This window comes from Tamandua tetradactyla, chromosome 6 (assembly GCF_023851605.1).
Source record: "Tamandua tetradactyla isolate mTamTet1 chromosome 6, mTamTet1.pri, whole genome shotgun sequence".
Lineage (NCBI taxonomy): Eukaryota > Metazoa > Chordata > Mammalia > Pilosa > Myrmecophagidae > Tamandua > Tamandua tetradactyla.
This window is the reverse complement of record NC_135332.1, coordinates 67,379,719-67,523,897: the sequence shown is the minus strand read 5'-3', so window position 1 is coordinate 67,523,897 and position 144,179 is coordinate 67,379,719. Positions and strand designations below refer to the sequence as shown.

At 39.6% G+C, this 144,179-nt stretch overlaps 1 protein-coding gene and 1 non-coding gene across 2 annotated transcripts; one reads left to right on the top strand and one right to left on the bottom strand.

Moving 5' to 3' along the window:
- Positions 1-22,707: 22,707 nt before the first annotated feature.
- Positions 22,708-128,413, top strand: LOC143688279 (heparan sulfate glucosamine 3-O-sulfotransferase 3A1). Its single transcript, XM_077166052.1, has 2 exons — positions 22,708-23,297; positions 127,792-128,413. Exons 1-2 carry the CDS (start codon positions 22,708-22,710, stop codon positions 128,411-128,413), a joined length of 1,212 nt encoding a protein of 403 aa, XP_077022167.1.
- Positions 110,633-110,735, bottom strand: LOC143689187 (U6 spliceosomal RNA). The gene has a single exon (XR_013178649.1). It is a non-coding gene; the product is annotated as a U6 spliceosomal RNA (small nuclear RNA).
- Positions 128,414-144,179: the final 15,766 nt, after the last annotated feature.

The following is a 144,179-nucleotide window of genomic DNA, read 5'->3' as shown; positions in this document are numbered from 1 at the left end:
ATTTTTCAGGGTTTTTTTGGAGGTTAACATGGTTGATTTTTATAAAGGTGTATCTGCTCATGGAGTACAAGCATATGTATACACACAAATATATTTAATAATTATATTGTGTCATGGTCAGTTTCATGTGTCAACTTGGCTAGGTGAAGGTGCCTAGTTCTATTGCTGTGAACTTGAGCCAATGGCATGTGAACCTCATCTGTTGCTGATTACATCCACAGTCAGCTAGGAGGAGTGCCTGCTGCAATGAATGATGTTTGATTTAATTGGCTGGTGCTTAAATGAGAGAGCGCAACGTAGCACAGCCCAAGTAGCTCAGCATACCTCATCTCAGCACTTGCAGCTCAGCCCAGGCCTTTGGAGATGCAGAAAGGAATCACCCTGGGGAAAGTTGTTAGAACCCAGAGGCCTGGAGAGAAAGCCAGCAGAGATTGCCCTGTGCCTTCCCACATAAGAAGGAACCTCATTTGAAAGTTAACTGCCTTTCCTCTGAAGAACTAACAAAATAAATCTCCTTTTATTAAAAGCCAATCTGTCTCTGGTGTGTTGCATTCTGGCAGCTAGCAAACTAGAACATATTGTTTAACTTATCTTTTGACAGTTCAAAAATACTTCGACTTCAATAAATGAATATGTCTCCTTTATATGAAAGGTATTACAGGTATATTTGGTTTAATTTCAAGCATTTTAATTTATGCTTTTTGTTTCTTATGCTTTCCTGTTATCTTCTTTCCCTTCTACATTACATTATATGATCTCAGATTTTCACACATGTGTTATTAATTTGTAACTCACTGTCTGCTTCTAGTTCTACTAGGGATTTCTTTGATAACTGATAAGCATTCTTAAACATTTATTTTTTTTCATGGGCATGCACCCGGAATCAAACCTGGGTCTCTGGCATGACAGGTGAGAATTCTGCCACTGAGCCGCCTTTGCCTGTCCTAAACATTAATTTTAAAATTATAACAATGAAACTACATTTGTGATTCCCTTCAATGAAAAATGAGTTCAGTTATATTTCCTTTCAACTCTATCACATCTTGGGAGGGTTCTCTCAGTTTATTAAAATCAAATTGATATTTTTTAATACCACATTTCTCTCAAGAGAATTTAATATATTTTTTATGCCTTTGAATGCAGTTTTAACCCCCATTTATGACTTGTTTTTTAGTTATTTTTTTAGTTGGTTAAGTTGTTTCTTCAATTACATTTTCAGAAAGAAAAATGGGCTACAGCGTTTGTGAGTTCTTTTAATATTTGTGAGAGTCATTCTGTGGTTTTTATTTGCAGTTGGCAAACAAGCTAGGTATAAAATTCTACTGTTATTTTTGTTTGTTTGTGGGTTTTATTTTGTTGTTGTCATTCTTAGAATCACAGGGTCTTGAAGAGATGTTTGAGCCTGATACTTTCAATCTGGATATTTCTCAAAGTTTACTAAAAGAGGTTGATCCTTCCCCTGATTTCAGCATTTTATTTTTCAGCCTGGTCTTTGTTACAGTTCTTTCTTTTTATTTATTTCAGATGTTGCTGTAGATAGGAAATCCATCTTTCCCCAAACTGTTAAAATTTCAGATTAAACATATATTATGAACCTTTTTCCCAATGACTTGCTGTAAAAGTTACTCTCAGAATTTATTACACTATATACATCAAATCCTATTTTTATTTTTAAATTAATATATCATAAAAATCTTCTCTTCCCAGCATATTTGCATGTAATTCTCTAGCCAGAAATAAATAAGTCTTTTTAGTAATTTCAGTACTCATTGAGTCATTTCAAAAAAACTCTCTGTTTATTTTTCACTTGTACTTTGAACAGATTTTTTTCCATAAATATAAGTATATAATATGCTCTGGAATATGACATCTTTATATTGCTTCTCTATGAGGAAAAGAGTTTTGGCAATTATGGAATACGTGGCTTAAATAGTTTTCCTTTAAAATTTTATAGACATTGCTCTGTCTATGGGCATTTACAGTGGCAGGAAGATCTGAGGTCAGCCTGGTTTTTCATCACTTTTCAAGAGTTTTTCTATTCCGTCTGATTTATCTAGGTTCTGTCTTTTTATTAATTTTGTCTGGCACCTGTTCCGTTCTTTTAATCCAAAGATTTGCTTTTGTTTTTCTTTGTTCAGCTCAAGAAAGTTCTTCAAATATTTTAAATTGATCCTGGTTTCAGTCTCATTTGCTCTAGAGAAGACCTGAAAAACATTAAGGATTTACATATTGCATCTTAGCTCTTTGTTCTCCACTTCTATAATATTTTGTCAAATTTTTAATGAACTTTCTTTTTACTGGCATCCTGGAAGAGCTTCTCTAATTTCTTCTCCACTTTCTAATTCTTGTTCTTGAGGATAAATTTTATTTTTGCTATTTCTGATGAATTTTGAATATTTTACCTTCTTTTTGTTGTTGTAATATCAAGCTCTCCTTTTGCTTCTGTTTTGTCCTCCAGAACCTCCTTTGTCATCTTGGGCTTCTCTTTCTCATCTCTTCTTTCAGAGAGTCAGTGATTCTTTTTTTTCTATTTCATTGAGAGAACCAACAAATGTAATAAAAAATATATTATAGAATATTATTTTGAAAATTATATCTTTCGTCATGTATAATGCTCTGAAATTGGTATTTCTGTTTATTCATCCATACATGATGACACTTTTATCTAGGAAATATATTTAATTTTAAATAGATTAAGTCAGATCTTATTGTATTACTTTGAGGTTTACCTGTATGCTTGGTTATGGGTACAATGCCACATCACCTTCATAAATAATAAATGTGGATGACATGAAAGGAGTCTATAGCATAAAGAGATAACAAGGATAACAAAACAGACACACTCAGTTTTCTCATTGATATAAATGAGGTAATAACACTTATCACATGAGATGGTAGAAGATTTAATGAGCTAGTATATCTAAGATGTTTGATATGTGATATCGGAGAACAGGAGAGTAAACTTTCCTTCATTTAAGTATGCAAATAGACAGTGATACAATCAAACAGATTCCAGGTTGGTTTACATATTCAAGGCAGAAGAACAGTTCATTTCTGTACAACACAAAGACTTTTGTAACAACACTCATAGCAACTTATTTGTAATAGCCCAAATATGGAAACAACCCAAATGTCCACACTAATACAAAGATTGAATGAAAAACATCTGTGGTGAATCCATTCAATGGAAAACGACTTAGCAGTAAAAGGGAATGAAAAAAAAAGGGAATGAAGTATTGCTATACAAAGAACATGGATGAACCTCAAAATAATTATGTTAAGTGAAAGAAGCCAGATTATAAAGGGCATACAATGTATCACTTGACTCATATAAAATTCTAGTTTATGCAAACTAATATATAGTGGCAGAAAATAGATCAGGATGCCAGGGGCTGGGTGGGGTTTGGGATGGGGAAAAGGGAAGAGAAAAGGGATTACAAAAGGGCTCAAGAAACTTTTGGGGGTGATGAATCTGTTCGTTATTGCGTTAGTCAGGGTTCTTTAGGAAAACGGAATCTCCAGGGGATATCTGCAAATATTATGAGATCCTTATAAGAATTTTCTCAAATAACTGTATGGCTAGGCAAGTCCAGATTCCATAGGGTGGGCTGATGAAGGTTTCTGGTGCATTCCCCAGGAGAAGCTGGCTGGATGAAGTAGAGATGAAAATTCTCTCTTCTGATTGCCCAAATCTTCAATTCTCCTTTTAAAGCCTTCAAATTGATTGGAGGAAACTTCTCTCATTGTTGAAGGCAATCTCCTCAGTTGATGGTAGATGTCATCAACCATAGATACAGTCAACTTACTGATGATTTAAATCCATGGAAATGTCCTCACAGTGACAATCATGTTAATGCTTGCTTGACCAGACAATTGGACACCATAACCTGGCTAAGGTGACACATAAACTTAACCAACACAAATTTTTTTATTGTGCCAATGGATTTGTATATATATATAAATGTACACTTTAATATGTGTGGTTTAATTTATGTCAATTATCCCTCAAGAAAATGATTAAAAACTAAATTCAATTACTAAAGTGGATAGCGGCCATGGACATAGATACAAAAATGATGACTCACTCATGCAGTCGTAGGAACCTCAACATTCCCATATGGAAGATCTATCCCAAATTCTAGCTTCTCATTTCCAACAGTCTTTTCCTTCACCGTGTCTCTGCCACTCATTCAACAGTCATACCTTACACAAGTGTTTCACAAATGGCAAGTCGTAACCTATTAATATGTCTTGAGTTTAATTTAGTAAGTTACATCCCTCAATTTTTTAACAAAATGGAAAGGAGTGGAGTGGAGGTCAATACAATACAACACAATACAAAACCATGGAAAATGCCATTTTCCATACCAGAAATGCTAGGGTGCGTCTTAGTGAATCTCAGCAGTACAGATCAGTACTGTTTTGAGAAAACTTCATCGAATACATGGAGATAGTTATGTGTGTGTGTGTGAATACACAATGTATCTATGTGCATGTGTGTGTGTGCATATATATATATAATTAGATTTTAATATAAAATGCATTTTTTTACTGTAGGTCAAAGTTTTAAAAAAAATTTAAAAAATACTACATTAGCTCTTATTACCAATATTGCACTAGCTCCAAAAATTCAATTTTAAACATCCTTTCCTCTATCATGTGTGATTTTTCTAGTCCCTTGCCTTAAATTCATTGGGTTTACCTTTTTCATTGTTTGCTCATGCCTCTCTTCTCTACCACACAGCTTCAATTCTATGGTCTTTCATACAATCCCACTCTTGCATCTTCCTTTAACTTTCTTTTCCTCTTTTATTCTGTACTATTTCTAACATATTCCGTGTTGGTTAAGCCCAAGTTTTAAAAATCTAATTTCGCTTGTACCCAGGCAACTGAATATGTCTCAAAAAATTAAAAATAAGAAACTGTACTACATTGTTGCACTTTAAGTTCATGACCACAAGTGCCAAGTGGTCCACCTGCGCTGCGATTCCTAGTAAATTCACTTTCTGGCTACTACAGCACACAATTTCATGTATTCTTTCCCCACCTCAGACCTCCTCTATCAAGCCCATCACTGTGCTAAGAGATAATACAAATGAGCAGTGAAAAATTGCAAGAGAACCACGAGTTGCAGGTCCCAGTGAAAGAAATGAAATATTGAAATGAGCGTACTCAAGTAAGTGAACTTGAAAAATAGAAACTGGTGGGTGTTCAGAGTGTGAGATACTTGAAAAAACACAACACCTCATCCTCCCATCCCCAAATGACCAAACTGTCTGAACCTTGCACTCACATATCCTTCACTAATTTCTGCTTCTGCTCCATAGCCATTTGCTTTGCTTGGGTTCCAGATTCCCTCACTTCTAATCTACCCAAGGACTTAGTTCCAGCAATTCTCTCTCTTTCCTCAAGGAATGACTCAATCTAATTAATATAAAATATGAAATATCAGAACTTTGAAAACATCTACCTCACTGCCCTTCAAGTGCCCACCCCATTTCTCTGCTCCCCCTTGTTTGCTAAACCTCTCTAAATGGTTCCCTGCGATTATCTTCTCTGTGCTACATAAATACAATATTTCCCATCAGAAAAAACTGAAATCCTTCCTAGACCCCACCAATTTAATGAAACCAATCTTGTCAAGTTTAACAGCAAATTATATCTTGCCAAAGTCAGTGGCCAATTCTCATTCCTAATTCTCCTCGATTGACAGCACCCATTGACCCAGATGACACAATTGATCCTTCTTGAAACAAGTTCTTTTCCTGGCTTTATCACCCAGAACCCATCTTCTTATAATCCCACTGGCTGTTTCTACTCACCTTTCTTTTCTGGCTACCCTTCCTTCCTTTTATTAGTCTTCATATATAAGAATGCTCCAGGTCTCAGACCTTGGTCCTCTTTACTTTTCTATTAACACTTTCTCCTCAGGACATGATTAAATCTGTTTTCAATGCATTCAATAAAACTGGTGGCACCCATATTTGCATCTCAACTTCCAACTTTCCCTCTGTGCTCCATATGTAGATCTCTTTAATATCTCCACATGGATGTCCAATATGCGTATCAAACTTAGCTTCCAAAACTGTAGCCTTGATTTCCACTTCCAAGCCACTATCTAATCTGCATTTCCCTAACGATTCCTCATTTATGTAAATAGCAAATCATTCCCTCCAATAGGCAGGCTAAAGACCTAGGAGAAAGGATTCCTTTCTTTCTTTCACATCCCATATCTGACCCATCTACAGTTTCCATTGCCTCTACCTCCAAAATGCATTTCACATATTTCTTTTACCAGTACTTCCATTAATAACACTTTTATTCCAGTAAGCATGGTTAATCTGCAGTAGCCTCCTCTTGGATATTCTTGCTCCTTCCTTTGTCACTCTAGAATTTATTCTCCATGCATTTCTAGAACAGCCTTTGAAAATATAAATCATATCACATCATCCCTTACTCAAAATCCCCCAATAGTTTTTCCATTACAGTTAGAAAGATCTCCATCCTTTTTTACCTATCTTAAAATGTTCTAAATTATCTGGTCTCTATCTCTCTAATGTCATGTGTGTTCAATGAATAAATAAATGACATATGAATGAATAAAAGCAAAAAAGTTTAATGGTTATGAGCATGGGCTCTGGTATTAGATTACCTATGGTCATATTTTTCATCCACCAAATAATAGATATGGGATCTGTGGAATTTAACCTCTTTAAGGAACTTGCAATTTTGAGTAAGAGAAAACCTTCTCAACGAGCTCAAATTTTAAAAAAAGGAAATTTATTGACTCATATAACCAGGGATTTCAAGGGATGATTCTGGCTTCAGGTATATTTGGCTGTAAGTGCTCAGATGATGTCATTAGAAATTTATCTCATTTTCTACATCAATCAATGCAGCTGTCTTTGTTTTTGCTCTCAATCTCAGACAAACTCTGTTAAACTGGGAACAGATATCTGTTTCCATTTTTTTTCATATATACATAACTTTAAAAATCAGGGGAAAGAGTACCTGTATTTTTTCAAGAGTTCTAGCAGAAAGTATCATGGAGAACATGGAGCGTTCTAGCAAAAGGTATCATGGATTGGTACTTGCCTAATTGGAGCCATGCTTCCTTTCCCATATGGACTTGGCATGGAGAAACACTGGCTTCCCAAAGAAATGCTGTGAGTTTCTCACAAAAAAAGGTCCTAATGTTTATGATGCAATTATGACCTAACTAATATATGAATATGTCACCATGGGAAAAATATCAAACTTTTATTTAGCAAATCAAGAATTTCCTTTTCTCATACCCCTTTCCTCTCACCCTCTTTATTCATAACCATCATCAATAACTGGGTGCTCATTATTCTAGGTCTCCGTTGATGCATTCACATATATATGTGTTTATGTTTTCCAGGTCATACGGGAAATTCACCATGTGAGATCATATTACCCACACTGCTCTGGAATTCACTGTTTCTCTTAAGCAAATGAGTTGGCATTTTCACAAGTAATAACAGGTGGATCTAGCTTATCCATTTACAGCCTCAGACTGTTCCTCAGAAAGGTTCCATCTTTAAGTATTGAACCATTTCTCTATTGATGAACATCTAGGATGTTAGCAATTTTGCAAAATGGAAATTGAGCAATCCCTGTTTGCATCTCTTTCCACAAATGTTAAGTATTCTTTAGCATGGATTCCTAAAGTGATTTAACATTTCTACGTTGATAGAAGGTGGCAACTTGCCTTCCTAAAAGTCTACATCAGTGCACTTTTCCCATAACTCTTTCAGATTTTCTTCTCATTCTTGAAAACATTTTTCTATTGTCAGTGGTTTTACACTGCCAGTTTGATAAGCCACCCAGTAAGTCACTTTTTCCATTTCACTGCTCCCCAACAGCAGTTTTTACTACTTATAGGTCAGAAGAGGAACAAGACAAATATGACCCTCAGTTTTCATCTCTCCAAACTTGAGGATATTAGTAAGGATGCCCAGATTTACATCATTCCACTAGAACTCTTTCAAGGGATTGAAGGAATGCTCAGGAACAGAATCAAAACTTATCCCCCCGTCTGCTTTAATTGAATTGTTTTTCCTTCTCTTTTTAAAAAATAGATTAATTTTGGGAGTGAGGTATATTGTTCCTTTATTTTTCCTCATTTCTTAAGGAACTAATAGAAATGTCTTTAGATATTAATTAGAAGTTTCAACCATTTATCTTGAACCAGACATCTAGTTGATTCCTTTCAATGGATGCAATATTCTCTTGATTCTCATTGATGATGTTAATTTTACACACTGAAAAGTCTTTTTCGTGTTGTTTCCTCTATTAGCTATTTTATCGCTAGATGTTGTTCTTTCTTTTAGTCCAATTCAGTATCGATCTTTCCTGGTGGATCGAATTAGGTTGAACAAAATGCAATTGCTAATATATGACTTTCTTTTATTCTACAAAAGCAATGAGGTCATATGGTTTAGTCTAATATTTCACAAGTTCTGTAAGAATCCTTGTTTTTCTTCCTATCTTTTTAAGTGTAGTTTGGTCATAGTGATAGGGTGACTGACCAAACAAACCTACAATTTCTGAGAAAATGAATATATGAGAATAGCCAAAGCATTTTTGGATTGGTAGCTTAGGGTTTGGAGTTTTAAGGTGATAGTAATACTTACAGAATGGTGAGTGGTTCTGATCAAACTGACATGGAGGAGAATCAAATGCCCTAGGACAGTCTCAAGTATGTACGAATTTCAATATAAGATAAATATATCATTCCAAGGAAATGACAGGTATTAGAAACATTAATGCATATTGGAAGATAACAGTAATTGGGTGGTTACCTTGCTATTTCTTTTACAAATAGAGAAATCGATTAGGTAAGAAACTTACTCAGCATTTCTGTACCTGGCTGTACCTTGTTGTCTACTTCTTCTAATGCTACATTCTTTGCATATTTAGTACCTTCCCTTGAATTTCCCTGGTTGTAAACATAAAAAGGTACTCATATACAAAGTAGGAACTGTTTTTTTCACTACATGCCTTGTCTAAAAATATTATTTGTGTGTGTCTTAAAAAGATCAATTATTATATAGTCTTGAATTTGAGTTGATCTAAATCCTTTAAAAGACAGACCTGTGTCAGAGGTCAAGCTGCGAAAAGTTTAGAGGTGAGCCTAAGCTTTTAGTGCTTAATTAGTAAAGTTAAGCATTATCTTTGCAGTCCCAGCTACTAGTCTTCCAACAGTTAAAGGGCAGGATGCTGAAGAGAAGAGACAACAGATGGATAAAATACTCCTTTCTTTGATTGGAAATAAAAGATAGCCTCAGAAAAGTAGCATTGACTAAATCAGTGTCATCCCCTCTGTCTCTGTCTCCCTTCTCATGGAAAAACTGCAAGAATTATGGGAACTGATAAAGGCAGCAAGAAACTTCACTTCAGATCTTTGGAAAGAAGTAACGAAAGTGAGAATGAGCAGAAGCTCCAGGAGAAGTAAGCTTGTAGGTATTCTAATATCTGATGACTGTTCTAGTAGAACCACAGGTGTGAACAAGATACAGTAACAAACTACAGATGTCATTGAAAACTTGTGTTGTTACTGAAGTCTGAGATTAAAATAAGAGTTCAGTGTAATAGTGATGAAAAATGAGCAAGTTCAAATAAGTTATTTAAAGAAGGATATGTCCAGCTTGCTGGTTAAGTAATCTAATGAGGGATTAGTTCAGCTTACTGGTTAAGTACTCTAATGAGGGATATGTCCAGCTATGCTGGTTTGAAAATGTTAGGTACTCCAGAAAACCCATGCTTTAATCCATTTCTTTTCATTCCAATTCATTACTGTTGGTTGGAAACCTTTGATTCGATTGTCTCCATGAAGATTTGACACACCCAATTGTGGGTTGAACTTTGATTAGATGGAGCTGTGTCTCCACCCATTCCAGGTAGGTCTTGATTAGGTTACTGGAATTCTCCAAAAACGGAAACATTTTGTAGAGAGTCAGAAACAACAGAGAGAGAACTGAAAGAAGCTTCAGAGCAGAGCTGATACAGATGCCTACACTTTGGAGAGAAGAGACACGGATGTCTGGAGATGCTTGGAGCTCAGCAGACATCGCCATGAGATATTAAGCAAGCCCGAACCTGGAGAGAGACAAGGGAAGCCAAGAGAGGAAAGCCAGCCCTGGAGAAGCAAAGTGAGGAACCCCCATAGGAAAAGAGGCTGAGAGCAATTGGGCCCAAGAGCAAGGGACCAGAAGATGCCAGCCACATGACTACCCATCTGACAGAGGTGTTCCTGACCCATCAGCCTTCCTTGAATTAAGGTATCTTTCCTTGGATTCTTTTGGACATTGTTATAGGCCTAGAACTGTAAATTTGCAACATATCAAATTCCCCTTTTTAAAAGCCGTTCCAGTTCTAGTATATCACATTCTGGCAGCTTGCAAACTAACAGACCAATGTACTGGTTAAATTACCTAATGAGGGGTATGTCCAGACTACTGGTTAGAATCATTGTCTTTGGAGCTAGACAGAGGTGCATTGAGCTTGGTCCTGCCACTTAGTAGCTAGATAACTTCAGACAAGTTTACTTATTTTCTTTGAGTCTCAGTTTCTCCTTTTGTCAAATAGGTTAACAAAATTTTCTCTCAAGGGTGATGTAAGGACTAAGTGAGAAAATAGTTGCAAAAACAGTGCCTGATACACAGTAAGAGCTCAAAAAACGTTTACTAGTATCATTTTAATCTAATTGCATTCAAAACATATGCATTTATTTTACTGTTGAACTCCCTGGGTTTTTGTTTTTTAAAAGCAAATAAGCAAATGGATGCAGTCATCCTGTTCCAGGAGCTCCAGTATAGCTTGAAGTATCAAATGAGGGAAGAGAGAGAATGGGCATTAGTTCTTTGAGGTTATCATTGGTTGGATCTTTCTCACCAATGGCAAAGACACAACGGAGGAGAAAACAGTAAAACGAAGTAATGAACTGATGTAGCCCATACCTCACCTGGAACAGAAACCCCCAAGCTGGCAGTAAACAAAAGGCCCCTCTTCCTGGCTGTTGCCTACTTCCTTCTCAGTCACCTATCTATATACACCATGCTATTTTGTGACTTTATAGGTGATGTAGAATTTTCCATCAGCTCTGAAATTTTATTTATTTCCCAATACCTCCAGATTATTTTTTTTATTAGAGAACTTGTGAGTTTAGAAAAAGTCTTGCATAAAACACAAGGTTCCCCTATACTGCCCTATTAGTAATTTCTCCAGATTTGATTGTGTGCACTATGCAAAAATCTGCAGAAAGCAAAATTGGTTTGTGTTGAATATTGCATAACCTGAGAAGCATCTGCAATGGTTATTCTGATTCCAATTAATATTCATGATCATCTGTATTAGTCACTTTTTTGTTCTATTCAAAAAGATCAATCACCAGGCAAGAAAATGAGATGATTCCTATGAGAGCAATCAATTCAAATCTCTTTCTATACATATGAAAGTATCTGTGTTCATGTGTGTCTGTGTGTGCATACATTCAATGTGTACATGCTTTATCTAGGCATTGCACAAACCAATGACATGGAGACTATTTTGGTAAAGAGAATAGAAAATAGCTCTCATTTTGAATGAAAGTATCTCAATTCTGAAAAGTCTTGTAAACATAGACTAACTAAATCAAATAAGAACTCTTCAGAGTGTAGGGACTCAAACTAACCACACTTAAAAACTGAAAAGAACGATAAAAAAACATTTGCTGAAAGACGGAATCCACAGATGTTTCAGGATCTGGCTTTTATGTTCTTATTAGTAAACTAGGGCTCTGATCCTACTCAGGGAGGGTTACAAGCACCAAACCTCAGGCTAGAAAATCAAGTGTGTTAAAAAATTACTTTCTTCTGCGTTTAGAGACGGAACTTGATTCCCATTTTGGGCCCCCCATGTTTCTGAGTGGCAGAAATACCATCTCAGCACATTCTAATAACTGCAGATAATGTGGGGTCTCTCCCAACCTCCACCCTTATCGACTCCTCTGCTATTACCCCCAATTCTGGGTGGTCCTATTAGTGCTAAGACATCATGGGACATGTGGGCTTTGGCCATCGTTAGCCATCTCTGGGCACAGACTGAGCTGCAATGTGTCCTGTCTGGTTCCCGGTCATCAGTTCATGCTTCCTGCAGCTGTCTCATGCCCACGGTTTCTCAGTCAATTCTGTGCCCTCCTTGATGCCTCTGGGGAGCACTGCTGGGCCTCTGCAGAATTATTGCATGTGCTTTCTGCTGAAGTATACCACAGCCCTTCTCCATTTCTCTCATGTCACTGGTGTGGGAAACCACTTTGAAGTTCGTACCTCCCGTGGATATTCCCTGGAAGACGGAGCACAAGGGGCAAGTCTCTTCTGCTCACATAGTCCTAGAAGACCCACAGGCCTACTTGGGGTCTGTGTCTCTCTTCCAGCCTCTGATGGCCATGAAGTTTGGGTGGGAGTGACAGGACACAGAACTCTTTCTCAGGAACCACCGACATTTACTTTTCCAGTCTCCCTCTGATTCACCCTTCTCTCCCACAACACAAGGAGTGCTATTTAAATAAATCTCCTCTGGAGGTGGGAGAACCAAGGAAACACTCAGACTCCCTGTGTTTTTCAGGACTTTTATTTATGCTCCACATCCTTTTCAAGTTCACTTAAAAGGTGAACTTAATTTTTATCTACTATAAAAAGTATCGGGGGTGCATGGGTAGTTCAGTGGTTAGAATGCCCACCTTTCATGCAGGACACCTGGGCTTGATTCCCGGACCATGCACTGCCCACCCCCCCTACCCCCCCCCCAAAAAAGCTATCAAACATCTTTAAAACAAAAGAAAGCACCATTATTATGATACAACAAGGCAAATTATGAACTTAGTGTCCTCTACTTTCAGAAAACAAACTGATAAGGGAACAAATTAGACAATAACCATATCACCTTCACTGAATCAACTTTTGGCTCTGTTACTTGTTTGAATACGCCTCATTTTCCAATGAAGAATTCTCGTTTCTTCCAATGCCTTATTGTAGCCAGGAGGTGTTTGAAAACCTGGGTATTCTATTGAGAAATGTCTCTCAACCTTTTCCAATGCTTAATTAATTACTTGATAAGGTCTATCTCAAAACTTATTCTGATTTCTTCCATATGCCACAGAATTTGTAAGACTCTGACTTGCGACAGAAGAAAGAAGCATGAGAAGGTATCTATGTAATTATCCACCTTTCCAATTATTTTTGGCCAAATCAATAATTCATGAAAATTGCCATTTGTCAAGACCCTAGTTAAAACCCTATTCCTTGGAGAAGGTGGGCCCCTGGAGAAATGATAGAACAAAGAAAATACCAGACATTTGGTGAACTGCCCTCCACCTGGTCTCAAAATAAACCAGGCCCTCACTATATAGCAGCTGAGACCCCAATATGTTCAGAAAACATTCATCCTCTGAGGTCCCTGATAATAACCTTTAGAGTGAAGGGTTTTGTTCCTTAATGTGTATTCTCCAGAACAATGTATTTGAGGGATGTTATTGGATGGGGCATGGATAAAAAGAGACCATAGTTCAGAAATCCTGGAAAATATCAGATTGAGTGAAGTTTAACTGAATTATTCATTGCAAAGACATCTCAGAGATAATAATACACTACTGTTTATCAGGAATATTCAGGAGGAGATGCGGTTTCCTAAATTTATATGATCACAGAATGATGGAACCTTTTTTCATGGAATGTTTCCCAGGATTAGGATAATACTTGGGGAGACTCTGCTGTCTTCCAACACTGGAAAGAACAAGAATAGACATGTACATCCACTCAGAGTAAGACCTGCCAGGAACAGCACTTGGTGCTGGCACAAATGCCTGCTTTCAGTGAATATGATTAACCCCCTTTTTATGCACCCTCCCTCACCATCCTTTCTGGTCCAAACTACAGAGAACTTTTCTCACTTAAACTCTTGTATTTGTCTGGTAATACGTTTTAATCCCTATGGCCTCTTTCCACTGTTGAGATTGAGAAGATGAGTTATGTCCTCATTGTGAGCTAGTAAGAATTTTCCATGACTTACACAGTGGTCAGAATGGTCAACGTGACCTCCTTTCACCTGCTGGGTCCTTTGATGAGTCCTGGCTTGGAACCAAGGCTGTAGCTTCCATTCTGATAGCAACTGACCCAGCCTCCACCCCTGCTTGGCCACCTGACTGCCATTCCTTCAACTCCAGCTCTCCAGGCCTACTGGGACATTCCCAGGCCAGTTTACAATAGGGCACAAGCAATCCGACTGCAATTAGAGAAGCAAAAACCAACTAGCAAGCCAACAAGCCAACACCAGGCCAACAAAGAATGTCAATAATTTGGAAAGTTTCCTTTTCCTTTACCTGCTACATCCACCCCATCACAGAGTTTTCTGATTCTTTCTGTGCAAAATATTTTAGACTTAACTCTTCCTATCTGTGTCCTCCATCAACAATGCAGTTCAGTGCTATATGATTTCATGGCTGGCATGTAGCTATATCCCTTCCACTGGATTGTTCACTTCAAATTTTTTCAATCCATCTACCACACAGCTCTTAAAGTAATTTTCTAAAGTGCTACCTTCATTATTCCTAGGAGTGAGATATATTCTTTGAAATCTGAAGATTCTGGGGCCTAGTTTTCTTTGTCTCTTTATTTTTGTTTGTTTTGACTATAAATAAATCTGAGTTTGTGGGACCAGGTAGCTAGCCATATATCCCAAGCAGGGGTGAATCAGCCTTTTATTCTTTGAAAATTTGTGTGATTGCAACAAGTTCAGAGAATCAAATGGTTTCCATTGATGAAAATTAAAACTTTAAAAATATATACTGGAATAATGTGTATATATAACCTAAAGCAAAAGGCATATCTGTTCCATGAGAAAGACCAATTGGATTTCAAAAGCAAATACTCCAGTTTTATAGTAAAAAATTTAGAAATGTGTAAATAAAAAGGGTAAATAGAAAGACACGGTTTAAAATGTAAGAATCAGCCTACTCTGACACTAGGTTCTCTGAGACAGGCCAGTTGGCCACAGTTCAGCTGGGCTGGTGTGCTGGGAATGGGAGGGTAGGTGCAGGCAGACAGGTGAGAGCAGGTAATTTTTGGTAAGTCTCAGCTCATGAGCCTGAGCAGTAGAGGCTGGAGTCATTCATAAGCCACGAGTAGGAATGTCTGGCCAGGCAGGCACAGGAAGCTGTATGATAGAGCAAAACACCGGATCATGATGCCACCTCCGAGGAAATTGAGAGAGACGTGTTGCTCTAACAGCCCCCACGGACATCAAAAGCATCATTATCATCAACAAAACAGAATGCACTGGTGGGTATAATGAAATGTACCAGGGTAGAGACGAATCCAGGGCCTCCAACCAATTTTCAGGGATCTCTCCTTCTCCATCGCTCATCTCTGCATTCCTCTGTGCTGATTTCATCCATGAGCAGGTTTCTGCTCACAGAGGAAAGCATGGCTTCCATCAGCTGTAGGCTTATATCCTAACAGCTTGAAAAGCAGAAGGAAAAAGGGTATAACTTTTCCAGTAATTCCAGCAAAAGCCCTGGGATGGAACCTCTGGATGTGGCTTATATTTATTCGCAGTTTCTAAACCAAACCCTCAGGGCCGAGAGATGGAATGCTTTGACACCTAAGCTAAGGGGTGGGGCTGACTGTCCTCATTTTGTGCCTGAGTTTGGGGAGACCAAAATCAGGGTGCTGTTCTAGAAGGAGAGCAGACACAAATAATAGATGGCGACTGCAATCACTTTCCTATGTCCAGTCTGGCCTCTCCAAGCATGCGGCAGAGAAGTCCACCTCCCAGAGCCTCACCCATTTTGGAGGCAACCTTCATCCCCAAGAATTCCAACACCCAGATGAGGCCACTTGGTACCACTTTGCAATTTAGATAAAGGTGCTTCTTCATCCAAACACTTCACCCTCATCTGACCCATCACTTCCTATGTTGTGAATCTGCAGACCATCATGTGAATGTGTGAATGGTGTCCCCTGGAATTAATTAAGGTGGGTACGGCCTCCCAGCCTAAGGATGGCCCTCCATCTGGGCTTCATGGATGACCCCTGCAGGACACCTCCACTAAGCTCCTCAGTCTTTTGTTGACCACCGTTTTCTTTCTTGCCTGAAATCTTCTGGTACAAGTATTGACAGGGAGAACTGAAGGGAGCAAAAAGTGGCAGTGAGAATGCTAAGAAAAAGGGAACATGGCTTCTCATCTGGTAAATCCAACTCTGAAAATGGTGAGTAAACTGGAGAAACTACAGAGTAAAGCGAGACCTCATTTTAATGCAGAAGTCCAAGGCAAGCTCCAAAGTCTGCTAAAAATTAAACATCTGCTTCTAGGGAACAAGACATAAAGAAACATTCTTTTAAGACTAAAGTACGTATAAATGAAGATTTGGTCATTTTTATTTGACAAATATTTTTGGCTACCGTACTGTGTTTATCCCTCGTGTCCCCAAATTATCATATTCCTACTCCCCGCACCAGTTCCTTAGTCAGGGTCTATTATGAAATCCTCCCACCTTCACCAAACCTCCCTCCTAATTTTTTGTTACTAATTGTTCATCACCTTAGCTCTCTTCTAATAGCAATTAGTCACTTAGCTAGAAGACCAACCTTGGGTCATGACCCCTTCAAATCTAGTCTTGACACCGCTATGGGAACAAGCTTCCTAAAAAGCAAATGGAATCATGTCAATCTTCTCTGCAGATGTCAGACCAAAGTACAGATGCCAAGAAAGTCCTACAACACGCCTTCAAGATCTGGCTCCTGTTTTCTTCTCTAGTCTCCTTTTCATGCTGCTTCTACCGCCCTTTGGTACCTAGCCCAACCAATCCAACATTCCTTTCACATGGAAACACCAACAGTTTCCAGCATGCCAGACCCTTCTGATCTGCACTTTTCTACAGGGTGCTCTCTCGGGCTGCAATGCCCAGTCCCCAACTCTGTGTTTGATCCATTCCTCCATTCACCAGGAATTGTGTGCAATTCTAGAGATGTATTAAAGAACAAGAGTCTTGGGCTCTTCCAAGTGCTTATAGCCTAAGAGAGAGGCAAAGATATAACTGCACACCCATATACCTACAAACCTTCATGAAGTCTAGAGGGAAAGTGCTGGATGCTTTGAGGATCTGCACCAGAAGACCTGATCTAACCAGGGGCAGGGGATGGACAAGGAAGGCACAGTCCATAGTCAATTTTGAACTGAGCTCAGGGCATATCTGGGAAGTGAAAATGAATCTGGTGGATATGTAGCATGAAGTCTGGTGGCTTAGCTGAACCCAATGCAATTTTGCATTCTAAGGAGTTTGCACATGTTTTGTCTCCTCATTAAGATTATAAGCTCCTAAGGCCCATGATTCCGCATGTGCTGGGCATAAACTGTTTGCTCCGTTAGATCCACTTTACCTCCTACTGCTGCCCTGAGAGGCTGACCTGGATGTATTACATCAATGGGCTCCTGGACCCTGTGGCTTCCATGTTAGTTTGAGGAGCGGGGTGCCCCTAGCTGGAGACGGAAGCAGGGAGAATGAGGGTCAGCTAGGAAAGGAATGGGGCAGTGGGGGACCAGAGGGGTTGTTTCTCAGATATGCTGGTCTTCAGGTGAAAGGGTAAGTGAAAGCGTCCAGGGAAACATGCAAAATCCTTTGAGTCAAACTTTTCGAGTCTTTACATACTAACTGTGTTCACTAAGGCTGTTCTCATATTCTCCACCTTTCTAGAAGTAGCATTGCTAGATGCCTTAATGTTCAATATTCTTATACCTAGCTATCTATTTCTATATCTATCTAGATCTACTTTTTTATCTATATGCATATACCCATCCCTTACCTATATGTCTATCTTCATCACTGCAAATTCCTTTATCTCTATACTTGTATCTATCTAATCTATCTATATCTATTTACTCATCTCTATATTGTATACCTATACCTATAAGTCTATTTATCTCTCTATCACTATAAATATCTATCTATAATTTTATGTCTATACATATCTATCTCTAGCTATAAGTATCTTTATCTTTATACTTATATCTGTCTATATATGTATCAAGATCTATCTACATAAGTCCTGCAACCTAGAGGGCCCAGTCCCTCTAGTACATCAGCTAGTTCCATCTCCCTATCCCGTATTATTGACAGCCCCTTCCAACATGAAAAAGTTAGAATGGGCATAGCCCAGATACCCCTAAAGAATGGATAGAAAGATCAAAGATGACGGTGGAGCTACACAGAGAAGGTAAAGGTAGGGTTTAACAAACGAGTATGATTGCTGAATCATTAAATTGATATTTCTTTTAGTCTCCAGCATCTTAGAGCAGCGAGAAGTAAAAAACTAAAATTGTGGAACTGCAACCCATAACTCTGAAATTTGTTCTACAATTAATTGTTGTGTTGTGCTTTGAAATTTATTGCTTTTTTTGTATCTATGTTATTTTTCATAAAAAAAGAAAAGAAAAGTCAATTGTGATGATAAAAAAATATTTATTCCTTCTGGCCTCCTATATTCTGGAGTAAAATCTGAGATGATGGTATAGTAGCCCATGACAAACTCTGGGATCTGTTCTGTAACTACTTGTTGAAGAGTGCTTTGAATACTATTGTTTTTTTCTTTCTTTGCTTTGTATATGTGTTATATTATACAATTTAAAAAGTTTAAAAAAAAGATCTATCTACATCTACATCTATATAATATGCCTTTAAAGGAACCTAACCAGCATATTAACCGTGGTCATTTCTGGGCAATTAAATTCTGCGTGATATTTGTTTTATTCTTTATAATTTATTGTACAATAAGTTTTTAATTCTATATGAGCATGAATTATTGACAGCTGGGCAGATGAGAAATCATGTTTTAATTCCACTTTAGCCTTTTAAATGCATGTTCTCTGCGGAAAGAGTATTGGGGAAGATAAACAGTGCCTTGTACAATAGTGTGCAAGAGATTATAGGATTCAGGTGGGGAAGCAACTGAGGATGGGATACCTCAGGGGGCAGTGAGTGAGGGAAGTAGAGCAGGAGTAGGCACCCCACTAAGTGAAGAGAAGAGCACCCCACTAAGGGGAAAGCAGGGTGCTGGAAATCACTGAACATAAACCTCACCTATTTCACCACTGAGTCCAAGGTTAGTGTCTATGATAGCAAGAGAACTCTGGAATTTCTCCAAGTCAAAGCCTTAGTGCTTTAAGGAATGAATATGTTATAATGTGGAATTGCAACTAGAAAGAATGAAACAGCATGAAACTGTGCCTCCAAGTTCATCGTGCTTTTTGGTACTTTGGTAAGCATTTTTTTTTCATTGAAGTGCCGTAGTAATTATTAGTTCCAACTTGTTTCCATCCTACTTAACACATCTGAATGGATGAAAGCAAGAGTTTTCTAAAGGGTTTTATGGTATGACTTGCAAGTAGTGTTATCATCAGACTACAGTCCCTCTTCTCGATTTTTTTTTTTCATTATTAGAAATAACTCCATATACCTATCCCCTCTTTATTTTCCTGACTTCCCCTCTAGGTGGTTGCCTTGGGCTGGCTGTGTCCCTCCACTTTCTTTCCAGGTTTTCACTGCCTCTCTCTCTCCTCATTTCTTCAGGACTAAGGATGGTATCAACTTCGGCTCTGGTGGCCTCAATTATTGCAATATACCTCAGCCTTTGCCGCTCCTTTGTAAACTGACGATTTGTAACTAGCCCCTCCTTGAGTTATCCTAATTGGGATGTGCAGTTTCCCAGAGAGACCCTGAGAGATACATCTCTTGAATCAAAATAAGTACTAGCCATGCGCAGCTATTGTCATCAGTCCCAATCGAGATGTGCTTTGAGTGTAAAATACGCTTTGGCATTTGTAGTCCATATATATATATATATATGAAGAAAATTAACTACCACAACCATTTTGACATTGATTGCATGATGAAATTATATCTGGGGGTACACAGAATATATTATTAAAATTAAGTTCACCTTGTTTCTTTCTACCATTATTTTTTAGGGTGGTTCCTAGAAATTTAAAAATGACCATGTGGCTTGCATTGAAGGCTCACGTTTTATTCCTAATGTGTAGTGCTGCCTAGATACGGTGTGAGTCTGAACACCACAGTTCCCGGACAAGGTGAGTATTTAATGCCCACATGAGGAAATGTCTACGCATGATATTCTACTGTGGTGGAAGCTAGAAGGGAACTTGGAAACCATTATTTTCCAGATGAGAAAACTGAGGCCCGTTTGTAGGCACTTCTGGAATTGCATGCTTTCAGAATGGCTTTTAAATGGTCTTTGTTTTGTTGTCTTCCTTTGGCAAATCAGAATGGAAGACGTGAAAGTTTTTTAAAAGGTCTTAAAGCTCAAGTTAGTAATAAACTGCAAAATTGGTTTGTCGAAATCCAATTTTAGGACACAGGGAAGCATTAAAGCTTGGCGAGAAGAGCTTTTCGTCCTTGTGAGGCCCTCGTGCTTTATGACACCAGACTGTAATAAACACCTCACCGGTTGGTGGAATCGGTTGGGATTGGTACTTAATAAACATAAAACCATGCCTGCAGGATTTATCCAGCAGGGAACAGGTACACCAGTTCCACCCCCGCACAGTCAGAACCAAGAGGTCCCCTTTGGAAACTCAAAAAACGGCTTCTCTTCCATGGGCAAACAGAGCATAGGCAGGCAGGAGAAAGGAAGGCTGAAAAGCCTCAACTCCAGTGGCATAAACCCTCGCGGGTTTCCCGCAAAATGAACTTTGTGCCACAGTGGGTGCAGACAGTTGTCCCAACATCTTCTAGGGAGGAGTCAGTGTAAATGCGTCCAGGCCACCACCCAAAGCACGCGGCATTCTGCGGCCACAGTGAAACCAAGAAATAAGGAACAAATCGGACGCAACAGAAAACCCACCTCATGCTGGATCTACAGGCCGCTTCCCTCCAATTAACAGCCGGGCAGTTTGTACCCCTGCCTGACCTGCTCCCGGGAGAGCGCAGGGAGAGGATATAGGGTCACCGGAGGAGAGAGAAAGAGGAAAACACTGTTTACCGAAGGACATTTAACCCTCTTACAGAGATGCACACACATGCTAGTGCAAACATTTGAAAACAACAAAAACAAAAACATTTCATCAAAAGCTGTACATATGGGCTTGGAATCAGAGCTGAATTTTTTAAATCTTAATGTCCCCCAGTGATTATTTCCTAAGAGGTTCCTTTCTAGGTCCTAGGGGACTCTTAATCATCCTAAACCAATCCAAGGGAAACGAACCAACAGGGGAAAATGCTGCTGGGGGTAGAAAGGGTTTAGCTCCTGGGCGGGCGGTGGACAGCGGAGCAGTTCGCCGAGGAATTCAAATTGCCGCAGACAAATGGGGGCGTGGCGGGCAGCGCGGGCCTGGGAACTGCAGCAAACAAAACTTGCAAAAGTTCGGGGCCGGAGAGCAGGAGGTCCGAGGCGGATGGGAGGGGGGCCTGGAAGTAGAAACAGAGACGGGTGGGGGGTGGGGGTGAGGGTGGGGGGAGGGCGGGAAGCCTAGCGCAGGGTACCAGAGCGGGGTCGGGACTGGAGAGGGTGGGGGGCGGCGTTGAACCGAAGAGATTTGGGAGCCCCTCCTGCAGCGAGCGGCTGGCTGGGTGTAGGTCAGTCCACCCTGGATCGGCCGGCCCCAGCTGTCAGTCAGGCACCCAGAGCCGCCGCGACCGGGCGCTCAGCTCCAGGGAGGGCAAGGCCGCGGGCGAGGCTGGGGAGGCGGGGAGGGGGCGTCGCTCCGGATGCCCCCGCCCCCTCCAGTGCCATTGGGCCGCCGCAACGGGATCCTCGGCACCTCTCCTCCATCGCAGCCCGCCAGGCGGGCTGACCCGGCCCGCGCGCTGCCCGCCACGCTCTTCGGGGGGCTGGTGGAGCTCGGGCCACTGACGTCACCGCCAAGTTTGCTGCCCTCCGCTCCCCACGTGTGGCGGCGGCCGGGCAGCGGCGGGGAGCGCCCGGGAGCGCAGTGGCCGCGGCGGCTGACAGGTCCCGAGCAGCCCGGCTCCGCCACGCCGCTCGCAGGTGGAGCCCAGGAGCAGTTGGGGGCGGCCGGCGGCGCGCGGGTCTTCGAGCTCCGGCTACCGCACAGGGACTCGGGGAACCTCGCACCGAGAGGGCGCGCCCGGGCGAGCCCGAGGACTAGAGGAAGCCCCGGCTAGTGGGGGGGAGCCCGCTGGCTCGCCGCTGTCGGGAGTGCACCGAGCCGGGCGGCCCGGGATTGGCGCGTTCTGTCCCCGGGACCCGGCGAGGGATGCATGATCGCTGAGCGGAGATCCGCTCGGAGAAGCCGCTCCCGCCGGGGCCGAGACGCACGCCTGCGCCACCGCCGCCAACACCCTCACTCCGGCGGCTCTCGGGGGACTGGAGCGCCGAGAGCTGCCCCAAGGCTCTGGACTCGGCGAGTCTAAGGCGATGGTTTCCTAAGCACCGCACCGTGTTCCCCTTCCCGCCCCCCTCGACCGGAGGCGGGGATCCCGCGCGGGGCTCCCGGGGCTCGGTGTTCTCGAGGAGCTCCGGCTGCCGCCTCGCGGGGCAGCTCGCACGGCCGCGAGGGCGCACGGCGATGTGGCCTCCGTCCAGCGCGCAGGCCCACCGGGGGGATGCCATGGCACCTGGCGGAGTCCCGGCCTAGCATGGCCCGCGCGCTGCCCGCCGTCGCCTCGGGCTAGGATGGCCCCCCGGGGCCCCGCCGGCGCCCACCCCACCTCAGCCGAGCCGCTGTCCCGCAGCATCTTCCGGAAGTTCTTGCTGATGCTCTGCTCCCTGCTCACATCCCTGTACGTCTTCTACTGCCTGGCCGAGCGCTGCCAGCCCCTGTCGGGCCCGGTCGTGGGGCTGCCGGGCGGCAGCGGGGAGGCGACCCGCGGCGTCCTGGCCGGAGGCCCGAGCGAGCTGGCGGCGTGGCCCGCGGCGGCGCACAGAAAGCGCCTCCTGCAGCTGCAGCGGTGGCGGGGGCGCCGGCCGGCCGCGCGGCGCGACGACGGCGACCAGGCAGCCTGGGAAGACGAGCCCCCCGGCCTGTCCGGGGGCCCCGGGGGCTCCGGGGCCGGCAGCAGCGTGGCCGAGGCCCCGCCGGGGACCCTGGCCCAGATGCTGGACGAAGGCAGCAAGCAGCTGCCGCAGGCCATCATCATCGGCGTGAAGAAGGGCGGCACGCGGGCACTGCTGGAGTTCCTGCGCGTCCACCCCGACGTGCGCGCCGTGGGCGCCGAGCCCCACTTCTTTGACCGCAGCTATGACAAGGGCCTCGCCTGGTACCGGTGAGTTTCCCCAGGAGAGGCAGGGACCGGGGGCGGGGGACGGCCAGAACGCTAGCGGTGGACGCGGGAGAGCCTCTGTGACCCCCAGATCACCTCCCTCCCCACTTCATGCAGAAGGCAAAGGGTCATCTGTACTTGTTCCAAAGTTGGGTCGTCCTGTCCCCACCCCGCTTTCTCCTTCCGGGGAACTGGATGTCGGTGTTGAAGGGAGGGGGGGAGGGAGAATTTTGTTCTTAATGCTTTTTTTCTTTCTTTTTTTAAGCCCTTGGGGTTCCCTTTCCTCAAATCGCCAGAATCGTCTCTTTTTTCCTCTAATGTGAAAGTTCAAGTGGTTCGCTAAAGAACAAAAAAGAAGTTCCTCCTAAATTAAAATCCTCTCTATGGTAGATCACTTCCCCGAAGTCCATTTTTCTTTTTTCTTTTTTCTTTTTTTTTCTCTTTTGGGCGGTTGACTGTGGTTAACGCACAGTCTTTGCCATCAGGTATTTATTTACCTTGACCCTTTGCCAGATAGTTGTCCTAGGTGGCAAGTAATATAGAGACCTTAGTAAAAGTGTCAAGAACCAGAGTCTGGGTAGTTGGGAAATATATGAAACGTCCAAGCAAGTGCCAGCAACCAGTCACCGTGTTTTAAAGAACGCTTCCTTGGTATTAACTTTTGTTTGGGGAGGAATAAGTTTTGTAAAATGCTTTCAAGTTATAGAGAAAACTAAGCTTTGTCTCTGGACTGGCAGAAACTTTTCTCAAGATCTTCAAACTACTCTCTTTAGAAATAAGTTGCCAATCTAAAAAAAAAATAAAAATAAAAAGGAAAGAAGAAAAAAAATAGGGACACTAGCCATGCCTTGAAAAACCCTGTTATAACAGTTTAGGGAACAGGTCAGATTTAGACCTTTTTCTTAAATATCTTGATATCTTCAAATTTAGATCGCCTTTAATAAAAGACTCAGCCAAACTCTAATAAATTCTAGTGTCACCTGCGCTTTGTTTTCCATAAAATATTGACTGTTTTTTTTCTTTCCTCTGAGTACAAGGAAAAATCATGCTGCCAAGATTCTATGTTGCCTAAAGTTTATTTTGCAAATTAAATATGCATTCACCTTGTTATTTCAACTGAAGCAATATTCCAAAAGTTACAACACAAGTTAGATATATTCTTAAAAGCCCGCTAAATTAACCATGTATCCCCAAAACAGAAATGGACATGATTTGACAAGTTTATTTACTTGAGGGGTCGAGCACACCCTCAGATAGATTTCAGGAGCACAATTTACAGTAACCCAACTCATGAGAAAACATTTGGTCCTAAAACTCAAATTCAAACATTAAACACTTTTGAAACAGTAACTTTCCATTTGTTGGAAAGAAAAACAAACAACATTACCTTAATATAGAATATATATCATTTTAAACCATCAGCCACTTAAAAAATCCCCTTGTGTTTCTGTCATTTATGTTGTATCCTCTGGGAAGTTCTTATAAAAATGACCTGTTGAATCTGAAAACAACAGGTCCTTCTTTTTAGCACAAAGGCAGCTCTGTTTTTTCCATCAAGGACACAAGAAAGAAGTGATTAAAGACCCCTAAAACTCTTATCTATAGCAGTTTGCATTGAATTTGGTCTCGTCCACTGCTATAAGTGAACACATTTCAAGCTAACTGCTGAAATATCTAAGACAACATTTGAGTCTGAAGTGCTATTAAATCTGGTGAAATATTTAGTTTTGAAACCCTTTATTTTCATTTTGCCATATAAACTTTATTTCCACAAAGTAGAATTGTTTCTTCTTATTCCAGAAATGAGTATTTGATTTTTGAGGGCACAATATATCAACAGACCTGGATTTTATTTTCCACGGACATTTCTGAGCTTGTGCAAAAGAAAGAAGTTTCAAGGTGACTGGAAACACAAGTATATATATATAAAAAAAAAGAGTCATAAACTTTTAGGCCACTCTCTCCTTTGGAAACTAGATGCATGCTGTAAAGTAAATCTCTCCTTGAATTGTTTATTCCAGCAGAAGGGTTCTATAAAGCAATTTACAGTGGTTACAAAAATAACTGTGAGTAGACTTTATGGTTTGGTGAATTTAATTTTCTAAGTGTTGGAACAATGTCTTTGTTTTACCATTTGCAATGTTTTTTTTTTTATTGGATGCATAAATTTACTCAATTACATAGAAAACTCGTTAAAAAAATCCAACCAGTGGAAACTGGATTATGCAATTATTTAATGAAACTTCCCCACATTTCTCTTTCATCTTGGCTCTGAACTTGGAGTTTGATGTTTGTGAGACAGATTGAAGGCCACTTAAATGTAAGTGCATTTTTGATACTTAGATAGTTAGTCAGTGTTTTTGAACAGGGAATTCAGTTAGACCTCCTAAGTTGGTCCAAAATTTGCAATGTAGCATTTCTGCTACACGCTTGTAACCACATATGCACACACGCAAGGACACAAGAATATCCTGATGTTTGCACACTGAAGTGAATTATGGAAAAGAAAGATCTCTATACTGTTTTTAGATGTCCGTTGACTTAGGGGCAATCCTAAAAGATTTAGGCTTGGTTTTGCCCAGTGAAATCTCTCATTTTGTCATAAGAGTTTTTTTGTGCCAGTGCCCCCTACTGTCCTGACAAAGAGAGAAATATGTTGCTGTTGGGAAGTTGGGAGAAAAATCTCTTGGAGAATGAGTTTGAGAGTTAGAAATGCCTGTTGCTAGGACGTTTCAATAAATTTCTCTCACTTGTAAGAAAAATAAAATACTTTCTAAACTGCATCCCAAGAATAGGGTAAGAAACAGTTCCCCTATAAGAACAAATCTGGGCTAAAAGCAAAGAAGATGCATTTATTATTCAAGATCTCTGAAAAATGAACCATCCTTACTGATTTCAAATGCCCTAACCTCTTTTCTAAAACAAATGAAACAGGGGCAAATTTTTATATTCCGAGAAGTATGCTATCTGTATTTTAGGATACTTCAGTGAGGGTTCTGGCTAAGAAACCTCCACCCTGACAGGGTTTAAAAAACATTCCACATGACTTAATTTAGCAGACATGATATCAGTACAGCAAATGTCTGTGGCTTGCATGTCATGGGAAAGCAGTCCTTTGCAATGAATAGTCTCCATTCTCACTTTATGTGTGGTTTGCTCATAAAGGAAAGTGGGAAAACTCTTGGAGAGATCTTTACTCGACATCAAGACCGAATGCCTGTTCAAGGGCAGGTGAACTTAGAATTTAGTGAGAAGGCCTCACTCTGTGTATTATGCACCCGCTAAATGGTGTATCTTTTTATCTCCTAAGACAAAAGACATGCATTTATAAAGTTTTTAAAAATAGATGTGTGCATATATATGTATATGTGTGTGTGCGCGCATGTTTGTATAAAATTGTTCCTTTTTTTTTTTTAACATGTTAGTCTTTTTCTTTGGTGCAAGATAGTAAATATGCTTTATCCAGTCTCTTCTACTAGTATGCTTATTTCCTCTGCTTTAATTACTTTTCTTTAGTAAGCCTGGACAATTCCAGCAGGAAAGAAGCTATGCTAAAATCAATTTACTATCTAGAATGCGATAAGATCAGAGATCATTTAGCTTGGTGTTTAGTTCTCCTTGATCTCATCAAAATCGGGAACGTTTTCTGACCTGTGATTGTCGTGCCTTGTTTTTTGAGTCCACCGGAAAAAGGAACTTTGGGTTCCTATAAGGAAAGAAATAGACATTTGTAGCAGCTGGGAGCAGCTGCAAAGTACCTCCATGTGCAGATTCCCATCCTCCTGGGCCACAAGCCCCTTCTGCAGGAAGTGTTGGAAATGAAATTTGAGCCAAGGGAGCTGTGGAGTGTGGCTATTCAAGCATGGTCATGGGGACTGAAGGCCAAAGAGTCTCTCAGTCTTAGAGTGGAGTTGAGAACGTTGGGGATGAAGGATGAAGGAGGGTGGGAAGTTGCTTTGGACTCTGAGTCCAGGGATGCATGTCCACAAGAGGAAAGTGTATGAGATCTTTCATGAACATGCTTCCCAGGACTCTCAATGCCTTAACACTCTCCACTCAGTGAGAGGTTGTGGACTCCCCAAGCAGAGATGCCATGGTGCTAACACTTGGTTTGCCGAATGTCTGAACTCTGGACTCAATCTCCAGTAGACTCCATCAGCAATCCAGCTCCATCAGCCTAGTTCCTGTGTGTGTGTGTGTGCTTGTGTGTGTAAGACTAAACACCCAATAGGTGGGGAAAGTGATGCAATCTTTAAGAACAAAGTGAGCACGTGTTTGGGGAACTTCTGAGCGGTATCAGATACCCAGGCTATGGAACAAGCTTTGAGAATATTGAAATCATAATTCAGGCATGGAAAAAACAATCATGTTTGATAGAGCCAGGAATCGAACCAGATTATGTGAGTGAATATTATTCCTTCATGATAATGAGATTTATAATGTGCTGATATCTTTTATGTGAAATGTGTAGACATTTATGGGTGAAAATCCTCCACGATATTGTAATTCCCCTCCTTCCTGCAAAGAGTGATTGTCCAGGAAAGAGGAAGTGCCAAATGTGCATTTTGGAGGACCAGGGGAATGAAATAAGGCTGTACAATTAAGGACAACAGGGGATAACCTTACACAGGCCAGATGCTCACGTCACGAGAAGAGTGTCACAGAGCGAGAAAACCTACTTGATAGAAACAACGAAGAGCTCACATCTCTAAGGGACATATTTGAACAATTACAAATTGCAATTACCATCAGTCAAACTGCTGGGCTCCGTGGAGGACTTAGCCCTGTTCCTTAGGGAGCTACCTTCCCCCACCAAGTCATAGTAAGTTGGCGGGATAAAGAACATCGTTTCTTGGTATATGTTTCCCAGTGATATCTGACGCCAAGCTTTTAGAAAATGTGTTTCTGTTTGAATGATGAGTTACAATTATGGAAATAGAGTTTCTTATTAAATGTAGGCTTTTAATATGTAAGCAGAAGAAATTGCACTCGAGTCTTATTTTAGCTCCCTGGTCTTTGCGTTTATGAAAATGTCTCACAAATGCTTGCCAGCCCATTAAAGCCTTCGCTAATTTAATACAGTTTAAAAATCTCTGTAGGGGTTGGCAGTATAGTAAGTAAATACACTTCTGTAAGCTAGAATTTAGAAACTGAGGAAATGCTTAGTTCAGTGAATTGAAGCCTCTCCCCAATTGCTTGCTTCCAGTGACGTGATCCCTGATTTTTTTTGGCATTACTCATGGTATCAGGGCTATTCATGTATCTAAAAATGTACATTTATCCCATGATCGCTTGAGTATAGTATTCCAGTTCAGAGCTGACCTGTTTCAGAAGTTATCTAATCACAGTGCATATGAGAACAGAAAGGGAAAATGTTTATTTAAAATGGAGTTTAGAAGATACATAGTTTCTGGATGGGCTGATGGAAAAGTTTTGGTAATGAGTAGTCGTGATGGTAGCACAATATTCTGAAGGTAAATAACAGCACTGAATTATGTATTTGAATGTAGCTAAAAGGGGAAATTTTATGTTGCATGTGTGCTACTAGAATACATCTTATTAAAAAACCCATGAAACTGCACAACACAAACAGTGAACCCTAAGTTAAACCATGGGTTTAATAGTTAATAGTGCAATTATAACAATGCACTTTCATCAAGTGTGACAAATGTACCACATCAATGCCAGGTGTTAACAATAGGGTGGTATATGAGAACCCTATATTTCATGCATGCTTGTCCTGTAAACGCACACCTTTTCTAGTAGTAATCATGAAAAGAATGAAGTTTGGCGCTTGCGTTTGTAATGTCCTTGCAAAGGTTTAATCCCAAATCCAGTTCACTGACTGCTGAGCGTGAGCCGTCCACTTCGAACATGATGTGTGGCGCCACCTAGCGTGCGCAAGTGGAAGCCGAGTCGGCAAGCAACGCGAATCGCTGAACCTTTTAGAAACCTCCTTCTAAGCAGAGTATATATGCAACCTCAGTTAAAAAAAAGAAAGAAAAAATCGTGTTTAGGTAGCACTTATGATCTGCTTAGCGTGGTTGAGCTGTCCTTTGCCTCTCTTCCTCAGTCCCTCTCATAGCTCGTTTCTTTTGGTCCGGGAGATTTTTCTTTGGAGAGAAATAAGAGACTTGCCTTCATGATAAACCCAAGAAACAAGTTATGAACGACCAGGGAGACTTCTATTAGAAATGTGTATAACTGAAAGGAATGCCATATGCCCCAGATTAGATTTGTTAGTGTATTTTGCCTCTGTTTCTGAAAACCAGCTTCAAATGAAAATACTTCCAGATGATTTTTATTTCAGCATCAGCCACGCAACTTTATTCCTCGCCCTGAGTTGCATGATTCTGGTGGAGGAGATTGTGAGTTTTAACAGGTAGCCGGGGGAAGCCTGTTTAACCCTTAGCACAGCTGACAAATCCCATTGAAATCCTGCCTGCCTCGTGTGTATCAGTTTCAACTAAAAAGTGCTTCAGTTCCAACCTTGGAAAGGGACAGAGGGGAGAGGGGTGGGACTCATGTTAAAACTCAGGTAGCCGGAAAGAGGAAAATAGTAACATTACAGTGGAGACACCTGGCATGGTGTCTCCAGACACCATGTAAATGTAAATAACCAGAGTTGCCATCACCTTGTTGTCATGTTGAAATCACGTGCCCCTGATAAAATGCCATGAGAAGGACATTACATCCCACCCCTGTGGCATCCTCCCCAAATTACAAACCGCAGCCTGGTCGTGAGAAAACACCAGGTAGAGTCAAACTGAAGGGCATTTTACAAACTGGTAGACCAGTCCTCTTCAGAAGTATCAAGATCATGAAAAGCAAGGGGAGACCAATAAGCTACCTCGTTGCAGCACACAGAAGGGACTAATTCTGAGCGAGTCACTCAGCGAAGAATCTTTGGTGTGACCTTAGACCCCAAGAAAAACGTTGGTGGAAAAGCTGGGGAAATCCAAATCAAGTGTGGGGTTTAGTTAACAGTGTCATGCCATGCTTATAATTTCTTGATTTTGATCATTGTACTAAGGTTGTGTAAGATACTCACCGGAAAGGGCTCTGGGGGAAGGGAGACTCGTGGAATTCTCTGCGGGATCTTTGCAATTTTAACACCTAAAATTATTTAAAAATAAAAAACAACAACAAAGAGAAGGCAGGAGAAGCCTAGCAGGCAGAGTGTTGAAGCAGTAGGTACTTCATCTGCAATATTCCCTTTGAGCCAGCTCCCCTTTGCTGGGTGTTTCTTCTCTCTTCTCCTACTGAAGGCCTCCTGGGTGGATCTGCCAGCTTCCCCCCCACTGCCACCACCTGTTGCCTCCAGACATGCTGATCTTTCCCTCAGCTGACTGCGGTATAAAAGCGGCTCAGCACTCCCTTTCTCCATGCCTGCCCCAACACAAGCACAGAGATGATTGCGTTTTTCTTTTTTCTTTCCTTCTTTTCTCTGCTTTTCTCTTTCTCCCTTCCTTCCCTTGTTTCTTTCTTGCTTTCTTTCTCTCTCCCCTCCCTCCTTTCCCCCTCCCTCTCTTTCCATCTTTCTTTCTGTCAAAATGTAAAGTTAAAGAGAAAACATTTAAGGTGCCCCACCCCCGACTGAATTCTTCTTGGGATCAAGGACAAAATCTTAGATGCAAATGGCAACTTTTTGAGTTCACACAGAACTGAAATAGGGGGTCACAGGAAAATCAGTCTTGGGCCATGTGGCTTTTTTTTTGCCACCAACATAGGAGGGGCCCAGTGTTCAGACTGGGATGTTGGTTGTGGGGTAAAGCGATGGGGGCTCTGGCTGTGGACACCCCGAACGCTAAAATAGCAACATGGTACAGATTTTCTGGACCAGCTTAAATGCTCTATCTGCTTGCTTGACCTGGTGCTTTGGATTAGAGATTGATTTATGAGACCAGCATAGGAGTGAAAGAGCCCTGGAGTAGTCACTGTGTTAAAGGAAGAGGAGGAGAGAAAACCTGGGCCTCTGTGCGCCGGAAAACAGTGACATGCTAGAACTTCCAATGGTTATTCATGTGGGGACTGCTAAGCCCAGGTGCCCAGTGTTATCAGAATCAGAGTTCCTGTTGGGATCACGTGCTGGCATTTCCCGCCTCTGTTTTTAAACAGCACATTCATCCATTAATGAAATCCTCCTCTCAAACATTTCCTTTGATATTTTTAGCTGCAAAAATGGTTTTATCAACATTGCATTGTTTACTGGAGCAAAACAAAAAAGACAGCATCCACAACATCTAGAGAGTTTAAAAAGTTGGTAGCATTTCTTCTTGTTTTTTAATTAGAGAAGTTCTGGGTTTGCACAATAATCGTGCATAAACTATAGGATTCCCATATACCCCCAGTATTGTGAACACCTTGCATTGTTTTTACATTTGTGACAATTGATGAAAAGCACGTTTTTCTAATTGTAATGTTAGTCATAGTCCGTAGGTTAGCTTAGGGTTCACTGTTTGTGTAGCACAGTTTTGTGGATCTTTGAAAACAAATTTATTCTATTACCATATATAAAACCTAGCATTTCCCCCCATTTAACCTCATTTAGTTATATATTTCAGTGCAGTTAATTACATTTACAATGTTGCACTACCATACCACTATCCATTATCAAAACATTTCCATTATTCCAAATAGGAACTCTGTGCATTTTAAGCCTTATTCCCTACCACCCCCCATTTCCTGGTGACCTGTGTTCTAGATTCTGACTCTATGAGTTTGCTTATTCTAATTATTTCATATCCGTGAGATATATATATATTTGTCTTTTTGTTTCTGGCTTATTTCATTCAAAATGATGTCTTTGAGGGTCATTTATGCTGTCACATATTTCAGAACTTCGTTCCTTTTTATAGCTGGATAATGTTCCATTGTATGTATGTCACACATTTTGTTTATGCACTCATTGGTTGATGGACGCTTGGGTCACTTCCATCTTCTGGTAACTGTAAATAGTGTTGCTGTGGACATCAGTATGCAAATATCTGTCTGAGTCCCTGCTTTCATTTCTTTTGGATATATACCTACAAGTGAGATTGCTGGGTCATATCGTAATTCTATACTTGGCTATCTGAGGAACTGCCAAACTCTCTTCCACAGCAGCTGTACCATTTTAAATTGCTACCAGCAGTGAATGAGTTTCTATTTCTTTGCATCCTCCCCAGCACTTACCATTTTCTGCCTTTTTAACAGTTGCCATTCTAGTGGGTGTGAAATGGTGTCTCATTGTGGGTTTGATTTGCATTACCCTGACGGCTACTGATGTAGAGCATCTTTTTTGTTTGCTTTTTGGCCATTGGTGTATCTTGTTTTTTGAGATGTCTATTCAAGTCTTTTGTCCATTTTTAACTGTGTCATTTATTTGTTGTTAAGTTGAAGGATTCATTTATATATTCTGGATATTAATCCTTTATCGGATATGTGGTTCCCAAATATTTGCTCCCACTCCCACTTTTAGTTTCATGATAAATTCCTCTGAGGCACAAAAGTTTTAAATGTTGATGAGTTCCCATTTGTCTGTTTTTTTTAAATTTTGTTGCTTATGCTTTGGGTGTAAAGTCTAAGAAACCACTGTCTAACACAAGGTCTAGAAGATATATCCCTACATTTTTCTTCCAGAAGCTTAATAGTTCTGGCTCTTATATTTAACTCTTTGATTCATTCTGATTTAAATGTTGTCTATGGTATGAGGTAGGGTCCCCCTTCATTCTTTTGCAGATGGAAATGCAGTTTTCCAAGTACCCTTTGTGGAAGAGACTATTTTTTCCCAAGTAAGAGTCCCTTATCTATCCTCTTGTCAGTTGGCCACAAATGTGAGGGTTAATTTCTGAGATTTCAGTTCTAGTCCATTGATCTGTGTGACTGTCCTTGTGCCAGTAGCAGGTTGTTGTTTTTGTTTTTGTTTTTTTACAGTTGCTTTGTAATAAACTTTTAAGATTTGGACGTGTGAGTCCTCTAACCTCATTCTTCTTTTTCAGGATGGCTTTAGTAGCTATTCAGGGATCCTTATCCTTCCATATACATTTGATGTTTGACTTTTTCATTTCTGCAGAGACGATTGTTGGGGTTCTAATTGGGACTGTATTGAATCTGTACATCACTTTAGTTAGAATTGACATTGCGAGATTTTGTCTTCCAATCCATAAACGCAGAATGTCCTTCCATTTACTCTTCTTTGACTACTTTTAGCAATATTTTGTAGCTTTCTGTGTACAAATCCTTTACCTCCTTTGTTAGATCAATTCCTAGACATTTGAGTCTTTTGGTTGCTATTGTAAAAGGGATTTTTCTCTTCATGTCTTCTTTCAGTAGTTCATTGTTTGCATATAGAAACACTAATTTGGGGGTGTTGATCTTATCTTCTGTCACTTTGGTGAATTCATTTACTACATCTAGGAGCTCTGCTATGGATTTTTCAGGAATTTCTGTATAGAGGATCATGTCATCTGCAAATAGGGAAAGTTCACTTCCTTTCCAATCTCGATATCTTTTATTTCCTCTTCTTGCCTAATTTATCTGACAAGTACTTTTAGTATAATGTTGAATAACAGTGGTGACAGTAGGCATCCTTGTCCTTTTCCTGGTCTTAGAGGGAATGTTTTCACTTTTTCATCATTTTGCAGGATGTTAGCTTTGGATTTTTCATATATACCCTTTATCAGATTGAGAAAGTTTCCTTCTATCCCTAGTTTTCTAAGGTTTTGTTTTTTTTTTAATAAAGAAGACGTGCTAAATTTTGTCAAATGCCCTTTCTGCATTAATTGAGATGGATCATGTGTTTTTTCCTCCTTCAACCTGTTAATCTGGCATATTATGTTCATTGATGTTATTTTGAACCACCCTTGCATACTAGGGAAGTATCCCACTTGATCATGGTGTAAGCTATTCTTAATGTGCCTTTTGGATTAAGTTTGCTAGCATTTTGTTGAGGATTTTTGCATCTATAATCCTTAAGAGATATTGGTCTGTAATTTTCTCTTCTTGTGGTGTCTTTATCTGGTTTTGTTATGAGGGTGATGTCCTCATAGAATGAGTTAGAGAATATTCTTCCTTTTCAGTTTTTTGGAAGAGTTTAAACAGGATTGGTGTTAGTTATTCTTGAAATATTTGGTAGAATTCCCCTGTGAAACCATCTGGCCTTGAGCTTTTCTTTGTTAGGAGGCTTTTGATTACTGATTCAAACTCTCTACTGGTTATTGGTTTTTGAAATCTTCTATTTCTTCTTGAGTCAGTGTAAGTAGTATGTGTTTTCTAAGAATGGGCCAGTTTCATCTAGGCTATCTAATTTATTTGGCATACAGTTGTTCATAGTATCTTCTTACACTCTTTCATATTTCATAGGGGTGGATAGTAATGTTCCTCTTTACATTTCTGATTTTACTTATTTATACCCTCGCTCTCTTTTTCTTACTCAACCTAGCTAACAGTTTGACAATTTTATTGATCTTTTTAAAGAACCAACTTTTGGTTTTGTTGGTTCTCTCTATTGTTTTTCTGTTCTTTTTTTCAATTATCTCCACTCTAATCTTTGTCATTTCCTTTCTTCTGTTTGGTTTGGGTTTACTTTGTCCTTTTTCTCTAGTTCTTCCAGCTTTGAGGTTAGGTCTCTGATTTGAAATCTTTCTTCTTTTTTAATATAAACATTTAGAGCTATAAATTTGCCTCTGAGTATTGCTTTTACTACATTCCGTAAATCTGGTATATTGTATTTTCATTTTCATTCGCCTCAAGATATTTCCTAATTTCCTTGTGATTTCCTCTTTAACCCATTGGTTGTTTAAGAGCATGTTGCTTAATTTCCACATATTTGTGAATTTTTCATTTCTCCCTCTGTTATTGATGTTGAACTTCATTCGGTTGTGGAGGGAGAAGATGCACTGCATGATTTCAATATTGTTGTTGTGTCTTGTTGGTTTAGAGTATCACTCAGATCCTGGATTTCCTTATTGCTGTTCTTTCCAGCATTTCTATCCATGACTGAAAGTGGTGTATTTAAATCTCCTACTATTAATGTAGAACTGTCCATTTCTCCCTTCAAGGCTGTCAATATTTGCTCTAAATATTTTGGGGCTCTGTTCTTAAGTGCATATATATATTTATAATTGTTACCATTTCTTGTTGAATTGACCTTTTTGTCAGTATGTAATGGCCATCTTTGTCTCTCCCAACTGTTTTTTACTTAAAGTCTATTTTATCTGATGTTAGTTTAGCTACCCCAGCTCTTTCTTTGTATATATATATTTTTTTCCACCCTTTTTCTTTCAACCTTCTTGTGTCTTTGAATTTAGGATAAGACTTTGCAGACAACATTTATTGGGTTGTGCTTTTTTCTCCATTCTGTCAGTCTCTGCCTCTTGACTGGAGAGTTTAATCCATTTATGTTTAAAATCACTCCTGATGGTGCAAGACTTTCTTTTGCCATTTTGCTATTAATTCTTTTTAAGTTATACCTTTTTGTCTCTCATGTCCCCTGTTCATGCTTTCTTTTCTATTTATTATTGTTTTTTATGTTGTAATATATTGAGTGCCTTCTCATTTCTATCTGGATATATTTTTCATGTAATTTCCTTGTGGTTACATTGTATTTAAAGTTTAACATCCTAAATATATAACAATCATATTCAGTTTGATACCAAGTTGACTTCAATCGCATGCACATACACTTACCCTGTACTCCTGCATTCCTCCACCTTTTTTTGTACTGGTTACCAATCATGTGCTTGCACACTGCATGTCCTGACTGTTCATGCTTGTGGTGGTGGAGAGACTTGATTCTGAATCTTCTTACTCCACCATTTTCCCACAATTCTCCAGTATTTCTTTTTAATCTTTGATTCACTTATCTTTATTTGTTCAGTTTTATAAGCCTATTCCTTGCAAGGGATAGGCTACTAAGGCTTTTGTAGATGAAAATAATTTCTGTGACTTAATACCACTCCCTACTTGTTGAATATTTTTTCTCTTTCTTTCAGAAGAAATCTGATCTCAGAATTCATCATATTAACCATATGAGAAATTCTGCCACTCAATTTCTTCCCCAACCATTAAAAATATAACAATATCCACTAAAAAAGCTCTTAACTCTTAAGTGGACCAAATGAGTAAGTTTCTTCCTTTTAAACTGCTCACAGTGGAAGCCAAAATGTTGTCAGAAATAACATCAAGAAAGGTGAGCTTTAACTGTGTCCAGTGGCCAGCATCATTGAGCAACTCCCAAGGGTTGTTTGTGGATTTGGGGGATTTTGCACTGTAGGACTCACTCAACTGGGCATTCTCTCTAAATATTGCTGAGTCATTCTCTCTGAATGTTGCTGAGTCACTGTTGAAGTTCATATCACTCTTCTCTATATTTGCACCTTTTGACTGACCTATCTTTTTATTCCTTAGTTATATGAATAACCCCAGTGAGGACACAGCATGATGGTTAGCCCAAGCACTCTTCTGTCTCTCTTCATTATAGTTGTTGATAATAACATCCATCTAATTATTTCCGGTCAGCTGGTCATTATTATCACCAAGCCTTTACTCAGTAGCCAGGTCATTGCCACGGTCAAGACAAAGTCATTGACTTGAACTTTCTTTGGTATCAATCAGATAGAATCATAAACTAATAGGCATCTTAGAGAAGAAGAGCCTAGCAAACAGGCAAAGTCATTAAGTGCTTTGCCCAAGAGCAAGCAAAAAGACAAGAAATTGGGGCCCCTAATTCTCAGGGAACAATTCTGAAAATTACAATCGGGAAACAGTTACATACCCCAAATTATATAAACTTAGATTGGGAAGATTTGCAACAATGCACAATATTCCAGTGAATGGAACCAGTTATAGCATTATTCTTTTTTGCACTCCATAACTGATATATTAAGTTGAATTAAAAAGTCAGTCATTCTTATAATTCATCTTTAAATTTCTGGTTTTCATCTCAGATGTTTTGCCCCAATAGTTTGATGCTTCTAGATTTGGGAACCGAGCTAGTATGATTGGCCTTTGGAGCCTCCTCGTAAATAATTTGTGTTTTACAGCCATTGCCTGCTTGTAAAAGATTAGTTGGAGAAATCTGAGCAGAGACAGGAAAAAATTTGCTTTTTCTCTCAAGAGTGTTCAGAGTAGGAAGTAATCAATCAAATTAGAGAATAAAATTCTTTTTCCCCTTTTCAGAGTTCTTACTTGGATTAGATCTTTCCTTTCACTAGGAAATATCAGAGTTGCCAAGCGGGTTTGAATGACAAAGTCAAAAATGATGTGTTTGTTACGGTCATAAATCTTTGCAGATTCTCATTAAGTTCAGGTATTTAAAAGGGGAACTGGATTAAGCTGCAACTAAAGTTACGTTCCCAAAGCTAACTGCTCCCTTCATTACCTCTCTTAACTGTAGGTGCATTTAATTTGATGTTTTGAAAAGTTCTGAGTGTAGGGAAATGCTGCAGCGATTCATTTCACAAACAAGGCTTTTAATCAAACAAAAACTTGCATCTGTTTTTTTTTTTTAATTTCCTGGTGGGCTCTAATTATTTTTGTTTTGTTCATCAAATGTTGTTGGGGGGGGGAGTTACCTTTTATTTTTTAAGGAAGTAAAGGCCACTTGTTTTTCTTTCTAATGAGGACTTATTCTTTCCTCTTGGTGTAGGAGAGCCTTGGGATTATAACAGTATCTGTTTAAAACAAAAAGAATGAAAGGAAACTTTCCCCAAAGCCAGGGGTTTCTTCTAGAATGCCCCACTAGGGTTTAATGATGGAAAGAAAACAAATCGGATCTGTTTTGTATTTGTATGGCAGAGAAGCTGTGGGGAGCTAGTGCTTGGGATGAAAATTCTTGGAATTTTCAGGTGCACTTGCCCTGGGGCAAATGGTGGCAAGTTGGAGAGCAACCAACCGAGGAGTTACTTCTCATCTCCTGCTGACTATTAAGTAGAAAAGTGGACTCAATATTGCCGTGCCCTCTGAATTTTCCAAAGAAACCTTGGAATACTGATTTTTTAAAAATATATTGGGAAATCATTCAGATATTTTAAAAGCAAAAACCAAAACCAGATCAAACAAAATTCGGTATGGAGCCACGTAAACTCATCATAAGGGGAAGGGCTGCCTTTTTACAACCTGTGGCTTATGGTAAAGAACGGAGTTCGACAGTGAGCATCTGGGCTGTGCCCCCAAATCTTCAGATGTAGGCTCAGAAGTCATTATGTATAATAAAATCGATCTTTTTTTTTTTAATAGAAGAGACTCCAGTAGAACAAAATAGGAGACAGAATAAATTGCATGAAGTTGGGACAAGTTCTATTTTACCAAACTGGGTTCAAGTTGTTTATGTATGTAGATAAGTGTGTGCAGAATGAGTTGCATGCAGGAAAAAAGTTTGAAGAACACTGATGAGTAAAATCAGAAGCCCTGTTTGAAAATAGCTTTGAAATAACCAGTGCTTCTGGGTCCCTTGAGAAACTAAGTGAGAGCATGCTGTGCTGTGGATTCTAAGTTTCAGGTTTTGTCATCTTTGTATCCTCAGGGACCTGGAACTGGGCCAAGATCATTTGCTTAATAAAAAACTGAGCGGCTTAGGGCAAGGGTTGGCAAATTTTCTCTATAAAGGGCCAGAGGACAAATATTTTGGGCTTTGTAAGCTATAACCTCTCTGCGACAACTATGAAACTGCCTTTGGAGCACAATGCAGCACAGAAGATCCAGGGATAAATGGGCATGATGTTGTTTCCCAAACAGGTCTTTGGCCCACTGGCCATCGTTTGCAGACTTCTAGGATAGACTAAAGGCTTCAAATAGGAAATGTGCTCTTTCTTTATTTTAATCCTATTCCAATTAAGTGCACTCTTTTGACTAGAATTCACAAGGAGGGGTTGCTAAATAATGATATTGTACATGTTTAACCTCCTGTTGAGATGCAATTCAAAAATAGTAGCGGTCCCTGGTTGTGTAAGAAAGGAAGGGTCCATCCTGGAACTCCTGAGACCCGTGGCCCAGGAAAGTTTTTGAAATAGGCAACTTTGACCAGGATGATGGCATTTTATATGAATATATTTGTATGCTCAACTACCACCATTCTGCTTTGAAAAAGCCATCATGGAAACAAATCAAAGTAGTCTCTGCGAATTATTTTTTAAAAACACAATAATCCATTTTGAGACTTCTACGGCTTCATACTTGGGTGCAGGTAATTTCTAGATCTTCCCTTGCTCCCCTCTTTTCCTGTCGTCTTTTGGATGCCTGAGCATCCTGTGAAGCGTTTGGAAGGAGCAGTCTAAGGAGTAGTAAGGCAACATTTCATCACCTGTTTACTGAGAAACAGTCCCACAATGCAGCTTAATTCAAAGTGCTGTCTGTGTAGAAGGATGAGATGTCAAGTTGGGAATAAGGGTTGGGGAAGGATTTTTGAGGATTATTAAATGACACGTTTAAGAAGTTTGGGCTTTATTCCAGATCATCACTGTCCAATAGACATATCCCCAAAACCACGTATGTCATTTTAAATCCTCTGGGTGCCACAGTATTAAAAAAAGTAAACTAAAGAGGTGGAATCGTTACTGGGCAGTGCATAGTCTGGGGATCGAAACCAGGTCTCCCACATGGAAGGCGAGCATAACTAAACCATCTGAAACAGTTGCTTTTAATACCTTAATTTAACCCAGTAGGTCTGAAATACTTTAATTTCAACAGTGCATCAAAATAAAGCATCATTAGTGAGATACCCTGCATTTGTTTTACTGAATCTTCAAAATTTTATGGTTGAGGTCAGTGCGGCTGGAGACAGGGTCAGGGGAGTGGGTGTTGGGAAGTTTCCCGTAGAGGATGAAATCCACAGACCCCCTTGGAGGCTGCTTTTGAAGCCTGATCATAGGTGGCCTGTGGAAGGCAGGCCTGTTGGTGACAGGTAGACACCGACTCAAGGAGGCAGTGATTGAGGAATCTGCAGGACTGATGATGGAGGATTGAACTAGCACCATGCCATGGGGACAGCAAGTAGGAAAATACTTGCTAGACAGTTTGTTAGTAGGCATTGTCCGACTTTATGGAGAGATGCTAACCATGAGGGAAAAGCAAGAAAGTGGAGACTGTTTGGAGATACTAGTGTTTGTGTTAGTAGCTTTAACAGAGATGATAGAGGCGAATAACAAGTAACAAGGTGGAAACGCAACGTTAATTGGAAGCTGGGGGTGAACTGGAGCTCCCCAGGAAGGTCCCACTTGGAAGCCATCCTGAGATGGGATCTTTTGGGTTGCATCACCAGAGAAGAGAGGTGAAAGTGTGTAACAGAACACAAAGAGGGTGGACTGAGAGCAGGACCAGGAAGACATGTTATTAGGTCCCAAAGGGAGATAAGTTTCTTTAGTTCATGCTACACCTGTGTACGTAACTGTTTGAAGGGAATTGCACAATATCTACAATTTACTTTTATTACATATATGATATATTGATGGATAGTTAGAGGTACATTTATTGTGATCATGAATGTATGGGCACATGCATACTTAGAATTTAGTTATAGGGTATTTGGTTATGAGAGTATATGGGGAGTGGCACAGTGTCTACAATTAAATTAAAATGCATAAAAATAAGATGGACAGAAGAATGGGTAAGGGGACGGATATATGATCACAAAATATAGAACCATGTGTGCCAGTTTGAAAGGATGTATGTCCCCTAGAAAAACGATGTTTTAATCCTAATCCCATTTTGTAAAGGCAGCTGTTTCTTCTAATCTGTATTTAGCACTGTATGTTTGAAACTGTAATTAAATCATCTCCCTGGAGATGTGACTCAATCAAGAATGGTTGTTAAGCTGGATTAGGTAGAGATGTGTATCCACACATTCCAGGTGGGTCTTGATTACTTTATTGGAATCTTATGAAAGAGGAAACATTTTGGAGAAAGGGGGAATTCTGAGAGAGCAGAACGACATAGCCATGAGAAACAGAGTCCTCCAGCCAGTACCTTTAGAGATGAAGAAGGAAAATGTCTCCCGGGGAGCTTCATGAAACAGCCGGGAGAGAAAGCTAGCAAATGACGCTGTGTTTGCCACGTGCCTTTCCAGCTGAGAGAGAACTCTGACCTTGTTCACCATGTGCCTTTCCACTTGAGAGAGAAACCCTGAACTTCCTTGACCTTCTTGAATCAAGTTATCGTTCCCTGGATGCCTTAGATTGGACATTTCTGTAGACTTGTTTTAATTGGGATATTTTCTCAGCCTTAGAACTATAAACTAGCAACTTATTAAATTCCCTTTTTTAAAAGCCATTCTGTTTCTGGTACATTGCATTCTGGAAGCTAGCAAACTGGAACAACATGCACATTTAGAATTTAGTTGGAAAATATATGGGTGTTTGTGGTACAAGTCTTTTGAATTTTTGCTATGTTTAACGTTTTCATAATCAAATGTTGGCAGCATTGAGTGGGTGGGGGTAATTTCAAGCTCAATGGTATCAAGTGCTACAGAAAGGTTGAACAGAAGTTTGAGAGCATTTGCCTTGTTATTGGGAAAGTCACTGATGACTCTTAGAGCAGGTGAACTTTTTTGGCGTCGATAGTAGAGACACATCAGAAGTGGCAACAGGGATGCAGTGAACTTCACTTCAGCTGACCTCACCTATGCTGTCTCTTCTTCTTTCCTGAAGTGGGGCTGGGGGTGAGGAGCTCATATTTGTTTTATGATCATCCTGGCTGGTCAATATAAAACTTCCTCATTTGAAAAGGAATGTAAAATGCTTTTAGTGTCCTTGTGTCCTAGTTACTGCACTTGTGCATTCTGGTTTCTGCACTGAGGTGGCTGCAAATTCAAGGTAACTCGACCAACACACTCTTTTTCAGAGAGTTTTTAGTCACATCATCTTGGGGTTGGGGTGGGGAGTTGCAGATTGTGCTGCTTGGTTGGTTTCTTACGGTTTCCAGTGCCAGTTATTGACCACACATAACATCTGATTTGCCCGTTTAATTTTCATGAAAATTTTGCTAAAAACATAGTGGCTGTTTTCCGGACAACGCTGCACCAGCCTATGCTGGACTGTATCGCAAGTGCGTAAAAGAAGACACACTTGCTTTAAGAATCTATCTGATTTCTTTTCTTAAACTTTTAAAAAATTTTGGAGTAATTTCAGATTTACAGAGAAGTTGTAAAAATAATACAAAACTCACACATAGAATGCCAGCATTCCTCCTGCCCCATACCCAGGTCCACCAATTTTAAAATTTTGCTACATATTCCATATTATTCTATCATCTATCTATCTATCTGTCTGTCTATCTGTCTATCCTATCTATCAATCACATATCTGTCTCACTATCTATCTACCATTTTCTATCATGTATCATCTCTCAATATCATCTGTCTCTCACTCTCTCTGTCATTTATTTTCTGAACCTTTGAGAGTAGATGTATACATTAGCTTCTTGAACTTAGAATAACTCTATGGACATTTCCTTAAAACCAGGATTTTCCATTGAGTACATTTATCCAATTCAAGAATTTAACATTGATATAAAGCTTCCAAGAATCTCCACGTTTTTGAATGCTCACTTAAATGCTTCAGGAGAAAACAAAGAAGTTGTAAAGCTTTGTTTATTCTGACTGACATTGAGATTTCTTTTTAAAGTTTCAGCCATCAGATTATCTTTCATTAGTGGTTTGTTCTTTTTTTTTTCACTATGAATATCAAATAAATAAAATTCAGACAATTCTTGTCACATTCCTGGTACTTTCCTTTCTCTTCTCAGGAAATTTTGGTGATGGTAAGAAAGCATTTCAAAAAGCGCAAACCAGAGAAAACACCAAACAAGCTCATTCCTTTATTGCCTGACCCACTTATTTATTGCTCATGGTAAAAATAAAAATGTTGTGTTTATTTTTCATGTAGTTAATGATGGCTGTTTCTCTACAACCTCAGTAGATGCATAGAGAAAGGTTATAGAGAGCGCGTCCAATAAAATAAGAGGCAAGGAGTGCTGTGTCTAAAGTTCAGAAACAGTCTTCATGGTATCTCTTTAGATTTAGTAATGAGATATTGCAAATAACTATTTTATTTCAGCATAAATGATCTTTCCAGTCCACTCAGAAGTCTAAGGGTGACAAATAAACGGGGATTTATCTGGAGGGAATGGGGGAGACCGTGCCTGGGGGCTGGTACAGAAAAGCTGGTGAGCTTACATTTAAACAAATAACTTCCTGAAATCCTTACTCTCTTAAGACCCTGACTGGACTAAAGCCAGCCTCCATGCCACCCTCCTTTGTGTAATGCAGCAGAGAAGAAAGTGGACAACTGAAAGGAGGGGAGAGAAAAGAGAAAGCAGCACTGAATGATTGCTTCAGATGGGGCTAAGAGACCCCCACAAGGGGGGAGATCCACTTAAGGAGCAACATGATGCAGAAGCAGTTTCAGAGTTGGTTAGAGGTCAGTTATGCTATTCTCTGGGGCCCATCTGAAGGCTTTTACCAGTGTGGAAAGGCTTGTACCTGCTTCCTGCCCGACCCCACAGTCATGCGCCCTCCTCATGGTGGGGCGCTTCCAGCGCATTTCTTCAGATCCCAAATTTAGTATCTGTTCGACCTTCACTATGATTGTGCTCACTGGGCCTTTTATTTTGCAAAGATCATTCTTCCCCCGTCCCCTCCCCCCATCAGCCCCCATCCTGTTTCTGAGACCCAGTGGCTATACTCTTTACAGAAATTCAAAACCTCTGCTTCAATAAAGTGAACAAATGACTGAATTTCCTGAACAGGACAGGTTACTTCCACCTCATCAGAGTGTAAATGGGAAGCCAGGGGCGCCAGAGGTTACCCTGTATGACAGAGTCAGCTAGAAATAAGGCATTTGGAGACCGTGTTTCAAACGTGACTTCTAGTCGATTATTGATTTCTCAGGGAGAAGAAGCATGGACATTATAAATCACGCGATAACATGTATGAGAAAGCAGCGCTATGCAAATGTAAAAGGTGATTATTAGGAAATTTTGTTTGGGAGCTACATCAATGCTTACATTATATTTTGACCCTGTCCTTATAAACCTGTTTTCTCTTCATTTATTAAAAAACAAATAGATAATAATTCACCTATATTTGCATATCACCTTGGGCATCTGATTTCCGCATGCCTATTATCATAATATGCTGGCACAGTTTTAAAGGTATAGGTAATTCATTGCCATTCAAAACAGGAAGCTCTTACAATCAAATAATAATAGGATATTTAGGCTACTTTACTCTTTCTGTTTGAACATCTGATTCGCATGTGTCTACTATCAGACTTCGGTAGAATATGCTAGCTCAGTTTCAAAAGGTTGGGCGAAGTCGTTTTCCTTGAAAACAGAAAGTTCTTTTTCTTTCTCTCCAAGGCCTCAAAAAATGTGAACTATTGAACTCACGTTTGAGTGATGATGTCCTGCTCTTCGCCAAACGAGTTGCTTCCTCTTTTATAATATCCATCAAAAAAAAGAGGAAGTGTTCAGTTGGACAAACTGTTTCCCAGGAAAAAGCTTTTAGTTTGTTTGCTTGCTTGCTTTTTGTTTGTTTAAGACAAGATGATTTTGTAATGAGAGGAAATCTTCACATTGTTCTCAGGTGACACTTAGGGAATTAAAAGATATGATTTTGTTGAATAATAATGCCCTATTGGCACGCAAATGCAAAGACAATAGTTGAAATAATGAAGAGTCTTCCATAATCAGAGGGAAGTAATTGAGACTACTTTACAGCATATGTTCATGAAGAAACTACAGAAATAAGGTGTAATGCCTTATATATTGGCAGGTTTTTAGAGACAACCATGGAAAAATATAAAATATAATTTCAACATTTTTTGAAATGCTGACTCAGAATGGTGTAACCAAATTTACTTTTAACATATTCAATTCTTGTTAGAAATTCCTGGATTTTGTACTAAATCTCAGCCTTCTGGGAACTGAAATTGTTTGTTCTTATCTAAAAAATCAAATATCTTATTATTGCGAAAAAAATGTATACTACCATAAAATCTCATTATTAGCATTGAAAATGACCTCAGGGTCATCTAGTCCAACACTTATCTGATGGACCAAAGTTTATTAAAACAGTTCCATAGCTATTTTAGTCATCGCATAATGATTTTAAAATAAGTCTCCCAAAACACTGATATAACTTACTTGAATAGTGAACTATTTAGTTAATTCATTGCTGGTTTTGCCTGCTTCTTGCTAAAGAAATTGACATCTTCATTCATGTGATTAGTTGTTTTAAGAGAATGCACACTGTGTAGACAGCTTTAGAAATATAATTTTATCAGTTTATATTAAAGTTTATTTATTATGATGGTAATACAGTTAGTCTTATTTAAGGCTAGTTTTCAAAACATGAATGTGTTCCAGTGCGATTCACATACTAGGAAAAAGTTTTGCAGATACTTCGGAGTTTGTTTCTGCCCTTGTGTATTCACTGTACAGAAAACACTAGATGCTTGCAGAAAACTGCCCCTCTGCTGGACCCAGTCCTCCAGGAGTGCACAAACATGACACACACGTGCTTTGAACATCTGCTACCTCCATGTGCCATGTGTGTTAGAAGTTGCACTCATCCATATCTGGGGGACAGCTTCATGCCTGATTTCGAGTAACCCCTTCTGCACCACGTCACAGCAACTCACAGGCTATAGCCCTTCCGATGCCCACTTTCCCAAGAATGCTTCTGGGCTTTTTCAAGGTAGAGTGTTAAGTTTATTGTAGCACTTATGAGGCTCTTAACCATTTAGCATGTGCTAAACTGTGCCTTTGTTAGCAGGTTCTTATCTTCTCCGCTTTAATGGGCCAGTGATGAAGTTTTTGAGTGTCAGGCACTAACCCCATTTTTCCCCATAAACCCTGCATATTTTTTTTTTTGCGTGGTGTGGGGACAACAGACGTGCATTCGTTGGTATTTTAACACAACAGATTGTATAGGTTCATCCATCTAAGAACATGAAACTAATGCAGAAAAGACAAACCTAGTGACTAATTTGATCTACTTCCTCCTAGGCAATATGATGTATCCTTCCTACTATGAATCAATGTGTGACCTAATTAGGGTCATGCCATATATATAAGTTCTTATGATTTTATCATTTAGTTTAGCATGAACATTTTCTAACTGTGCTGTCAGATGCCTTTTAGGATATTATAATAGCTGTTTTTTTTTTTTTTTGCATGGGCAGACATCGGAATTGAACCCGGGTGTCCAGCATGGCAGGGGAGAACACTGCTGCTGGGCCACCATTGCCCATCCTATAATGACTTTTAAACTCCCTTTCAATTTTTGTGAACTGTATCATAATTTACTTATTATTTCACATTTAGGTACTTTGAAATTTGGCACTACTGTAAATAGCAATTTGATGTACGTAATGCTATTTCTTTGCATGTAATGTTATTTCTTATATTGAGTAAGAGTTGTTTAGAATGTATCCCCAGAAATAGAATCACAAAGTCAAAGGCTGTGAACATTTAATAGATGTTGCCAAGTTGACTTCCAAAATGGTGTTGCATAGGTAGAAACGTGATATGAATTTGCATGTCTCTATGATGCTGAAACAATAAATAAAAACAGAGAATTTCATTTGATTGGAAAAATGTATCTGATTATATGAATGCTTTAACTTCTTAAAAACAGATACACAGTACTAAGTATATGGTTACTTTTTAAATATAGAGGGTTTTAAGTCCTCAAGAAAATGTCTGGCTTAGCTAATAGTAAAATGTTTTTTTAGGTATTTTATCATCAGGCTGCTACATGTTGCTTGTAGATTTTGTACCTTTAGCGTAAATGACAAATTTGAATATACTAGTAATGGAAAATCAATTACTATTTTTAATACATGAAGTCATTCAAATAATTTATACTGACATGGTATCTCAGTTCACCAGGGTTACTATGACAAATACAACAAAGTAAGTAGGTTGGCTTCTGCATCTTCTGGCTTCTCTAACTGAATTTCCTCTTTCTGTGGCCTCCAGTTGTACATGTTAAAACCCACCCTTCTTCAATTTGGCCACACCTTAACTGATTAATGACATCTTCAGAAGGCCCTGTTTGCAAATGAGCGCAAATTAACAGAGCCGCTAATTAGGAGCCTGTCTTTAGTGGTGGGTATGATTAAATCCCCAGCATGTGGCATCTGTAGTTCCTCCTAGTTGGATGAAACTTAGCTGTTCAGGTGCTTCTGATGTCCCTCTAAGAATGTGATTGCCCTTCGTTCATTTACGCATTCATGCAGTACTACACTTTTGACATACTCTCCCATGTCAAGCACTATACTGGCTGGGTACTAGATATGCTCAGAAGGAGAAACCGTGGAACACGGAATCCCCAGATCAGAATGCAGTAAGTTGTGGCTGAGGAAGGCTTCATCGTCTAAATATCTCAGTCGAAGTCCTAGACTTTTAAAAACGATCTTAAAAATTGAGAAATGCTTGAAGATTGCATGGATTCTGTTATTTGGCTGCACCATAAGTCACTGAAGAAATCCTTACTGTTCAATGTTTAATTCGATTCCTTCCAGTATTTCACCATGGCAAAACAGTGGAAGATTCCTTGTAACTGAATCGTTAGTGTTCACCCATGGTTATTTTCTTAGGTTAACTTCTCAGAAGAAAAATGATTGGGTAAAATAGTATATGTGTCTTTTAAGGTTTTTGATAGATATTACAAAATTTCCCTTTGGGACAGTTGTATCAGATACTCCCACTGGGAGCGTGAGAGAGTGCATTTGATCAAGTTCTAGATTAACAGTCATTCTGAGAAATCTTTCGACCAATTATTATTATTTACAAAAACTGACATCAACATTTCTTGGCATTATTAGATTAGTGGTCAGACATAAAAGTTGGGGCATGCCTAAAGCTTATCACAAATGGCAATCATATTGAAGGTGGTAGAAAAGTACTTTCTAGTAGGTAGATGGGAAATCTAGTCCTGACTTTGTCATTAATTAGTCAGTGAAATTGTACAGGGAAACTGACCTCTCTGTGACTGAGTTTTCCATCTGCAAAATAAAAATGTCAGATGAGGTGATTTCTGTCAACTCCCTTCCAGCCTCAGTTGTAGTAGTTTATGGGTGTTCTCAACTGAGCTATATGCATATAGGCTAAGGAGAGTTTGTAGACGTGACTGTTGTTTTGAATATCCATAAACTCTCATTCTTTTTCTGTCCCAGGAGGGAACAGCTAGCTGGGCTGGTTTCCATCACAGCCTGACCTCCAGGCTGTTCAGGGTGCGAGACAAGGGGAAAGGTAGGTCCTCTCTGGCAAGGCAGCTCAGGGGCATCCCCGAGGACATGTGGGAACAGACTAGAGCTCAGAGGACTGGGGACTAAGAAAATTTTGTCCATCCAGTCCAAGCAGGAACAGTGAGGAAACCTTAGTTCCACAAACTACCAGCATTCTGGCGAGGGCATCCTTCCAAGAGCATGACTTCTTAGCCACTCAGTGCTAAACATGAAACTGTGCTTAATTTGCTGTATTCAGTATATTGGCAAAAAAAAAAAAAAAAAAGAAAGAGAGAGAGAAAGAGAGTAGTTGCTTGCCTCTGGAAATAACTGATTCTTGAGATGTCTCTTGATCTCACATATGGGGGAAAGTCTTAATTAAAATGAGGTGCCTCAGATGCTAAATGCTGTAAAATGTTGGGGTGACACACACTGCAGTGGTGTGAATAAGTCCCCAAATTCTTTAATGTTCCTTCATTCACAGAGTGGGGCTTCATTTCTCTCCCTTGAATATGGGTTGGACCTAGCGACCCACTTATATTACTATGGCAAAAGTAATGGTGTGTTGCTTCCGGGATTAAGTTGTAAATCTAATCTATAGGTTATTCTGCTTTCCCCCGTGTGTGCTCACCAGTTTGAATGACTTGGCATGGGGGTAGTGGCTGCGACTTAAGAGCAGCCATATGGAGAAGCCCACATGGCGAAGTACTGTGGTCTCCCACCAGTAGCCACATAAGTGAGTTAGAAAGTGAAACTTTCCTCAAGCCTCCATGTAGCTATAATCCCAGATGACAACTTGACTGCTATCTCAAGAGATACCTTGAACCAGAACCACCCAGAGAAGCTGCTCCAGATTTCCGGATCCATGGGAACTGTGTAAGATATTACATCCTTGTTATTTTAAGTTACTACATTCTGGAGTAATCCGTTAGGCCACAATTGTTACTCCATCCACAAGCACCATTGGTTAAGGCAATGGTTCACAATCTTACGCTTGTATCCAGATTACCTCGAGGCTCATTAGAACACAGATTCCTGGGCCTTATACCCAGAGATTCTAATTCATTAGGAATAATGTGGGGCTTGAGAATTTGCATCTCTAAGGAGCCCCCTAATGATGCCTTAGACTACCCTTTTGAGTACTAAGTTCTTCCTGGGCTGCCTGGAAAATCTTGCTGTGAGCATTCGAACCCTATGAGAGCAGAATTTCTCCATGACACTGTCCTAGGAACTTTGGCCTTTCCAATCCACCTAGAGCCTCTATTTGTTACCCAGCACTGGAGGGAATGACACTTAATACTCATAGTCAATGCTTTTGAGGCTTCTAAACCTCATGATCGATTGGTAGCCATTCTCTCACTTAGTCCATGTGCAGCTCATTCCTTCCCAGTACAATTTCCCTCCCTTCCTAGCTTCTGTTGGCAGACTTCTTGCTAACCCTTGGCATGGTCTTATGGTGTCTGGTAATTTCTTAGACAGACATGGAAGGAGATTTAAAAAAAAATCTCTGAATGACATTTAGAGCAAGCTATAAACTGAAATGGTGGGAGTTGAAGGTTAAGGCGTTTTTCCCATTCTTTCTTTGACACAAGACACCACAACTAGGAGAGAGAGAGCCGCAATTCCCTGGTTGAAAGTAGGAATTGACTGGATACAGCCTCCTGTTATGTCTCTGTGGTTTCTTCTTTGTAACAGGCCCTTGCCTTTATCAGACCAGCGTGGTTTCATTCACAGTGTCTTAAGAATTTAGCAAATTATGTAATCAAAATGGAGAGTGGGGAATTTTACTACTTACTGACCTCAAACATCACTAACCAACATTTTTTTTAGTAACCAACTTTTTTTTAGACTTGAAAAAGACAGTTTTTTTTTATTGTAGGAACTTGCAATTTTGTGATAATTGCAGTAGAGTGTAGGATGTGTGCTAGTGTCAGAAAAAGGCTGATGATGAAAAGTATCAGAGTTCTTCAGAATGGAGAGAGCTGAAGAAATCTCGTCTGTTGGGGCATTTGAGAAGGGATCATAAAATATGCCAAAGAATCTGAAAAATTAAGAGACATTGGGAAGAAATCCCAAGTAGGGGTAACTGCAGAGTTGAGGAAGAATTGTCTTGACTAGAGAGGATATTCTGTCTAGAAGGAGTATTGCAAAATACAATGAGAGATATAAATTAGAACCTCATCATGGGAGACCCTGGAAGTCAGTTTGAAAACTTTGGGAAATGTTTCTAGGGAAATAAGAAAAGCATTTGAGCAAGGTATTGATCCATGTTCTTGAATGTCTTAAGAGGGTTAAGTTTGTGTTGGTATAAGACTGAATTAGCAGGGGACAGGGAGTTTGAGGGTAGAGGGAACTGGAACTGGGAAAGCCACCTCAAGGAGTGTTATAGTCACTTGGGCTAAAGGTAATGAAAGCCTGAACCAGGATGAGTCTGGAGAGGAAGCATTGGCAGAATTTGGTGACAGGGTGGTTAGGGAGAATATAAGTGATAGGCAGTGACTCTTCCTACATTTCCAGCATGGTGTTCTGAAAGGGGGTAAAATGGAGGCAGAATGAATAGAGAATCATGGTGCAGGGTGGACCGAGAGGGACAGTTCCAGGTGGAACCTTCCATCAGACAGAGCTAGAATGCTGCAGATGTAGGGCTGGAGAATTCTTCCCAGAAGTGAGAGGAGAAACCACATATGGGCAGAAGTTTTCATCAATGGAAGGCAAGAGTTTTGGAATAAGCTCTAGTGGGGACATTGAGCCATGGAAGGACATTTTTAAATGAGTTCAGAGAAGTTGGCCCTAGAACATCATGGAGGTCAGGGGGTCATCCTAAATGCAGGTAAGAGGTGAGAGAAACCAAGACCACTAAAGATCAGATGGATTTGGCAATTAGGAGGTCAGGACAAGCAGACTCATTGGTGTTCAATGGTTTGACTAAAATCCATTTATAATGGGGAAAAAACCTTAATAAAGTGGGCTATTATTTATCTCTAGAACCTCCTGAACTTCAGGACTATGCATAAAAATCCCTTTCTGCCCATTGGGAATAAGGTGTTAAATAAACAGGGTCTTATGATATAAAAAAGTCATGTCTTTCCCGAAATTCGGCTTACTGTTTAACTTATTCTTTTCATGCCTCCCATATTCCTAACAAGAGTGCTAGTCTCTTGAGGTTATGTTTTGCTCAATTTAATTTTTATTTTATATTTTCCTGTGGTTTCTGGCACAGGGTATTGCATATAGCAAAATTCAGAAAATAGCTGTTGAATTCCCCATCACTTTAATCCTGTAAAATAAGAGAATGGATCGGAAGATAGGTTGGGAGAAATAACCTTAGCAAACTGAAACACAGCCAGGACATCTCCAGAGAACCCAGCCTCTGTAACTAAACCAGAGGTCCAGTAACATCCGATTCAGGCATGAGCCCTGGATCACGCTGAGAATAAAATCGCTGTAGCAGTTCCCACGTCCTGTCCACCAGCTCCCAGACCACTTTAAAGCCCTTCTTTGTTGGTAGTCCTTCACAGCTTAGCATTTTTTTAATGCTAACCATGACTTAGTTTGCAGGGTTGCTATGACAAGCACCCCACACTGGTTGGCTTCCGTAAGACGAATTTATTATCTCATGGTTTCGATGGCTAGAAATGCAAAGTCAAGATCTCAACAGGCCATGCTTTCTCCCAGTCTGTAGCATTCTGGCATTGGCTCCCTGCAATCTTTGGGGTTCCTTGGCTTGCACCTCTGCCTCCTGTCATGTGGCTGTCTTCTCCTTTGTTTATTCTTGTGGCTTTCTCCAACCGACTGTGTCCAGATCTCCTCTGCCTTTTAAGAACCAGTCATATGAAGGGATTTACGTCCGTCCTGATTCAATGTGGCCTCATCTAAACAAGATCTCTGAAGATCCTATTCACTAATGAGTCCACACCGTAGCTAATAACAACTTCTTCAAGTCCTATTTACAAGTGGGTTCATACCCATGGGACCAGGGTTTAGGGCTTGAGCATGTCTTTTTGTGGGGAACATGATTTAATCCTCAACACCCCCCATTTAAAATTCCGAATGCAGGGGCAGTGCAAGGGTAACTCAGTGGTAGAATTCTCACCTGCAATGCTGGAGAACTAGATTCGATTCCCGGAGTCTGCACATACCTAAAAAAAAAAAAATCCTAATGCATTGGTTTCCTGGTCCTTCCAATTAAAGTCCTAACATGACAATGACCCAATTGTCCATCCCTTAAAAAGAAAGTATATAAGTATATGGGGCAAAGTGTGATGTGGGAGACAAGAGTCCTGCCTCTTACTTCCTAACCTGCTGTGCAATGACTTGATAAGTGAATCCCCCTCTTCAGAACTCAGTGTTTTCTTAGAAAATGTGCTTGACTTTGATCATACTTGATCAACTTTAGAGAAATGTTCCCAAGCCACTCAAAGTGGTAAAAAAGACATGTGGAAGGGGTGGCTTGAAGAAAGATGGGGAAAAAATCTCTCCAGCAGCATCTTGTTTACTCAGTGAAGCATTTCCCTAGGGAGCCCCTCTTTTTGCCAGCAGCATTTATTATTCACTATCCAGCAAGGTATATGGAATCTGTCTAGATTCTTTTATGACTATTTGCCTATACTTGTTTCTGTCACATATGCCCTCTATCCAGTCTTGATTCTCTTTTGTTTTCATGACCCCTCTGGGCATTATGACTTTTCTCAGATACCACAGGCCTGTGGGCAAGTGAAAGCCAATTGCCAGTTAGTCATTGAGACAAACTGGAATGGGCAAATCAGCAACCCGTGCCATCTTGCATACGTTCCGAGGGAGATTTTTTCCCCCTGAACTCTTTAGAGAGTAGAGCATTTGCTAAAATAAATACTACATCTATTGAACAATATAAAACATTGCAAAAAAGGAGACTAAATGTAAAAACTGCCCCCACAGATGCTAAATCCAAATGAATGATGTTCATCAAAGCAGTCACTGGTGGAACTTATATACTTATTCCAGAATTGCTATCATTCTGATTATATTTTGAGGGTTTTTTCTATTGGAGTTCCCTTCAGAACTGTAATTCTAACAAGAAAACAGGCTTAATTACTTCTGGGTATGCCATTCACTGATAAGACTCACAGTGGGTACTTCTCAAAGCCAGCGCCTTTCCCACTTTGCTCCTGTTAGTTCCTCCTGTGTCTCTAGTTCTCAGGGCTTATGAGTTTGTGCAGACAAAGTAGCAAATGCTATTTCCTGACTATTCAGACCTCTAAGAAGAGAAGCTGAGAAATTTACTGTCGACTACTTGGGTTCCAGTTTCTTTTCTCTGTAAAATATAGCCAAGATGTTTTACCTTGCTCTATTTAGAGGATTGTTGTACCGAAACAAAAACTATATAAAATACTTAGAGATGCTTAGGAATTGAAAACTCCCTTAAATAGAGTATTATGATTTTAACTATGTTTAAATAAAAGTCCTAAGACTGAGAAAAAAAACAAAAAGGACTGAAAGGAAATATATTAAAAATGATAGCATGCTAGCATTATGGAGGAGTGATTATTTCCTCTTTTTGTGCTCAAAATTATGTATTATAAGATACTACCATTATGATGAAAAAGTTTATTAGAACTAAGTATATGGTGTTCTTATCATTTTAGGACAAAAAAGCAAGAAATGATTTTGTAGCAATTAGTTGGAGAGGGAAATGACTAGTTTAGATAGGCAGAAATTGCAGTACCGTAGAGATGAGCCTTTTTTTGCTAGTAAAGTCAAATCACCACTGACTGCTGATTTATACCTCCCATAGCCTAAGAACATTCATTTACTTTTCATCCCTGGGTAACAGCTGTCATCTCCCAAATGTGGTCAGAATATCTGAATGTCAGCAATTCTAGAAGATTTTATAGCTTTTGGGTATAAAAAGACTTTCAGAGATTAGAATAACTGTTGTTAACCTGCAGACTCCTGTCTTCTCACTCTGCCACTTTCCAAGCTGTATTAGTGAAGATCTCAGAATAGAATATCCAGCCTACACCTCTAGGAAGAAGCTTATGTGACCAGGAAGGGGGGAGGAGAGTGGAATGTCCAAAGGTCCATTTTAGATGGAGATGAACAGAGAGTTTGAAAACCAGGGAGGTTACAGTTATAGATGATGGGAAGCCAGCTCCAAAGAAGAGGTGATATTGTGATTCGTTGGGTGTGTTATTCAGAAATTCCATCTAACTGCTTTTTCTGTGTGTGTGTGTGTATGTGTGTGTGTGTGTGTGTGTGTGTTTTCTCCCCATTATCTTTCCAAAGGGTTAGAATTTGCACCAGAATTTTATCCCAGTCTAGGGCTCCACCTTAAACTTTTAGAAATTGATGGTTTTAAAAACCATTCCTGGTTTGCAGAGAAACCGAAGTGGAAGGAGTTGGCAGGGCAGGGACAAGTGACATCAGCAGGGAAACATCTGGTTCATTCTTGTATCATCTGGGAACACCAGACCTCATGTTCTCCCTAACATTTCACAGCAGCCTCCCCCAAGGGCTTGTGCTGTTTGTGTATCTGCCATGACTTAGAGCAAGGTGTGTAGATCTTGGGTGCTTAGCCTCTCAGCTCATGAGATGTGGTACTGATAATGACTCATGATTAAAAGCCTTTATCTCAAAAACACTTTGAACAACAAGATGGGCTGAACTGAGGAGAGAAGTGTTCCATCCTTCCATTCTTCCTTGCCTGCCTCACAGTAAATACATAGGAACACTACATAAAACACAACAATAACAAAAACAAATACACCCATCCAAAGCTCAAATTTGGGAAGTCTTCCGGAGCAGTAACTTAAAGCTGAGTCTGCAGTAGCTCCTTAGAAGATGGCAGGCTAAAAGACCTGGAGGCTGAGGGATGGCATCTGGAGGCTTGGCTGCAGCCTCCCTGTGCCAGGAGAGGCAAAACAATGCATTCTATGCAAACTCAAAAGGCTTCACAAAGCCCATGCTCTTTGACCACACAGATTAGAAAACCCTACCTCCTTGGCTCAGAAGAGTGTGGATGGAGTTACCCTCTAAACAGGCTTTTAGGCAACAGAAAAACATAACCCACAAGAAATTAGGACCCCAGGCATGAGCTATAAGTTTGCATGCGGTCTCAATTTTTATTTCTTGTGAAGGGTGAGAACCACAAGCTGCGTAATCAACAGAGAAAAACTGGTTTCAAGACCATTGAAACCCCTGGTGTCTGGCAGGAATTAAACTGGAACTTCAGTGTATGAGTTTTCCCCTGGAATGAACAACTGTAATTAAGCTCACAATGAGAAATTTCAGTCACTTGGAAACAAACTGCCATATGAGGGAGACCCATAAAGCAGACCAACAAACAGAAGAATTAGTATCCTAAGACCTCGAAAAAATGTAAGACTCTGAGAGATACTTACATAAATTTGTTTAAAATTATTTAAAAATAAAATAAAATGTCCAAATCATAATGAAAAAAATGACAATATAAAAAAATTGGAAGTAGAATCAAATAGAATGTGAAATGCGAAATAGAATTCAGATTAAAAGTGCAATAGATGGGATAATCTGCAGATTAAAATAGCAGAAAAACATAGTAAAAACTACAAGATGGATCTGAGAACCTTACGAAACAACAGAGCAAAACAGCTTGAACTATTAATAACTAGAATATATGAAAAAACTCTCAATGAGGTAAAGAGGTGGGAACTATAAAAGGTCAGGTAACAGACATCGAGATTGGATGAAGTCCAAGATGTATTTGATAAGAGTTCCAGAGAGACACAACATGGAGAACTTTCAGATAAACAAAAAGACCTGTCCCGAAAGAACTACTAAAGGACACAATTTGATAAGAAAGACATCAAATCTGGAATGAAAACATGATGTGATAAAAGTAATACTGAGCCAAGAAATTGGTAAACTTACTAGTACGAGTAAATGAGCAATAACTATAAAATTAATGAAGATGATAAATTCCTTGGAGTAATGACAAGGTAAAATTGCAATGAGAGAAAAGTGAAGGGAGTGCAGTGTTAAAAGATTTAAAAAACATTGTATTGATAGAAGGGTAGTGATATTAACTTTGGATTTTATTAATTACCACATGAAAATTTTAAATGTAACCACTAAAAGAATAATGACTTCTAAACTGGAGAGGGGAGGAAAAGAAACAAAAATAACTTGATCAATCATTGGAAGGCAAGAAAGGAGCAAAGAAACAGATATGGCAAGTAGAAGGTATCAAATAAGAATGTAGGAAATAAAGTCCACATTTATAAATAATCAAAATAAGCATAAATTGGTTAAACTCAAATATTAAAAGATTCTCATATTGCATAATTTTCTTCAAAACATAAGTTTCGAACAAAAGGAACCAGAACCTTTTGACGAAAGCATCCTTGCTCACTTCAAATTACCCCAATGCTTGACTTCTAGAATCCTAAACACCCAAGAGTAAAAGCACATGTTGCTATGCCCAAGCAGAAAGATCAGTGTACAGGAAAAATATCATTAACACATGTCATGAGGTGCTAATGATGGAAGCATAATTGTTTTTTTCTTTTTGGATGGATGGTAAAAACTTCCTAACACCGATCCTAAACTCTATGCTTCCTAAAATGCCATGGTAATGCATTTTTGGTCAATGGGATGAGTCCAGATATTCCATTGTGCAGTAATAGTCGAGCCTATTCATTCATTCACCCGTCATTAATTAAGATACACTGTATGCACCAGGGTTAATAGTTGCAATTTCGTGATCTTAAGTTGCCCTTGCACAGTTCAGTCGTAGCATTTAAAACATGCAGGAACATTCAGGTGGGAGAGGAGAGGCAGACATGCCCTGTGGAAAACAGCATCCAACAGTGGGGACCCACGCCCCACAGAAAGCGGCTGCTTGATGCTTTGCTGGTCTCCAAAGCATCACTTAGAGATGCGTGGAGTCAGAATGTGTCAGAACTGGAAAGAAACTTACGGATTTTCAACCTGTTGCGTTCCTCTACTGGGGAGGGAATCTGCGCCACCCTCCCTCCTTTCCCTCCTCCACTGGCGTTATCAAGGCAGCGTAGCTGAACATTCCTGACAATTTCTTAGTTTACCTAAATTCCTACTCCTAGATTGCCTACAAAAATCCCGTTCCCCTCGCGCACAATGATTTGAGTGAAACAGAGCTTGGGTACTAACCAAAACGCAGACTCTCCCGGCTTAGTGAAAAGTAGGGAGTTTTCCCTTCTAAATCCTCCCATCACCTTCCTCTCAGACTTCAGCTTCTTTCAGTGCTGTTGACAATCTGAACAGGTGAGGTGTGATTCCAACCTTCCCCAGGTGTCAGGTGACACATTTGAGCTGGTCATTATTTCCTCCAGGTATCCCTGGACGAAGAAAAAGTAGGAGGAACTTACGTGAAGCGTGCTCCCTTCCCCTGCTTTCCTGCAGTGGCATGCTAAGGAATAGATATGTTTTTATCCCCGTTTACACTGCACCCCTGAGAACCTGTGGGATCTTGTGAAGGACATTTTTTGATCTGATTCAACTCCTTTCTACCAGCAAAGCAAGCAAACCACAGCTGGCTGAGCTTTTCAGGCTCTGTGTATACCCCCCTTGTAAAAGAGCCTAGTGCTTCTTAGGCAACTGCCGTTAGGCAAGATCATCTTTTTTACGAACTAAAACACTGTCCTGTCCTAGTCCATACAGGATGGTTTAGGATTTCAGGCCATGCTGCTCAGCTTCATAAACTCTGCCTCCTGGAGCTCGACTGGGTGCCTTGATATTTGACCCTTTGGATCAAGTTTGGTTCAGTGGAAATGTTTGCCAGGGATTTCCATCAATGTAGAAAAACAGGGACTTACAGCCCATAAATTCTCTGCCTGGCCAGGGGTAGGTATGGAAGGGCCTGGGGGAAGGGCTTGAAGACGAGAGGGTGGGGGAGGGGGAAGGACTTATATCAGGGTAATCTTTCTTCATTTCTGAAACCGCCTTTCACGTGGGACATTTTTATAGGGGCCATTCAATCCCAGGGTGTAAGAGAGAGCCGAGGGAGTGGGAGGGGGTTGTAATGTCAGGAATGGGATAGGGTTACTGTCCCTCCATCATCTGCCCTGCAGTGGGCCTGGGTGACCACACTGGTGACAGGATGTGTGGTGCCCATGGTGGACACATCTGCCCCAGCCTTGCCGGGCCAGTCACTGTGAACTCCTCCAGTACAAAATTGTCTGTGACTCACCTTCTGGCACTTGCTAGGAGCTCAGTAAACTCTTGCCGGCTGCCGGCTCATCTCCCTTCTACAGACACAGCCAAAGTTCCTATTTGCCTATTCCAAAATAAAGACAGGTGAGGGGGGAAAGCGAAGAAGAGGCAGAATACAATCCCTCCTTTATTTCCATTTTTGAAATAAGTGAAAATGCTGCTTTCTGCTGTGGTGTCCATCTCCTGCTAGAATTACCGGCGTCTGCAACCCGGTGGGAGGTCCGAGACAATGTGGCCAATGCATTTAGGAATGGTTCTGGCTTGGCGACATCTCTGGGTAAAGGCTTGAGAAAATCACCAGCAGAGGGAAGAAAGACGAATGCAGCCCAGAGCTACTTCCTGAGGCAGGGGACTGAGAGTGTGTTTTGGTAGGGAGCAGAAATTCACAGCTGCATCCCAAGTTGGAGCTGCGATGCCTTTAGGGTCACAAGCCCCAGCGCTGGCTGCTTATAAGAATCACCTGGGGAGCTTTTAAATACCGGTACCCTGGTTCCCTCCCAGGAGATTCCTAATTTAATTGGTCCGAGGTGGGCTCCAAGGCATCTGAGCATTATTTTGAAATCTCCTGAGATGATTTTATTGTGCAGTGAGGCATGGGGACCTCTGCCTTACATGCGTTATCAGCAGAAACGAGGGAGATGGAAGCAATTTGCTTCTGGTTTCTCAGGGAGTGTCCTACACACACACATACACACACACACACACACACACATACACACACAACATTTTTCGGGTTTTTGGACTTTGATGGGCAGAATGCCTGGAACTGGAAGTTCACCAACTTTTCCTCAGTCTGTAAACTTGAGGGATGCCACTTCAATTCCCCAAACTTTGGATTTCTTATCTTTTCGATAGGAAAGCATTTTTAAAGATCTTTTTCTGAAGTACTAAGTATTTTAGCTCAAAATCCAATTTTCTGTAGACACCCATGCTACAATTTTTTTTTTTACACAATTGTACTTTGTGTAAAATAGAATCAAAGGTATTAATTCATGATATTTAATGATTGGAGTGATACTGTCTTGCTCTGGAGTTCAGCTCCCTTTAGCATGGCCATAATCAACAAAGGTTTTCAGACTAATGGAAATCATTTGTTCCAAACCACAAGACCAGACACATGTCCTGACAAAAGATTTTTGTCTCAGTGTTAAATGTCCAGAGTGTGATCATTGTAGTGTGACTACTTACCACAATGATTTTGTTCTTAGGAGATACCCAGTGAAGTATTAATTACTGTGGTTCAAGAAAAGCACACGAACATCTACACACACACATACATGCAGAGGCAAATGTGGCAGAAATAATAATTGTTGATTCCAGCGAGCAGTGCCTGGACAATTCATTCAGACTATTCTTGCAACTTGCTGTAACTTGGAAAATTTCCAAAATAAAATATTGTGGAATCTAAGAATCAGTTAGAGAAAAGTGGGTGACCCAACTAAAAAAAATTTAGTTTTTGTTTAAAATAACAAAACTAAATTAACCCACTGGAAAAAGGAATATTGCAAATCACACAACCAAAGCACATGCACACACAAAGCTGTGTTTGCGTGCTGTGTAGGAGTCTCTTCAGTTACTTTAAGATCAGTGTTGCCTAAGTGCTATATCCAGAAGATAAAGAAGGACGCATCAGCTTTCACTGAAGGGACGTGCTCACAGTGTGTCTGTTCCTAGAAGTATAGACAGGAAAGGGTACCTTAAAGATTTTAAAAATTGTTTAAGACCTTAAAGAAATGCGTATTTTAAAATGTCACTTTTCGTTGTAAAGTGTAGTTCAGAACTGAAGTTTGGACACAGAAATGTTCCCATTCCTAGGTGTTTGGGGGAGGTATCATTCGTTAATATAAAATGACCTCTGGCCACAGGGGATCCCAGCTGGGGGACTCAGGGTCTGAAACAAAGACGCCTTCACTTACCACTCAGAGCGTCTTGGGGCAGGATTGCATCGCCTGAGGATGGGCTGCTTCTTCAGACTTGCATGAAGGCACCAGATGGGCAGCAAAAAGGTTTTGATTCCCTCCTGTATTAGTGCCTCTGATCTTACACTTTGATATGTGTGCTATTACTCTTATAGCCTTCTACTTTGATTATCTGTTAATTTGTGCGTATCCACTTCCTTCACCCTTAATGTTACTTTGCAAAACCATTTGGTGCCACTTAGGTTGTGGATGCATGTCTTCAAGGCAGCGCATTGCTGGATATTTTTATACACGTGCCAAGCAGATAGGTTCGCGCCACTTTCCTTCATTGGTGTCACTGGAAGTGATATATTTGGCCTTACGTCACACATCTCATGCTCTTTTTGGCATTTATTTTTAACATTTCCCCCCTTTATTTTTATACAGGGACCTTGATTTTTATCAAATCTTTCAGTGTGATTTGGATCGTCTCCATCATTTTCTTAATTCTGCTACTTTTATCTTTGAATTTTTTTAAATGGAAATTTGTATTTCTTTTGGAAATATAAGACATGTATTTCCAGGATATGAAGTAATGAGCTAATCTTCTTGCCATAGTTCTCTACCTGGCCCCATTTTCGTTGTAATAATAGCTAATATTAATTGAGTATTAATATGTGCAAGACTCCGTGCTAAGAGATTTGTATTCATTGTTTTACATAATCTTTTCAATTACTAACTGAAGTAGTATGGTTATCCTTTGCACAGAGATGGTAACTGTGATTCAGAGAGGGTGGGTAACTTGCCTGAAGACACACAGCCATAATGTCAGTTGTTGAACACAGATCAGTCATATTCCTGGGTTAGCTCAGGCCTTTAATGTCTATATTATACCTGCTGGCACTCTATTATTAATTTTCAATAGCATTGTCAGTGGTTTCAAGGTTTTTTTTCTCATTTGCATTTTGCAGACATTTTTATGTTTATTTAAACGTTTGTGTTTAACTCATTCAATATTTAAGCCTTTTATTGTCTGACCTCCTCACTGATTAGTTCTTTTAAAAAACTTATTTAGAAAAACGAACAAAGGGTGGGCCACGGTGGCTCAGCAGGCAAGAATGCTCGCCTGCCGTGCCAGAGGACCCGGGTTCGATTCCCAGTGCCGAAAAACTTATTCAATATATCGAACATAGAAATAGTGCAGATCATTTCTCATGTAATAGATTTGACTTTTTGCCATATTTCTTTCAAACATAAATACAGAGAGATATAGAGATTTTTTAAGGAAATAAATTAATGTAGCTATAGCTAAGCCTCCTGTGCCCCCCACTTCCGGATCCCATCCCCAACCCTCCCTCCTTTGATTAAACCACCATCTTGAATCTGTTTGTTTTTTTTTAAATCATTCACTTGCATACTTTGATATTTTAAATATTTATATGTGCCATAAATAGCTACTGTTGCTTTTCATGTGTTTAAAATGTGTCCAATATACTTGAATAATTTATTTTTATTTATGTGTTAAAGTACTTCAAGCGATAATTTTGGCATTTCATTAAGATTCCTAACACATCCAAATATTTTTAAAAATAGTCTCTTATAAATGAAATCTTGGTGGAATACAGCTTTTTTGAGTCATAGATAGTTTCTCTCACCTTCTACAGAGTTTGATTCCTGCTTATGGTCTTTAATGTTTTGAAGTAAATGCCTTGGACATCTTATTTCATCTTGCTTTTAGGTAACTTGTGAAATTTTGTCTTTATTCTTAAAATTCAAAATATTTGCCAGGACGCATTTCATGTTTATTTCTTTTCAGTAATTGCCTCGATGAGTCTTTTCTGTGTGCCAATTCAAGGTTACGAGATCTCTTCTGGCACACATGGTTATTTGGGTCATGAAGTTCTGTTCACTGTCCTCCACACCTCCCTACTTCTCGCTTCCTGTTCTTGTCTCTTGATGGCTTTTCTCTGTAGCCTAGGAGGCGACCATTTCAAGTCTGACTCCATGGAGATAATCAACTCTCCTACTTTCGTACTTTTAGTTTCCTTCACTTCGTTCACCTATCCACAGTACCCCTTGCATTCTTGCTGACCTCTCAACTAGCACCTTCTTGGCCTCTTTTATTCCTAGCATTTCACATTTCATGTGCTTTTAAAAAGTCCTTATCCAAGTTTTGTGAGCACTTATCACTTAAAACTTACCTTGGTTCTTGTTGGTTGGTATAAATATTATTTTCTTCCTCCAAAATGTAGTCTTGTGTCTTCTTTTTTAGGGCTTTCTTGCTTTCCTTTAATTTTGTGGTTTCTCATTCTGGAACTGATGTTGGTTGTTACCTGTTGACTCATACTTGAATGTTCAAGGTTTTCTTTGGGCCTCTAAGGTTTGCTTAGAAAATAGGGTGTCTGACTCACCTCAGAGAAACAGGAAGTCCCGTTAATGAAAAATCCATTCTAATTAAGTAATTAGCAACCGAGAGGAGGGGAGAAAAGGCAGGATCTTAACACATCCACCAGGGAGTCTTCACAGACTGTACCCCCACCCTCCTTGTTTGAGTGAAGCTGCTGGGCTAGATGGCTGCTTTCTGCATGTGTTTTTGCTTGTTGGGTTTTTTGTTGGTTTGGTTTGTGTTGGTTTGGTTTGTCTTAGTGTGGTTTGGCTGAGCACTCCCTCTGAGTCTCTGATATGGCTGTGTCTCATCTACTTCCTATTACGCTACTTACTATTTCAAGGAAACATTTTCATTGTTCTGAGGATTTTCTGCTGGGAGCAAGCACTGGTGCTATTGAGTTACCAAGTGGTTTGTTGTATATTCTATGATTTCTCCTTGCTTCCACAAGCTCCTAAATCTAAAGAGATTAAAAGAGTTCGTCTACCTACTTAACTTCTCATCACACTACAGTACTGTCTTAGGAGAGGGGGTCATAATGTGCCCACGGTATCATTCATTAACTTGATTCCATCTGCACTGCATCCACAGAAATACCTCAAAGCTGAATGTGGATGTCATCCTTCACTCGCTTTCAGTACGGAAGCAGGGTTTCCCACATTTTTATCTTTCTTTTGTCATTTTGCTTAAGATTGGGTGATGTGGACATGGAAAGGAGGATTTTCAGTAAAGTCAAGGGTATCTTAACCTTTGTGATTTATTCCTTTGCTTTTTTGCTTGGAAAATACTTCTACTTAAATGACCCCATGTTCTGGTTTGCTAGGTGCCAGAATGCAATATACCAGAAACTAAATGGCTTTTCCAAAGGGGAATTTAATAAGTTGCAACTTAACCATTCTGAGACCGAGAAAATGTCCCAATTAAAACAAATCTATAGAAATGTCCAATCTAAGGCATCCAGGGAAAGATACCTTGGTTCAAGAAGGCCGATGAAGTTCAGGGTTTCTCTCTCAAGTGAGAAGGCACATGGCAAACATGGTTAGGGTTTCTTTCTTATCTGGAAAGGCACATGGTGAATATGGCATCATCTGCTAGCTTTCTCTAATGGCTTCCTGTTTCATGAAGCTCTCCAGGACCTCCCTTTTCCTTCTTTATCTCCAAAAGTCACTGGTTGGTGGACTCTCTGCTTCAAGGTTTTGTGGCGTTCTCTGTTGTAGCTTTCTCGCGGTTCTGTCGTCTTTCTCTGCTCTCTCTGAATCTCCTGGCTTTCTCTCTTGTCATTCTCTAGCTTTTTCCAAAGTGCTTCTTCTTTTAAAGGATTCCAGTAAAACCAGTCAAGACCCACCTGGAATAGGTGGACACACGTCTCCATCCATCAAGTTTAATACCCACTCTGATTGAGTCACATCTCCTTGGAGATAAGCTAATTGAAGTCTCTAAAATACAGTACTGAATAGGAATTAGAAGAAATCATCTGTCTTTAGAAAATGGGATTAGGATTAAAACATAGCTTTTCTAGGGTACATACATCCTTTCAAACCAGCACACCCCATATTTCTCTATGTTTTCAAGTCTGCAATGCAATATGATATGATATAATATAATACATTCACAAGCATTTAACTCTTAACACCTTTGCCGTTTATTTCTATTCATTTCTGAGGTGCATTTGAAACTTTATTTCTCATCTCAAATAATTAAGTGATTGTCCCAGCACTTTTTACGAAATAATACATCTTTATATTTTCCTTAAATGTTGCACCTTCATATTATACTGAATAATGTCTTGTTTGGGTGTTAGGTCCTAAATTCAATGTGTAAGGCAAGTTCTTGAATAATCAAATATTTACCTGAAAACTCTTTAATCAAATCTAGAGTTCTGTGAGGCGAGATGCCTTCACTTTGAGGGTAGCTGAGGGTGAGGGACCCATGGAGGGATAAGCCAGGTCTCAGCACCTCGTCTTGGCTTTCTAGATCATCTGAGTAGAAAGCCAGGTTGGATCACCTGCAGTATTTCAATTGTTTTTTTTTTCTCTCAGTTGCCAACTTTAATCTGTGGAAGTGAAATGGGTGTTTAATGTGATACCCCTTGAGACAAGGGTGAGTCATACTTCTCTGTCTTTGGTCTCATTACCACACTGTGTGAACTCTGTGATACGTGGGTTTATAAAAGCAGATGTTTGAAGAACATTTTCTAGGGTGGAGTAGAGGCTGAGGGTGATTGAATGCCGAGCAAAGGCCCCAGCAAAGAGGGATGAAGATTCAGTCTGTGCTCAGCAAACGCTAGGTGATTTGAAGCAGCAGAAATATAGGTTACAAGCTGGGGAGGAGCAGGTGATAACATTAGAAAGGTAGCTTGGGACCAGATGAAGGAGAATGGTGAACCCCAGACTAAAATGTCTATGTGTTATTTGGTAATCAGCTGGTGCCACTGAATGATTTTAAGAAACGCCATTCTCAGGGTGCTTAAGGAATAGTCATTTGGCAGCACCAGAATGCAGGGTGGAAAGAAATGAGGCACAGTCTGCTTGCATGGAGATAGTTTATGAAGATTTTGCCACACTTTTTTTCAAGACAAAAAGGTGGCGGTGAGTTGCAGGTGGGTAGAATAGTCTGTGGAGGTGACATCTGTTATAGTTTCAGGGACGGCATCACCACAGCAAGTTTTGAAAATCTGAATGAACATCTCCTCTTCCAGCTTGAAAAATGAAATCTTTGTGTAAGTTCTCTTTTGAAGGAAGGTGGAACATGCTTCTTCTTACTAGATTGTCCTCAGAGTTTGAGGATTTGGCCATTCCTGAACACCAACTCTCTGTGCAGACGGATGCAGTGTCAGGAGTCAGGGGCTGCTCTGGGGGATGGAAGTATCTTCCAAAACTTAGGAAATTTTCCACTCACCCTAGGAGCACTTTTATTTCTCACTTTTAAATGTTTAAATAAGCTTGAGATGTTATGCATTGCTCATTTGCTACTAAAATTGGAACCAGTAGAACAGTCAACTGGCAGTTACCTCCTGAGAGCTGTGGATTTCTCTGCTACTTTTCTGGAATAGGTGGAAGGCTCAGAGTAGCTCATACCAGCAATTGGAACTCTCAGACCAAAAGATAACCTACAATCAAATGGTCGGGAAGGCTTGATTCTACCACAGGGATGGACCTTGAAGACATGATGTTGAGTGAAATGTGCCAGACACTTATGTCAAATTTGCAAATTATAGAAACAGAAAATAGATTTCAGGTTACTGGCAGTTGGGGGTAGTGTATGTGGGGGGAATGGAGAGTTATTGCTGCTTGGGTACGGAGATCATATTTGGGATGGTGAAACAGTGTTGGTAATGGATGGAGGTGATGGAATGTAACTAATACCACTGAATTGTACAGTTAAAATGGGAAATTTTGAGTTGTATATGTGTTAGCACAATAAAATTTTTAAAATAAAAAGAAGACTTGTTTATGAGGCAGGAAGCCCCAAATCTGATTAATTCACTGAGAATGGTCTTTTCCCTTTTGAATCTGATTTTCCTTTACACCTTTGATGCTGGTATCGGTGGCACTGTTTCTTGTCTTGGTATCTAATTTTGCTTTCAGATTCCTGCCTAGAGTTTTTATAGGGAAATTAATATATCATCCATTGCTCTAAAGCCCCTGTCTGTAAGGATATCAAATGAATATAATTCCTTCTGGATATGATTTTAAGGAAAGTTTGATAAGGATGTGGTTCAACCAAGAGCCACTTAACAGTTTTAAAGGACAAGATTTGAGAGGGTAGAATGTGTAAGAGAAGTGGAGTTAGGGATGATGAATTTATAAAAAGATATTTTATATCGATAGAGGAATGCATAAACAAAGTATGGCTTATACAGACAATGGAATAGTATTCAGCTGGAAAAAGTAATGATTTTCTGATACATACTACAGCATGTGTGAACTTTGAAAACGTGATGCAAGTGAAATAAACCAGACACAACAGGACAAATGTTGCATGATTCCACTTATATGAAATGTCTACAATAAGCAAGTTCACAGCAACAGAAAGTAAATTAGAAGCTACCAGGGACTGGAGGAAAGGATGACCAAGGAGTTATTGCTTGGTAGGTACAGAACTTCTGTTTGGGGTAAAGTTTGGAAATGGATAAGTGGGGATGGTTGCACCATATTGCAAACATAATCAATGCCACTGAAAGGGTTAAGATGGCAAATTTTGTTATGTATATATATGTCACTGAAGTAAAAAATTAAATACAACAGAAAGATATTGTGGTAGTTAGATTTAGGTGTCAACTTGGCCAGGTGAAGGCACCTAGTTCTGTTGCTGTGGCCATGAGCCAATGGTACGTGAACCTCGTCTTTGCTCATTACATCTGCAGTCGGCTAAGAGGCATTACTGCTGTAATGAATGATGTTTGATTTAATTGGCTGGTGCTTAAATGAGAGAGCTCAACATAGCACAGCCCGAACAGCTCAGCATACCTCATCTCAGCATTTGCAGCTCAGCCCAGGCCTTTGCAGATGCAGAAAGGAATCATCCCAGGGAAAGTTTTTGGAACCCAGAGGCCTGGAGAGAAGGCCAGCAGAGACTGCCCTGTGACTTCCCACGTAAGAAAGAAACTCATTTGAAAGTTAACTGCCTTTCCTCTGAAGAACTAACAAAATAAACCCCCTTTTATTAAAAGCTAATCCGTCTCTGGTGTGTTGCATTCTGGCAGCTAACAAACTAGAACAGATATTTTAAGTAATAAGTCTTTGTGGGTTTCCAGTGGATGTGAACTAATACTTATTATCTAGCTAGGGGCCCCCCAAAGGAACAGTCTTTAAAAGCAAGGAATGCTGTGGGTGCAGGCGTCAGTGATGAGGGCAGAAGTGCCTTTAAAAAGGAATCATATCCAGCGTATGAACAAATGAGTAAAAAAGTAATGATAATGACAAAAAAAATGTAAATAATAGTGGGGGATAAGGGTATGAGATATTTGAGGTGTTCTTTTTAACTTTTATTTTTTACCCTTATTTTACTGTTTATTTTTTGGAGTAATGAAAATGTTCAAAAATTCATTGTGGTGATGAATGCACAAGTATTCGATGATATTGTGAACCCTTGATTGTACACTTTGGATGATTATATAGTATGTGACTTGATCTCGATAAAGTGCATTAAAAAAATTGTAGATAACCAAAGGAAAAAAAAAAAGAGGAACCCTAACAGAGCTATTGATGGGGTGTGAACTGCAGTTTAGAATTTTAGAGTATGGATAGTTTCTTGAAAATGGAATCTGTTCTGGCCAGGGCTTAAGGACCCTGGGGGAACCAAGGAATAGAGATGGCCTTATTTCTTCAACTAAGAGAGCAAGTGCAATTATCACCATGAAAGAAATCCTTATCAGTGCTATGGTAGCTGCTTGTGTACTGACCGCCTGTAACGGCGTGCAGGTGTGAGGTGGTGTTCTTTCTGCAAGCAGCCTCTTATACCTGTGGCTTGTCAGGGTGTCCTCTATCTTATCTCCAGAGCTGCACCTATTAAGCCATCCACAGTGTGCAGGTCCCGTGGACTTGCCTTGTTCTTTGTGTATTCATCTTGTCCTGGCATTAGTAGTGCCAACGAGAAGCCAAATGGAAGAACGAGCCCTTGCTGTATCCTAAGCCTTAAAGAACTCATTTCTTAACGGGCATTAGGGATTTTGTACGTCTTTGAACGAAAAAATTTCCTGCTTATTGTGCACACTCTGCCACATGGACAACAAAAGGGAAATTAAAGGTAACCTGATTGTGGAAAGACCTGAAAACCTGTGACCCAACAGGCCAAAACTCCAAATGATACTAAAAAGCCGCTTTTTAAGGCACTCTATTACAGTTTTCCTCTCTGCCGAAGAGGAGGGTCTACAATTCATCTTCTGAGGAAAGAACTACCCCCTGACTTGGCTTGCTCAAGGTTCAAATTATTTGAGTGCAATAAAAAATCACAGGCAGTGGAAAGCCCTTCATCCCGAACCATTGCTTTCATTTCCTTCTCAAGTAAAAGGGCCACTGATGAAATGCAATGAGGAAAAGTTTTAGCTCTTTTTCGTTTGTTTCCTCTCTGTGTCTTACTTTGCATTTAAAAAGAAAAAATCCCCCAGACACACCTAAGGTGGTCAGTCATCTTTTGGTTGAGTCACAAATGCAGGAGCTAAATCATAATGGTAGATTTGACTATTGTCCTTCCAGCCAGTAGGTGAAATCCAGAGAAAAATGCATTTCAGTGTAGATGAGGACTCTATAAATAAATTTACAAGTGATGTGACTGAGCCAAAGCCAAGCCCCTAAGAAGAGGCAGAGAGAGCCTCATCTGAATCTACCTTTATTGTTATCCTGGAGAATGTTTTCATGGGGAAGCTGTATTGATCAGTGGTGCAATCATATTTTGCCCCAACATGCCCTTAGATTATAAATGCTGTGATCAGCCCAGGGAAGATGGAAGTGTTCAAGAATCAATTGCCAGTAGCAATTGCCAATCAAATAGCAATAAAATCAGTCCTAAATCAAATCAGTAAGGCATCATCAATTGGTTCCTCTGGATGAGGATAAAAAGAGGATTAACGTAAGGTCCTTACTTTCAAAAAAGCTTGCAGCATAGTTGGATAGAGTAGACTTGGAATTAATATCCTAAGTAATAATAATACTAGACTTAAATAAGATCAGAAAACTCTAGAAGAAAGGAAGGCAATGCCACAAGGAGATATCAAATGTGTGGAAACAGAGCATTATTAAAAGTTTCATCAAGGAAGTAGTTGGGCCTTTGATTGATAAGGGTTTGGTATGATGAAGAAGGTAAATAATGACATTCTGTGAATCAGAAGTAGATTAAGCATATACATAAAGTTAAGAGAGAATACAACTTACACAAAAGAAAGTTTTAAAAAATATGGTTTGGGTTTTTTTTTTTTTTCCAGAGGAGGAGATGCATTTAAGTAGGGAGACTAATTTGGAATCTGAAAATGAGGGGCCCTGGCTAAGCAGTTTAGAGTTATTAAGTAGCTCTTTTGAATAGGGCAGGCAAATGACGGATTGGTATCTTAGAACAGTTAACCCGCTGCTATGTGCATTCTGGAAACTTCTATCAAGGCAACACAGCTACTGTACCAAATGAATGACCATCCTGTCTTCATTCATTCAAGATGTGGGTAGTTTGTTCATAGTGAATACTTTGTGCATGAATTTTATAGTTTTAAATATTGCATTAAAATATTATTTAATTTGATTATTAAAGTATTTTTGGAAAGTGAAGGTCACCTTCCTGAAATTCTGCATCCTAGTCGCGGCTGTGAATAACCCACCAACTTTTTTTTTTTTTTTTTATTAATTAAAAAAAGAATTAACAAAACAATTAGAAATCATTCCAATCTACATGTACAATCAGTAATTCTTAATAACATCACATAGTTGCATATTCATCATTTCTTAGTACATTTGCATCGATTTAGAAAAAGAAATAAAAAGACAACAGAATAAGAATTAAAACAATAATAGAAAGAAAAAAAAACAAAAAAAACAAAAACAAAAAACCTATACCTCACATGCAGCTTCATTCAGTGTTTTAACATAATTGCATTACAATTGGGTAGTATTGTGCTGTCCATTTCTGAGTTTTTATATCCAGTCCCGTTGTACAGTCTGTATCCCTTCATCTCCAATTATCCCTTCTCTCTTTTTTTTTTTTTTAATTAACGGAAAAAAAGAAATTAACCCAACATTAAGAGATCATACCATTCTACACATGCAATCATTAATTCTTAACATCATCACATAGATGCATGATCATCATTTCTTAGTACATTTGCATTGGTTTAGAAGAACTAGCAACATAACCGAAAAAGATATAGAATGTTAATATAGAGAAAAAAATAAAAGTAATAATAGTAAAATCAAAACAAAACAAAACAAAACAAAACAAAAACCTATAGCTCAGATGCAGCTTCATTCAGTGTTTTAACATGATTACTTTACAATTAGGTATTATTGTGCTGTCCATTTTTGAGTTTTTGTATCTAGTCCTGTTGCACAGTCTGTATCCCTTCAGCTTCAATTACCCATTGTCTTACCCTGTTTCTAACTCCTGCTGAACTCTGTTACCAATGACATATTTCAAGTTTATTCTCGAATGTCCGTTCACATCAGTGGGACCATACAGTATTTGTCCTTTAGTTTTTGGCTGGATTCACTCAGCATAATATTCTCTAGGTCCATCCATGTTATTACATGGTTCATAAGTTTATCTTGTCTTAAAGCTGCATAATATTCCATCGTATGTATATACCACAGTTTGTTTAGCCACTCTTCTGTTGATGGAGATTTTGGCTGTTTCCATCTCTTTGCAATTGTAAATAACGCTGCTATAAACATTGGTGTGCAAATGTCCGTTTGTGTCTTTGCCCTTAAGTCCTTTGAGTAGATACCTAGCAATGGTATTGCTGGGTCGTATGGCAATTCTATATTCAGCTTTTTGAGGAACCGCCAAACTGCCTTCCACAGTGGTTGCACCCTTTGACATTCCCACCAACAGTGGATAAGTGTGCCTCTTTCTCCGCATCCTCTCCAGCACTTGTCATTTTCTGTTTTGTTGATAATGGCCATTCTGGTGGGTGTGAGATGATATCTCATTGTGGTTTTGATTTGCATTTCTCTAATGGCCAGGGACATTGAGCATCTCTTCATGTGCCTCTTGGCCATCCGTATTTCCTCTTCTGAGAGGTGTCTGTTCAAGTCTTTTTCCCATTTTGTAATTGGGTTGGCTGTCTTTTTGTTGTTGAGATGAACAATCTCTTTATAAATTCTGGATACTAGACCTTTATCTGATATATCATTTCCAAATATTGTCTCCCATTGTGAAGGCTGTCTTTCTACTTTCTTGATGAAGTTCTTTGATGCACAAAAGTGTTTAATTTTGAGGAGTTCCCATTTATTTATTTCCTTCTTCAGTGCTCTTGCTTTAGGTTTAAGGTCCATAAAACCGCCTCCAGTTGTAAGATCCATAAGATATCTCCCAACATTTTCCTCTAACTGTTTTATGGTCTTAGACCTAATGTTTAGATCTTTGATCCATTTTGAGTTAACTTTTGTATAGGGTGTGAGAGATGGGTCTTCTTTCATTCTTTTGCATATGGATATCCAGTTCTCTAGGCACCATTTATTGAAGAGACTGCTCTGTCCCAGGTGAGTTGGCTTGACTGCCTTATCAAAGATCAAATGTCCATAGATGAGAGGGTCTATATCTGAGCACTCTATTCGATTCCATTGGTCGATATATCTATCTTTATGCCAATACCATGCTGTTTTGACCACTGTGGCTTCATAATATGCCTTAAAGTCAGGCAGCGCGAGACCTCCAGCTTCGTTTTTTTTCCTCAAGATGTTTTTAGCAATTCGGGGCACCCTGCCCTTCCAGATAAATTTGCTTATTGGTTTTTCTATTTCTGAAAAATAAGTTGTTGGGATTTTGATTGGTATTGCATTGAATCTGTAAATCAATTTAGGTAGGATTGACATCTTAACTATATTTAGTCTTCCAATCCATGAACACGGTATGCCCTTCCATCTATTTAGGTCTTCTGTGATTTCTTTTAGCAGTTTTTTGTAGTTTTCTTTATATAGGTTTTTTGTCTCTTTAGTTAAATTTATTCCTAGGTATTTTATTCTTTTAGTTGCGATTGTAAATGGGATTCGTTTCTTGATTTCCCCCTCAGCTTGTTCATTACTAGTGTATAGAAATGCTACAGATTTTTGAATGTTGATCTTGTAACCTGCTACTTTGCTGTACTCATTTATTAGCTCTAGTAGTTTTGTTGTGGATTTTTCCGGGTTTTCGACGTATAGTATCATATCGTCTGCAAACAGTGATAGTTTTACTTCTTCCTTTCCAATTTTGATGCCTTGTATTTCTTTTTCTTGTCTAATTGCTCTGGCTAGAACCTCCAACACAATGTTGAATAATAGTGGTGATAGTGGACATCCTTGTCTTGTTCCTGATCTTAGGGGGAAAGTTTTCAATTTTTCCCCATTGAGGATGATATTAGCTGTGGGTTTTTCATATATTCCCTCTATCATTTTAAGGAAGTTCCCTTGTATTCCTATCTTTTGAAGTGTTTTCAACAGGAAAGGATGTTGAATCTTGTCGAATGCCTTCTCTGCATCAATTGAGATGATCATGTGATTTTTCTGCTTTGATTTGTTGATATGGTGTATTACATTAATTGATTTTCTTATGTTGAACCATCCTTGCATACCTGGAATGAATCCTACTTGGTCTTGATCTATAATTCTTTTAATGTGTTGTTGGATACGATTTGCTAGAATTTTATTGAGGATTTTTGCATCTGTATTCATTAGAGAGATTGGTCTGTAGTTTTCTTTTTTTGTAATATCTTTGCCTGGTTTTGGTATGAGGGTGATGTTGGCTTCATAGAATGAATTAGGTAGTTTTCCCTCCACTTCGATTTTTTTGAAGAGTTTGAAGAGAATTGGTACTAATTCTTTCTGGAACGTTTGGTAGAATTCACATGTGAAGCCATCTGGTCCTGGACTTTTCTTTTTAGGAAGCTTTTGAATGACTAATTCAATTTCTTTACTTGTGATTGGTTTGTTGAGGTCATCTATGTCTTCTTGAGTCAAAGTTGGTTGTTCATGTCTGTCCAGGAACCCGTCCATTTCCTCTAAATTGTTGTATTTATTAGCGTAAAGTTGTTCATAGTATCCTGTTATTACCTCCTTTATTTCTGTGAGGTCAGTAGTTATGTCTCCTCTTCCATTTCTGATCTTATTTATTTGCATCCTCTCTCTTCTTCTTTTTGTCAATCTTGCTAAGGGCCCATCAATCTTATTGATTTTCTCATAGAACCAACTTCTGGCCTTATTGATTTTCTCTATTGTTTTCATGTTTTCAATTTCATTTATTTGTGCTCTAATCTTTGTTATTTCTTTCCTTTTGCTTGCTTTGGGGTTAGGTTGCTGTTCTTTCTCCAGTTCTTCCAAATGGATAGTTAATTCCTGAATTTTTGCCTTTTCTTCTTTTCTGATATAGGCATTTAGAGCAATAAATTTCCCTCTTAGCACTGCCTTTGCTGCGTCCCATAAGTTTTGATATGTTGTGTTTTCATTTTCATTCGCCTCGAGGTATTTGCTAATTTCTCTTGCAATTTCTTCTTTGACCCAGTCGTTGTTTAGGAGTGTGTTGTTGAGCCTCCACGTATTTGTGAATTTTCTGGCACTCTGCCTATTATTGATTTCCAACATCATTCCTTTATGGTCCGAGAAAGTGTTGTGTAAGATTTCAATCTTTTTAAATTTGTTAAGACTTGCTTTGTGACCCAGCATATGGTCTATCTTTGAGAATGATCCATGAGCACTTGAGAAAAAGGTGTATCCTGCTGTTGTGGGATGTAATGTCCTATAAATGTCTATTAAGTCTAGTTCATTTATAGTAATATTCAGATTCTCTATTTCTTTGTTGATCCTCTGTCTAGATGTTCTGTCCCTTGATGAGAGTGGTGAGTTGAAGTCTCCAACTATTATGGTATATGAGTCTATTTCCCTTTTCAGTGTTTGCAGTATATTCCTCACGTATTTTGGGGCATTCTGATTCGGTGCGTAAATATTTATGATTGTTATGTCTTCTTGTTTAATTGTTCCTTTTATTAGTATATAGTGTCCTTCTTTGTCTCTTTTAACTGTTTTACATTTGAAGTCTAATTTGTTGGATATTAGTATAGCCACTCCTGCTCTTTTCTGGTTGTTATTTGCATGAAATATCTTTCCCAACCTTTCACTTTCAACCTATGTTTATCTTTGGGTCTAAGATGTGTTTCCTGTAGACAGCATATAGAAGGATCCTGTTTTTTAATCCATTCTGCCAATCTATGTCTTTTGATTGGGGAATTCAGTCCATTGACATTTAGTGTTATTACTGTTTGGATAATATTTTCCTCTAACATTTTGCCTTTTGTATTATATATATCATATCTGATTTTCCTTCTTTCTACACTCTTTTCCATATCTCTCTCTTCTGTCTTTTTGTATCTGACTCTAGTGCTCCCTTTAGTATTTCTTGCAGAGCTGGTCTCTTGGTCACAAATTCTTTCAGTGACTTTTTGTCTGAGAATGTTTTAATTTCTCCCTCATTTTTGAAGGATAATTTTGCTGGATATAGGAGTCTTGGTTGGCAGTTTTTCTCTTTTAGTATTTTAAATATATCATCCCACTGTCTTCTAGCTTCCATGGTTTCTGCTGAGAAATCTACACAAAGTCTTATTGGGTTTCCCTTGTATGTAATGGATTGTTTTTCTCTTGCTGCTTTCAAGATCTTCTCTTTCTCTTTGACCTCTGACATTCTAACTAGTAAGTGTCTTGGAGAACGCCTATTTGGGTCTAATCTCTTTGGGGTGCGCTGCACTTCTTGGATCTGTAATTTTAGGTCTTTCATAAGAGTTGGGAAATTTTCAGTGATAATTTCTTCCATTAGTTTTTCTCCTCCTTTTCCCTTCTCTTCTCCTTCTGGGACACCCACAACACATATATTTGTGCGGTTCATATTGTCCTTGAGTTCCCTGATACCCTGTTCAAATTTTTCCATTCTTTTCCCTATAGTTTCTGTTTCTTTTTGGAATTCAGATGTTCCATCCTCCAAATCACTAATTCTATCTTCTGTCTCTTTAAATCTATCATTGTAGCTATCCATTATTTTTTCTATATTTGCTACTTTATCCTTCACTTCCATAAGTTCTGCGATTTGTTTTTTCAGTTTTTCTATTTCTTCTTTATGTTCAGCCCATGTCCTCTTCATGTCCTCCCTCAATTTATCGATTTCATTTTTGAAGAGGTTTTCCATTTCTGTTCGTATATTCAGCATTAGTTGTCTCAGCTCTTGTGTCTCATTTGAGCTATTGGTTTGTTCCTTTGACTGAGCCATATTCTCAATCTTTTGAGCGTGGACAGTTATCTTCTGCTGCTGGCGTCTGGGCATTTATTCAGATTTCTCTTGGTGTTGGACCCAGCAAGGTTGTAATATTTTTCTGTGAAATCTCTGGGTTCTGTTTTTCTTATCCTGCCCAGTAGGTGGCGCTCGTGGCACACGTTTGTCTGAGGGTCCCACCAGTAAAAGGTGCTGTGGGACCTTAAACTTTGGAAAACTCTCGCCGTCCTGGGGGTTCGCTAGCCGAAGCGGCTTGAGCCGGCCCGGGGTCCGAACGCAGGGAGGGTGTCCGAACGCAGGGAGGGTTGCTGGTCGCTGCAGCCAGGGAAAGAGCCCATCCGAATTTCCTAGTCAGCCCTGGGCAACAAGCGTGGCGGGAGGGCGCCAGTGGCAGCGGCCCGCCCGAGAGAGTGCACGTTCCCCAGGAGTCACGGGGTCACCGTTCTCCGCAGCCTGGGGTTTCCGATCCAATTCTCTCAGTTGGTCCGGGGGCTGCGCGTGGTGTGGGCGCCAGTCGCCTTGGTTTCAGGGGACCACCTCTCCAATTCTCCCAGCCGGCCCGGGAAGGGGGAAGGGAGTAACTCCGGCCGCTTGCCACCCCGCCCGGTAAGGCCCGCGCGCCTCGGCGATCTCACCCGAGCTGCTTCTCTCAGCCAGCCAGCCGTTCCAGGATGGGGTACGCTGTCTTTTTTATCTCTGTTGTGGCTTTGGGCGCTTTCTGTATCGTTTCTACTCCCCTAGTAGGTGTCCTGGAGAAGAAACTAAGATCCGCGCGTCTTACTAAGCCGCCATCTTCCAGGAAGTCAACCCACCAACTTTGAGTGGCTGCACAGCAGGAGTTTATTACTCCCTCACGAACAGACAATATAGGTGCTCTCTGCCAGGCAGGCTCCTTCCTTAGCACATGCCTCTGAAGGGGATTCTGGGTGCTGTCTCCACTCAGCGGTGAGAAGCGGAAGAGAACAGGAGGACTGTGGAGGGGAGGTTTTACAGAACGAGCTCAGAAGTTGATGTCCATCGTCTCTATACTTTTTCCATTTGCTGGCACTGAGGCCCACAGACATACCATATGGGAAGGGAGACTGGTAAATGCAGTGTAGCTGTGTTCACAGGAAGAAGGGGAGCTCATCTGGGTGAACAGCTAGCAGACTCCGTTGTCACCAATCCTGAAAAGATCGTTTAGCCTAGAGCCATCCAAAGTTTGGTCCATGTGCTCTAAAATTTAAGAAATGAAATACTACTACTGCTATTAATAAATAAGTCCAGGTTTTAGATAAATGGTTAATGCTGCGGGTTCTCAATTCATAATGCGTAAAAACATTTTCAGGCTCTAAGAAATCTTACAATGAATGAAACAAGCTTATTTTAATTTAAACTTAGGATCCTCACATAAAAAAGACCCTGAACCTTCTTTTCCGTAGCTATCTATCAATGTTCTGTGGGCATTTGGTGGGAAATGCTGGGTCTAGGGGAAAGAGCAATTTTGGATAATCAATTAGAAATGGAACAAAGATCCTCCAAAACCAGTAACACTAAGTTCTGTTAGATAGCCAGGCTTTATGGTTAACAGATGGACCAGCTTCGTGACCTTTTCGCACAGCATTCCTAGAGGCTGGAATGGAAAATCTCACGGCTGGCATGCACCACGCAGATGATTAAATGTGTGTGGTGGTCAAGGGGGCTCACGTAAGCTGGTGTTGAATCATCCAACCATGGAGCCCAGTGGGGTAGGGAGGAGCTACTATCAGATAGGACCACTGGATTTGCTTTGTTGGAAGGGATCTGCACTGGGGACATTCACTGAGGTCAGATGACTGTGGGACAGTGGTAGAGCACAAGGGGTGTAGCCTGAGAACATTTTCATAGGAAAGGCAGGAAGCATTCGGGAGCTTAGAGACGATGAGGTGTTGCATCATAACAACAACACTTGTGCCTTTGTGGGTGGGTGACAAATGTGGAGTGGAGACCTAGCCAAGTTCAGGATGATGACAGATGGGAAGTCTGAAGATGGCCCATTAACCTGCATATTAGAGTTGTGTAGGATAAGAAATATGGTGGGAATATAAAAGGGAAGAGCTGCAGAGTCACTAAAGACGATGGAAATGGCTCCTGGAAACATTAGAGTATGAATGTGATAATTTGGACTTAACAGTATAATTAAATAATAGGGACTTTAAAAAGGAGAGACACAGTGTTAGATGCTTTGGGGCAGGGATCAAGGTGAAGACTCTTTTTCTTCTACTGAGGAAGGTAGGAGTTGGGGGTGCATGTCTCTTTATAATAGACATAGTCACAGAATTTAATAGCCAGGAGGAAATTTGGTACCTATTAAGTCTAACGTGTGTTCTGTGAGAGGTTCATAGGCAACCTACAAAATGAGTTCCACAGTTAAATTTGTTTGTTGAATATTGCATGCCATACCATCTTTTTGGACTTTCATACCACCTACTATTAGCACATTAGACGGTCTGAGAAGGTCTGGAGTAAAAATTAAACACATTTATCCCAAGTCTCCCCAAATTTATTTGTCTACAGGATCCTCACGGTATGCACATTTTCAATTGTTAAACAAATATTTATTGAACATCTACTATATGGCCCTATTTTATGGAAGGTTGGTTCTCTAGAAAATGCCTTGAGAAATGCTGAACTTGTCCAACCTCTTCATTTTTCAACTGAGTAATTCATGCCTATAAATAATCAGGTTTCAGTAAAGGGAAGAAGTAAAGAGAGAATTATGGATTGACAAGCGTGGAGGCTGAGAAGCTGATACAATTCCATAAGGAGGTCAGGAGGAAAAATCTACTGTGGAATAGTGGAAATTCTCAACAGTGGTTTAGAGCTGGTAGGAATGAAGTTTGAGAGGCAGATGATTTCTCTGGAAGTGGCATATGAAAATAAAGGAATAAAGCAAGATGAAAGCTTGCTCTTATTCATGGTGAGAAGAGGGCCTCCTTGGTAGACATTCAATCTCATGAAGTTGGAAGGGAATGGCTAGTGGGAATTAAGCAAAGAAATACACATATGTGCTCCCATACTCAAGCAAACCCCAAAAGCTAGCAAGAGGCTGGAGATAAAGATTCAAATGATTCCTTTGAAATATTGTATTAGATACAGACATGGCCTCTAGGAGCTCATGACCACCGGGAGGAGATGACAGGGCCTCAGCTTCCAGATCAGCCGTCACTAGTGTCTGAAGCACAGTGATGTTATTTCACAGATCACATGGCCACAGTCTTGGGGACTCAATAGAGTGTGACAGAAACTATAAAACCCTAAAACCTCTTCCATGCAGAGAGATACTTAGCTCTCATATATGGCTACGGAGAGGGAAGAAATGGTTTCTCAGACAGTGAAGGCAAACCAATGAAAGGGGTAAAAAATAAAACAGACCTCAAAGCTCAATCACAATGATAAAGCCTGAGACGAGTTATTTGTGGAAGTACCTCCCTGTGGAGATAGCACTGATGTCTCCATTCTTTGTGGCGCGTCTCTCACACTACCTTCATTATTTGAACACTATCTGGTGTCATTAAGATATCAATTTTATTTAGGTGTATCTGCATTGGCAGTTTAATTATGTCTGGGGAAGGCTCCGTATTTATTCCTGGGCAATCTTGGATGGTTGTCAGACACCAGCCTGGAGATAAAGACAGCAACTGAGGAATGCTAATGTCCCACAGCTTGCCTCTTGACAAACACACATGCCAGTTATTCCCAAACTGATTATTTCAATCATTAACAACACATACATCAGCCTCCTTCAGCCGGGACTGCCACCCGCATTCATCTCTTCATAAACAATTATCTGACAAGGGTGCTGAGAATTAATGTTCTGGGGGGAATTGCCCAACTTGGGTCAGCCGCGAGGGGCAGCGAGCCGTACACCCCCCTTAGCGTGATTGTTCCATTAATCAGATCAGCACAATAACGCATCGAGTGGGCTCCATGTTTATAAACAATCACCAATCAGGGTCTCTTTGTGCTGCCTGCGGCGGTGGCTACATTTCTTTCTAGGGAATGCGGCCTTGCAGATCCCCTTGGAAAACCTGGATCTTTGCTCATCCCATCGCCCGTCCCATTTATAATCATTACTGGTGTTAGGAGGAGAGGCTTCCTGGCTGGGGAGGCGCCATCTGTTCCTTATTGCTCACCTGAGGCAGGAGACTCCTGACATCACCTCCCAGCAGCGACGTGCGCCAAATCCAGTAAACAAAGGGTCTGGGACTGCGCCAGGTGTCCTGGTGCCAGCAAAGTGATGAATGAAAGAAGTGGGAGACACAGAACTGCTCCCGGGCAGAGAGCCCTCTCCTTCTAGGGCTGACTCACAAAAAAGGCAGTATTGCCTTGAGGGAAAGGTTATCCCAGATTTTCCCAAGTAAAGGAGTAGCATTTCTTTCTCTACACTCACAGTTTGTCCAGATTGGCCTCACCCATGTTGGAAAATAGAACCTTCTATCTAACTTCACTTAGATTTTTTTTGTTGTTGTCATCATTCTCTGTTGTAATGCAGAGTTCCAGGGGGGTACAGATTTTGAACGATTCTAGATGATCTCCTTTTCAACACATGCATTTATATTTACCCTTACATTTATTTTTTTAAATAAACCCAAATCAAAAAAAGAAATCATTTTTTCTGTTTGGAATGTTTTCATTTGCTGGTACATACAACATGATGATGATGCTTTCCATTCGTATGGTATTTCATTAATGCTGTTTTCTTAAAGCAGTTTTTCTTAATGCAGTATTATTGAGATAAATTCACATACCATTCAGTCCATCTAAAGTGTGCAATCACTGTCTTGTCTTCTAGTCTATTCACAGTTGTATCTTCATCACCACAAACAATTTTAGAACATTTTCACCCACTAGAGAGTTCACTATGTTATACAACCCGTGTTTCATCCTCTGGCCTCTAGTGACATACATGAGCTTAAACTTTCCCTTTCAACCACAGTCACACTCACATATCATCGCTGTTAGTTGCACTCACTATAACGTGCTCCCATCACCATCATCTATTTCCAAGCATGTACAATCCACTTACTACATATTCTGCACAAATTAAGCATCAGATCCCCATTCTATGCCTTCTTTCTATCTTCTGGTGATTATGTTCTAAATATTAGCACCAGCGTTTGCTAGTAATATTTGTTTCATATTAGTGAGGTCCTAAAATACTTGTCCTTTTGTGTCCGACTTATTTCACTCAGCATAATGTCCTCAGTGTTCACCCATGTAGTTACGTGCACCATGAATTCATTTCTTTTTACAGCTGCATAATGTTCCATCGTATGTATATACTACCTTTTGCTTATCCACTCATCAGTTGATGGACACGTGGGTTGTTTCCATCTTTTGGCAATTGTAAAAATGCTGCTATGAACATTGGTGTGCAAAGGTCTGTTTGCTTCCCTGCTCTCAGTTCTTCTGAGTATGTACCTAGTAGCGGGATTGCCAGATCCTATGACAGAGCTATACTTAGCTTCCTGAGGAACTGCCAAACTGTCTTCCACAGTGGCTGCACCATTCTGCATTCCATCATCAGTGATTAAGTGTTCCTATTTCTCCACAACCTCGCCAGCACTAATGCAGTCTTTTTGGGTTTTCACAAAAATTGAACCCGCTTTTAATAAGAAAAAAGTGTTTGTAAACTGACATTAAGAGACTTTATGCAACTTGCCCCAAATTGTGAGCTAGTTGATAAGAGGCTGATGGGACATCTCCTTCATCTTATCTTTACCATCTTAAAATCATCAGACTCAAGGTAGTTAAACATCCTCTATGATGCTTCAAAATCCTGACAAATGGTTATTTGCTTGAGGGACTCTCATTCCCTTTTAGCATAGAGCTCATTCTTCTTTTGAATTGCTTTCCCAGTTAAAAATTCTGTTTTTATATTATTGAGCTAAAGTATTCATAATTTTCAAGTTTTAGATTTCCTTCTAAGCCCATCTGGAACAAGTCTGATTCTCCACGTACAAGTCCCTCAGATATTTAAAGACAGTCATGTTTCCTGGAAACGTCTCTTCTTCAGGCCTCCATTTCTTGAGCATACTTGATTAAGCATACAGGAAAAAAAAAAGAAAGCTAGCCCCATTCACAAACGGTAGAGGTATTTGGAGGTGTGTGAATGACCTACTTTCCATCACCTTTCTTCAGGATTTGTATCCATCCACTGAATGAGTGCTGTGCAAACAGCCAACAGATGGCCATCTAGACAAGATGCCAAATGACTCAACCTCAAACAACATTGAGAATTATGAGGATTAAGTCGAGGGATATAACTCCATGGAGGGGAGAGATTTCTCAAGGAAAATGAGCCTCTTGGAACTGGCTGTTCTGTAGCACATGATGTAAAATCACAGTAATCACCCTAGCAAATCTCAAAGAACCTGGACTCAGGCCTTGTTTTCTTATAATATGTTTGAGAAGGTAGCAAGGGTAATTATGGAAACTGACCCTTCCATTCCCAACATGTCTACCCAAGAGCAAGTGAGACAGTGATGAATTACCCACGATGAGGTTAGAATAATTTAATAAAAAGAGGTGGAAACGGGGTCTTTAATTCCTCACCTTTTGAGCGGTGGCAAAAATCCATTAATAGAACTTGGATTAGGAAGTCCAAAGTAAGATTACTCAGCTTCACAGCCAGCGAGTGATGCTGACACTTGGGTCAGAATTAACATCTGAGAATTCTTTGAAACTCTGTGGCTGGGATTTTTTTCTCCTGGCTTTGCTTCTTTTGTAGTCTTAGCCTCTTTAGCAAGGGAGATAGGAAATCTTTGGCATCCATTCAAAAATCATTCAAATCACAGGGCAGAACTAAAAAGGAAGCCTTTGGGAATATGTGAGGTCAGTCTGAATAGTTTATATTGTACCTTTCAGTTGAAAAAGTTCTTTTACAGCATTGGTGGGGGAAATTATATCACAATATAGAAAAAGATTTAGCAGGATTTGCAAATCCACATGAGTTCTCTTGAGCAGCAGTTTTCAAACATTTGATGACCTTAGAACTCTTGACTCAAATGACATTTTACACTGAAGTGAGAATAACAAAACTGATAAAAGAAGAGTTGAGGGCGGGCCACGGTGGCTCAGCAGGTAAGAGTGCTTTCCTGCCATGCCTGAGGACCTGGGTTTGGTTCCCGGTGCCTGCCCATGTAAAAAAAAAAAAAAAAAGGAGAGTTGATTGGCCAGATAAGGATATGAGGTCCCAGAGAACCCCTGCTTTTCCATGCTACTTTTTAGGGCATCCCTTCCGAGAGCAAATGCCAAGAAGATCTTCCAAGAAGAGAGATTGAATGTTTTTTCTCTAGTAGACCCTCATTGCACAGTGAATTTCTCTCAACAAACCACAAAACATGTGTGAGGGAAAGCTGATCATGAAATGGTAAGTCACACCTCTCCTTAAGGTTTAAAAAATATTTTGAAGGTGATGTATGGTCCTCCAACATAAATGTAGAGATGAAAGGAAGCAGACTTTACTCACAGCAGGATGATTTTAAACTCCTTGACCGTTTAAAGCATACTACTGGAAAAGGTATATTTTATCAATTGAGCGTGCATTTTTAATCCATCAAATCATATAAGGTTGAAGATGGAAGGGACCCTAGAAATTGAAATCAAATTAGGTAATTGCATCAAAGTGCTTTGTGACTTGTAAAACACTTTGCAAGAATAAATGTTGATGATAGTGTTAAATCCCTCCATTCATATTTAAAAACTGGAATGTGGAGAAGGGAAAAATATCTTGCTTGGTGTCAAGCAGTTAATCAGTAGCACAGATCACATTAGAACATCATAACATGTGGCTTCAGGGCATTTTGACCAGTCATAAAAACCTAGCAATTAGAGAGCACGCAGACAGAAACTGTGTCTTTGTTCTTTTATACAAAAATGCAATGCATTTCAGTTGTACCTGAGATAGATCCCAAGGAACAGCTTTTTGTTGGAATGCAGAAGAGAAGTCTGTCTTTGTCTGAACCTGCATGTTCATGGAAGGAAGTTAAGCTTATTTGCCTGAACCCCACATGAAAAGTTGATGATTCAGAAGTGATAACTTTAGATGGGATAGAGTAGAATTTCATCTTCTATTGTTAGTAGTGAGCTTCTAAAATCAGTAAAGATCCTACATGATCAAAATTACTTCTGAGAATCCCTTAGACTCTCAAAGCTCAGAGACCAAAAATATATTATGTGCCTCTGGAAATTGGGCTGAGTTTTTCCTGTGATGTTGGAAGCTAAGTTCTCTTTTGAATTGAGTAAGGCAGTGTGAATAAAGGGATGTTTTGTTCTCTTTGAAGTTGATTGGTTGAATATGTTTAGGATATGCATGTGATCTGATTCCACTGTGCAAGTTTCCTTCTTTACCCACAAATTAGCTCATGAAGATAGGATTGATTTGTAACTGAAATAAATTAGAAATAAGGTTGTCATAATAAATATGCAGTGATTTTTTAAGTTAAATACATTATTTGGCAATGTCTGTAGCCTGTGAGGTAGAATTATGGAGTATGGCCATGAGCTCCCGCAGCTGACCTCAGTACCCTCATCTGTGCTAGGATGTGGATTTAAAAGAACACCAGGATTCGTAGAATAGGCTGTCTCCAAAGATGGTCACCAGTGGTATCTCCTATCAGTATTTGTGCATTCCCATTGGAGAGGTTGTTATCTAATGATTTCCTCTCTCGTTGGCACTGAGCTGTTAGTGGTCAGTAGAAATGTGGCTTAAGTGGTGGCTATGCCAGGTCCAGACTTGGCCATTGAGAGGCTTGACAAGTTCTGCTTTTGTTTCTTGGGAACCCTGAGCCACCATATAAGTACTGCAACCACCTTGCGGGAGAGAGACCCAGCCTGCCCTCAGCTCTTGAGCTTCTGCAACTGAGGTCCCATCCATGTGAGGGGTGCCATCTTGGTCCTTCTAGCCCCAGCTAAGCTCTTGGCTGAATACAGCTGAATGAGTGACTCCAGCCGACCTCACGTGGAGCAGAAGAACTGCTTGGTCAAGCCTTTCCAAAATTGTAGAATCAGGAGCAAATATATGTTTTAAGTAGGAAGTTTTAAGATACCTAATGACAGAGCTGTAGACAGCTAAAATAGCTGGCCAGGGAATTTCTGATAGATTTTGTTTCTTCTTGTCTTCCCTGACACTTTTTGTTCCTCCTAAAAGCATATTCTGCTTTGGCATCCACTGACCTGCCCAGAATCTTGGTGAAAGAGAAAACGAAAAAACAAAATCACCAGGAATTTCTTCGGTGGTGGAGCCCACTCAGCCTGTTTCGTCTTCCCTTCCATCCCAAAGACATGATCTGGCCTGAATCTTGAGGACCCAGTCTGCACCTGTTGATAAGGTTCTCAGCTTTTAGGAGTGGTCACCATTTTGTATAACAGCTTCATGAAGTTCCCATTCCACAGTATCTTACAGATACTTAGTTTCCCGGTTCCGTTGTGAAGGAAGATCTGATTCTCCAGTGACGCAATTACTGTCTAAAGGACTCAAAACCTTGGGAGCAAAGAGAAGTAACAAGGAAAGGAATTTTAGACAATGGTAGGGTAATCTGGGTAAAAGGAATGAATGTTTGGGAGAAGAAAGCACTATCATGAAAATATTATGCAACAACTTCAATGGATTGCCCAATGTTGAGTCCATTTTGCCTGTGCTATGCAATGGCCCATTTGGGAGGCTGGAAAATCAGTCAGTAAATGAGCCATCTCAGTCCACTGTAAAAGGAATTTGTCATAAAAATTGTTGTTACCATCAGTAAACACAAAGCGTACCTTATCCTATCCAGTACCACCGTGAATTTCATTCCATGAACCTGGAAACACAGTTGCTGAATGTCCAACCATTCTGTAGTGAGACAATTCACTTCTTTTAGATAAAAAATACCATAAAACTGGTGTGCCATTTAAAACACACAAATGTAGCACTTATAGGCCAAATCAATATTTCTTGATAGAAAACACCGTTTAAAACCTTGGCAGAGTAAAGCAATCTGCTAAAGCATGTTTATTGTGTTTGTGGAAAACACAGCACTTAAATTCAGTGATGTTGTCACCCAAGGAAATGACTTTTAACCTCACAGAAATATTGATGGCATAAAATGGAGGCTGATGAAATAAAGAATCCTTATTACTTTCAGTACCTTGGCATATAACCTTCTACCTGTGAACTACAGGAAAATTATTTCCCACCGCCACTCTGTCTACTCCCGTCGCCCCCAACCCCTTGTCCTGTTTCCTTCATCAGGAGGTAGATCTCCCTTCAGCTGACAAGTGTCTGGTGGAAATTTTATAAGAACCGGGGAGTTTCCAGTGAGGCAGCAGTTGTCTCTAATACTTGAAAGAAAATTCAAGGGAAGGATTCAATTACTCATGTGAAAAATGAGTCTTCTACCCAAGGTTTGGCCACCGCTGTTATGCTTGTTTTAAAACTGAATTATAGGTGCAATACATTTGCCAGAGACACGGGCATTAATTTTGCTCAAGCCATTCAAGATTGGGAGGATAGAACAGGAGGGGGCAGAGAGAAAATAAGATAATACGAGTTTCACACTGATTTATTCACCTCTGTGCAAAGTAATGGGGACAGAGGGAGACTGCCCCAGGACCCTGGAAGTGAAATGCAGTGGCTTTGAGGGGTAGGGTTTCAGGGAAGCCTGCCAACTAGAAAGTCAGATTGTTGTTCTTAGATGATATAAGATCGTTTTATTTCTCTAGCTACTTTATGAAAATACATTTGCAAAACATAATGCCTCAAGATGCAGCTGGAGTGAGCAGGGGCTGCACTGTTTACCCGGGAAAGGATTGTGTTCCTAACCTGTCGGTGTGTTAGCTCATTCCTTTAATGAAGATAAACTGGTCCTTGGTATGTTGGATTCTGGGCATGCGTGAGACAGTGGCTCACAACCCTCTGCCAGGAGTTCTGGGAGGCGTAGGTTTGACACCACTGAAGTTGGGGTGTGCGAGCTCTCACAATTCCAAATGAGGCTCTGTTCCTGGCAGACCTGATGCTGAATCACTTCGCATAGGTGACAGTACAACAGGAGCATGCAGAGTCCTTGCTCAGTCACTGTTCAGCTGTGCAGTTTCTGAGGCCTGGTGCAAAAGGAAAATGTGGGGCCCCTTGTTCAGAAATGTTTAAGAAGGGGGCGCAAGGGTAGCTCAGTGGTAGAATTCTCCCCTGCTATGCGGGAGATCCAAGTTCGATACCCGGCTCATGCACTTCCCCAAAACAAACAGAACAAGCAGACAAGCAAACAAAAACAAACAAGCTACAAAAATTCGACAATGGTCCTGCAATAGCAGGGTACCCACATGGAAAAAGAATGTAATCTGACCCCCACCAGACAACACACAAAGAACAAAATCGCTAAAGATTTTTTAGACAGAAACAAGAATTCATGAAGCCAAGCATGGAGCTCTTCTGAGCACAGGGGGAACCGTTGTGATTGCACAGTTCCTGTACCTGTAAAGCTGGCCCTGGCTCCATGGGTTCTCCTTTGGGACCGTCCGTTTCCGTGTGCTAAAATAAACCAATTGGAAATGAGCAGCCGCTTTCACTCAGGGGTGTGAAATGTTGGTGGGGTCAGGTAGCAATATTAACGTGTAAGTTGAATTTTTTCTATACAATGGAAATTGTGCCTGGCTTTGTCCAAATTCCAAAGGAAATCCTTCCCTGTGTCCATCCCTCCCTGGCCTGTTCTTGGACCCCAGGTGTCCATGGGACTCAGTACCATCTTAAAACCCAGGACTTAGGGAACAGAAAGCTCGCAGTCCTTGTCTCAAGAGGAGAAAAGAGAACTTATGTGACAAAAGAAAAAGCATATAATTCTCCTCTCTGTAAAATGAGATCAAGTTCTCTGAGTGCATTATAAATCAGCCCTTACCTTTTCTTCTGAAACAGCTTAAACCTCGTTTTGTCCCCACACAGACATTGTTTTTAAAAATAGCTTAAGCTCTTTTATCTTGGAACTGACATTGCAGGCAAAGCTGGCAAGTTTATCTATTTGAGAAGAAACCTTGAGACCCAAATGCCTTCCTTAAAGCTCAGGCTCTGAAGCTGAAGTTCTGGGAGATGACAAATGAGAATGGGATGAAGTCTAACTTTTCTTGCCTTATTCTTAGAACCGTACCTAACCCCCAGCGTACAGCTTCTAGCTTGTGTGTTCTGAGAAACATCCTTCTGAATCCTGCAACTGCTAAATGTCTAACTCTGTGGGATTACCCTTCACTTAGGGAAGGTTCTAGAGTCACCAGAACTTTCATTTTCTGGTCTTGATGAGAGGATCTAGAGCAATTCTGAGAACCTGCTCCAATTTTTCCCTTCTCATGCACTAAGCCTAGCAAAGGGCCAGAAAAGCCCCAAGCCATTCATTAGCCTAGGGAAGGCACTTTAACATCAAATTGTCCTTTTGCATGAACGGATGAGACCCTGATTTCCAGATGTTTTGCTTTTCTTGTGAGAGGGAGAAAGCTAAATTGGAAAAACAGAAGTAGCTCCGTGGTACATTTTACCTATTTTTTACAGGGTTTTTGTTTTAATTTCACCTTTTTATTCATCCTTTTTTTCAGCATTTTTTAAAAAAATTGTAAAATAGAGCATGTATACAAAGCAAAGAAAGAAAAAAGTAGCAAGTTTCAAACAAAGCACGCTTCACTAAGCAGTTACAGAACAGATCCAGAGTTTGTCAATGGCTACTATTCCAACATCTCAGATTTTTCCTTTTATCTGCTCCAGAACACTGGAGGCTAGAGGGAATATTAATATAGTGATTCAGCAGCCATATTCATTTGTTAAATTCTATTTTCTCTGTTATTCTTCCTCTCCTTTGATCCTTCCCCCAATCTATAGGGATCTTTGGGCAATGCCCGTTCTGACTTTTTCATGTCGAGAAGAAGTGTCCACACTGAAGGATGGGGGATGTAATTAGTTGATAATCTTCAAAAGGCTGGTGGCTCTTGACTTCGGGATTTATCCAACGTAGGAACCCTCCAGGAATTATAAATTCCAAGAAAGCAAACTTAGTGCATGAAACCTTTATGGAGTCTCTGTTCCGAGCTCTTGATGTTTTTATGAGTCAACAGGAATGATCCTGGTTGGGGTTTCGCAAACCATGGCAAGTAGCACTATCTAACTGTCCTTTCATCTATATTTTTAAATGGTTTTTTTGTGTGTGTGTGTGAAATATAACATATATACCAAAAAAGTAGTATCTTCCCAAGCACATTTTAACAAGTAGTTACAGAATAGATTTTAAAGTTTGGTAGGGGTTACAGTTCCACAATTTTTAGTTTTTTCTTCGAGCTGCTCCAAGACACTGGAGACCAAAAGAAATATCAATATAATGATTAAACAGTCATACTCATTTGTTAAATCCTATCTTTTCTATTGTGCTCTTTCTCTTTTTTCTTTTTTCATGAAAAAATAACATACATACAAAAAAAGCAATACATTTCAAAGTACATCACAACAATTAGTTGTAGAACAGATTGCAGAGTTTGGTATGGGTTACAGTTCCACAATTTTAGGTTTTTACCTCTAGCTGCTCAAAGGTACTGGAGACTAAATGAGATATCAATATAATGATTCAGCAAAATCACACTCATTTGTCTAACTATTATTCATCCTTATAACAGATATTTGTAAGAGCCTACTCAGTTCTAGTACCCTGAGGGATACAAAGAATATATCCTTTCCTTAAGGAGTGTGTTTAGTAACAGTGGAGAGCTGTGTACCTTCCATTGAGTATCTTCTTCAGTTTTCTCAGCAATTCTGTCAGTTAGACATTAACCCCATTTGTAGAAACAGAGATGCCCGTATTCTCCACTAGTAGGTCACACAGCCAAGATTTGGAACCCTGTATCATGCATTCCTTCCTGTGAGCTCTTTTATTGAGCTCATGAACCAGAAGGAAACTTAGGGGCTGTGGCTTGGTAGCTACCCTCTGATGCCTATGCTTGCTTGGCACACTTTTGAATAGGGAAAAAAAGAAGATAACAAAATAGATATTTTGGGTTAGTTTTCTTGAAAAACACCAAGTTTGTCCTAACTCCTCCTCTAGCTTCCTTTCGGTTCTCTGTAAAAATACGTTTAGAGTAACTCTTTTGAAATTGACAGTTCTCCATGTATTGAGTCCTTTCTCTTCTGATTTATTGCGTTAAACATAGAGCAGGAATTTTAAATGAGCAAGAATAGAATTTTTCATTCTAGACTCTGAACTTCGACCAAAATAAATATTATTTAATGTCTGTGATAATTGTGGTCCTGTTTAATCAATTCGCTGACCCTCCCTAAAGCTTTAGGAAGCTGTTTCCATGAGAGCAGCGTCCCTGTATACTGGTACAACCGGTTTCCTCCTATTATTTTTTTATTTTGACTTAAACCATTTGTAATGGCTGCAGCCAAACTTAAATGATAGGGGCCCATAGAGTAGTTTTTCCTTGCCTTAAAAAATGTTTAATAACTTTTATGATCGAGAGTTCTTTGTTTATTTTTTTTCTCTCTCTCATCTTCCTTTTAGAGGTCAGGGGATTCCTTTAAACCAGGACCTCTTGTCCAGTCTGTTCCCTGCCACACAGGGAGGGAAACCCCTTCAGGGCTGCTGTAAGGATAAGGTGATAATATAACATAAAAATGCCCTTCAGCATTACCTGTCTTAAGACAGAACTCCTTAAATATAAGTTCCTTTCCTACTCCCCTTATTAATCAGTTTAATTTTTGTTTCGCATCTGATCCCATCTATAACGCCTCATAACTATAAATAAGCAGCCCTAATTTGTACAGCAAGTTCTATGTATAATAACCTTAGGTGTGTAGAATTTTTCCATTTGAAGAATTTTGGGTTCCATTTATTTTATCCAATTTAAGCTTTCTAACAATGCTGTGAAGAGGATGGAGCAGATGCTATTGCCCTGTTTTGCTTAAACAATGAGACCAAGGTCCAGAGTGAATGAGATTCGTGTTAAGAACACAGGTGTCACTGAAAATCTTTTGTATTTGCTCCATTTTCATCCCGAGTCAAAGCGCGTATGTCGCATCCTTCTTACGCGTGGCAAGTGTCTCTTGTAAATATTCAGCCGAGATTATAAAAGCCATCAGGCTCTGCCTCCTGCAGGCTGTTTCCTGATCCCGTTCTCTTCAGATGCCCAAGCGTCTCTAATTTCAGACTTTTGTCTGCCTGGACTGTTGAGATGGCTGTCATTCACCAGATGCTAAAACTCCCCAATTCTCATGTAAGCTCTTCATTTCCAGATTCAGTTTCCATATTGATCTCTACTTTGTTCCACTTTCATCCAGACTTCCTCAGGCCTTGGACTCTCTTGAAAACCTCTCTTCCTCACCATATTGCCTTCCTCCTCTTGGGGTTGGAATTTCAGGTTGCTTCTGCAGCACTCACCCTGGGTCCCTGGTTTCTGGCATTTGGGCTTGTTCTCCATCTCCTTCTTTTTCTGCTTCTCCTCCGCCTCCTCCTTCTGCTCCTTCTTCTTCCAGAACTTGTTTGTTTTCCCTGATCATCTTAGGAGGACTCATTTGCCTGTTTGACGTCTGCACTCCCTCCTGGTTCCCGGCTCATCTCACCTTGTTCCTGGCTCATCTCACCTTGTTCCTCTGCCCGCGTAAATTCTCTCGGTGGTCCCTCATGCTCCACCAGGGCCTTCAGCTCTTCTGCAAGTACAATTGTAGACGAACGCAAGTTGCATGGGTGAGCTCGCTGTATGCAGGAAGCTGGGTGCCAGCAGCTCCCTAGTCCAGCTCTCAGCACAGATGCCAGCGAAGTGGACCCAACCCGCCCCTTCTCCACCCCCGAGTGGACTCTTTCAACTCATCTGGTCTATTGTGCTTGTTGCAAGGGGGCTCAATGTTCAACTCTAATTACCGGCCACTAATTCAGGCCTGGTCTTCTGATCATTCATCTTTTAAGTGTTCAGCTTCTGAATCCCATTTGGTTGGTTCTCGGTGCCACTGCTGCCGCCCCCACCCCCTCCTACCACGTCCCCTTGATGTGGCCAGAATAGTTAACTCAGGACAATTAGTAAATGCTGAATCATTGAGTCAGTGAATGAAGCAAGTGTCTGTGTGAGGTATACAACTTCCTGCACGGGTTTAATGGAAGCCTAAAGAGATTTTTCACAGATTCATGGGTTTTCAAAGGAGAAATTTGCATATTAATAAGAAGCTGTTCAGACTGATTCTCTTAATGTGTTTGGAGTAAGTATAATTAAATGTCAAGGGAGATATATCATGAAGTAATGAAGCTGAAGCCAATTTATCAAAAATAAGGTCTAGAGAGAGACATTTCAAATAATAAACAGTTCTCTAACCTTCTTTTTAAAGGTGATTTGCTTAGTCTGGGCCAAGATTTACATGTGTGGGTTTTTTTTCTTTCTTTCTTCTTTTCTTTTTTTGAGACTCGGTTCAAACAAAGATGCTGGGAATGGGGCTGGGGGTCGGGAAGCAGAAGCAACATTTTCCCTATTCATGTTTCTAACATTTAAGGAGGTCTTCCCTGTCTGAACGCTCTTAAAGTGGTCAAAACCTATTTAATTTTCCTCTGTCCATTACTTGGATGCAATGAGAACCAGCAGCCCTGCGCTCCCACTGATCCAGGGCCCTTGGAATCACAAACTCCTGTTCTGATGAGAAGAAATGCAATGTACAGGGATGGCCAGTTACTCAGGAATTGCAGCTATGGGTTAAATTGATGGAAATCCAATTCCAAATCTTGATATTTTAACAGTGAACTATTTACTATTCAGCATATCTAAGGAGCTGACCATTCTTTGAATAAAGTCAATCTATGCTTTCCTTTGAATCCACTTAGCGGAGAAGGTATGATAAGATTGCACAGGTGCATCCTTCAGCGGAATTAACCAAGAAATTCAGGCGCATGTGATATATGGATTCTGCTGAATTCTAGATGATACCGAAGCAACACCAGAAATTGTTGCTTGATGGGATTAAATGGAGACAGTCTATGGCAGCTTGGTCATGTCCTCAGAATGCAGAAGCCATTGTACTCACTTCTAGGTAGGGTGACATGAGCTGGACCCTTACTCAGCCACTTCTAGGAATCTCAGGGGAAGAGAGAAGGGCTTGAGTCAGTGTTGTTAAAGCACGAGGTGGAAGCAGGAAATGCTTATCTCATACTCAATTGCCATATTAACCAAAATGAAAATTTACATCCACAAAACTGAGAGATGAAGGTGTTTGCATTTGAACTAACTGTGAATTGTGCTGATGTGGCTACTGGAAAGATGAAGCAGAAAAATTAAGCACAATTCAGGGATATAATCTTTTTGAAGTACTATTTAAATTTTGGATGGTGACAGGTTCTTCCAGAGCCACAAAAGGAATTAACCTTAAGAAGCCTTGAGAGTATTCTATTTTGTCCAGTACCTGAATGGATTGTAGTATATATGATTTTAAAAAAATCCATTCAGCATGACCATGCGCCTTTGTAAGGACACACTACCTTGGAGATCGTGTTGGGTGTAAGTCACAAACTATTTCTTCTAGTCTGCGTGCCTGTTGGGCAAGTGGCTTCACCTCTCTACACTTCAGTTTTCTCATCTGGAAAGTGGATAATAATGTCCGTCTTCAACTTTTGTCAGGATTAGAGACGGTGGGTGTGAACAATCTCATTGCTATTATTTTTGTTTTTTTGTATCATTCAATCCATGACTGCAGAAAGCCATCATTTTCCAACCCATCATTTGTGATTGTCCTTTGCACTTAAAGTGATTAGAGACATTGGACTCTATGGTTTCCTCTTAATTTCATTCAAAACTAAAAATAAGAACTGTGTTTTAGGTGGAATTGTGTATGTCTGGCATGCACAAATGCCCCTTGGGGAAACTTAACGCTGCCTCTACTCAAAGTAAAATTCTGACATCAAGCCCCTGGTAGAATATCATCTTCCTTCCTCTTGGTTGATTTACCTCCCTATGTGTGTGAGTGAGAGATACACATATATACATATATGCACACACCTATATATATGTGTGTATTATATATATGGGTTATATGTATTTGTATATACAGATAGGTAAGTAGATTATAGATGCAGTTTCAAATGCTTTGTACCGCTAGAACTCATTCTTCAAATAACCCTATTGCCATATTGCAAAATGTGATATGGCTTATGCTGCTTGAATGGGAGAGGTCTAGAACCCACCCACTTAGCCCCATTTCATGAGATGGCCCTAAAATTTTTCCAAGGAGCCTCCAGGATTGCATTCATCCTAGCGTGAATGCATAGCTCATTGGCTCACATTTTCTCTAGCTAGGTTGAATAGGTTTACTCATTGCTGAAGTAAGGCACTGTTTTTAACTCATTACCAAAACTTCAAATGAACATAAAGACGTTCCATGGTCACAAAACCTGAGAAAATGTCATACAAACGTTCTTTAGTTTTGCAGCATAGAAAATTTTTTCCATCAATGATTTTTCAGCAACCCCAGCAAACCACAAGCCCTGAATATCTCATTAGCTTCTAAAGTGTGTTTCCAGCTGTGAGCTTATTCCCTTTTATCACAGAAACCATAAAGTGATCCCACTACTACGGATCGCCATAGCATGACCAGTTGGTAAGACCATCCGCTTATCTGACTAAGAGCAAAACTCTTCCTTAAACTTTAAACTTGAATCCAGGGGCAACCGGTTCAGGAATAAAACATGAAGCTTTATGAAACTACAATGCCATTCTTTTGTTTACTGCTGTCACGTTTGAATATGTGATGCTTTTGAATTTCTCAAAGTCAGCCTCCAAAATGGGTCTCTATAACATTACTTCTGTAACATTTAGGGGGGTTATGAAAGCAGGAGGATTCTGTGATCAAATATGAATGGGAAATGCATGCAACAGAGATAAACTGATTATTTTCCCCAGGGACTTCCTACAGTTAGGTTTAAGACTCACTTTAAGAAGCCAAATGAGATGTATCAAATTCAATAGATCCTCTTATTATAGTCACCGTGGAGGTACTTGCTGTGAAAATCCTGTAGAACCAAGTGTTCCTTGGAACACAGTTTGGGAAATGCTGTTTTTTAAAATAAGCTAAAACCCATTATGATTTACAAAATGAAAACTATCTTAGGACAGATGGAATTCACTGTTAGAAGTTGGTAATGATCTTAAAGTTATTTGAGGACTCCATGCCCAGGTTTCTTTTCCTCTGAATAAGTAGACAGCTATAGGAATGGTAGCTGCCAATTTCTCTTCTGAAAGCATGAACCTAGAGGCTGAGTTTTACATGATAGATTGGTGTTATGAAAAGATTGATTTTGCTGTACTATGGGACAAGCAATTCATTTGCTCCCTAACAAATAGCAGGTGCTATCTGTTCAAGGAAACCATCTCCATAGAAGCAAAATATCTCTTTTCGGGTTATCAAAAGTACCGTGTTATTGAATCTTCCATATTTTATTGCTTTGGGTAGGTCATTATTCTGCCAGGGTCACTTACATCAGCATTTACAAACCAGCAGGAGTGCCTAAATACGGCATTTGTGACAACTGTGTATCTTGGGGTCCCTATTTTCCAGTTGTATCTCTCCATTCCACCCTGCTGCCCCCATCACTTTATAAGCTGTATATAGTACATGCACTGTATATTCTGTTTACACAGTGCCATCCGTGGTTCCATATCCTACATCTTTGTATCTCTGAGCCTTTGTGCCTGGATACATCCCTCTGCTTGAAATGCCCATTTCCTTCTGCTCCACCTGTTAACCTTCCACTCATTCTTCAAAGCTAAGTGCAAACGCCACTTCCTTTGTGACACTGTTTTCCCCAGTCCCCCCAGTTGGATTAACCCCACCATTTTCCGAGTTGCATGCCACTTGTTTATCACTCCTTCTCCATCACCATCTGGGTTCCCCAGTAAGCAGATCCTGCGATGGAGGAGTTAGGGGTCCAAAAGGCATCTTGGGGAGTGGCCCCAGGAAAGGAAAAGGGAAGGAAGCTGGACTGGACAGTCCCTGCTGCACATCTGTCACAGTCTTTGTCTGCCCCACGGGGAGCTCTGGAGCAGCAATTGCTCATGCAGGAGTGTACCTTGAGCAGAATTGGCTGTACTTCTGAGCCTCCACCTTGCTCTGACATCAACCAGGAACCACCCGGAGAAAAGCAGAACCTGTGCTTCTGGCTGAGATGGAACCTAAAGGCTCTAAAAGTTGGAACCTGTCAGTGACTCATGAAACTGACATGTGCTTCCTTTTGTGAAGGGGTCTGAGTAGTGCATCTCTAAGTCTGCTATGCTTCTCATCCTTCTACTGTCATGAGGGCTTTTATTCCTTGACCCATATACCCAGACTTTTGGAAACAGAGGGAACTTTGGAGAATATGAAGTCCAACCTCCAAGTTTTACCAGTGGGAAAACTGAGACATTTATTGCCCACCTTCAACTATGATTTCCTTGACCAAATGATCCATCCTGAAATGGATCCCAAATCAGAATCTGGTAGGTCACTTGAACCAGTCTGCATTTACTACTTCCTCTTTTCAGTGACATGCTTCAGTATCCCTTTATCTGGCTGCCCCAGGAGGCACTGGCTTTTCCCGGAGGCCATCCTCAAGCTCACAGAAATGAGTGTTGATAGATGCCTGGTAAGAAAATGATGAAATTATTAGTGATGTCTCCACCAGGCCTCTGTGGTTCAATTACACATAAAAAAAAAAAAAAAAAAAACAACAGTATTGACATTTTAAATATTAGGCTTTCATGATTTGAAGTCCCCAAACAATTACAGATGATGAAGGGGGACACAAACCCCCCAATAACTAGATGAGCTGCAGCAATAATTCGGAGTCCTTGCACAGTTTTTTTGTTTGTTTGTTTGCAAAAGGAAGAAAATCAATGAGCACAACGGGAGTAAATCGCAGCAGAGTGTTGGTTTTCTTTTCTGTTTATCCATCGTTCTTAATAGACGCCACTTGGCTTGGAGGTTGTCTTAAATGCACTTTGCAGGCTCTGCTTGCTCTGACTCTTTGCTTTCTTGACGGATCTTCTTGGCATAGTGGATCTGGGGCCTCTGCTCTCCCGCAGGGGTCTGCGCCACTCTCGTGGTGACTGATAATGCCTTAATTACCAAACCCAAAGCAGGTGATGTCTGCCTGCTTGGTCCTGAGGGCTCTTGATTACTCAACTCCCTAAAAGGAAACACTTTCCACATCAATAATTAAACACAGCAATTAGGGGAATTTAAAAAGTGTAATTAGACAGAATCAACTCTCCTGTCCCTTGGGTATCCTGCCTCTTTTTTTTTCTTTTTCATGTTTTACTCCCTCCCTTCTCTTCCTTTAAAGTGTCATTTTGTGGCCATAAGGGGCCTCTGTTCAATGTCTTTCAAGCCTGGGCAGAAGAGGGGAAAAAAAAAAACAGTGAAAGGAATGTACGTGAGGAGTGGAAGGTAAGTGCAGACCAAGACTGTTTGGTTTCAGTGCTTGTGATCTGCTGATTTCTACAAGTCAGCCAGCCCCAGCTCTTGGGGCTGGAGAGGTAGGTTATAAGGCTGGCACATGAGTGTGTGCGGGAGATCTCCATGAAGGAACCCACCTGCCCTGGAATAGAGCAGTGCACAGTGTGTAGCACAGTGCATGGTGCCCCTGAGAAGTACCCCCAGGAAACTGCCTCTGCTAGGGCCCTTCCACTTCACTTCATTGGAATCTCCATCTAGTGTCCTTGGGCAAAGAGAAACCATTCTTATTTTTCCATGTTGAGGAAATGAAAATCAATCATAGGCCAACTGGATAATAGGAAACCTACGAACATTAAAGATGTGTCCTAATTCAGTATGATAATATGGGCCTCTATATGTAAGTCTCTCCCCCCACATTTCCACTAAGGTGGCTAGAGATATGAGCAATAAGGAAAAAGCAATATCAGCAATGGACAAGAGCAAATCACATTCTACACACCAAAGTTCATTAATTTCTCTAAAATACGTTGCAAGGAAATCTGGATTGAGGTAAGAGTAGTCACTCCAGGGGTTGTTGAAGGAAAGCTTGGCCTCGAAGGAAGCAGAAGGGAACTCAGGGGGGCCTTAAGCTCTGATATCAGGGTGGGAGGTGAGTTGTGCTGTAGTGCAGGGTACGTGGCAAATCTTGAGTCGGTGTTGGGAAGACATCAAGCTCGGGACTGAACGAGCATCATTCAAGCTTGCAATGGGCAAGGTCAGGCGTGACTTCCAAGGACAAGCTTACCGGGTCCAGCCCAGGCCTCAGCCTTGGCACACAATCCCTGTGTTCACTCCTGCCTCCTGCTCATGGACCATTTGAATTTTCAACTTGACAAAGTAAATCACAGAAGAAAGGTAATATTTCTCTTCTCCTTTTGTCTGGGTCAGACAGATTTCAACTGGAAATCAGCAAAACAGAAGCCATCTCAGCTCTTCAATATGGACACATACAGAAATACAGACCCAGCCCTGTCATTGCATAAGGTCAGCAAACAGAAACACGATCAGATACGAAGCTCCATCGTTTAAAAGAACAGAACCAACTGGAAGAATCAGAGTTAAACGTCCTCCCTTCCTGCCCCTCTGTGATATAGAATTTCAGTATGAAATAGGAGAAAACTTGAGAAAATCTCTAATTTGTTTGCGCAACAAGATTTTGCATGTCCAGTTTGAAAAGATTAACTGAATACCATGCAGAAATGATGAAAGTGGCCTAAATGTATCCTGATTCCAAAGAGAGAAGTTTAATCAAAGGATGAAAGGAAAAGAAATGCTGCAATCGTTTAGACAACAAAAACAGGTCACCTCAAAAGAAGAAAAATGAAGTTGACATTAATGTCTCCCTCAAAATACTACATTTCAAAAGATGTTAGCCTAATTGCATTGTTTTGAGGGGGAAATTTTGTGACTTAAGAATTCTGTAACCACCCAAATAGTTTCAAGTGCTAAGGTAAAGAAAGTTAAGGTATCACAATAAAAACGAATGCACTAAAATTATGTATTAAAAATTAATTAGGTTGGGCCACAGTGGCTCAGTGGCAGAGTTCTCGCCTGCCATGCCAGAGACCCAGGTTCAATTCCCGGTGCCTGCCCATGAAAAAAAAAAAAAAGAATTACTACTAGATTGTATGTATAGTAACACAGTAAATTTTTAAAAAATCCACGGAACTGTACTATACAGTGAACCCTAAGTTAAACCATGGACTATAGTTTATAGTACAATAATACAAAATGTACTATCATTAATTATAATAAATGTTCTACATCAATACAAAGTGTTAATAATATTAACGACAATGTGGTATATGGAAATACTATATTTAATGAATAATTATTCTAAAAACCTGTAACTTCTCTGATGAAGAAAAAAAGAACTCTGATAGACAAAAAAGGAAATAATAATGTGACGACGTCATTTGTTAGTGAAAGAAACATCTTGAAAAAAATAAGATAATGTTTAAAAATAAAAAGAAAAGTTGAGACTGATGTACCAGACACATACACACACACACACACACACACACACACGCCTGCCTGCACACGTGCAAACACATAGCGAAAAAGAGGGAAAAGAAAGAAAAGTAAAGTAAGCAAGCTGGAGTGGCAAAGTTAGCATCAGACAAGGTAAAATACAAAGTAAAATATTGTAAGTAGAACAAAAGATCTTTTTTTTTCTTTGCATGGGCAGGCACCAGGAATTGAACCTGGGTCTCCTGCACAGCAGGCAAGAACTCTGCCACTGAGCCTCCGTGGCCACCCAAAAAATCCATTTTCAGTAATCGTAGATCCAATCTATAGCTTCATATTCATGACCTTTAATGTGCCAAAGGGACGTCAACATTTAACTTCAAAATATATTAAGGAAAAGCTGTTAGAGATATAGAGTTTTTTTTTATGTTTTTGGTCTTTAATTGATTATATTGAAATAATTATAGATTCATAGTAAATTGCAAAGCAATGAACAGGGAGGTCCTATGTTCCCTTCACTGCTCTAATAGTAATATCTTACATTACTACAGTTTAATCTGAAAACCAGAAAATTTACATATTTACAATCCACAATCACAGAGGAAGAAGAGATTTTTTAAAATACCACAGTACTGTAGAATATTTTAATACACCCATTTTGGTCTTTGTCAGAGCATTTGGAAAAATACAAATAAACACAGAATTCTCAAAATACAATTAGCTTTAATTTAAATGTATCAGAAGGTAACCTATCCTACGTTCAGAAAGTAGAAATATTTTTAGTCTGTGGACTGTTTTTTAAATATGTTTATGAAAAATCATTAATTCCTAGGAGTTTGACTATTATTAAACTCATACCCTGTCTACAAGTGAAAAATAATAACAGAAGGAAAAGTAAAATTAATAAAACCACTAGAAGTTAAAATGCTTTTCTTTTAAAATTTTTGAATTAAAAAAGAAATCAAATCTATTTTAAGGCAATTTTTGATAATAGCAAAAATGATACCACTGCACACCTACTGTATTTGATACAGTGGTGTAAATAGGATGAATTCATACCCTATATACACTAATAGTAGACTAGTAAAAATAAAAGCAAGTGGAGTGAACATTCAAATCCAAAAACCAGAAAAACAGAAGGGAAAAAAAAGAGAATGCATATGACCAAAAATATCAAGGATATTGGAAAACATGCACTTTATATTTCTAATTAACTTAAGTGTATTTAAATAAATTTTGGTATCTAGGAAGACACAAAATCACCTAAATTGGCTATCGAAACAAATGCAATATCAGTTGTTGAAAGAGAGAATCCAAATTAAATTCAAAGCAAACAAATAAAAGCCTGCAAAACTTACTGAGAGAAGGGGGTGCAAGGGTAGTTCGTGGTAGAAATCTCACCTGCCATGCGGGAGGCCCAGGTTCAGTGCCCTGCATATGCACCCCCCTCCCTGCACTCCCCTCCCCCCAAAGAAATCAACAAATGGTGCTGCAATAGTGGGATACTCACATGGAAAAAGAATGAAATGTGACCCCTACCATGCAACATAACAAAAAGAAAAAAAATATTGAGAGCAATCTGTTAAAGATTTTCCATGTAGAATCAACTCTTCTTCTGTTATCTGTAGCGCTAATAAAACCTGACTCACATGGAGGGAACAGATTCTGGAGAATTGTCCTTTCCATGGGCAGCAACTGTGGGTCCTATTGCCACCATCTTCACTGTGTCTTTACAGCACTTGATATGCTGAGCATGACCATTTCATGAAACATTTTCCTGCATTCCCTTGATGTTTTCTTCCATATGACAATACCCTCCTTCTTCACAGACCTTTCGTCCTGATTGTATGCCATGTAGTTTTCCCACGGTCCAGGCTTTGTCCCACCAATTGATATATTTCCTTTGTCTCAGTTAACCAATCCTGTTTCCTTCTCAAGAAATTAATTAGACCTGCTGCATTCTGAATTTTTTCCTTACTATCTCACCCAATTTTCCCACAACTACATGATCAGATCTTGAAATTCCTTTTTTTTTTCTAGAAAGGAAATGCTTATGAGAAAAACAGGAAAGAACTTCTCTAGGTTTTTTTGCTTGATTGTAGACTCTTAAATGCTTTACTCTTGGGATGTATTTCGTCCTCTCTTTTGTGAACGTCTTAGTTTGTTTGTTGTTTGATTTTTACTGTACTTCTCATTTTTAACCAGATCTCCTGTTTCTTATTCCTAACTTGACCTATTTTTGTTTCATTTCCAAGCACTTAGCATTTCAAATTTTCCCACCCTTCCACTGGTTTTAATGACCATATCTTTCAGCTTGATTACCTGCTCCACTTCTGCCTACAAAACTTAACTTCTGTGTTCTATATCCTCACAAACATAATATGGCCTGATCTGGCAATGTCATATTCTTCTTACTTTTTTTAAAAATTTTTCTTGCCCATGAAGCTTGATTTGAACAGTTTTGGTATTGTTAAATATTATTTTACCGTTATATCACATTTAGGGTTTTATGTTTTCACGTCCTGCGTTCTTTCCTGATACCTGAGAGCAGATACCATTTTTTGTGGCTCAATATTTGCCATCTGTTGGGGGTTGAATCATGACCCCCCCAAAAGGTATTTTCAGGTCCTGACCTCTGTTCTGTGGGTGTGAACCTATTTGTAAATAGAACCTTTGAAGATGCTATGATTATATCTTTGTGAAGATATGCTCAAACTGAATGAGTGTGATTCTTAATCCAGTATAACCAAAGTCCTTATAAGCAAAGGAAATTGGTTATGGAAGCAGAAGCCAGAACCCAGAATAAGTCAGAGAATGAGCAGATCACCATGTGATGAAGGCAGAAATGCAAGCCAAAGATCTCCAAGGATTATATGACGTCAGCCCTGGAATACTGTAGACACTGGGAGAAAGTGTGGCCTTGTCAACACCTTGAATTTGGATGTCCAGCCTTCAAAACTGTGAGACAGTCAATTCCTATTGTTTAAGCCAACTGGTGTGTTTGTCATAGCAGCCTTGGCAAACTTTTACCACCTTATCATCTGTGATCTGTCTGTAGAGGGAGCCTTAATAGACATGGTTTTGTGGCTATCTTCTGAAATGAATGATAAACCCTGAGATGGAAGGGTTTAACTACATACACTTCCGCTGTTTTCTTCAGCACATCATTAAGACTCGCTAATCTGCTAGATAACCCGTGATGTTCTGATTTGCTGATTTTGTATCATCTAGGGAACTCACCAATATTGTCTTAATAAAGTAGAAAGCAAAGTACCCATTAGTTGTTGAAAGAAAACCATTTGCATTGAAAACCACCAAACTAAAGCATGCAATATCTTGAGAGACACATTTCTAAGTGTGAGACAAACGTTCATTTCTTAGCAATACACAGATAAATAATTGATTTTTTTGAGGATCAACATTCTTTTGTCAACCAAGATCTACATTATTCATAAGTACATACGTCCAAGTTAACAAATCAATCTGAAATGAACGTACATGAAGCCATACTTTCTCTTATTCCATGCAGTCTGTTATTGTCTGTCCTCTCCTCTTCTATATTCTACTTTTTAAAATGCCAGTTGCAATCCTGTAAAGCAGTGATTCTCACTGGGGGATGATTTTGCCCCCAGAGGGACATTTTTGGTTGCCATGTCCTGGAGGAGAGGGGAGTGCTACTAGCATCTAGTGGATAGAAGCCAGGGATGTTGCTCAAATTCTACAAGGCACAGAACAGCTCTTCATGCAAAGATTTATCCAGCCCCACATATTGGTAATGCTGAGGCTGGGAAGCCTTGATCTAAAGGAAACCCTGATCTTGTGGAACCCACAAAGAAGGTCCATTTTTCTTTATTGGCAGTGCTTGGAGTACACTTTCTTCAAGCTGATGTCAGCTGTTGAGACTCTATGGGGTCTCCAACCCCATAGAGGGCACTTTGAGGTGAGAATGTTAATGAATGCCTTGCCAAGTGTCTCTGAACGCTGATTCAGCACTTGGGATGATTAGCAGTGTTGGGTTAGAACTAATGAGCTTTGGATGCCAGTAGTTGGTATTTGGGATTAGTGGGGCATTGAGACCCAACAGTACCCAACCTCTTTCTGACTTGCCTGGGCCTCTGTTATTTCAAAACCCAGTGGTGGAAAAAGTGCTGAGATGGCAGTTTATTCCGCATCAGGCTAATTACTTCTTTTCCCAAGATCAAGAACATCCTGCCTACTGAGGCAGGGAAGCTAAGGCAGTTTTTGTGCCCCTCAAAGGAAATAGGTGATTAGCAAAGAATCTGAAAGCAGAGCACAAAGTGGAAGCACCTATAATGTAGTCTGTAATCCAATCTGGCCAAGAAGTGAGTTGTGATTAAACTCAGAAGCATGAGATTGGGAGATTGGCCACCACAGACAGCTGCTGCCAATTGAAAGAAAGAGCAGGAAGAGCCCAACAGAACACATATGAACTGGAGAGAATTTGGAACTGAGCACACGGGGCTTCTTTTGGTTGGAAGGTTTGAGTTCATCACCGCAAGCTCTCATCAAACTCTCTCTACAGGGATGTTGTTAGTAATTTTCTTAAGAATAAGCAATGTGTGTGTTTGTTTTCTTAAACGAAGATATTTTACATATTCTTCTGCATTGTTGTTTACATTGTTCAGCTGTAAACCACTATGGATTGGTTCCTCAGGCATACACTGGTTGGAAAAGATTTTCAGGTTTTCCCTGGACTGGAGAGCAGAGGTGATTGTTCCCATTTGCTTGGTATAACATTGTGCAATGGGCTTTTTGTCTCCTGGCCTTGCTCCTTTATTATGTAAATGTATTTTTGGACTGGTATGACCTCTAAAGTCTTGTTTCCCATCATTACTATGAATTTCAAAGGACTGAATAATGTTGGCACTGTCTTAAATGCAGAACAGCAGTTCCTGTTTATATCATCATTCGAGGAAGCATAAGAAAATAAAAGCACACTGGAAAAAGCAAAGTAAATACGTAAGTACTAGCTTTTTCTTGGCAGATATAAGGTTTGGTTATAAGAGATATGGAAGGTTCAAATCATATACCAGTTCTGCATTGCTCTTTGGCCAGGTTCTTTGCAGATTTGAGAGTAAAAGTAGCAAGGTGATAGCAAGTGAATGAAATTGCTTTCTATAGCAAGGGTACCTTGATTAGTTCTATAAAATTGAAGAGGAGACCAGGACACAGAGAGATGCAGACAATTATGAGTCACATAGAAATTGGGAGATGGAGCCAGGTACTTCCGGTTTTCAAGTTTGACCATATTCATGGTGTTTTTCCATCCTACTAATGCTATTAAATTCTGTGCTTAATTCCCAGGCATGATCCTCTGGTCTTTTTAATTTATGCAGTTTTTAAAAAATGCTTTCTAGCTAGTGAACAGTGTTTGTTGAAGCCTAATGTGGGAGGAATAACAGAGCCCAATCAATAATAGTTGTAATTGACTTTTTTTTCTAAATTTGGTGAAGAGTTAAATAATAGCATGAATGAATGAAATAATTGCACAGGCCAGTATCAAGTTAGGTATAAAGTATCTCAGTTATTTCAATCATCTGAAAAGCCAAACCATATCAACCTCAAGGACTCTTATGGCAATTGGCTATGTTGTAGCTAAAAATAAACTCTTTCACGTCCTTCTCTATCTCATCGTCATCATCACCATTCTGAGCAATTTCAGCTTACAATACATTTGTACAGCATTGCCAGTCTTTTTAACAGTCTCACCATGGCTTTTCTTATTCACGATAAACACAATCATTATCTCCATGACCCTTCCCCCAGCAGGAGCCACTTCTGTCTTTACAAAGGAAAAATAAGTGGCTCTTTCACTGGTGTTCAGCCCATGAACGTGGCAGACAAGAATAAAATCCAACTGTTCTAAAACTTTGTCAAAGTCAGTGTTGTAACTGCTCAGATTTAATTTTAAGATCCCAAGCAACTACTGAGATTTAGACCTACTGTCTTATTTGACCTATAGTTGGCATTTTAAGACCAAGAAAGGAAAATGGATCAAGGCAGAAGTAGCAATTTCTATTTCCTAGAAGGTTCAGTAATGCTCTGGTGTTTGGAAGGACAGTAGAGACCCATAGTTTCAACTGGTAATCACTGTTAACGGTTTGGCGTGCCTCTTTCCAGATTTTTGGTACATCTACCTCACATACAAAAATGGTATAATAGTTATCTATGGTCAAAATAATGCTACATAACATGACCACAAGATCTCAGAGAGACACAGCAACACTTACTTAGTTTAAAAGTCTCAGCTGACCCAGGGTGGCTTGGGATCTCAGCTGACCTTGTCCATGCTTGTGGGCTGCTGTGGGTCAATCAGATGGCTCTGCTGATCTTGACAGGGTTGGCACACACGTCTGGGGACTCAGCTGGCTGAAGCTGCCCTAGGATGGTGTGGAACCCCAACTCTGTACCCCAATTTTGACAAGTTCTTAACCCAATTTGCATTCCTGTGGGTGTGAGTCCATTAAAAATAGAATCTCTTTAAGATGTTATTTTTAGTGAAGGTGTGGCCCAACAAAATGAGGGTGGTATTACTCCATGTCACTGGAGACTTTATGAAGAAAAGGCCACAGGGTGAAGCTAGAAGTCAGCAGAAACCAGATGAGCAGACACAAGGAGAGAGCTCACCATGTGACACAAGGCATCACTACTTGCATGACTACTGCTAAATATTTCATTGGCCCAAAGCAAGTTACATAGATGAACACAGAATTAAGGGGTGGGAAAATAAATACCACTCATGATGGAAAAGCTGCAAAGTCCAATGCAAAAAGCAGGGATAAAAGGAAAGATGAAGAATTGAAGCCATACACACACTCAACCTACCATCACAGAAGTACATTCTTCTGCACACACATTGTCACCTTGTCACATCAATGTAGTAGTTGTAACAAATTGAAAGTAGAACCAAACGGAAAGTAGTAGCTTCCACCTGACTACAGTTTGAATGCCAAATGCAATGTATTTGCTCGCTTAATTGCAGCTTCCAATATGTCCCATGCACAATAACCAGGTCAAGGCATATGATACATATAAAGGTAGGAAAATGTCAAGAGTCTACGAAGTCCTGTGGCCCGAGAGCTGCAGTGCCTTTTAATGAGCAGATTCAGAAGGCAGGTCTGTCGTGGTGTTGGTAGAGGATCTAATACCTATGGCAGGAGGCACTGGTCTGGTGACAGGATGTCAACGAGAATGGCGGCGAATCTTGCAGCCCAAGCATTACAGTGGGAGTCAGAGACCTCATGTCGACCCGCCTCAATCTGATGCTCACAAGGCAGTGTCTGCACTGGATTCTTATAAGAAGTGCCCATCTAGCTGGCGTTAAGCCAGACTATATCATTTCCCTGCACAAGCATCTGTTTACTACTTATTACCACTTATTACAAGAACATTTGTTTACATTCCGTTTTGTGGCCAATGTGTTTTCAAGTTTTGGATTTTTTCCCCAGTTTGTTTGCATTCTAGTTTTAGTCCATGTGTTTACAAGTTAGGGGGATTCAAGATCATTATTTTCATTTCAGTACACAAATATGTTATTGCATGTTTTTATGAGATAATATTTGTTATTTTATGGCTTATTTTGTAACATAATAATGTTTCTACAACATTTCTATGTCAGTTGAAACAAATGGAACTCAATCTTTTTAGTATTACAATATATCCCATTATATGGATATAACAGAATTTTTCAGCCGGCCCCTAATGATGGACATTTAAGTTGCTTCCTGTTCTGGAAACAGGAAGCAGCGTTGCATGGAACACACTTTTACATAAATATTTTTGAATTCACACTGGTATTCCTATAAATTAAACTTGTAGAAGTGGGATTGTGGGATCTCCCATACTTTACAATTCAGCAAGACTGAGCTAGCTGTGTGTACTTCCTGAATGGGTTGCACCCTCCCACACCTCCATGCCTTCAAACATAATGTTCCTTCTAGAATCTTCCTCCCTCCTTAACTTGACCCTTGACAAATGATAGTGAAACTCCACAGTAAAAAGTGAATGCACCTGTCCCTTTGCAATACCTCAATTTCATAGGTCCTGTGTTGGAGGCCACCTAAATCTCTACTCATCTTCTAGTGTTCATTCACGCACTACTGCGTTTGTGAAGGCTTCCCTAAGTTCTGGTACTCCTTTTCTGAATGTTGCAAGCACTCCCATAGTAATTGTTCCATTGAAACATTATTTGTCATTGTATCAATCTACAGAGTAGATGGTAAGTGCTTTGAAGGTAGCTCCATCCATGAAACTCCATTTTTATATAAAGCACTTGGCCAAAGTATGCTCTCAATAAATGCTTATTAAGTTAATATCTTAGACAAGGGGTCAAACCAGATTCTCACCGTATAATAATAATCAAATGTTTATTTGATCATTCATTAAATAAACATTTATTGAGGGCCTACATTTGCAGTGACTTGGGTATGTTTGAAATGAGAGGGTGGAGAGAATATGAGTGCGCTTTATCGAAATGGGATGGATGGTCTTTTGCAGAGTGTCTGATAAAATTCCAGATGTTTTTCTGCAGAAAAAAAGTACATCGATGCTCATATTTATATCTTTCTTACAATCACAGTGAGTTCACTACTTCCTGATACTCATTCTAGAACTCAGGTTAGGAACCTCTGCCTTACATTGATAAAAACTTGGCCCTATGTCAGACTTAGCTATACTTAGAGCAGATATTGTGGGCTTGGGGTTAGACCCACCCATCTTTGCCTTTCGTCCTTACCTTATCACAGGTGTGCACATAGCCAGAAGAGTGATTCTGTCATATCTCTGTCAGTCTACATTATAGATTGTCTCACCTATTCCCCAAAAATATATTGAGACACACACATTTTAAGTTCAGATAATGAGATACATGCAAATGGGATCATCTGCCACAAAGATATCTCATAACTTATTTGGTATTACCTAACCATGATTCTGTGTAAATGCATAGGTCTATTCAATTTACCAGAAGAAAGGGAATTTCATAAAGCTTACCAAATAGGAAGTATGATTTCTGCATCTTAAAAGGCAACATAGGGCCTGTTTAGATAAAATGAAACATCAAGATCCCATTCCCAATGGTAGCAAAAATAGAATGTCTTTCATAACCATCTCAACAGAAGATGTGTAGGACATGCCTATAAAAGGCTTTTTTTGAAGCTTTGTGACCTTGAGCAAAGAGTCCTTAGACATGATACTAAAAAGCAGAATTCATAAAATAAATTGATAAATTGGACTACATCAAAAGTTAAAATTTTGCTCAGCCAAATACACTGTTAAGAGAATAAAAAGATAAACAGCAGGTTGGGAAATATTTCCCAAATCACAGCTCCAACAAGACCTGTATTTAGAATATATAAAGAACTCCTAAAACTCAACAGCCCAATTCAATAAATCACCCAATTAAAAAAAATGAGCAAAATTTTTTTAAAAAACATTTCAACAAAAAGATGATAAAACACACGAAAAGATGTTCAATATCATCAGCCATTAGGAATATATCAATTAAAACCACTATGAGATATTGTGACATACCTGTCAGAATAGCTAAAATGAAAAATACTGGTAATATCATTTGCTGACAAGGATATGGAGCAATTGGAGTCCTCATAAATTGTGGGTGGGAATGCAAAATGGTACAGCCACAAAATAGTTTAGCAGTTTCTTATAAAGTTAAACATATACTTATCAAATGAGCCAACAATCCCACTCCTTGGTATTTATCCTAGAGAATTTATTTTTCTAATTCACACAAAAACCTATATTAAATGCTTATAACCATTCTACTCATAATCACTATAAACTGGAATCGATCCAAATGTCCTTTAGCAGGTGAGTGGATAAATCAAACTGGTCCATTCATGTACTACGTATATGACTCAGCAACAGAAAGGAAGAAACTATGTATGCACACAGAGAATGCATGACTCTCAAAGGCAAAATGCAGGGACAGAGAACAGCTCAGTCTTGTCAGGGGTTTGGGTGGTGCAGGCTAAAGCTACAAAGCTTTATATAATAGCATGATACTGGAGTGATGGGCTAATCTATAAGAGGTTATTCAAATCTATAAACATAGTAAGTTTCATAGAATCACATTCCAGAAAAGTCATATTTTCTTTATGTTAATTTAAATATAAAATAAAATAAAAGCTTTACTAAGGAACATAAAGGAAAACTTATATAAATGAAGTCCTATTGTCCTCCTAGATTGACAGCCTCAAATTTAGTAAAAATGCCATTTCTTCCTGAATCTGTCCTTACATTAATGAACTCACAATTCCAATGGAAATGAGGAAGAAAAGGAGACTTTAAAAAATATTTTGTACTTCTTTGGACCTTTGGGAAGAGAACAATACAATAAAAAATATTCATGAATAGAATAGATAGGAATTTTCATGTTAGATATTGAGATATATTTTGAATCTGTATTAATTGATAGTGTTCTACTGGTGCTAAAATAAGCATAGACCAGAAGTAAAAAAAATCTTAGTACATAGAATGAGGTTTACATAGTAATTTAATATATGGTGTAGATGGCATATCAATATTGGATGAAAGGTCAGTTGACTGTTCATTCTTTTAAAAGAAGAAAGTATTGAGAATTCAATCTCACTCCATAATTCAAAATGCATTACAAAATGAGTAAAATTAAAACCAACAATGGATGTTTATTTATTTAAAATTAAAGTAAAAAGATCTTACTAAAAAAATATTATGAAGGAAAACCAGTAGTCACAAAGGAAAATATTGGTAGATTTAAAAAAATCAAAATTGAAAAGTTTGATATCAAAAATACCATAAATACAGAAGAAATGAGAAATGATAAACTGCAATATTTGTTACATAAAGGACAACAGGTGACTATCGTCTCTATAAAGAGAATGCTTAAAATCTAGGAAAAAGACATCCTGTTAGAAAATAATAAATAAAAACAAACATAATATAATCAGGAAATGTTGTTAAAAATCATATTCCTAATAAATATCTGGCGAAATGCTGACTAGTTTAAAAATAAATATTAAGAGATTGAAAAGCCATTTCCCCAGATTTCTAGGCAGCAATTATACAACATCATAGCACAAAGTTTTAATGAGTGAATGGGAAGACTTTTTCTTTAAAATATTTTTATTCAAATCTGTTTGACAAAACTAGACAAGTGTATAAAACAAACATTAAAAAGTGAAAGTTTGTCTACTTGACAGTTAAGTGCTGAAAAACTGAGTTAGATTTTTCCAATCAAGTTGTCACACAGCAGATAAAAAAATATGGGATGCTTCACCAATTTGCATGTCACCCTTACTCAGGGGCCATGCTAATCTTTTCCGTATCGTTCCAATTTTAGTATATGTGCTGCTGAAGCAAGTATGGGGAAGACATTTTAATATATTTGATATGGAACTAAAATACTTTAAGTTATCTATTACGATTTAAAGACAAAATATAAATATCTTCATGGAAGGCAAGTATGCAGTAAGCATCAAAAGCTTTAAAAGTGTACATGCTTTTCTTTTAGTTCAAGAAATAATAAAACACGTGAATTAAAATCTTTAACTTTGGAAACAACCTAAGTATCCAATAATAAGGGACTCTGTAAACACTTTATGGCAAGTCATTTACTAGGATATTGCACAGCCGTTTAAAATGAAATAAATGTGCATGTGTGTACTGACAGGAATGATGTTTCCTATTTATTCCTAAGTGCAAGAGCAGTTTGAAACAGTGTGGTTATAAGATGATCTCACTTTATAAATAAGTTATAAACATCAGTATAGAATAGTCTGGAGAGGTGTATTTTTAAATGTTACCTTTTTTTTTATAGAAGGATACATGGGGAAAATGTACCCATTGCAAACTATGGACTAGAGTTAACATTCGTATTTTAATAAATGTTACACTAGAGTGGTGGGTGGGTGATTTTTACTTTTAGGAATTTTGTTTCTCTATATCGTCTGTATTTCTGAATGGACATGTTTTACTTAGGTGATTTTTTTTTTTAATTAAGAAGGTCCATTGAGGAGTTGCAAGGGTAGTTCAGTGGTAGAATTCTCACCTTCCATGCAGGAGAACCCAGTTTGATTCCTGGTCCATGCACTTCCCCCCAAAAACAAACAAACAAACAAGCAAGCAAACAAAGAAAAATTTAACAGATGATGCTGCAATAACAGGATACTCACATGAAAAAAGAATGAAATGCTATCCCACCATACAGCATACAAAAAAAAAAAAAAAAGAAGGTCCGTTAGAAAACAGTTCTATTCTCTGTTGTCTTAACTTAGAGCCCATGCTGTTTGGTTTTTCTCTGTGGAAGGATGAGGTTTGCCTGCTTGGTCATGGGCTATTTGCGTTAGCATTGGGCAGAACTGATGTTGGAGAATGCATTGTGACTCTCTGCTGTGTTAGAGCCTCATAGTACAAGTACATCCCTTCATTTGGAAAGTTCAATTCCTGAGGGCCCTTCAGCTTATTTGGAATGAAGAGCTTGTTCTGTCTTGCTTTTCTTTAAAATGACTTCCATGAGCTCTGGCCCCCTTTCTTTGGGACCACCCTCAACATTTTCAGGGTCCTGGACAAGACTACAAATGGAAACCCCATACCATGTGTCTAAATTTTAAGTTATAGATCAAGCTAATACACTGTTAAATAAAATACATTCTAATTCTCCTATTTTGAAAATATTCCCATGTAACAACAAAACAGAACAAAAACAAAAAAAAGTTGGCAAATTATCAAAGATGACCAAATTTAATAATTGCTCATCTGGGTGTGCTGTTGATGGACCAGCAGTGTTGGATGAGCAGTAAAATAAAGAAGTGCTCAGATCATGAATTATTATCTATTTATTCTGTGCAATTTATCTTTTGTACCTTAATTTCAGCAAAATACTAATGACCTCATCATCAAGATTTTTATATTAGTGGAGTTCTAGTGACAGTGATGATTTAAAACAGGTGTTAGCTATTGTTTCCTGTAAAGGGCCAGAGGGAAAATGTTCTAGGATCTGCAGACAGTACCATCTCTGTCACAGCTATCCAATCCTGCTATCGTAGTAAAAAGAGCCATAGGCAAGATGGAAGCAAATGGATGTGGCTGTGTTCCAATAAAACCTTACTTATGAAAAGAGATGGCGAACCAGATTTGGTCTGCAGGCTCTAGTTTTACTGATTCCTGATCTAAAGGACTTCTTCAAGATATGAGTGTATTCTGATAAAAACATAACTTAAAGCGAATGTGAAAATACAAATTTTTTTTTTTTTTTTTTGCATGGACAGACACCGGGAATTGAACCCAGGTCTCTGGCATGCCAGGTGAGAACTCTGCCTGCTGAGTCACTGTGGCCCACCCACAAAAGTGTTAATTTTCACATGTTTTCAAAAGTTATTTTTCTTCTAAAGTATTTCACATTTTCTATCAAAAACCAATGAATCAATATCAAAATTTAAAAAAAAATATTAAAATTATTTAAAGTCCATACCGGAGACCTGGGTTAGATTCGCAGACCATGTACTTAAAAAAAAAAAAAGTAAGCAAAATTATTTAAAGCAGACATTTTTAAGGTTTCATTTTTGTTAATTAAAAAAAAGCTTTCTTTAAACCTTTTAATTAAATTCATGTCCATCTTGTCACCTCTGTGGAGAACCAGTCTCATGCTTTGCATGTGTCACCTAGACCCACCTATATACAAGTTGACAGTTAACATCATTAGCTTAATATTGCAGAACCCACCCATCCCAGCCTCTCTGTGCAATGACTGAGAGCACTGTGTAATGTGTGAGCAACTCCAGAACCATGAGTTGGATTGGGAAGAGAAGCAGAGAAGTGAGCACTCTAGGAAATGTTCCTTTCACATGTTGGGTTCTGTTATCTGATAGAACGCATTTGACAAGTTCGTGCATTTGTTTCTTTCTATAAACTAAGTGCTTCTCTTACTCAAATCCTCCCCCACCCCCCAGTCAGAAGCAATGTTAGTCTCTGATGCTGGCACCACCACAATTCACATAAGTTACCAGCATTCAGACATTGCTTCTTGAAGATGTAGGGCAAGAGGTTTGCAAAAGCATTTCCCTGGGAGCTGAATAGCGTTAGCCATGGGAACAGATGTTGAGGGTTGTGGGGTGCACTGTACCAGCACTTGAGTGATGGTTTCTTTAATAAAATTGCATGTGCATATGGGATCCATGGAATCTTCTAACTTGTGAGACTTATGATGGGGCATAAGGTCTTGCTTATACCTCAGGGCAAATTGGTGCTTTAACCTGTGTCCCTGTTGGAGTGAAAGGTTTACCCCTGCGTGCATTGATGTGGATCAAGCTATGCTGATGGATGATGTATAACGTACACTCCATTGATGACATCCCTCAAGTTTGTTTTGCCTGCTGCCTCATTTCATATAAACCTTTATTTTGGAGGTTTGTGATATAATTATCACAGAAGCTATCATATCTTAGATGTTAGTGAGACAGAATGCGTGCTGTTTTCTACCATTCAGTAGCAAGAAAGCTGAGATGCTCATACAGGATGCAGATGACAAATGTTAGAAAGAATATCCAGCCAGCCCAAAGACAATTAGTGTCCTAATTGTGGCTTCACACCACTTTCCCCGTATCCAATTTAAAAGACTTATTTATTTAGCATCTACTCTGTGTCCACCTAACAAACAGAAAAAAAAAAAAAAACATAAAGAAGCAAACAAACAACAAAAAACTTTCTATTGCCAAAATGTCACAAAGAACCTGTCAGAAATGCTTGATAGACCCTCCTCGTGCCCTCATCAGGGCCATCTCTCAGCTTCCTCGATTCTCTTGGATTACGGATTTCTAGGCAAGGAGAGCACATTTTTATTCCTTATCTCCAACAGCACAAATGCAAGGACCTGATAATTCCAGGCTGATGAGATGGCCCTGTTCTAAGCACCTTCCCAGCAGCAGCACAGAAGCCCATAGCACATCCCTCACACGAATCATATAAAACCCCTGTCAGAGCAAAATGAGCCTGAGTGGGGCATTGGCTTCAGTAAGGACCATCAAGCTGGGAGAGGTACGTGCTCTGCCCACTTTTTCTAAAAACTCCATATTTTCCCCTACATTAGTCAGGATTCTCTAGAGAAACAGAACCAACAGGAGGTATTTGTAGACAGTATGGGATTTTATGAAATTTCTCATGCAACAGTGGGGATGCACGAGTCCAAATTCCACAGTGCAGGCTGCAAGCTGGGAATCCCAGTGAAGGTTTCTGATGAATTCCCCAGGAGAAGCTGGCCAGCAAAGATGGAAATTCTCTCCTCTAACTGCTGAAATCATCACTTCTACTTTCAAGGCTTTCAACTGAAAATCATTGCTGAAGGGAGTCTCCTCAGTTGATTGTGGATGTTATCAGGCTTAGAGGCAACCAACTTAGTGATGATTTAAGTCCATGAAATGTCCTCATGGTAACAATTAGACCAGTGCTTGCTTGACCAGACAACTGGCCACCATTACCTGGCCAAGTCGACACAGGAACCTAACCGTCACATCCCCTTTTAGATAATTTACCTTAGAGTATGGCTAAAAGAACCAGAAGGTTGGAGAAAAGCCAATTCTCACTTTAATCAGGGCTCACATTTAATAGAACTTTCCCACCTCAGATGGCAATGCAGAAATACTACAAGGGAATTTTCCCTCCACAGCGAACCTTATTTTTCAGGGATTTAGAGCTTCAAAGTGATCAAGCCTGGATGCAAGGCATTTCTAGAATTAAAGCAGAATAGTATAAAATGCAAAGAAGAGTGAACCCAGGGTCAGGAGACCCAGAATCTAATCTGGCTGGATGACCTTGGAAAAGTCACTTCCCAGGGACCTTGTTTCCTTATCCAATATAAGGCCCTACACATAAACACACATTCACACACTTCTGAGGGTGTTAATATTTTCAGATTTTAAGTTCTGATTTATTTAACTATATTTTACTTCTGTATTTTATTCTACTATTTACAATCAATTTTATAACAAGATTTAGAATAATTCTCTAAGACAAAGACTTCGTTCTTGAGCTTTTAATTTTGCTCTGTCTCAGGTTCAATGGAATTGAACCTTCAAACTTGTTTGTCTTTTTTTTACCCATGATTAGCATGGGTGCTAAGTTTTTTGAATCCTTACATATCTGAAAATGCCATTTTGATACCACTTCACATGAAATGGAACATAGCTGAGTAGAAGGATATTTTTCACTTGAGTCCTTGACTCACTTTGAGCATCTATTACCGAAGACCAAACTTTTTCCTTCTTCATTTGTCAGCCTAGCTTTCTCTGCATGATTACCTCTGAAATATTTTCCTTATTCTCAAATTAAAAAAATTTGCTAGTAGTTTTTGAAGTTCAGTTCTCCTTTCTTTCAAAGAGCCAGGACTAGGGGAAGCAAGACAGGTGTGTAGGGTGCAAAATTAAGGCGGTCCCCCTTCCGAAGTGTGCAGTTCTATACCACAGTGGAGACGAATGATTATTACTTTTTGGCTTGGCGCATAAAAAGATATTGAATTCAGGGACAGACCTACTGGAGACTCATATGATGTGTTTTTACCTTTTTCTAGTTGGTTTCTTAAAACTGATGGTCTTAGCAATTATTAAGTTGTCCGAAAGTTTTAGTTTTTTATTTTTTAATTTTTCTGGATACTCTTAGATATTTTGATAGAACTTTGGGAGCAGAACACTGATTCCCAAGAGCCAAATGCCTTTTTAAAATAGAATTCAGGATAATGTTTACAGATTGGAAATTATTTTTTAAATCTAATGAACACATGACTTCCTCCAATTATGTGAATTTAGAAGAAGATCAAGAAATCTGGCTGAGGGTCTTGAAAGATATTAGTCTATTTTCAGTCTTTCTAAGACTCAGTGAATGAGATAATGTGTGGCATTGCTTGGGAAACTAGAAAGTCCTACATAAATATGAAAGATTATTATTTGAATCTGATTCCAGATAACTTTTGTCCCTTCCCTTTCATAGCTGCTCTTCTGTCTTGCTGAAACACAGATACATTCTCTTTGCTTTAAAGCAGCTTCCCAAAATTATCCACCAGAGCCTTTGACTTTTCTCTCCTCCTCTGGAGCACCAAGGAAGTTTGCGTTGATTTCTTGAAATCGGCTTCATTGCATATTGTGCAAAGCAGAGCTAGTGCATCTTTAGTGAGAGTCAAAACCATTTATTTCTCTTTCTTTATGCTCTCTTTCAGAGTTTTAGAAGGAGTCAGCTATAAGACAGCACAGGGAAGTATCCCAGCCTCTCAGTCAGATGCGTGACTTATCTCGATGATGATTTGATGATGAGAATTGTGCATCCAGAGTCAGCAAATGTGGGAGGCAGTTCAAAACCATAAGTCTTCCTCTCCCACAGACACCAGCTCAAACAACAGCCAAAGGCAGCTCTCTTTCCAGACTCACAAGTCACGTTTTGAGTGGGGTCTCAGCTAATGACAGCAGGACAAGAAATATTGCTGTGAGTGGGGCTGGGCCCAAGGGACGGCAGGCTGACAGCACAGGGAGTTTACAGCAGTTTCCTCTGCTCCCAGGCACATACCATCAGGGACCCACAGGAATTACTTTAAGGCCATGCAAAAGCGCATGTTTTTCCTAGACTTTTTCTGTTGCTAGTGGCTTCCAAAATAGACATGAGTTCTGTTTGGTGTATAGACTAATATATATGGGAACATGGGCCAGATTTATTGATTCCTCAAGGTAAATTACAAGTCAGGGACTTTTCTTTTTTTTGGTATTTTTTTTTGTTAGAGCAGTTGTAGGTTTTCAGAAAAATCATGCAGAAAGTACAGAGCTCCCATAACCCCCCTCCCCAACACAGGCACAGTTTTCCCTATTATTACATTTTGTGTTAGTGTGGTACATTTGTTACAATAGATGAGACACTATCATTATGATTATATTATTGCCTATAGTCCATAGTTTACTCTAGGGTTCACTTTTTGCACAGTTTTACATGTTTTTTTTTTAATTCTGTTTGCATATATACAACATAAAATCTCCTATTTTAACTACTTTCAGGTTTAAAATATGGTCATGAAAATCCCATTCACAATGTTATGCTCCCATCACCACCATCCATTACCAAATCTTTTCCATTGTTTCTAATAGAAACTTTGTACCAGTTAAGCATTAACTCCCCATTTCCCCATCCCCACCCCTGCCCTTGCTAATTTCTGACTGTGGAATTTGCATATTCTAATTTGCATACTCTGATTATTTCATATCAATGAGATCATACAATATTTGTCCTTTTGCATCTGGCATGTTTCACTCAGCATGATGTTTTCAAGGTTCATCCACATTGTACTATGAATCCGAACTGCATTCCTTTTTTACTGCTGAATAATATTCCATTGTGTATATATACCACATTTGGTGTATCCATTCATCTGTGGATGGGCACTTGGGTTGCTTCCACCTTTTGGCAGTTGTGAATGAAACTGCCATGAAGATCAGTGTGCAAATAGCAGTAGATAGCCTTTTAAATATGTGCTACGTGTTTTACCTCTTTGCAAGTTTCTCAGCAGGATGATTTGCACTCTAAGATGAACAGAGAAGTCATGCATTTAGTATTCATTTGTTCTGACAGGATGTCAAAGACTGCCGGTAACAGTAACCAAGAGAGTTAGATAGATGCTGCTATCATCTGGGTGTTTGGGAAGTTTGAAAAAGCATACACTTTTGAGCCTGATGGACCTGAACTTTCAATCTATCCCTTTCACGTATTCCTCCCTGACTCTATTTTCCCATCTCTGAAAATATGATAATAATTCCAGCTTTTCATTGTTTGTTGTGAAACTCGAGAAATAGCACATGAGCTCTTCATCTATGTAAACGTTTAATAAGTATTGGTTCTGTCTCCAGCATGTTCTTCCTAAGACCCTAGAACTTGAATCTTTGCCTTAGCCCAGTCCATGAACCTCATCTCGTAGCTCTAATATCTTGTTCTGTTGTGTTGGGCTCAGAGGAAGCATGGGGCATGTATGGGCTCCCTCGTCCCTCGCTTGCCTTATCAAATGCAGTGGGCTTGTGGGGTCCCAGGGTTTCTGCGGCCAACAAAGGATAAGGAAATGCCACCTTGGCCTTCATTTGAACTAACCTCACTCAGCAATTTCTCTTGGCATTAATTATTTGAACTGCGTTCTTCCAGACCGAATCGATTTTGAAATCGATGCAAATCTGTTGCAGAATTGCCCTGCCTCATTATCTACACAAATCTCTTGATTTAATTGATGGAACCACACTTCAGAGCAGAACAGTACGAGGCTGTGCAGAGCTTTAAATTTGACACGTTAACAATGAATCAAAGTCCTTTCCATACATCGACTTCTAGAGGTGGCAAAGTCCTTAACAATCATTGAGGATGATTGACTCATTTTGTTTTATGCAGACACCAGGACCCAGAGACCCACAGTGGTTCACCCAAGATCACACAGCTTATTAAAGGCAGAATCAAGACTGAAATCCATGCCCCTGATTTGCAATTTTGAGCTTTCTATAAAACTAAGGTGGCTTCATGAAGCAGTGTGATTCATCTGTGCCACATTTTAGAATAAAATCAATAATGCCTTGTCTCCATTTGAATTCTTAGGGAGAAACCCTAATTATTGTCTAAGTAACCCCAACTCAATTGAACGAGGAAACTACATTTTTTTTTTGGAAGGGGAAGGGGGCAACTTCTTTCTTCAAAATAACTGCTTTTTAGTAAAATTGTAAATCCTAAACTCTGGGATCTTCTTTAAAGATTTCTCTTTTGCTTCCTTCATCACTTAGCTATCCAGCCTCATCAACTCTCCCTTCTTGTTCTAACCCACTTCTTTTTCTGCCTCAATTTTTCCCCTCAATTCAGGTCTTTATGTCCTCAAGCTTGCATTGTAGTGAAGAGCTTCTTTATGTATGTAACCCCTTGCATTGCTTCTCCTGCTCCATTCCAATCTGGGCAGTGCATCAGATTTATCTAATTTACTACCAACATTCACCATATCAATTTAGGTCTTTTAGGATCTTTACAGGGACTTTCTGAATAACCCTCTCATAATCCCATGTTCTCCACCATTGAATTTGCTCCATCCAATTTTTCTAAGTCTCCATGTCCGCTGACTTTCTCTCATCTGACACAGTAGAAATAACCTTGCAGTAGGCACTGAAGGAGACAACTATCACCTTCCATTTAGAATCCGGCATGCTCTTTAACCTCTCCAAATCTCAGCTTCTTCATCAGAAACTTGGGGGTGGGGGAGTGTCATAACACATACACTATCCCATGACAGTGTAAAGATTAAATGGGAATATAATTGTTAGAATGCTTTGCTACATATGACCCATTCTTGAGATATATCCACTTGTGATTCTATTCTTGAAGCAAATCCTCTGTGACACAAACCCCCCATGCGCTCATAGCGATGGAAGAATCAGGATTCCCCCAGGTGGAACAGGTGAGGCAGTCCTCTTCCCATACCTTGCCTGGAGGTGGGGAAAGTGGATGCTGCTAGCATCACTGGCATTGGAGCCTCAACTCTCCCTTACCATCTGAAATTTCCACAAATTAGAAATATAGTTGGTTTACCCAATGTCCTTTTCTGAAATTCATGTTTTCTCAGAGAATTATGGAAAATTGGTCCACATAGTTTTGAATAAACTTTGTAGGCATTTTATTGAAGCATAACATAAATACTGAAAGGTGTGCAAATCCTAAGATACAGCTCAATGAATTTTCTTGAGTGGACACGCTTGTATAACCAACACCCAGTTCAAGGACTGGAATACTTTCCATCATCTGGAAGTCCCTCATGCCACTTCCAGTGCACTGATATCTCCAAAGGTAACCACTGGCATGAGGTTTAATGCTAAAGATGAGCTTTACCTGTTTCCCAACTTTTAAAAATGAAAGCATGCAGTAAATACCTTTTGTGATTGACTGTGTTTATTAATACTGTATTTGTATGATTCAGCATGAGTTGTAATTCATTCTTTCTGATTTCTGTGTAGTATGTCATTATGTGTGTGTGTGTGTGTGTGTGCAGGCAGGTACATACTGACATCCTTCCTTTTTTGATGGATGTTTGTGTAGCTTTTATTTTGGGCTGTTCTGATAAGCTATGAACATTCTTGAAGACGTCTTTTGGTGAACACATATATGGATCTCTATTGACTATAGACCCAAGAGAGGAACTGCTGGGTCACAGTATATGCATATGTTCACCTTTAGTAGATACCAAACAGTTTTCTAAAGTCACTGTACCTATTTACACTCCAGCCAGCAGAGTGCCGGTTTCCACATCCTTATCCACACATAAATTAGCTGCCTTTTTTATTCTCCCCATTCAGATGGGTATGTAACAGTATGGCATTGCATTTTAATATGCATTTCCCTGTTGACTAATGAAGCTGAGCACAGTTTCATATGTTTATTGGCCAGTATGATACTGTCTTTTGTACCTATTGCCTAAACAAATATTTTCCCATTTTCCTTTTATAGTGTTTCTGTTTTTAAAAACTTACTGATTTGTAGGAGCTCTTTATATATTTGGGATACAAGTATTTTGTCAGAGATGTGTACTTTAAATGTCATCTCCCATTTTAAAGCTAGCTTATTTTTTTTGGCACTCTTAATGGTATCAGAACAGAAGTTCCTATTTTTACTATAGTCCAATTCATCTTTCCTCTTTCTTTATGGTTACTACTTAAGAAATTTAAGAAATTTCTGTCCCTTACAAACTCAGCAAGATATTCTCCTACGCTTTCTTCTAAAAGCTTTACCATTAACCAAATTTAGAATTGAAAGTCATCTGGAAATAATTCTGCATGTGCTAAGGGTAGGAATCAAGATTTATTTTTTCTAAATGAGTAACCAATTTACCAAATACCACATTTGGGAAAAAATAATACACCCTAAGATGAACTGTGGACTGTGGTTAACAGTACAATTATAACATCCTTACATCAATTGTAACAAATGGTGGGTGGCTATATGGGAATTCTGTCTTTTCTGCATGATTTTTCTGTGAATCTACAACCTCTCTAATAAAAAAAATTATTCAAAAAAATATAATGTGGAAAGGTAATTTTTTGGAGAAAGAGTACTTCCAGAAAGGGCCAGTGGCAGTTCTACTGGGAGGGTAGTAATATGAGGGCAGCAGAAACTCAGGGAAAATGGGCCAAACTTAAAAGAAGGGTGAAGTAAAAGAGGCGAGGAGGGATCTCCTTTTTGTACTTTCTTGACCATTTGAAATGCACAGTGAATGTGTGTCATTGAATGTCTTGGAGGCTCTCCCTGGGTGGTGGTTTGATCGTGGGGGTCGTGGCTGTGAGGCCAGTGCTCGGGACAAGCCCTTTTCATGCCCAGGGGAGACCTTCAGCTAGGCTCATCCGTGGTGGTGGGTCAGGGTCAGTTCCATCAGCAGTGTGGCTGTGGGAAAGCCTCCTACCATTCATTAGGACAGAGCAAACGATGTAGCAGGTCTATCATGGTCCCTGCTTGGAATTTCCCACATCCTAGACTGACAGTTGCTCAGACCACTCTAGTTCCTCCAACTGAGGCTTATCTCCGTGTGACTCATCAGATGAAACACAGAATCCCCAGGACAGCAGCGCAGCAGAACTTCGAGAATCAGATGGAAGTGTCACCCAATGGTTTACCTTTCTGCAATACTGCATCTCATTCTGCGGGAGGAAATTAATTCCTCTTCACAGCTGAGCTCATCTATGCTATGCTATGAGACCATAGCAAACCAGTCTTGGTCCTTCCAAAACCCTTGGGTTGGCCAGCTCACGGCCCTCAAATCAAGCAACCTCACCATCTGCAAGTCCTACAAGTGAATGTGTGGATGCTCCAGCACCATGGCAGAGACGTGTCTGTTTTTTAATCTCTTCAGGATCCTTGAATGGGGTTCTCCTGGCAGCTGGGAATTCAGAATATCAGGCATCGCTTGCTGAAAAAGTTCTTGAAGTTGTCATAGGAACGGTCACGCCAACATTCCCTTTACACTTCCGATTTCCTGAACCCTCCACTCAATTATTTTGGTGAGGTCAGATGACTAGCTCATGGTCACATAGCTAGCAGTGGTGGGGTCAGGCTACAAACCTTGGCTTTTTAATTTCACAACAGCTCCCCTAAATCTCATAAATTATTACGTTCCCACATGGGCTTGCAAGAGGTAAGGAAAACCACAGCCTCCTTCAGTACCTTGTTCTAATTAATTAATTACCCGTGAAGCCAAAAAGACTTCTTTGTCTAAGTTCTATTACGCAATTGAGACTCTTGTTCTCTTGTTGATTTCTTTGGAGAGAAAGAGCAAATGTGTGTGACCTGCTTTGTAATAATCCCTAACTTGCCTGTGAAATCCCTCTTTATATTTCTCTTCTTCAGGAGAAAACAAGTAAGCATCTCTAAAATGTCCTTATAATTCTAGCTTCTGCTCATTTCCCCATCCCCATCCCTGCTATCAATGTCTCCGGATCCTTTTCACAATTTAGACGTGGACTTGGAATAAAATCTCCACTGCTGAGCCTGGAAGTTAATGTCCCCTAAAACCCACCCTTCCCATCTTCCGGGGTAGCTTCTCCCCTCTCGTCCAGACTTGTCTTCTCCAGACAACCCTCATCTGTCTCCTACTTGCACATACCTTTAGGCTGCTTCAGACTCTCTGGTATTTCTATAAACCTTTCATGATATGGGAATGGACCTTGGCATTTCCCTTCCCAGCTTCAAGCCCTTTTACAGTGTAGCTTCAATCAGGTCAAGAAGGATGCCAAGTTCTCCTACACACTTTGAAACGTGTCATCCCAATGCGCCTGTGCATTTTGTTCTGCGCGATAGGCAGGCACTGTTTTGAACATTAAAATCCAAATTACAGTAAGAAATGAAACACCCAAATGAAAAAGGAGATCATTATTCTGAGTCCTTTTACAATGCCACTGTTCTCCATAATGTAAGCTTCCTTAAGGATTTATTTAGTCTATCACGTCTTCCTTTTTGGAAAAAAAAAAAAAGAGCTTTCAGAGAGTTTATAATTAACCCCGACTCTGCACCCCCACCCTATTCTAAACAAGCCATTTCTCTTCTTCCTGTGGATCATCGTTGATTGTATTTTCTTCTGAATTTCTTCGTTAGCCATTTCCTCTTCAGGCTTCTATTTTAAATAGCCCTTTCCTTACTCAACTGAGATGATTGAAAATATGGTTTCTTTTTTTTCGGAGCTGTTAGTAGTGTTTCCTCTGACACCCAGAACAATCTACGGCTTTAGTTTCTGCTGAAAGGCTGCTAGGAATCCTGTTTTCCAGAGACAAAAGGGAAAGAAGGCTGAGATTACCAGGGAGCAGCTCCCTAGCCCTAGTAGAGTATGTGATGTCTATTTTACCTGTAAATATGAGGGGGAGTAGTTACAAAGTTAAAGATTGTAGGACAGGAGGGAGGAATGCTGAGTTTGTTATTTTAGATCGACAAATACCCCTTCTTACCACTTCAGTGTATTTGATGTTTGCTTTTATAGTCTAAAACCTTTTCACACATTTCATTAAATTTCCTTTACTGAGCTACTCCAAATTTCTGGATAGATCTCCTTGCTTCTCTTGTACATATGTAACCTAAGCCTGCAACGTGGGCTGGCCAAGCCAGCACCTCTATCCTCTAAGGGCCTTCTTGACACATAGCAGATTGAGCTCTGCATGGGGAAAATGACATTCCGTGCCTCCTGAAGTCTCAGGTCTTTGCATAATCTTACCCAGAACTTAAAGTATATTTAAGAGGGCGGGCCACAGCGGCTCAGCAGGCAAGAATGCTTGCCTGCCATGCCAGAGGACCCGGGTTCGATTCCCAGTGCCTGCCCATGTTAAAAAAAAAAAAATGTATATTTAAGGGATAGGTAGTAGAGTACATGAAAAGTTATTTAGAAAAATAAATTTTCAGATTTCTTAAAAAAAAACCAACTGAAATCTGTATCTAATTCTTACTTCCCCCTTCCAAAAAAAAAAAAAAATAGTTTGGCTGAAATTACCAAAGAAACCAAAATCGGAGAAAACTTTCAGCATTAGAAGTAAAGGGCAGTGTCAGTAAAAGATTGCCACAAATATTGAAGGCTTTGGGTTAAATATAATGTAGATGAGAAACGGAATGATATCTGAAACTGACTTCAAGATCATCCATTATGGGGTGCATAAATGGAGGGGATATAAATGAAATGAAATTAGCAATCAATTACTAACTTTTGAAGCTAGTTGTAAGGTTGTTCTAATTTGCTAACTATCAGTACAATATGCCAGAAATGGAATGGCTTTTAAAAAGGGGAATTTAATAAGTTACAAGTTACAATTCTGAGGCAGCAAAATTGTTCAAATTAAAACAAGTCTATAGAAATGTCCAATCTAAGGCATCCAGGGAAAGATACCTTGATTCAAGAGGGCTAATGAAGTTCAGGTTTTCTCGCTTATCTGGAAAGGCATGTGACGAACACAGTGTCATCTGCTAGCTTTCTCTCTGGCTTCCTGTTTTGTGAAGCTCCCCGGGAGGTATTTTCTTTATTCATCTCCAAAAGTCACTGGTTGGTGGACTCTCTGCTTCTCCTGGCTATGTCGTTCTGAAGCTTACTCCAAAATACTTCTTCTTTTATAGGATTCCAGTAAACTAATTAAGACCCACCTGAAATGGGTGGAGACATATCTTCACCTAATCAAATTTAATACCCACACTTAACTGAGTCACATCTCCAAGAAGATAATCTAATTACAGTTTCCAACAAACAGTATTGAATAGAGATTAGGAAGCAGCTGTCTTTACAAAGTGGGATTAGCATTAAAACATGGCTTTTCTAGGGTACATAAATCCTTTCAAACCAGCACAATGGTACATGGGCTTATTGAAAAATTCTCTCTACTTTTCTGTATGCTTACATTTTTTCATAATATGTGGTTAGCAAATTGTGAAGGTGGGACAAAATTGTAGGAAGTCAATAAAAACAAACTCATATAACACAAAGTATATTCTTTTACCAGAAAGGCAAAAATGGAAATTATTTTTTTTTAATTATGAACAAAAACTAGAAATCAACCATTACAAAAACAATCCTGTGTAATTCCTGGACCAAAAGGAATTCAAACCTACCAAATGCAATTACTAAATATTTATGAAGTTATGAAAATGACACTAGTAAATGTCCAAATTTATGGAATTTGTCCAAGGCTATATTTAGAGGAAAAATAATAGTCTCTAAATGCCTTTATTACCTAAGAAGAGAGATTGAAAATAAATGAATTAAGCATTTAGTCAAATAAATTTGAAGAAAAATAAAACATAAAAAAATAATAAAGGAAGGCATTTTAAAAAGGTAAAATTCAAAATGGTAAATTAGAAAAGACATTCTAGCCAAAAAAGACAGAAAAAAGGCAGAAAACACAGAATTATACTTGAGAATGGGGATGTAACTGCAGGTACTTGTGGGATGATTTTTAGAAAATATTAATTTCCAAAATTGTTACAAGTCTAGGTGATAATACAATAGACAGATAACCAAAGAGGAAACGGAAAAGCTATTTGAAGATTTTACTTCCCTACTTGCCCTCGCCTCCAAAAGTGCTGGTAGGAGATGGCTCATATTTAACCTTCAAGGACTAGAAAATCATTTTGCTACTTAAATTTCTCTAGGATATAGAAGAATAGGAAACATTTCTCAACTCATTTTATTTGTGGAATAATTCATTTTCTAACAATTGATGAAGCTATTGTACTAAAAGAAAACTACAGAAACACATTAATGAATATGGATGAAAAATCCAAAACAAAATAATGGTATATCAATTCTAGGATGATCTTAAAAGAATAATAAAACATTATCAACAGGAGTTTATTCCAGGAATAAGAAGTAAGTGAATAGAAGGATATTCACACATATGATCCTTTTTATCGGTGGAATGCAAAATACATTGAGTCATTGCAACAAATTCCAAAAAGATATTTAATCCAATATTGATTTGAGCAATATCTATTCCTCATAAAATTTGGAATTAGAAAGATAATGTCTTAATATATTTCGAATAAATAGTGCATTTAATGGCAACACACTTAAGTTGCAATGGCAAACAGATTTTGTCTCGTGCTTCTGTATTTTTTTTTTTTTTTACCATCCTGCGGCCTGGAGCTCTTGGATTCTATTAGGAAAGCGTGCTTTAATGAGCAGCACTATCTGACGCCTCAGAACTGCAATGGGATGTTTTTAGCTTGACAAAGTGATGCTAACATTCACCAGGAAACATGCACGAAAAAGAATAAAGACATGCTGAACACTACAGAGTCAGAATTTACTTTGCATACATTATAATATATTACAATGTGATAGATAATGACTTAAACAGCACGATAATTGGGCCACGTAGGCAGAATCAAGCTATTTAGTATAGGACAATGGTGGCATTTCATACCATAGGATAAAAGATGGGGTATTTAATGCATAAATCTGTTTTTTTTTTTTTTTATTTTTTATTTTTTATTTTTTATTAACGGAAAAAAAAAAAAAGAAATTAACACAACATTTAGAAATCATACCATTCTACATATGTACTCAGTAATTCTTAACATCATCACATAGATGCATGATCATTGTTTCTTAGTACATTTGCATCGGTTTAGAGGAACTAGCAACACAACAGAAAAAGATATAAAATGTTAATATAAAGAAAAGAAATAAAAGTAGTAGTAATAGTAAAAAACAACAACAACAAACAAACCAACAAGCAAACAAAAACAAAAAAAACCCCTATAGCTCAGATGCAGCTTCATTCAGTATTTTAACATGATTACTTTACAATTAGGTATTATTGTGCTGTCCATTTTTGAGTTTTTGTATCTAGTCCTGTTGCACAGTCTGTATCCCTTCAGCTTCAATTACCCATTCATAAATCTGTTTTTGTTACAGTAAAACTCCTCAGGAATTGTGACAATAAGTGTTTTGCATAATATGCTATGATGTTAACTACAACAGCTTTGTTCATAAGAAAACTACCAACACTGCTCAAGATATTTTGATTCCCTTCTCATAGTGGTATATTAAAATATTTATTAAAATAGTCTAGTTCATCTGAAGAATCTGATCAGGTTTTTTTCTTAAAGCATTGTGTGTTGATAATAATAACAAAATATAAAGCTTAGCACTGATTAGGTGGCAGGCCCGTTTCTAAGCTGAACAGATTCAATCGTCACTACAACCTTATGAGGCGGGTAACGTTATTTGTCATTCGATGGATGAGGAGCCTGAGGTTCAGAGTGGTTACCGCGATGTACCCAAGGTCACGCGCCCAGTCAACGGGAGCGTTGGAACGCAAATTCAGGCAGCCTGGCTCCTTTGACATGTCCTCTCCACGTAACGCAGGGGAAGCCACTCATTTTTCAGGCTCTAACATGCCTTTATGCTTCTCCTCAGGGACCTGATGCCGAGGACCCTGGATGGGCAGATCACCATGGAGAAGACGCCCAGTTACTTCGTGACGCGGGAGGCGCCCGCGCGCATCTCGGCCATGTCCAAGGACACCAAGCTCATCGTGGTGGTGCGAGACCCCGTGACCCGAGCCATCTCGGATTACACGCAGACGCTCTCCAAGCGGCCCGACATCCCCACCTTCGAGAGCCTGACCTTCCGCAACAGGACCGCAGGCCTGGTGGACACGTCGTGGAGCGCCATCCAGATCGGCATCTACGCCAAGCACCTGGAGCACTGGCTGCGGCACTTCCCGCTGCGCCAGATGCTCTTCGTCAGCGGCGAGCGGCTCATCAGCGACCCGGCCGGCGAGCTGGGCCGCGTGCAGGACTTCCTGGGCCTCAAGAGGATCATCACGGACAAGCACTTCTACTTCAACAAGACCAAGGGCTTCCCCTGCCTCAAAAAGGCCGAGGGCAGCAGCAAACCCCACTGCCTGGGCAAGACCAAAGGCAGGCCGCACCCCGACATCGACGGCGAGGTGGTGCGCCGGCTGCGGAACTTCTACCGGCCCTTCAACCTCAAGTTCTACCAGATGACCGGGCACGACTTTGGCTGGGATGGATGACAATATAATTTAAAGAGAAGAAGATTCAAAATATAATATATTTTTTTACCGATTGGTAGAGAAGAGGCAATTTAATATTTGTGCTGGAAATGTCTGTTTCGGTTTTTTGTGTTGTTTTTTTTTTTTTTTCCCAGTGAATGTTGAGATTGTTCTCCCCGCACCCTTCCCCCACGTTAATGTGTAACCAACACCCGTAAACATTCAGACACGAAAGCAAAAGCGACCCTGATCCAAATACTTGCAATTTTCAGTTTACATTGTATGTTTTAAATACACAGTCATAAAGAAGAGCGCCAATTGTCATTAAAGTTTTTAAGAAAATCCTGAGGATAAATTTCTCTCTCTCTTGTTTTTTTCTCAATAAGTCCCTGATAAAATCAGAATTTCTCTTTGTGTCTTTCCCCCTCTAATTTTGTGTGTGTGTGTGTGCCTGTGTATCGCCTTTTTCTTAAACCATTTCCCACTTAATGGTGTGTGTTTGAACATGACTGCACAGTGCTTTCAAGTAGAGCATCTTTTGGGTTCCTTGTACTATGTGGTGTAAGAATATATTACAGAGAAATTATATCCCCATTTTATAGATGAGAAACCGAGTCTCAGGGAATTTAAATGACTCATCTTAAGGCCAGATGGTGGACCTCCTCCTTGTTCCTTATTCCATGCCATGTTTTCCAGAAAGAACAGGAAATAAGACACCTGTGTTTTTAGACATGGTTAGCCATAAATCCCATGATCTGAGAAGAGACAGGGAGGGTTTTCCATTCCGGGCTAGTCTTACGACATCCAGTCTCATTTCACAGTTGAGAATGTGTTCAAGGAAACCACTCAGAGCTAGGCATAGCATCTTAGTTTATTGGCTATTAGTTTAACTAAGAGCCAATCTTAGTTTATGAAGGGACCCTGATCCAAAGTGGGAACAATTATTGGGTTCTTTTATCAGCCAAACTGGAAACAGCAGAGGATGTGGTAGGATCATAATGGACACCATTTATTCATTCAACTCTCTCTTTTTTTTCTAAAAAAAAAAAAAAACCCACTTCAGTAAGAGCTCACAAATGTGAGTTTCATTTTCCTTTACCTATTTTTTAAGAAAGAAAATCTGTCTCTTTATAATATCTGCCTTCTAACCTTGGAGCTAGTGCTATGAAGTACCAATTCAAAATTCATTTATAATGCGTTTGCTTTTCATGGATGGAGGACTGTCATTTTGTCCTTCTTTTCCCCTCATTCCTTACTCACACCACTGATAGCTTAATGCTCATTAATAGTTAGAAAATACTTAAGGAAATGCAGATTTGGATAAAATTGTGGTTTTCCTTCTTCTCCCATTGGTTCCTGACCACCCCCCACTTAAATTGCTCAAATAAATCAATAGTTTATTAAGAGTATTCCTTTCCTCTCCAAGTCAGCATTAACAAGATTAGCATTAATGTGAATTAAATTGGTTTAGAGAGGAGCACATATGCACGAAATACATAAAACATTTATAATTGGTCTGTCAGCAACATTTTATTACAGGTTCAAACCCAAGAAGAAAATGTTTCTTATTGCATGGAAGTTTTCTGTATCTGCCAAAATTTAAAGGACCAGACACTGTGTTATTCTAAAACAATATTTTTTTTCTCCAGTGTTGCCAATCAAAAGAATCTAAACTTGTTCAAAAACATGCATCCCAATTGCGTATGTACTAAAGATGCCATATCAGGTGATTAGCATCTTAAAATGAAGGAAGACAGTCTTTTGAGTTTCTAGATTATTTTTGTCATTGCTCCAAATCTTTGGATTTATTTGTCATCATCTAAGAGAATAGGGTAAGCCCCATATGTAGGTTGCCTTTTTCCAATTGATTTCCTCATTTCTGTGCCCTCAATTTTTCAGTGCTATGGCCTTGACTCTGTTCTGCTTAAATCTTCATAAGCTGTAACAAAATTCTCATTTTCAACTCTTCTCATCTTTTCTCTTACCTCATTGTGTTTGTGCTTCTGATGATTTCATGAGCTTTTGCTTGGTATTATGCAAATGGCTTGCACAAAGAGAAAAATGCACCTATCAAATGTGTTTCGCATCCATTGCCTTTTTTGTTTTGAAGAAATAATAAAAACAGAACCAAGTGCAAAGGACTGCTTCTTACACGTAGAGATTTTTGTTCTTATTTCAATAATGACTGCAGAAACACTCCAGGAAAACCGTCTGACTTCTAAGATTTCACAAGAGTCTTAGAAGTGTACATTCCAGCAAACCTTATAAAGCTTAACATTCATTATATACTCTTTTCTCTAGAACATGAACTTTCCATGTTAGGCATGGACTTGACCTCAGATTTTTTTTCTACATTGCTGTCCATGTCACCACACCAAACAATAGGCTTTGCTCTTGATGAATGTCTTAGCCAACTTTCCTCTAAGCTGCCTGCTCCAAAGCCATCCTACTGATCCCCTGAACTTAAATTAGAGGCAGAGAATTGTCTCCCCAGAACATACACAGGCTAGCTACAGCTTCATTCTGAGCAGTCTGCTTCCAAGGCCACATCTACGGTGTATACATTCTCCAGATGAGTAACTTTCAGGGGAAATTAATTTTATTCTAGTAACTGGAGATGGATAGGTTTCTAGAAGATGGATATTTGTTCTTCTAGGCAAATTAATCCAACTCTAATTTTCTTATTTTCAAAGGCTCTTCAGAGTTAGAATAAACCTTGGTGGTAACTTGGATCAACCCCCCCCTTCAGCACTTGACTCCTTTTTTTTACTGGGTTTAGGGGTTGGAAACATTGATATGTCTGTAAATTCCTAAATTCTTCATTTTGCAGGTTCTTTTTTTTTGGAGGGGGGAGTGTAAATTTCCCCTAAACATCATCATTGTTCTCTACCAGCTGAAACCTACTGGGTCTCCTGCTACCCAGGAAGACATCTTAAATTCAATGTGTGAATAAATAAATGTGTCTATAATATAATACCTTTCAATCGTGGATCAGAAAACCCTTTTGAGTATATCATTTCTTTGTAAACCAACAGCAGCCCACCACTCTCATTAGCTCCATTTTACAGACGAGAAGACTAAGGCTTATGCCAATGGTTCTCAACAGAAGGCAGTTTTTTCCCCCTTCCCCCAGGGGGACATTTGACAATGTCTGGAGACATCTTTGGTTGCAATACAGATTAGGAGAGTGCCTCTAGTAAGGAAGATGCCAAGGATGTTGCTAAACATTCTATAATGCACAGAGCAATCCATGAAACAAAGAATGATCCCACCCAAAATGTCAACAGTGATGAGGTGCTTGGCTTAAGAGGAAGTCCATCAGTCACCGCTAATGCATGTCTGAACCAGGTCTAAAGCGCAGGTTCTAATTAATGCTTGACTGGCAGTCTTTCACTTCACCTCTCTAGGTTTTTCACTTGAAAACCTTTCTTTTAAGTGACTCTGATATAGTAAACCCATTGATGTTCGATATTGGGCTTTGCCAAGATAAGGGCTAAAGGGAAACATCACTGAACTGGACTTTTACACTTGAGATATAGGAGCAGCCTGCAACAAACATATAATTGGATTTCTGTGAAGTGGAGTCAGTCAGCTTCAGGTGGAAAAATAACATTCCAATATAACATTTCTAAAGGCTTTTTCAAGTTCAAGTCTTGCAGTTTCAATCTGCTTCTGCAACAGGGCCATGACTGTATTTCTTGTTATCTGACACAAGCAAAGTGTCAAGAGATAGAAGCAAATGTCCCACTTCTGTGAAATAGCTAAATTCAGATAGATGTGCTGTGGTTTCCGAATATCCTCAAGTTAGGAAAGATATTTGAAAGGAGACCCACTTTCTACTGCCACATTTTCTAGAAATCCCAGAGTGTTGTGCATCATCTCCATAGAGCCAGGGAAGAGAAGAGCTCATGATCCTCAAAAAATAGTAAAATGTGAGGAAGATTGCTGCTGAGATCCGATGCAAGCCCTGGTATAGAGAAAAAAGACCCCGCTACTCTCTTATTTTATTGAATAACCATTGAAGAACAGTGGGACATGTAAGACCCAGATGCATCAGCATTTTTAAGGAATTTGCAGTCCTTGGAATACTTCCATCACTGTGCAAACAGATTTGCACTTATTATATGGATGAAGAAGATGGACATTGCAATTATAAACTTGCTTGTCACATAATGCAAGCCTGGAAGGACAGGCCTTTCCTTCAAAGCTTGCAAAGGAATGAGTTGGGGGAAATTATGAGGCTTGCAACTTTATACACAGAGTAATAAAAAAAATGGATTTTTAGCTATACCAGGAGGAAATAAAATTGAAAATAGAAATTGCTTCTGAAATATGGATCCATTGTGGGATATTAGGAAATGCTAGTATGTTTCAGGTTGTGACCCTAATCTCTGAGTTCAAGCTCCATCTCTTGGTTGTGTCCCTTTAATAGCTGTATGCTCACTAACTTACCCTCCTCTGGATTTACCGTCTGAATACAAGCCCTAATAAATGGAGGACGCACATTGTGTTGTGAGTCCTTTTCATTCCCAAACTCCTGGAGTCTGATATTTTAGTTACTTTATTTGAAGGACCAAATAAAGTAGGAAATGGGGTCCTTTATCAGCTCTGCTCAGGTGATACTTGATTAGTCAGGATTTCTAGCTTGATGCTAACTTTGATTATTCCCAAGAGGGTTTACAGTTTACTGTCCAATAACACATGGGTAAACTAGGGTCCATGTGTGCAAAATCTTTCCCAACGTCACTTTGCAGTAAACCTAGTGTTGTTAACCACCTCTAAGGGTACAAATAAAAGTGACATCTTTCTTCCTCCAACCTCTTTTCTCCATGCTTCTCTTACTTTCTAGTGGCTTTCTCCCCCCATGCCCTGTCTGTGTCCAGTGATTCCAGATGCCTCAGCTCTTGCCCTCTCTTCCAATTCCCCACATCAATGGCATCCACTTCCTACTTTGTATTCCTGGGGAAATTTACCAGTCCACCTAGCGAAACTGCTTGCAGCTTCCACTCCAGGGAAAGCAGCCCGATTATCTGATATACACATCCCAAGAAGTGAAGGTCAGATGTGTTTAACTTTTCCCAAAAGTGTTTGCACTTGCATGTGGGGGCACATTTTGGACAGGAGATGGAAGGGCACTTATCAGATCTCCAGGGCCCCACCCCTCTCTACTGACCTGAATAAACCAGGGTCAGCAACTCGGCATTCCTCTTCTGAAAGGTTGTCTGAAAGGTCGTCTGCCTCTGGTCTAGGCAATGACACTTTCCTCCCACCTGTTTTCCCATAAAGCCTTATCTAAGCTCAGATTTCTTTATTTCAAGCTTGCAACAGCTGGTCAACCAGAGAACAGTAAGACGCAAGGGGACTTTATAATCATTTCACTACAATTTTTCAGAGGAACAAGACTTCTCGACTATGCATCATTAACTGATACCTTAAGAGTCAATCCCAATTCTTATTTCCAACTACTTAATCTTACTCTTATATTACCAATCGCTTGCTCTTTGTCATGAAAAGCCTGGCTAAGTATTCTGTAATAGTAATTGATATTTTGCTTTGATAAAATGATTCAAAGCACTTCTTTAGGCGCGAATGTTTTTTTTGTCACCTTTCTTTCGAGACAAAAAATGTTTATATGATCTGTTACAGACCCTTCCCACTTCCAACAATCCCTACATTTCCCCTAAATGAATGACTTACAAGTATTTTTCCAGTCACTTACTCTCCACTCTTTCTACTTCCTTCTTGTTTCCCTTGCGCATGAACAGTTAGCTTTCATAGTTTCTGGGTATCAAAATCTTTATGTCTAAAGTCATCTGGCACGTTATCGCTATTTTCTTTCTCTTTTCTTTTCAAAATTGTTACTTTTCCCTTTTGTAACCTTCTGGCACAAAATTATACTTTATTTTTCATATCCAAGGGCTGAGTCTTTCTTCTGCTCTCTTTGATCTTGTTTACCTTTTCTTAGAATGCTCCTTTCCATTTAGGAAGAGCTGTTTTTAGTGAAAAACCTCTTCCCCACTAGCTTTCCAGAATACAGCATTTGAAACTTGCTTGTGGCCTCAACTCTCTTACCCACTGAAATACTAGCAGCATTGGCTTCCAACTGTTAAATGGTTCCGTATTGAACATGTCTAGCTCTTCTTCCACCTAGCCATAAATAACGAGCTCCTTTCCAGACTCTTTGGCCCCTGCTATTTGATGAGGCCATTAATAAAAAAATTCTGTATCAACGGGATGATAAAGTCTACTAGCCCAAACCATATATAATGAATACCCAGAGAAATTGGAAGCAGATCTGTTTTTACCAGCCTCATCCTGTCCTCTAACTTAAGCTGCAAATCTTTCACATGGTAACAATGCCCAGTGTCTGCTTCCCTCATCATTCTTTCAATGTGTGCTCCAAGTTTTCTCACCCATATCTTTTCTACTCTTTAATTTCCATTGAGTCTTAGGACATTTTCGTTATTTACTTGAATCTTGTTTCAATTTCTCCAGCCTGATCTTCATCATTATCTCCCTTATTACTGGTATTGCCACAATGATGTTTTCTAAGTGTCTAAAACTGTGCTGGATCTGCCTTTCCCTGGCACTTTATCATCTTTATAGTCTACTTCTCATAGCTTTCAATAGCATTTCCTCATTCATAGACCCACTGACTTTGCAGATAGCAAGAGATTACATGAGTGGCCCCCCTTTATTTCCTACATCATTTAAAATTTTGCTCCATTCCTTGTTGAGTTGAGATACAGTCATACTGATCAATAATGTGAGTGTGTATTTATTAAGCTTTCCCGACACTTCCTACTCATTTATTTTGAAAGAGGAAACCATGGCTTGTTCCATTCATCTCATTATATTGATCTCAGCACCCCTTTCTCCCCCCATAACGTTCCTTAGATTCACCAGCTCTTCTGAGCCTTAATGATGAAACGTCATGTCTTGGAATAATCTTGTGAATAGTCTGATTTAACCACAAATGATGAAGTCTTGCATGAATCATTCAGTACCATCAACCCTCAGTTTTCTCATTTATTAAAAAAAAACGCTGTTAGGCTTATTCCAACTGTGCGATGTTTGGAAACATTTTATGGTTGGGACCAACCACACTGTTAATTATTTTTCCTCTGTCTCTTAAAAAAAAACATGATTATCATTAAATCAGTCACTATACTTATCTCCCATTGGCCTCTGAACACTTTAACAGAAATTAGCTTTTATTGATGAGTCAGTGCTATCTGGCCACTGAATCTTTCCTTCTTCTACAGCTTGAACAAATTTGTCAATATTGGAGAAGTGATGACTGCCCTCGAATTCTGTATTTCTCTCTATTTCCCTTGAAGTCCTGGCATATTCCCTGAGTCTGAAGGCATATTTTTTCTGGCTTTTGAAATAATTCTGGAAAAGGAAAAAAAATCCGTAATAACAGTTTCCAAATTTGGCCTATCTTAATTCATCCATTTTCAGCCTTTAATTTACAGAGTACCCCCCACTGAGAACAGTAAAATACAGCTATAAAGAAACTCATTTATTCTTGTCTTATCCATTGCTCTTATACTCACTTCGCTCTGTTTCAGACAGACCATGGTTTTCCTTTGACATCTGCTATTTTCTGCTAATTTTTATACACTATTTTTTTTTCTCTCTCTCTCCTGCTCTGTTTCTTGCCTTTGCAAAAGGAGGAGGTAGAAGCCTTGCACTTGGAGTTCTTTACTAAAGAGGGATTGCACCACTTTTAGCCATCTAGAAACAGGGGCAGTGCTTCTTGCCTCTTGGTTAACCCTTCAAATATTTTCAGAGTCTAGAGTTTGCCTGAAGACTATCACAGCATCATCAGAAGAGACAATATTTGTGGCTTAGAATCCTGGCCTCCAGGCTCCTTATAGGCAATTCATTCAGCTGTAATTTATGGAACTCTCATTTTAATACTTTGAACTCTCTTTTTAATACTTCTTTGGCCTCCTTTATTTCTGTTCTTACCTCTTGACTTAGTCTTTGCTTTCGCTGTTCCTTCCCTTCTTGCTCTTTTCATTCTTTAAGGGACTTTCTTTTATATTTTGTTTTGTCTTTAATGCTACATGAACCTGCTTTCTCATTCTTCTGCACCTTTTGTGCCTTCCTTTCCCCTCTGCATTCTGCAGATGAAACAAGCTTCCCTGATTTCTTTCTCCAGTAGGAACCATCGAATCCCCTACCTTCTTTGCTTCTTTCTGTGCTTTCTTTCAAACTTTGCATGCCTTGGAAACCCTCCTGGTTTTCTATCCTGAAAGCATAGGTGGCTTCATCTGGGTGGATCCTAATTTTCCCAGTTTTTCTGGCTTTCCCGTTCAGGACTCTTGAAGTCAAACCTGTACTATTTCCCTTCTCATCACAGTAAGTACACACCAGTGCACTCAGGCTCACTAGCAAGGAAGCACACTCACACACAGCCTTCCCCAGAGACCACATTTGCTCTCACCTTTATTCGTGGTAGTGCCAGATTCTTGATTTCCACACTAGAGACACATTTCCTTGATGGTAGTTAATGTTCAAGGACCGTTCTGGCTGGCTCCAGATCTTGGATGACTTGTCTAAGCCTTTGGCTACCAGCCATAACAATGCCTGTTACAAATAGCTGACACACCGTTTCCTTCCTGCCACATGCATGTATCAGAACGAACTCCAAGCTGGTTTTCCAACCACACCAGAGCTCTGAACACAGCACTGTGTTTCTTCCACTCAGTCACAATTTCTCCCTTAGTCACAATAGTCCCTATTCCAAAGGGAATAAGCAAAATTTACCTTGAGCCTACTTAATAGGATTATTGTGAAAAAACCTCCACCCCCCCAAAAAAACAAATTGAACCACTGTTCATAGTTCTTACTTAGAAAAATAGAAGTGTCAACATCAATGAAAGAATCTGTGTGAATTCTTAAAAAATGGGGACCCGGAGCCCCCAGACTTCCAGGTGCCAATTCACCCCAGGCTCAGAGACAAATCCTATGCATAGAACAGCACATAGCTAACTGAACCTTGAGTAGGCAGCCACTCCCATCGTGTCAGCCACTGAGCTGCCTTGATAGTTTTCTCAAATCCTGATAATTAGGCTGGCTTTTTTCTTTTGTAGCTGTCTTAGCTTCCTAGAGCTGCCATTATAAAGTACCACAAATGGGTGGCTTTAGCCAACAGAAATTTACTGTCTCACAGTTCTGGGGGCTGGAAATCCTAAATCCCAGTGTTGACAGGGCTATGCTCTCTGTGAAGTCTGAAGAGACAAATCCATTCCATGCCTCTCTCCAGGCTTATGGTGGCAGCTTTCCAGCAATTCGCAGTTTTCTCTACCTCTGTCATCACATAGCGTTCTCTCCTCTGTCCGTCTGTCTTCCGATGTTCAAATTTCTTCTTCTTAAAAGGACACACATTGAATTAAGGGCCCATCCTACTTCAGTATGACATAATTTAGCTTCTCTAATTCCATCAGCAATGTTTCCATTTCCAAGTAAGGTCACGTTGCGAAGTACTGAGGAGTAGGACTTCAATGTGTCTTTCTTGGAGACCCAATTTAACTTATAACGGTACTAACTTCCCATGTTGTAATGCTACCTAATAGCTAAGAGTGGTTGCTAATGCTATAGATGGGTTTTAGCCTTTCCATTCTCTCCTACCCCCACCCCAGTCCCTTACTTTAAGATCATGAATTTTGCCCCAAACCCATCTCTGGTGATTTCCCTGAGCTACTGCCAGACCTCCCTGGATTTGATCTACCAACGCAGGTCAGGAGACTGGACAATGCCATCTACTTAAATTCACCCAAACATGTACCCTGTCTCTGTAGTACTGTCCATTTCTTCATTAATTGGGTGCTCCCCTCGATGGTCCATTCCAAAGCAAGAGAAGTCTAGAACTTGCTCCGGTGGGTGTGACCCATTCTTTCCTTCAAAAGTTTTCTGAGACCAATCAGTCTCTTCTTCTGCTTTGAACATCTTGCTAGGAATTTGAAGAGTGATCTTTGTGGTTTTGCTTCCTTCCAATTTAAATGATGGTCCCTGGGGGCTGTTGTTTCTCCTGAAAGGAGGTCCTCTTGAGGAAATCTCTAGTCTACATGGGTCTGGAGGGAGAAGTTCTTTTCCTGCCTTCCTGTTTGGCCTTTCCTTGATGTACAGGCTGGATTGACTATGATACCAGTAAAGCTCACGCTTCAGAGCCTTCATTGGTAGAATGCCCTTTACCCAATGTTATATTTGTTTTCCATTATTTTTCTTTTAAAACCCCCCCAAACATTATGAGTTTTGGGCCCCACCAAGCCTGCACCCACTTTTACTTGTATGAGTCTTGGAGGAGAAAAATTGAACGTATCAGCAGAATGCATTTTCTTTCCTGTTAACCCACTTCTTGATTAGTGCATTCCAAATTCCATCTTCCTCTAACTCCTCAGTTATTTTATCCAATTTCTGTTCTTCATTCTTACAATTTGCCACTGATGCCAGCTCCTTAACAACAGGAAGCCTTATGTCAAAACTTTGCTTGAAATGAACATGTAAGAAATGCATAAGAATGTATAAGAAATGAATGACAAACTAATGCAATATGAGACTATTCTATCAGTTCCATTTGAAATAAACAGTAATGACACATTCTAATTTTAGCTGATAGAGCCAGATAAAACTGATCAAGACAAGCCTAAACCCATGGTGACTAGGTATTTTAGATTTCTCGCTGTTAAAACAAATACCATACAGCAGGTTTGCTTAAACAACTGGAATCATTGGCTCACAATTTTCAGGCTAGAAGAAGTCAAAAATCAAGGTGTCAGCAAGGCAATGCTTTTCCCAAGACTGGTGTTCTGAGGTTGGCTGTAGGTGATCCTTGATTCTTGGCTTCTCTGTCACATGACCATGCATGCAGCAGTATCTTCTCCTTTCTCTTCCTGGTTCTGTTGACTTCCAGCTTCTGCCTGCTTTCTATGGTTTAATTGGGCAGGACCTTAACTAAAGTGATGTCTTGAAAAGATCTTATTTACAATGGGTCCACGCTCACCAGAATGCAAACCCAAACAAAATATGTCCAAACTGGAGTCCATAATTCAATCCACCTTACTAGGAAAGCTAAAGCTATATTTATTAATAGAACTCACATATCTTCTGACACACTTCTTAAGCCCTTCTGAGTCTGTTTTCTAAAGTAAATTTTTATTTCTGAGAATCAGTATAGATTATTCCTCAGGAGCACAGTCTCTCAAGGTAGATAGCATGGATTTGAATTCTAGACTTGCACAACACTACCTATGTGACCCTAAGAAACTTACTTAAATTCTCTGGGCCGCAGTTTTCTAATTGGTAAAGAGGAAATCATGCATTCCAGTGTAAAGAAAGGATAACAGCATAGAACTACTATGAGAATTAAATTATTATATGGCATACTTATATCAATGCCTGTTACAAAGTAAATACTACATGAGCTTTAGCTGACCTATTAGCTATTATTTACAGCCCTTAGAAACACACTCTTTTGACTCAGAAAATGACTACGTTATGCATGGATATATTCACATGCATGTACACCTTTATTTCCCTATATACTTCCAGGCTATTTTGCATAGAAATTATGTGATTTGGGATAATTGCATTGAATTTTAAGACTGTTTTCCCTTGAAATTAGAAGATTACTCAAATGCACACTGAAAATTTCCCATTCCTGAAGCTCTCTAACAATGAAATAGAAATTGGAAGGGGAAAGGAGTAATGTAAAGCCATCGATGAAATCTTTATCATTCCATAGTTATATCCTCCTACTTTGCAGGAACAAGTCACAGGCAGAAGGGAGATCACCTAGGATTCCCACCATGCACCCTCTAACAGAAAGCAAACCCGTGGGATCACTTTGTTGAGTCTCCATGGGTCTCCTCATTTTGGGGCTGTAGAAACTAAGCAGCCGCCTCAGGACTGGGGCTCTGTTCCTGTCTGCAGTAGGCCTACCTAGCAGTAGTAAATTCTTGGGCGTCTGAGAGCCTCAGTTTGCTCATCTGTTATCAGAAGGTAGATTAAATGTTATTGAAGGCTCCTACCACCTCCAAGCAAGGGTCAATGACAGGTTTCGTCAAACTAATGCTTGGTGAATCCTAGCAAGCCTACATTCCAATTGTAGAACACTGTGGGGTTTGCACAGGTCTTTTGTAGTCTCTCTTTTTTTTTTTTCTTCCTGAGAGCAGATATTTCCGTTTTCATCATTGAACACTCTTATTAGCACCTAAGTTCAATGAGACTTCCTCAATAATATCTTTGTAACAACAAGGCAGGGTACTTCTTCTAGTTGAAAAATGATCACAAGCCCAAATGACCTGGTAGATATAGGAATCTGTCACTTCTTACTTCTACAATCAACAAGTGTAGAAACACACTACATTCACATTTTACATGTTTGTTAAAAGAAGCAGAATGGTGATGTTGCAGTTAAAAAAGATGTTGATTTTACAAGTGATAAGCTTCAGGGAAATAAAGCCTAACTATAGGTGAGTCCCATATTAGCAAACATGTCTTTCAGTGTCAACAGGTATACAAACAAGGTTACTCAAACTGGGGTGCTCTGTCTATCATAATGTTTGCGGGGTCATGGAATTACTTCATGCTTACAGTTGCAAAATCTCAACACGATGAAAATGGCCTTCAGCAGTTAATCCACAACAAGGTATTTATGGTGAAATAGCAGTTACAGGCTATGAAATAAATCTTTACAAGGCTCCCTGCCTTATAGACTGAGGCCATTAGCATTTTATATATCAATCAGATGGATTGACATTTAACTTCCCTACCTTACCTCAAATTAAAAGTTACAATTTTTGAAAGGAAAATCTGGGATCCCAAGACTTTTGCAAATAGAGTAAGATTCCTAACAGCAAATTAATAGTTTCCCCTGGTTTGGTTCAGTTAATCCAGTTGTACACTTTTGTTCATAACCCCTCACACCCCCAACCCCACCCCTCATTACGCTGTAGTGGAAAGAGAACAGAAAATAGAATATTTGTGGTAGTAGCTGTTGATTTGATGCAATTCGGTTTCTCACATTAATTGAGGTGGAAATTATATTTGCATATGAGCTATTTTAATGTGGCATTTTATTTGATTTTCCAAGTTTTGGGGCCCTAACTTGGGATCATTAACAACAAAAAAAGCCTTTCATGTGAAGTGCCTCTAAAATATTTTCCTATGCCTAAGTCTTTAAAAATACAGTGTTTATATGCATTTGGTCTTTGAAATTTTCTTTTAGTGTTCCAAATTTTCCCCACCTGAAAAAAGTCTTCAGTTTCTTTCTCTGAGGAAGTATAATTTCTTCCTCTGTTTTATTTCCATGGTTCTTGATCATTTTTTGGAAAAGCTGATAAGTAATATTTATCGAAAGTGTTTCTTAGATAATTTTCTTACTTCTCAAACTTTTTCACTGTAGTAGTTTAAACTGACAACTTTATAAGTGTAAGCTTGCTCTGATAAAACGAGGAAAATTATAGACTGTAATAATAAATTTGAAATTTAAACTTAAAATTGGGAAATTGCATCACTATACCAGGGTTTTTTTTTTTTTGTCTCTTTCTATATAAAATAAAACATACATGTTTTCTATGATAATGGTTTAAAGAGTTTTAAACATTCATGTATTTCATATTGACTCTCAATCTAATTGAGACTACCTTGTACTTAACACATTGCTTTTCTCTTGTAGCTTTCAGAACTCTTACTTGTCTTTTGTACTTGGTAGTGTGATCAATAGATGATGGGCATATATTTTTTTTCATGTTTAAACTGTTGGGTGTTCTCTGGGCTTCTTGGATGTACATAGTCATGTCTTCTGCTAAGTTTGTTATTATTATTTATTTTAGTTTTTTGCATGGGCAGGCACTGGGAATCGAACCTGTGAGTCTCTGGCATGGCAGAATTCTGCCACTTAGCCACCCTTGCACTGCCCTGTCATTATTTGTTAGTATTCCTTCTCCCCCTTTCTTTCTTCTGGAACTCTCATAATGTGTATATTGATACACTTGATGGTGTCCCAGAGACCTCTTAGGCTAGTTTCACTTTTTATAACTATTTTTTACTTTCTGCTCCTCAGCATGATTCATTTCAATTGTCTTTTCTTCCAGTTGCTGATTCTTTCTTCTGCCAACTCCAATCAGCTCTTGAAACCATCCTGGGCATTTTTTCACTTCAGTTGTGGTCTTCAATAATTCTGTTTGGTTCCTTTTTAAAATTCCCTTATTTTATTAAGATTCTCATATTGCTCATTCATTGTTTCTCTGGTATTATTTAGTTCTCTGTATTTTCCTTCATATACTTGAGCATTTTAAAGATCATATTTTTAAAGTCTTTGTTTGGTATTTCACATTCTGAGCTTCTTCCTTGGTGTTTTGTGGATTTTTATCTTCTTCCTTTGATCGGCCATCATTTCCTGTTTCTTTGTTTATCTTGTCCTCTTTTGTTGTATGCTGCACTTTCTAGTATTTTAAAACATTAACTGTGGGATTTACTTCCTGGACTGTCTGTTTCTTAATTTTGTAACCAGCTGGTGATAAACAGATTTTCCTTAGTTTAAACCTTCCTATCAAGAATGTCTGCCCAAGGCCTCTCTGTCTTTCTGGGTCTCTCTCTGTCTTGTCCTGGACCAGTGCAGGGGTTTCCCTGTTTACAAGTTTGAATGCCCCCTTTATTTCCCTGGAGACAGATCCCTCTCTCCTCTGGGTGTTTAAAACAGGCAAGTCTTTGCCCCAGGCTATCAACCTCAATGCTTTTGTTCCTTCCTCTCATTGTCTTACAGTGCTTTCACCTGGGAAGGGGGGGGGCGGGGGCACACTGGAGAGGAGTTTCCCACGTCAGGCTTTCCCAGTTGGAAAAAGGCCCAGGACCCAGGAAGGCAGCTCCAAGCTACACTAGGGACAGAATCAGTTTGGGCACCTGGAGCTTCTCCTAGGGTCCCCAGACCTGTGCTTTGTCGAGCCACGGGGCAAATACAGCCCTGGGAAGCTGCCGTCTTTCTCTCCTCAGCCCCCTTGGTCTGGAGCCAGTTGGCAACATGGTGGCCCCCAGCCATTCGAAGTTGCTAATTGAAAGTCCCCATGAGCCATTGTCCCTGCCTATCCCTGATCTTAGGGAAGTGCATTTTTGTTTCCCTTTCTGTCACAGGCAAGCTAGCCAGGGGCCATACTCCATGGTGACCTGATGAGAGTGGGGTATGGGTGCCAGTAACCGCCCAAGGAAAGACAGCCATTTACTGGTCTTTACCGTACTTTACCAGTCTCTTCCTCCTGATCTTTTCTGGATGCTTTAGTGTTCTGTTTGTGTCCAGAGTCTCGAGATAGCTGTTTCAGACCGTTCCTGCCTGTTTAATAGTTGTTCTGCTGGGAGGATTGAATCCTGGATTCCTACTTTGCCATCTCCCCACAGTCCTCTCTGCACATCTTTTAAGTGTATGATTTGATACGTTTTGTCAGACGTAAACACCTGGGAGACCATCGGCACAATCAAGACAAGGAACATATCCAATACCCCAAAATCTTTCTTGCTTCTTCTTGTTCTATCAGGTTTGACTTTTTTTATTTGACTTACTAATTGATATGGAGCATCTAATCATTCTGTCCTTTCCTGGGCTGCTTTTATTGGAGCTGATTCTGTCACAACTCTTCTTTGGAAGATGTTGTTTCATAACCCTCTTCTCTCACATACAACAGGACTCCTTTTCTTATCCTACTCATTTTTCTTTCTTTTTTCTGTTCCTTTCTCTTCTCTGGCCTGCTCCAGCTACAGCCCACTATATCCCTGCAGTGGG

What these genes read in the sequence shown, in the direction of transcription:
- LOC143688279 (XM_077166052.1), top strand. Translation starts at nt 22,708, where the DNA reads ATGGCCCCCCGGGGCCCCGCCGGCGCCCACCCCACCTCAGCCGAGCCG. An exon ending in AAGGGCCTCGCCTGGTACCG is followed by an intron (nt 23,298 to 127,791) that starts GTGAGTTTCCCC and finishes GCTTCTCCTCAG; the next exon opens with GGACCTGATGCCGAGGACCC.